The sequence below is a fragment of the Vigna unguiculata genome, chromosome 8 (assembly GCF_037176805.1).
Source record: "Vigna unguiculata cultivar grain cowpea cultivar isolate G323 ecotype 2 chromosome 8, ASM3717680v1, whole genome shotgun sequence".
In the NCBI taxonomy this organism is placed as follows: domain Eukaryota; kingdom Viridiplantae; phylum Streptophyta; class Magnoliopsida; order Fabales; family Fabaceae; genus Vigna; species Vigna unguiculata.
This window is the reverse complement of record NC_140799.1, coordinates 3,564,012-3,696,225: the sequence shown is the minus strand read 5'-3', so window position 1 is coordinate 3,696,225 and position 132,214 is coordinate 3,564,012. Positions and strand designations below refer to the sequence as shown.

Below are 132,214 nucleotides of genomic sequence, written 5' to 3'. Positions count from 1 at the left end.
AATCATAATTTTTATTAATGCAATAATTGAATTATAAATATACGTTATTTAAATTGTTTGTGTTGATTTTATAAACATTAAATGGTTCTTATAATTATTTTAGAAATATATATTCTCTTTATCTTTATATATATTAACGAGATATTAAATTGTTTTAATTTTTATAAATAATTTATACAATGTAAACTTCTATTCATGTAAAACATTTACACACAAATATCTAACAATATATTACTATGCGTATTAAATTTATGGTTATTATTTTAAAATATTCATGTAATAATTTTTAATAGCTTTTTCATGTTAATAAATATATGAAAACGAAATTATTAGACGTTATATAAAGTATAATCTGGTTTTTCCTTTAACTTGGCATTTCAAGAGTGAGTTGGGTGTAGCTTATTGTTTTTTTCTTGGTTTCTTTTTAAGGAGAAGTTTGGTTAAATAGTTTTCACTAAAAATCGTCGGACATATCATATTTACAACAAATTATGTTCTTAGTTTCTGAATTTGTATCAAATTTTCTCAAATTAGAAAGAAGTTCATTCTAATAATTTAAATTTCAAATATGGATTTAGTCCCAAAACATTAAATTTAAAAAATTAAAAAGCTCATTTTAGTCATTCAAATTTAATATTTAGAGATTAAAAATATATTTTATTAAGTAACTAAATTTTTTATTTTTTTAATTTGGAGGACCAAACCAGAAAACATTCTAAATTTTGAAAATTAAAACCGTTAAGCCAATTTGTTTAAATCTCAAATTAAACTCTACATATATTCATTATTGATTTCAACATACGTATAAATATATTACAAGAAACAATTCATACAATATACGGAATAGGAAAAAAAAATATTGTTGTTGGATTTATTTAGATCCTATAGATACCTTGTTTTATTTTCTTTCTTTTCTCCATTTAATAAAATAATAGAAAATTTTGGAAGTGATAATGCTAAAAACGTATTCTTCTTCCTTGTTAAGCTCACATGGCATTTTTTATATAAGCTACTTATTCCCACAAACCATAACAAAATGTATGAGAACAGGAAAAAAAAGAAAAAATATTTAGTTGAAACTATATGTACATTAAACATAAATAGGTTTTATGTTTATAAAAATATAAATAGTAAATTTTGTAAAAATATAAAGGATAAAACATATGTAGAAATATAGAGTAAACTTTCTAAATTAGAAGGGATGTGTAGAAATGTGTAAAATATGTAACCTAAAAAATACAAATTAATGTACAAACAGATTTGTGTAATCTATATTGCTAGATTTGTTTAATGTATATTATTAGTTCATCTAATTAATGTATTGTCAAACTTGTCTAATGTGTTGTTACACTTGTTTAATCATCGGATAAAACACACTCGTCGAATGCATATTGTTAAACTCGCTTAATTTGGATGAAACTTGTGTAATATATATTGCAATACTTAATTAAAGAATGGATAGAATCGTCTAATGTGCATTAATAGACTTATCTAATATGTATATAAACAAACTCATCTAACTTATATTGCTAAACTCATCTAATCACTGTATGGACAAACTCGTCTAATGAGTGTTGTAAGACTTGTCTGATTAGTGTATATCTATGATGCACCGATACTTCAACTTAGGTCACATATCTGTGTTCGACACGTATCCGTATCCGATACTTTAAGACACTTTATCGATACTTATCAGTGAACTATCTAATTTACAAAGTCGTAGTACAGTATAATAAAATATTTGAATAATGATTAATTTTAGTAACAAAAATAACTAGTCACTATATAGTGACCAATTTAAGTATCAATTTAAAAACAAAAAATTATTGGTAACTAAAATAGTTCTAAAAAATTGATAATTAAAATAATTTTTATTATGAATTGATTTCTAAATTGGTCTCTAACATTAAATACCAAGATTTTGACTACCAAAATAATTGATTTTTAATTTGGTCACTAACATTAGCTACCAAGGTTTTGGCTACCAAAATAATTAGTTTATAAATTGGTCTCTAATTAGGAAAACGGTCTCTAATATATTTTTTGTTACCAAAATTAGTCATTATTTAAGAGTTTTCATATAGTAGTACTTTTATGATGACAATAATCTATATTTTTTATGTTGATAACTTTAGTACATATAGTTTTAATTTGGATTAACACAATAACAATCATATATTATTATGTTTTTAAGCATTATTGTACCCATTTTTTAATATTCATATATCATGTATCTATCACGTATCGTGTCTTATTATTTCCAAAATAAACATATCGACGTATCGGATACGTGTCGTATTCGATACACGTATCATATTCATGCATCATAGGTGTATATACATACTTGTATTTTATTCTTAGACTCAATTAATCAATGTATGAAATGACTAATTTAATTTTTTTGTTATACTCATTTAATCAATATATGAGCAAACTCGTCCAACATGTACTGTTATAATCGTGTAATTTTTTCCCTAAATTAATCTAATCAATATATGAATAGACTTATCTAAATGACATATTTGCTGGAAAGAATGGCTGAGTTAAAAAGATAGTCATTTGAATTTCAAAAGTTTTTAACAATTAAACGTTGAAACTAAAATCAAATATCCAAAGTATAAAAAATGTTAACATATTGTTCGTTACACTCCCATTTTATCAAATCATAATCATAAACCAAACTTAAAGATTGAATAGTAAAGAGAAGAAACCAAGAGTCAAATATTTATATTATTTCATTCTAAAAAGAGAGTGACATTTAGTTGCTTAATCAACTTGATTAGACTCACTATTATCATTAAAAATGAGAATGAAAGAAAATCATGAAAAATATCATATACCCAGCAAGATCTCCTATATAATCGATTGTGAAAGGTTCTTCATGAGAACCATCTTGACAATCCTAATTAATAATTACAAACCAATATTGGGGTGGTGTATTAGAAAATTTATATTATTATCTTTTAGATTATTTTGCAAAGTTTGACCTAAACCTCTAAAAAAATGATGATTCGCTTCAAGAGCAAAGTTGTAAAACACAGCATGTCAACTATTTTTGTACTCTGTTATCACACCGATAAGGAGGCAACTCCCCTCACAGTGAGAGTCTTGTATTTGTATATTACCAAATCAAAACAATATCCATTATCATCTCTAGCAGTGCTTCTAAGGTACTTATACTCACGACATCTTATCTTCAAATTATTTAGTAAAACGTTTAAAAATACATGTCATTACAAAAGAAAAGATTGCCATTTTTTTTTTATATTTACTAAAAAAGAACCATACACAACAAAAGAATGAGTGTATAGGTAGATCGTTCAATCATCAAGATCTTATTAGTTATTTCATGATGCAACAAAGTTTGGACTTTAGAGCCCGAAGTATACATGTTAATCAGAACTTTTAAATAGCTATACTGTTGTGACAAGTGGGCAACCAAAAAGTTAAAAAGGAACACAAAAAATGAAATCAAGCTCCATACTTGGGAGCTTTCCAAAGCTTAAAGGCTATCTCATGCAAGAACCTATCTGCCGGTATTGTAAGATTTCCACCACGCTGTATAACAAGGAAAGAGAGAAATAGTGAAGCAAAGATTATTCAGTAACCATGAATTACATTGTAGCTTAAACAAATGACAAGCCTACCAAAATTCCACAATGGTTAGCACTCAAACCATAATACTTCACAAAAGTGTAAACACTTGCAGAATAAAAATAGAAACATTAATCGGAAAAAAAAAATTGAATACTACACAACCTAACAAAAGTGTAAATACTTCACGAAAGTTTTAAAGATTGAAGTATGTTAGGTTGTGTAGATAGGATAGGACACCTTTAAGATCAAGAAATAGAGGATGGCCAGCCAAAAAAAAAAAAATAGAAACATTAATCGGAAAAAATCATTGCTCAATTGTAAATAAAACATGAAGTAAAATCTTTAAGCAAACCTCTATAAAATCTTCAAAAGAAAATCTCTCTGCATTATCCTTGCGAGTCACAGCATATTGCCATTGGGCAATTAACATGGGAGAATATGACCTGTATAATTTAATACGAGATAAATAATCAAGTCAATCCAAAGAGAAAGCAAATATTACTAATCTTCAATTACTATAACTTAGGTAGTATTTGGGGGACATGTGCATATCATAACATGAGTTCTATTTTTGTTTAGCATATTTTGAAAATATAAAAGAACACAATAAGCGGTAAAAAATTTATCCATTTTGGTTCCACTTAAAAGCATAGACCCAAGGAAAAGAAAAAAAAAATTATCTATTTCATTCTGTTCATGTGCTGAATATTGATTTAATTACCTTACATCCTTTCGAGGAATCCCTCCTTTCATACCGTAACTTTGTAGAGGATAAAGCACTGAAAGATGAGGGTTCTTCTCATCAACCATTTTTGAAACAGGAAACTTAGAATCGTCACCCTCCAAGACACTGCCATAGCTCATGACAACGGACAAATGCAGACGTGAACCGATGTCAGATCCGGGCTGTGCTTGACTCATTATGCCTCCAACCAAAGCATCCATATACCCCACATCAGCAGCAACCGCTTCCTGTTCACCAGCTCCAACGTGAAAGAAAACAAGATCATAATGGTCATTGTCCAGCACCTTCCCTTCTTCAAGGCCAAGCAACTTGAGCAGCTCAAGGGCCACAACCTCAGCAGAACGACCTCCCAGTAACTCGTTCAATTGAAGAACATTAAATCCAAGTTTGGCACTAAAAGATTTCAAGCTTGAATTGTTGGTCAAAATAGAAGCTTTCATTCCCATAAACCTGTATTTCAAAAAACAAAAACATTTATTTCATATATTTAAATCAATCATTTGATTCTTAGAGATGACAAGTCCTTATTTAGTACAAATTGGTCCTTGTTGTTCCTAGGTTTCTTATGTCTTAGTCCCTTAAAGACTAAACTTTTAGTCCTTAAACTTCTAAGGACTAAAACTTAATTTTTTTTCCTATACTTGAAAGAGTGTCATCTATAGATCAAGACCCTGTTTAGAAATCTTATCAATAAGCACTTGCAAGAGAAGAAAATTAAAAGGTAAAATAAGTCGAGTTTCTCATATAAGCTAAAACCATCTTATTCACTTCAACTTTAATAGAAACTATCTCATTTAACTTGTTCAAAAAACTCATTTTAACTTGCACACAAACTAATTCTACCAACTAACTTATAGGAAGAACTTAATTCATTTACCTTGTTATTTTCTTCTTTTAAAAATCCATACATGACCCAAACAATTATAAATGCTATAGAGAAGTTTATCCACACAAGAAAAAACGATTAATTTAACATTTACAAACAAAAAATTAAAAATGGAAAACAAATAATGAGAATACCTATCAGACAAGGTTTGTTTTGGTGGATCCTCTTGGCTATCACCACCACTGATTTTCCCCTTCTAACAAGGAATGAAAAAATATCACAACGATGAAAAAATAAAAATAAAAACTTGAGCAAATGGGTCTCACCATATTAGAATAAGTATGACATGCATCCAGCAGCACTGCAAATTCTCTAACTGCCCTCTCATCCCCGCTTTCTGAAAACTACGTATCCAAGTGAATTTGAATGTGGCAGGGGCAAAAATGGGAGAAAATAAATTGAAAAGTGTGTTAAGCATTATTACAAACAGGTGGAGGTTGTGGATTGAGAATAAGGGAACCTGAGGGTGGAGAATTGGGGAGACTCAAGAGACCGCATGAAGATAGAGAAGCGAGAGAGTGAAGGTGGGTGTGCGATGAATCGACGAAACGAGCAAAGCCATCGCCGAATAAGACCAGGGATCGACTTGGTTTGTCTGCCATTGTTTCTCTGCTTCTGAGTTCTTCACAATTTTGGAATCCGATGCGGAGAGAGAATAAAGTGAAACCAAGAATGAGTGTTCTGCAAAGAACAACTCTAATATAGGCGCTTAAATTTACTAAGGCATAAAACTTTTATATGTAAATATTCACAACAGTTAGAATGTCTGTATTATTACATATTTAGTTTTCATTATTATCTATATATTATTATATGAAGGGAATCTTCTAGTTTGATGTAAATATTATTTTTGCCTTTTAAATAACTGTTTTTAAATAAAAGTAATTACTTTATTAAATTTATCCTTTAAGTGATAATTATTTATTAAATAAAGGCTTAAATACCTTTTTCATCTTTATTTTCGTAGTGTTTGTTGCGGATGATCCTCATTTTCACCACATGTTTAGAAAGGCATATGGCACTAGTTGTATTGGGATGTGTTACTAGTACTCTACAGATGGCTAATTAACGTTAACTTTTCAAATTAGGGAAAAATTTGCAATTAGTGCTTGAGTTGGATTGTAGTCGCGCTCTTCATCGTTGAAGGCGATTTCTTCATCTTCGTCTTTTTTAAGCTCGGATTTACAAAGGAAACCGCTAATACTTGTTATTTCAATTTTTCAGTTAATCATCATCAATGAGGTAAGTGGGTTTAGGGTTTTCTGAGTTGTGTTTGATTGTGGGTTAGAGTTTTCATAATTCTATTTTGGGGTTTGGTTGGGTTTGGATTGTTGTGATGTTCTGTATGATTTCTAAATTACCACACATGTAGTACACGTAACACACTCCACTCCAATGCAACGTAATACACCGTGCCACATGTACAGTGTTCCGTTACTGATTTAAACGGCGTCACAGAAAATGATCAAATAAAACACGAATTGCGAAAATGATGATCATTTAAAACATTCGATACTTGCGAAAATGAATATCATTTAAAACATTCGATAAAAATGAGAATCATTTTAAATATTCGGTCAAAATGAAGATTATCCACAACAAATATAAAAATGAGAACGAAAAAGATATTTAAGCCTTAAATAAAAAACTAACCTCAACATGTAGTTAGGATTCTACTAACATGCAATTAAGATTATATGGTCATGCTTGATAAGTTTATTCTTGATTTCTAAATTTTAATTAATAATAAAAAATAAATTTGAGAAATACATAGCTAATACTTTTTATTCATAAATTTAATTTTTGTTTGTTTAACTACATATCACAATCTATCTTTTTCTAGAACATGTGAAATCATAAGATGATAATAGAAGAATTCATTTGACAACTATTCATCAGAATTTTTCTTTTTTATAAACTTAAATGTAATAAAAAAATTATCAGAAATAATTTTTTGAAATAATACTTTAAGAAAAAGTGGTTGGTAACTCTATTAGTAACATCGTTTTATAATATACATATATATATAGTATTTTTTTCTATACTTATCTAACATTTATCAACTCATTATTTAATATCATACAAATTTTTGGTATTTAATACATAAGTAAAAAGAAAAAATATATTTTTTAATTATTTAATTAACATTTTAAATAACGAAAAGACTGTATGCCGGATATGAGTATATTTATTCCAGAATCAAAATAAGAATGAAAAAAAATTGATATCTTTTGAACATAATAAAATTTTAGTCTAGCTGTCATTCATTCAGGTATTGAGAAATTCAAATTAGTTTACATTTTCCATTTTTGGTAGGTGCATGAAATTGAGCACCCGAGTTTAGCAAGGTGAGTGAGTTAGTTTTCTACGATTCTCGAAATTTTATCTCGGAAATCGTTACTGAGCCGACTCGTTGTTTCGGTGGCCAATTTGCATCAAAACATCTCCCATTCTTCACCACCGCCGTCGCTATCGCTGTCGATGTCGTCTTATTCCGAGAACGACGACGAGGCTCTCCGGCGCAAGCGCATCCTCTCCAGCAAGCTATACTTCGATGTGTCCCCGTCCAAGGTAAGCGAGTTCAGTGCACTCGCACTCTTGGCGCGTCGAGTGTTTATGCCTTCGGTTTTTGAATTATTCAGGTTCCGCTAATCTACTCCGCATCCTACGATATATCGTTTCTCGGCATAGAGAAACTGTAAGCATTTTCTTCGCACTAACATCTTCTTCTTCTTTTTTCTGAAGCTGTGATTTGAATCGAATGGATTGTGAATAGTGTGGGGAGCTTGTAACTGTTTGATGATTGTTGCAGGCATCCGTTTGATTCGTCGAAGTGGGGACGCATTTGCCGATTCCTCGTTTCGTTTGGTATTCTCGTCAAAGGAAGCATCGTTGAGCCTCTCGAAGCTTCCAAGGATGATCTTCTAGTGGTAAGCGCTATGTAATACTTAATTAGGAAGAAGAATAAAGTTAAAAGCAAAGTGAATTACATATGTCAAAATCAACTAATGTGCTCCAGTTTTTGGAGAAGTTACATGAGGAAGTTTCTATAATGTTGAAGTTTATAAGTCGAGTTTAACTAACAAGAAAAATGCATCCCATTTTTTCTTCTTTTCTGCAAGTGTTTGTGAATAAGTTAAAATCAACTTATGTTCTTCAATTTTTGGAGAAGTTAGATAAGAGAGTTCATATGAAATTGAAGTGCATAAGTTGATATTTATTAATGAAATAATGTATCTCATTTTATCTTCTTTTTGTAAGTGTTCATGGAGAAAATTAATTAAATCAGGACTTAAATTGCATTTGACGTGTCTTTGTTGTGCATGTATGTTTAAATCACATGTCTAGCTGCAATAAGCAATATATGTGATTGAAACTGAAAATGATGTAATTTAAAGTACATGTCTAGTGCTAAATCTGTTTCTTTCATTCCTTTTTCTCTAAAGGTTCACACAGAATTGTATCTGAATAGCCTGAAGGAGAGTTCAAAAGTTGCTATGATAGTTGAGGTACTTTACACTTTCTTGTGGCACGAGGCAGCCATCTTTTTGTTGGTGATACTCTTTGTTCCTTGTTACTCTTTAACCCTGGAGCTCTTATATGTTGTCTTAGAATAGAAAGCTGGTATGATTGTGCTGGAGTTCTTTATTATATTTGTCTTTGCTATTTAGTGCTGCAGTTGTGTATGATAATTGATAACTGATATGTGGTTGCTGAGGCTTTATATAGTTGATGCATTATGATGGGTTATTTACCGAGATACTAAAATATAGGTCCCTCCCGTGGCATTAATTCCCAATTGTCTTGTGCAACAAAAAGTTCTTTTCCCATTCAAGAAGCAGGTAAGTTAATTGTCCTATTTTATAGTCTGTTTAGCAATCGGAAAATCTGTTCTTGTTCCTAATCTAATGGCAGGTTGGAGGAACTGTACTGGCTGCAAAACTTGCAAAGGAGAGAGGATGGGCCATTAATGTGGGAGGAGGTTTTCATCACTGCTCTGCAGAAAAAGGAGGTGGATTCTGTGTTTATGCAGATATTTCTCTTTGCATCCACTTTGCTTTTGTTCAGTTGAATATATCAAGGTACTATCCTCTTGCAAATTAGAGTATTCTGTTATTGCTCGTGCAAAAGTTGATTGCGAATTTTTCAGGGTGATGATCATTGATCTTGATGCACATCAAGGAAACGGTCATGAAATGGACTTTGCCTGTGATAGTAATGTCCAAAAAAATTTACTCTAGTGTTTGGTTTCTTATCTTTTAGGTTTTTACTAATAGGGACTTTGTAATGGCAGGCCGAGTCTATATCTTGGATATGTACAATCCTGGAATCTATCCTTTGGTAATCTGCTCCTTGATTTGTTTAACACATTTTGTCTTCCTGTCTAGTATTTTGAACTGATTTTTCTCTGTTTCTCTTTTCACATTTGTCTTATCTATTCAACATTGCTGGCTGGCATCTGACATGCCGCAGTGTCCTGTTATTTTGTACATTTGAATTGTCCTGTCCTTTTTATGGAATGAAGGATGTTTTTTTTCTGTGTGTATATCATTGTGGAGTGCATGAAAGCATATATTGCAATTTCATTTCTACATTCCAATGGTAAAAAGAGTGAGTGTTTGTACATCAGGAAGGTTTCTGTCTTGTGAGTCGGTGATAATCCTTTTTCTACTGAGTGGGGAATAAGAACCTTAAGCAAATCACATCACAGGCTAACCATTGTAATCGGAGAGCCTAATGCCCAACGAACCTCACACTAGAATTCCATACCTCCAATGTGGGAGTCAAGTCTCATACTTGCAACTGGGTCCTAATATCCCACCATGAGTCACAGCTCCAACACCAATGCAAGTTGGTTGTGTTCTAGCTATTTAACTAGTCCCCGGCAAACATTGCAATATTACCATTACCAGCCCCACTACCTGATTGCAGCTAAAAGATATTTCCAAGAACTTGATAATAAAATTGGTACGACCGTACCACAAAAACTTAGCCATTGTAGTTGGAGAACCCAAATTCGTGTAACTCCACACCTAAATTTTGTACTTCCTATGTGGACTTGAGTCCCATATCTTGCAATTGGATGCGAACAGTGGGTCAAATGAGGCTTTTGTATTATAAAAACTCTAAATTTTGGAAAGGCCATTTAGATCAAGGTATTTTTTTATTTAATGATTCTCGTTAAAAATTGTGTGGTCATACATGTGTTTGTGAGGGTTAACTTCCATATAACTTCATTTATTGGGCCAATCTTGATATTTGTATTATTTATTGGGGCCTCCTTTACTGGCCTTGTTCACACTTGCTAAATCCAGTGATGAAAACCTATTCAAATGTAGGAAAAAGGCATTTATGTCAAGCACTCAAGCTAAAGCATGCTAATATTTTCTCTGTTTGCATCTGCAATTGACTTGTAAATGAAGTATGCAGGAAGCCATAAAATGATTTGGCTAAAAAATTTATTGAAATGGGCTCAGCAACACATTAATGCCTACTGTTTCCTAAATAATGATGCCTCATCGTGATGTTGGAAGTATGTTTCTTCTGATTATTGGAAAAAAAAGGCCTAAATTGTGTGAAGATAGATGGTCCATTGTCAACTGCTAATTAATATTTGTGTTTACTTTAAAATATGCATATAATCTGATACAGTGGTCACAATTTTATGACTGATACAAGCAAAGAATTAGGGGGGCAAATTAGGAAGGCCCAAAAGGTGTATGAGAGGAAGAAGTGGAAAGCCATTGCACGGGATCCACAGACAAACGTACTATGATTCTGTCTCTAACAGAATTGCCTACGTGTCAGATTGGGGACAAAAATAGGCAATGAGAGTATATGAGATGGGGGACGTGGTTGGAGCAGGGGGGGTCTGGCTTTTGGGAGGAAGAAACCAGAATCCTGGATCGGTTCTTTTGGGAAGAGGAATACTTTGTCCTCTTGTTTTGGGATTCTGAATAATACGAGTTATTTTCTTCTCTTATTACTGTTTTATTGGTTCTTAACAATCACCTTGAGACCAACTTATATCAATTCCTTGCGATCCCTTTTACCTTCTATATCAGGATTACGAGGCGAGAAACTACATAAATCAGAAAGTTGAAGTAAAGGTATATTAAACTATTATCCATTAAACATTAATCATAATTTGTTTTTTTATCATTCTCTTTAAGATTCTGTGTCTCATGTTTCCCCCTGAACATTCAGAGTGGGACACTTACAGAAGAGTACCTGCAAAAATTAGATGAAGCACTAGAGGTATCTTATATTATCATAGAGTGTAATTCTCTAATATTATTGGCTTGATAGGATTATGTGTAGCTGTAGATACTTTTACATTTCTATAACCAATCCAAGTCCAATGATATTGACTGTTCATTTGATGCATGGTGCGCTTTATCTTATCGATCTCTTTATTTTAAAAATCAAAAAGGGAAAGGGAACTGTATCTTTACCTCCTAATCTTAATCCTCCCATTCCCATTTAGTTTCCTTCCCTCCTTTCCCCTTTACTCTTAACTTCCAACCATACCCATAGCACGCCACAGAATTGTTTATCTGGTGAAGAAGGCATACTAACATTCAAGTTCTTATCCTAACTTTTGATTTTCATGTCAATGTGATTCAAGGTTGCTGGGCGTAGGTTTAACCCTGAGTTGGTAATTTATAATGCTGGAACCGACATCCTACAAGGAGATCCGTTAGGAAGGTTGGAGGTAATGTCATTCTTGAATTTGCTTTATTGCAGTAAATATCACCTCTAAACTCAAATATAAACAGAATTAACTACTTCCTCACTAGTTAAGAATAGTAATAAAAAGGTCCTTTTACTAAATTACCTCAAATGTATTTGTTAGGGGTGATACTTAGGTATAAAGATAAGGGTATTTTTGAAATAGTAAAATGAATTTGGGTTGTGCTAGTTGAAATTTGCTATATGTAGGCCCACCAAACATGACTCTTTTTTTGCTTATATTTTAGTGCAAAGGGAGTGTACGTTTATATTAACTTTAGTTGCCTAGTCATTTTCTCTTATATGTATATGAAAAGAATGGTCATTATTCTGAGTTAATGTGTTGGTTAATTCCTTTACCACTCACCATGCGCAGTGCTTGTGCTATTTTATATACACAGATCAGTCCTGAAGGAATTGCCCTTAGAGATGAAAAAGTTTTTCGGTTTGCTCGCGAGAAGAACATTCCCATCGTCATGCTCACTTCAGGTTTGCGATTGTTTCCCTCTGTATCATATGGTGGTTGCTTTGGCCTTTTTTGTGCAAAGGAAACTTACCTAACAAGAACCTACTCTAACATTACAAACTTCCTTTAGGTTATAGTTTGTGCATTTTTCTTTACTTTTTGCAAGCATCTTCTTATGTTAAAAAAGGAATCTGAGGGAAACCTGAAATTAGCCCGTGTTTTGTCTAACTTCTAAGTGTTTATCTTCGTACGTATGACCACATGCCCATCTATGCAATATTTTTTTTAAATACTATTTGTTAGCGATTATCTTATCCAACATTAGTTTGGTTAGAAAACCGTTTAGATGCGCCTAAAAGCGTCAAAACGTGCTTTCCAAGAGTAAAAGGGTATAAATTATGTGTGTGTGTGTTTTTTTTTTTTGTTGAGATGACATGTGAAACAAAAACACGAAAATTTCCTCCTGTTCCGAATTGATATAATTTGCTTAGTGGAGGGGGTTCTGCATAACCAACTGTAGAAATTGGCATATTCCCAACCCATCCATGTCACAAATCCTTTTTAGAAACTTCAACCATTTTTTCTTCGTATTGTTTGTTGTTTTATCCAATCGTCTTTATTTGTCGCTCCATATTACAGGTGGTTACATGAAATCTAGTGCTAGAGTGATTGCAGATTCAATAGTCAATCTTTCCAATAAATGCTTGATTGAAACGGGTGGAGCTCCAAAGTCTGCATAAAGTGCTCCTGTACTTACGTTGTGAGATTTTCCGTGGTTTACCTATCATCAAATGGCCCGTTATGAGAGTTTTCCATATCCTTGGTATTTGGGTATATTATGTTTCCTTTTATTGGAAACTTTGGTGTATAGTGTTTTATATAAAAAAAAAAAAAGAAGAAAAACTTAAATAGTTGTAATATATGTCATAAACTAGTGTATATTTATAAGAAAAGAAGATAAATGAGTTGTAATGTATATTATGTACGTGCTTGTGAAACTAACAAGGGCTGAGCACGGTCCGGTTAATAATGTATCCTACCCTCTTCATTTCCTCGTCGAGATGAAAGAAGAGAAATTTTGCCTCCAATTCAGTAAATTATGACACTTTAATTAATGTGGTTGGTGGAAAATGACAGTGCTTGTCGAAATCTATGGTGCGGATTTTCATCTCATTAATACTCTCCCTGGTAGATAGGAAAGCACGGAGAAAGTAAAAGCAAAAGAAACATATTGGTAAGCAATAATTTGCGTATTATTTTGCATATTTTTCAGCAATATACCTTCAAATTTGCTCATTTATGTTCAGACAATATTCCTGTAATCACAAATTTTTCTTCTGTCTTTTCCTTTCATTGTCCACCACCTTTTTTCTCAATGGTAGTCATCTATTCTTAGTTTTGAATTCAGTAAATACTTAAATTTTTTTTATTAAGTGTAATTTTGTGTGTAAATTACTAAAATAGGGAAATTTTAATAATTTTATCTGTATGAATAAGTCTATAGTTACGCTGGCTTTACATGATTTTTGGATGAAAGGAAGAGTCATGTGGTTAAATAGACAGTTAAATTGTACCATTATAATAAATATGTTTTTAATCTTTCAATTTTGAGTGAATATTTAAATTAGTTTCTCTTGAAAATTTTTAACTAATGTAGTCTTCCAACTCTCTAAATGCGTTGATTTAGTACTTTTAACAAAATTTTATTAAGTTTGGTTGACGTTTTAAACACATTTCATTCTAGTATTTTAGTTTGTTTACATCATTTTGATACATGTTCGCTTCAATATTAATTGAAAAATGCGTTTGAAACGATAAATAAACATAAAAAATTTGGTTTAAAGGACTAAATTTGTGCATTTATAAAGATGAAAGATTAAATTGGTTAAAAATTTTCAAGAGGAATTAATTTTAATTTTCACTAGAGTTAAAATTCCAAAAATATATTTAACAACTAAAATAAAACCTTAAAAATTGGTGTGCAGCTATCATGTCTTTTCCTTTCTTCTATGTAAATGGATCATCAAATTGTTATCACTAGTTCTTCCATTACACTGTATTTGTATTTAATAATTTACTGTTGATGGTTGAAGGGGAGGTGCAAAAAGTGGTTGTTTATCTTTATATATTTAGGAAAGATTTGAGATTATGGAGACCTAAGGAAGGGTGAATTATTTCTCTCACATGACATGAGCCGAAAAAAAATATTTAAATTATAGTTTTGTCCTGCTATTATATAAAGGATAAAGGTGATTATAATTGGTATAAATATACTATTTTAATCCATAGCATTTCTGTCTGAAGAAATAATTAATTACATATTTATGTATATTTTTTATGGAAAGGCCAAAGTCTAACAATTTAATTATCATTCTAAAAAGATATTTTAAACTTAGCATAAAATAATTGTTCAATTTTCACAAAATTAACACTCTTAAAGTATGTTTTCATGTATGCACACATATACGTGTATCGGATACAATACATGTATCATATTTGATACACTGATATATTTATTCTAAAAATAATAAGATATATGTTATATTTTTATATTGGAAAGTGTACAATAGTTCTCAAACACGATAAATATATGTATTAAAGTTTCTAGCATAAAAAATTATAAATTATTATCATCATTAAAGTATTACTATTTTATAAATTAGATGTTTTAGTGATAAGTATCGATAAAGTATTTTAAATGATCAAATATGGATACGTGTCAAACATATATACATGTCAGATACATGTAAGTGACTCAAATTAAAGTATCAATGTACCATACATTTTCATGCTTTCTTATTGGTTAGCTTCTAAATTTAGTAGTTTTTATCTTTAATTATTACAATTTCATCTTTACATTAAGCTGAATAAATGTTTTTTTATATGATTAAAATTATGATTTGTAAATAATTAATATATGAAATATTTCAAAAGTATATCCATTAATATATATTGTGATATAACGTTGTTTAATTTTTTTGACATATTTATTAAAAATATTAAATTCAAGCAAAATTATTGTTATTAAAATTAATAGTTGAGTACAGGGACTCCTCGAATCATTAAAAACCATCTTATGTAAGACATTTATTTAATTTTTATATATAGAGATATTAGTTCCCATATATTTAAATAATACGTTTTACTTTTGAAAATTTAATTAGGATGTATTAGCAGTGTCACTGTTGTCTAATGATAATGATGTTATTATAATGTTAGGTTCTTGCGTAATCCATTAATTAGGGAAGGTCAATTGCACAAAGAATAAGGTAAAACACCATTAAATTTCTATGATTTGGAATGTTTTGTGGAGATGGATTTGCTTTGAAGTCTTTGTTTGTCGAATGAGCTTATTTAAAGGTTTGCATGTCAATCTTCAATATTAAGGCATCTTATACTTTTTTATTGAGCAATCCAAACATTAATTTTTATTTATTTGGATGTGATGCACCACCTTAGTCTTAGTTAGGTGAAATAACAATAATTAATTATTTTCATTAATGAGACGATCATAGTATATGACAATTAAGCACCATAGATAAAAGTGAATATAACTTGATAATTATAGAAGTGCCAATTTTATTCATGGATTGAAAAAAAAATAATTAGAAAATGACACCAATGACAATAACAATGGCAGAAAATATATATTTTCTACATGATGATATAAATTGATAAAAGGTAAAATTATCTAGATAAAAAATGAAACTGAAAACAATTATGCTAACGGTCTAACAAAATAATGATACTGCTAAAGGTTTAGTGTGTAACGATGTTGTTATTGTAATGTCAGTTTTACATAAAAAATTGCAACTTTTTACATTTTTTTTAATATATTTATTAAAAAGATTGGCAAGTTGTAAAAGCGTCACGTGTAGAGTGTATGCATACTGCGTATGCATATTGCCATTGCCAGCTATAACGTTTTTATTATTATTATTATTATTTATATTTATAGCATATACAGTGATTGTTGTGTTTGTGTATATGTATTTTTAAATATATGATATTATATTAGTAGATGATAATGTAATGTTATTAAATTATAATATATAAAATAAAATTATATTTATTGAAAATAAAGTAAAATATATTATAAAAGGTGAAAGAATAATTGTTGATAAATAAAAAAAAATTGTAAAAATAACGGTCAATTTTTCAAAAATTTTATAAAAAGTTATATTTTAAAGGATAAAATTAATATTTTGAAATGTGAACACAAAAGAGGAATATCTTTATACATTGTTGTAGATTATTATTATTTGGTTTCCTTATGCCTTTGGTCTCCATTTTAGAGTTAAAATCTCAAAATGGTACCCAAATTTTTAAAAGTCTCAAATTGGTCCATTTTTTTGTTAAAACTTATCAAGTTTGCCATTTCTGTTAAGTCAAGGTTGACGCCGTTAGAGGGACTGTCACGTGTCAGTTCCTCAAAATTTTGATTTTCTTTTTTGAATTTTTTTATTTTTTGAATTATTTAAAAAATATCAAAAAATTGTCACGTGTCAAGTTGTCATCGTGTCACGTGGTGGCAGTAATAGAGTGATGTGCCAGTGACAATGACATGTGTCAATATTATGCCAGGTGTCATTTCTTTAGTCTCAATTTGGTCCCTTTATTTTAATTTTTATTTCAATTTAGTCCCAATTTTTTTTTTAAATTAGCAACTTTGTCCCTCTCAAAATTGAAATCAAATTTAATTTCTATATAAATGTACACAAATATTTTCATCAAAATTGATATTTCAAGTAAATATTTTTAACCAAATTAAGTTCATTTAATTAATATTTTACATTGAACTTTATTTAAAATTGTTTTAAAGTTGTTAATAGAAAATAATGTTAATAGAAAAAAAAATTCATAAATTAACTAGTTCATATAACAATAAAACACATAAATTTAAAATTTGAAAACAATTTTAAGTAAAGTTGAATGTGAAACAATTTTAAATAAACTTAGCTATGTTAAAAATATATAATAAAAATATCAAATTTAATAAAAATATTAGTATAACATTTATATAAAATTAATTTTTGTTTTAATTTGGAGATGGACGAAATTGAATTATTTTTACAAAAATAGGGACTAGATACAAAAATTAGAATATAGGGACCAAATTGAGACTAAGGAAATGACATCTGACATAATACTGACACGTGTCACTGTCACTGCCACGTGGTACGATGATAGTTTGACACGTGACAATATTTTGATTTCTTAAAAAAATTCAAAAAAAATCAACAAAAATAATAAAAAAATAATAAAAAATTCAAAAAACTGAAAAACTGACACGTATCACTCTATTTAATATCGTCTAGCCATACTTAACAAAAAATACAAACTTGAGACATTTAAAAAAAAAATTAATCAATTTAAAACTTTTAAAAATTTAGTACCATTTTAAATTTTAACTCCAAAGATGAAATGCATAATTAAACTTTATTATTTTAAGTAGATTATCGAAAACTAGTCCCCACGTTCTTTATTACCGAAACGAAAAATAATACGAATAAAGAATACATTTTGACCTTTGTTAACATTTAGTATCTGATTTGACTATTTTAGAAAAATAAAAATATAACTTTTTTTAATTTAAATAAAATTCATATAAATTGTAAAAGAATATTATACCACATATTTTTATTTTATTATTTTTTTCTGATGTTTTCATCGTCCTTTTTACGAAGAAAATAAAAATGTGGAAATTAAGAAAATTAATTAAGTACAAAAAAAATTTATTAATCTGTTAATGTATTTTCTGATATTCCTTAATGTACAATGAGAAGTATATGTTATAACACTTTAATAAAAAAAAGTACAGTAATTAAAGTTGATATATTTTAAATTCATATATAAGTAAATTTCAATTACATTAAATTTGTGACATATATTTTAAAATATCATAACTTTAATCGGTGTACACTTTCTTATTAAGAAAGTATTATAACATATGTTTTTTTTATTTTACAATAAGGACATCTCAAAGAAATATATTAAGAGATTAATATATTTTAATATAATTAATTGATTTACCTTATTATTTTTTGTAAATGATGACGGAACCGGTAGCAAAGAATAATAAAATAATACTATATCCTATATATTTTTTCTACAATTTACATGACTATTTTATTTAAATTACAAAATTATGTTTTTATTTTTTAAATAGTCAAATAAAACAGTAAATGTTAATAAATGTCAAAAGTGGTTCAGTAAAACGGATAACTCCTCGTCCTGTTTTCAATATCAGGTTAGTTTAATTTAACTTGATTTTGGCAGACCAAAAACTATTTTCTTTGTTTATTTTTCATGAACGTATATGTTTCTTATTAATAAATAGTAAATTTATTTTGGTCAAAGTCATTATTAATGGAAATTAAATTTAATACACTGATGGTATTAAAAAAAGTAAATTAATTGAATTAATTGCTTTCCTTAATATTCATAATTATACTATAAGTATATTGTACTAATGGTGGGTAGTTTCGATGCATTTTTATTACAAACTTAGTAAGAACTTTTACTTCGTTAATTTCGTAACTATGACCATCATTAAATAGAATCATTCATATTTAAGTGGTTGTTAAGTCAATGTCATTAAGTGATTAACTATTTTTTCTCAAACAATTGTTAATGCTTATTTGATGCATAAAACACACCAACAAATTGAAGCCTAAAATTGAAGTTAGACCTTATTAATGTTTTATTTGATTTTTAAGCCTTTTGATAAGTATAAAGAGTAAAATGGTAAAGTGATTTGAATTAAAATTTCAAAAATAACCTAAAATTGTCATTACAAGTGATTTGACTTGTTAACAATATTTTCAATTTGAAAAATATCTCTCATTTTCTTTTACTTTTAAAATAACCTTTGATTTTTTGTTCAATTATGATAGTTGCCATCACTATTTCATGAACAAAAAGGTTAGTTATGGAAACGTCTATTGAATGACAAAAACATCTATAGTTTTTGCTGATAATATTGTTTTACTCTAGATTATTTATATCTCTAATTGGTAAAATACTTGTTCGCAATATTTTAAAAAAAATTAACTAATTATTTTTTCTTCCTTGGATTAAGTTACTGGATTGGGTTTTGATTTCTTTCAAAATTAATTATTTCTATTATAATAAAATCATGAAATTATGTCTTTTCTTTAATTCTTTATATTACAAACTATAAACGAAAATATTTACATATATAAAACAGGCAAAGATGTGCAAAATTGACAGTGAAATATTTCCATATATAAAACAGGCAAAGATGTGCAAAATTGACAGTGATGTATTAAGATTGTAAAACTTCATTTAATACATTTATAAAGTACCCAATCAAATATCTACCTGATCCTTTCTTTATTGGGATTAAATTGTTATATTAGATTTTTACTTTTCTATTTTTTTATTTACTATTTACTTTCTTTATACTACCATCGTAAAATGACTTCATAATAAGCAAAAACAAATATTAACATCATTTTTATTATACTTTATCATTGAATGAATTCCCATTTTGGTTTTTTTATAATAAGCAAATTTGATTTATTTGATGAAATTAATACAAATTTTATCTATCATAAAATAAGAATATAAGTAAAAAAAATGTACTTATAATACTTTAATTATATTAATCTTAACAATTTTATTTAAAAGAAATAATAATAGTAGCATTACAGTTTATAGTATAAATTATTTTCTTTCTCCTTTCAGAGATAAGTTAAATAAAGAAAGAAGTTACCGGCAAAGAATTGCGCAAAAAAAGAAAATTTTAGAAAAAGAAAGAGACAGAAGGCTACCACCGTCAAAACCACATTCAAAACATACTAATTAATTAATTATTAATAGCAATAATAATTGATTACAATAAAAATAATTAATGAACACTGCAACTTGACTCTTCACCAATCACCACTTCAAACTCGTTCACTCCGTCTTCTTTGGTCCAGTTTTTCTCGCACTTCTCAACTCTTTCGCCACCGTCACTCTCCGTGGCCAACGGTCGTCGCCGCCTCCGAACTCGCACCGCCACCTGCTAACGTGTGCCGGCGGAGCAATGTCGTTGAGAAGATCACTGTCTCCGTCCCCGTGCTGCGGCGACAGTCACTTCGTGCTGCTGGTGCCTGTTCTGCTAGTTATTCTCCACTCGCTCCTTCTGCTTCCTCACTCCTCACTTGCTATTCGGCCTACCGAGTCGGATCAGATCGAACTCGCCAACGCGACCGAGTCCAACGTCTCTCTCTCACGACCTCGCGAAGGAAGCTTTGCCGACATGATTGATCGCGCGCTGGAGCACGAGTTCACCGAGAACGACCAGAACGAAGGTTCTGGATTCTAGATTCTAGACTTTTCTGCTCTCGCCGTTCGATTGTTTTTATCCACTTTTCATTCTTTCGTTTCCGCTACTGAGAAACTGAATTTGTGTTATGGTTTACTGTACATGCACATTCGTAGGGTTTTGGTTCCTGATCTATGGACATAAACCCTTGTTAAGTGCCAGATTCATTCAAATTCAAGTCACGTGGACCGTGTTGCCGCATTTCATGATTTTAATTCTTTTTTTTTTTGGCTCTTGTTTTAGAGATTCGTTAGTGCTTTTACCTGTGTTTGAATTTTGTTTTTCACTACTAGGATTTAGAATTGAAGAATTTCAGAAGCTGATTTAATGCTTAGTTTATTTTTCTTTTGCCTCTTCATGTTTGCAGCAGCTGATCCGGGAAGTTTCAACAACAGTGTAGCAGAACAACAGGTTAGTATTTTTCCTTGAGCAGTGATATAGTGTTTAATTTAAGACTAGTCGCTGGTTGGTCATATTAAGGATGTAGCAATCATAATTATAATTGATTAATAACAATAATAATAATTTGCCAACAACGAGAGTGGCTTATTTTAGCAAGTGAAGTCAGTTACATGATGGATCACATGCCGCTGTCATTTGACTCAGTAGCAAATTGAAGTGTTAGAGATATTACTAAATATCATGCAAGTTGCCCTTCAATTTGGTGCCTCGTCTGTTATTAACTGGCTTTTGTCATCTTTTCCTCAATCGGTAAAATGCTAATCACTTTTCCTTAGAGTCATTACGTATACTGCCTTTTGTTGTGTGCTGCCACTCACACATGTTTCTCTTGTTATCCTGTCTCAGCTAGATTCACTCTTTTAATATGTAATTAATGCAGTAAATTTATTAAATTTGAACGAAACCATTGAGTTGCCCCTTTCTTTTGGTTATATGGTTTGAGTTTATAGACTTGTAGCTTTAGTTAGTGTGAATCTACCTTTCTTGTTCTACCAATATGCATCCGTGGTACCAGTGTATTCTGCCTTCGCTTAGTGTCATGATATACTGAGTTACACTTTCCTTGTTTGTGGATCAGGCTGTTCTGGAAACTGTGGCACGAGTCACACCAAACAAGAATGACACAAAAGATGAAAAGTACTTAATTTGTTACTTCGTTTGTTGGACAATGTGGTGTCTTTAATGCATGATTTTGTTATAGTGTGTTTTTCTAAACTTACAGGTCATTTCAACTACATCATGTATTCAATAGAGGTGAGGATACCCCAATGTTGATAGATCGGAAGGTGGGACAGCTCAATTTTGGGTTTGTTATTGTTTTTAACATTACATTGAGTTTTGCCAATTTGAAGTGTATAAATTATGCATCTTCTTTCAGGATAATGTCTTTATCATTTCTAACTTTAAATCCAAGTATCCGGTGCTCCAGCTAGATTTACGGTAAGTATATTTTGCTCATGTTCTTTTTGGCTTAAAATGGATTTTATTACTTACGAAAGCTTTTATTATTGCCATATAGATTGATTTCAGACCTGGTAGTTGCTATTGTTTCAGCAACTTGTGGGGGCGTTGCATTTGCTTTTGCTGGACAACCGGTCTGAACATCCTTATTCTAACTTCATTCTTGACAAATGCATACACAGGGTCTACTGTAGTATAATTTCTGTTAACTCTAACAGTAACTCAGTACTGATTGGCAGGTGATAACCGGATATCTTCTAGCTGGCTCCATAGTTGGTCCTGGCGGCTTTAACTTCATCAGTGAAATGGTGCAGGTATCTGGAAACATTAATTGATGTCTTTTATCTCAAAATATTGTCTGTTCTTTTTTATGTTATATTTTTGGCTCAGTTGAGTGTTCTCGTATACTTTTTTTTATATGGTATGTGCAAGCCTGAATTGAATTGTTAGAATAGACTTAAAATAGCTACCTCTTTGATTGACAACCAATTTTGTTGGGCCAAGGCAGAGACTACCTTACACACCATCATCCCTGACCTGTGTGTGTTGCCCATGCAACAACTTCCAGCCACTGAAGTTACGCTGCACTGCTATGATTGGGTTTGCCGTCCTTTGTATGTCCCATTCCAGCCCGTGGGTTGGTTGTTTGCCTCCCCTTTTCTCTTTGTAGAATTTCTGTTTTACCCATCTTTTTTGGTTAAAAATGGTTTTTGGGCCAACACTATTTTTCAGGTTTTCCCACCATTACGTGAAAAAGGCTTAATGGAATAAGTTACATGTATAACATCTTTTGAGATTTGGTTTCTTCGACTAGGGTTTGAGATCACTTGGAAAAAGTTGTTAAAAAGATCTCATCATAAAATACTACACAATAGCAAAAGTTGGACTTTCAACTCTATGCTTTGTTGTGACAATTTATGAGACCCAATAAACTGGGAACCCAAAACTTTCAAAACATTCATATGCTTTTGGAAGGCCCAAAATTTGTTTGCATATGGAATTCAGATTCTGCCTACAAATTGCATCTCTTATATAGACAAATCCTGATATGATGTCTTTTATGGTTGAAGGTCAATCAGTTGTTCAAAGAATTGAAGATGTTCTTAGAAGCTTATACTTTAGAGGAAATTAAGAAGCTGAACAAATAATATATAGTGATGATCCTTCTTGCAATCAATCCAGATATTGATCATATTAGGAATAAGATTAACAGTTTAAAAAGTTCCAATCATGGAAAGCTTAACAAACCGACTTCATCATGCTCAATTTCAAGAAAATTTCAAGAATCCACGTAGACTTCTTTGTTATGGTAACTACATGTGGAAGAAGAGGCCCTAACATTAGAGAAGGATGTGGTGGTAGAGGACGTCCTCTATGCATGTATAGTAAGAGAATGAGCCATGCCCATACCCAAGAAAACTACTACTCTTTCCATGACTTTACTAACTAGACAACCATTATCTCAGAATCAGAGATTGTTGAACCAAATTATTTTCATGAGGAATATTAAGAACATTTGAGGTTGAAATCCAACAACCTAGCACAATCATCTACGAAGCCCAATTTGTCAACAACTTGCATTTCACAATTAGTGGAAGGTTAAAAGTCCATAGATAATTGAATTAGGTGTTATTTCTACCATTACCTCTTTGTTATTTACCCTTTCCCTAAAAGTCCTCATTTCATTACATTATTCAATGGATTTAAATTTACTTCTCAAGGAGTTGGTCAAGTTTCCCTTTCTCCTTAAAATTTGTTCTCCTTTTCCCATATCCCTTCAACTGATTGATGAAGGATATGCATTTAGAGGCTTACACTTCTTTGGAACTACATCAATTGTGTCTTGTTTTGCATTCCCATTTCCTAAGCTTTTGCATGATCCTCACTTGTCAAAATTCAGGAAAATGGTTCCTCAACTTACTAGAACTTTAAGCCTTAGAATGTGAATCATGTTAATTGGGAAAACATGTTAGATATTTTCCTAAGCAATTTGAATCAAGATGTAATCTTGTTTTTTTATCATTCATTTTGATATTTAGGGGCCAAGCCATTTCTCAAACAATCTTCGTGTGCTTGATTTGGAAAATTTAGCCATGTTGTTCAAACCTTTGTGTTGAAATGCAGTGAGGAAGATTATTCGATTTTTTAATGTGATACCTCCCTTTAAAATGTGTTTACTTAATAATGTATGTTGATGATATAGTCATTGCAAGATACTCCTAGAAATTTTAAGCTAAAGGAACTTTTGTGTAATCATTTTTAGACTGAGGATTTGGGATGTCTCGTGTTTTTTTAGCAGTGAAGTAGCCCAATCAAAGGAAGGTATTGTAATTTCTCAAATGATATATGACTAATGACAAACCAGTAGATAGTTCTATGGGCCCAATTAGAAATTAATAGAAGAATATGGTGAATTTTGCTTTGTCCTAGAAAGATATAAAAGATTTGTTGGAAAACTTATTTATCTTGCTATTACTAGAGTTGAGTTGTCTTTCACAGTTGTTTTTAGTTAGCTTATGCTGAAGTTCAATATGGGGCAATGATGTCTCTCACTTGTGAACTTGTGTGGGTAAAATTCCTTAGAGAACTATAATTGTGAATCAGCAAATGAAGATGTATTGTAATAATCAAGAAATTTTCCAATGTGCTTCCATTCCTATGTTCCATGAGAGGACCAAACACAGAAATATATCATTTTATTCACAAGAAAGTTGTTGTCTAAGGAATTTTGTACAATGTATATCAGATCTAATGATCAACTTGCAGAAGTGTTAATAAAATCCTTGAGAGGGTCTCAAATTAAATTTATTTCTTTCAAGCTTGGTGCATTCAATTTTTATGCTCTAACTCGAGGGGGGAATGCTAGAATAGGCTTTATGGAAAAGTGATTTGAGTTGTACCTTTCTATACCTGTGGTTCTCGAGTTGCCTTTACTTGTTTTCTAAATGTTTCTCTCTTTCATCGTGCCTTAGATTATTCTACGTAAATATGAGAACCTAAGAGAGACTAATACAAGCTCCTTAAATTAAAATATGTTTTCTCTTTTCATTTTTTTCAAGTCAAATGATGAAGGTGTTAAAATGAATAACACATGTATATAGTGGGAAAGTTATTCCTTGTACTTTACAGTGAAAATTAATGTTGCAGAATGCTAGAATTACTCAATTACCCCAACTAAAATTAAACATTACTCTGATTGGCCAACTTAACTATCAGCATATTAGTATTACTTTCTCGGCTTGCGTCTAATGTGGTTAGTATTATAGGATCCTTTAATTTTAGTAATATGTGGTTATCACCCTATATGGTCTTTTCCTTTCCAATGATGACGTTAAACCATTGTATTTTAAAAAGCTTTGTTGTTATCCCCTCATTGTCCCAAGGAATGTCCTCTTGTTATTTGTGTCTTGTAGAATCAGAAATAATTTGTATATAGTTAACTTTTACCCTGTCATTTTTGTGAAGCTATCTACAACTTATTAGCATCAAGTTGATTGTCTGAATGCAATGAACTTTCTTCATTAGGGGGCATCTAAGATGCAATTCATACTCCTTATCCCGAGGACTGTCTTCATCATGTAAAGTTTGAGTCACCCTCTTGTTTTTTGTGTCTTAGAATCACATAATTTGTGATATTAACTTCTGCACTATCATCTTGTCAAGCCATCTACAACTCTGGCATTAAGTTGATGGTCTCAAACCTTATCAAAAGTGATCTACTGAACTTCCTTCCTCATGGGGCATCCATGATGCAGTTCATCTTTTCAAGTTGGTTGTGTCCTTGTATAAAGTACTTTTTGATACTATTTTAATTTGTTATGATACAGATGTACAGCGTATGCAGTATACAGTCCTAATCCCTAATTGAATATGGAAAAAATTAATCAAAGGAAAATACAAATGTACAAAGAAAATTCTAGTTAAATAGAAAACTATTGAAGTATTTAATAAAAGAAACTGTGTTCAAATATGTAGGTGGAAACAGTGGCACAGTTTGGTGTGATATTTCTTCTGTTTGCATTGGGCCTCGAGTTCTCCACAACAAAGGTTGGCTTGTTTTCTGTCTGCTTATATTTTCTCTATCTTATTTCTGTTTATGTTTTAATTAGCTCTGAATACCATGCTTTTTCCTATGTGATTGCAGCTTCGAGTTGTTCGAGCTGTTGCTGTTCTTGGAGGTCTACTTCAGATTTTTCTATTTATGTGCATGTGTGGACTTACTGTATCGGTATGTTTTATAAATGTGATTCACCCAATATCTGTTGTTTGTTGTTATTCTCGTGTATCATTGTATAGATTAATGGGGAAAGCAAATCCCTAACAAAACAAGTAACCCGTGGTTCCTCTAGTTATCCTTTATGGACATATGCATCTTACCCAAGATTCATATGGCATTTTTGCTACCTTGTCTATTAATTTTTAAATGTAGCTCGTCTCTTTTAAATACAAAAAAAATACTGATTTTAAAACTAAATGTATGCTTCATAAGTTAATCTTAAACATAGTATACATGTTGGTTGAAAATTGCGTTTCTCCTCTAATAAATAGATTTTGGAAAAATCAAATTCCACTTGAATTCATCAGGAATGAGAAATTTGGTGGGTTGAAACTGCTGCCATGTACTTGAATAGTGGAAATAATTCATGGGTATACTAATCAAGTATCAGTTTCTATAATCTAATTTGTCTCAACTGTCCTGAATTTCCTTATCTTTCATTGGGGATGTGTTCCCTTCCAAATTTTACAGAATCCATAATGTTTGATGCTAGTAAACTATAGTTATATAATTTGACTTCAATTGCTGGTGACATAGATGGAAAAACAGTAGCAGCATTATACAGAAGTAGATAATGAACATACTAATTTAGTCAAAAGGGAAGTTGTGTTCATCTTGTGTCTTTATTATCTCTTTTTATAATTTAGTTATTTTGTAATGCACTTTCAGTGAATGTTTATGGGCTAGAAGCGTTTTAGTTTAATTATCTCTTTTGGCATATGGCATTCTGAATGCTTCTCTGATTGAATGCTATTTTGCAGCTATGTGGTGGTAAAGCTTCAGAAGGGGTTTTTGTTGGTGCTTTCCTTTCCATGTCTTCAACAGCAGTGGTATATCAATACAACCAATCTGATTCCTTCTAATCTAATTTTGAAACATATCCTTTTGAACTTCTCATTGTGTAAGTAGTTTTTAGTTTCTTATCCACTGTTTTTTGGTTTAGGTCTTGAAGTTTTTGATGGAAAAGAATACCACTAATGCTCTTCATGGACAAGTCACAATTGGGACCCTTATTTTACAGGTACTTAGTCACTGGTTGCTTGTGAATTAACTTTTCCTTTGCTTTGTCGTGTCCCTGAATTATTCTTTGCTCACTATTTTACTCATAAGGACCGTAAATGTCACTATTGTTATTTTTCTTAAAGGATTGTGCTGTTGGATTGCTCTTTGCATTGCTTCCAGTTCTGGGTGGCACCTCAGGTGTTTTTCAAGGAGTGTTATCAATGACCAAGCTGTAAGTGTAGAAAATCTGGAGTTTTTGGATTGAACTGATATTTCCATTAAGTGTCCATCTTTGGTAGTTTTTTCTTCTCATTATGAAAATGCATTTTTGTCTTTTGAAATGACGTGATTACTAAATGCCCCCTCTACTCCGTTTTAATAATAACCAAATTAGATGTGTGACTTTGTCCTTTTTATAATGATTAATCTAGAAAGTTTCCTGCATTAATTTTTTCAATACAATAAGCTTAATTATTTGTCATTTTTCTGAGTTCTATATTAATGATTAGAGAAATTAAAAGAGCTAACACTAATAAAACTATTTCAAAAAATAAGAGTATGTCTCATTATTGTTAGGGCTAATTCTGTAAAAATATATCAATAAGACAATTTAATTCTACTACTAAATTAACTAATTTCCATAATCTAGTGAGTCGGTTAATTGGGTGTTATAAATAGAATCTGAAGGAGGAAGATTTTCATAAAATTTATACTTAAATTATCTCCACTTGAGCTTATTGCTTAGTTTCTGAAGTGTATGTTGTGTAGTTTGAGTCATTAAAATAATATTAAATTTGGAAAATCTAAAAAAAGAAAATAAAGGAAAAGAGTAAAATTACGTGTGGAAGTGTCCTCAAACTAGAAAAACCACAAGTTGATGTTCTAGAGAAGGACAGAGGGGAGTATGTATTAATGTATTACTGCATCAGTCAAACAATAAAGTTATAGAAAATTAATAAATCATCTAAAGCAAGAAAATGTTACTCTTATAATTTGGCTTAGGGACTAACTCAGCTCAACTAAAGTTTAAGAGACTTTATTTAAGCTATATCTCTAATCAAGGTGGAACGAAACACCACTCCTGAGGTTCTGATTAAGGGCAGCCTCGAAAGAGGTTGCTATTAAGGTTGCTTTCCAACATATCTCTTCATACCTAAAGTTATGGGTCTTGAGTTTGACAACTATGCAGGTTGTTTGTCCAAACAATGGATCTAATGTAGACTCTGATTTCATTTAGAATTTGGACTTTAGGACTTAACACGAATCTCAAAACCAGTTTGTAAGGCAAATATTGCCCAAATAAGTTATATTTAAGTCATATATATCTAGTTGATTTGGGATTGAACACCACCCTTGTGTCTGCAAGTATAGCAGCCACAAAAGAGACTGCAATTAAGGCAAGTTACCGCAGACCTCAATTAAGGCCGCTTCCCATTGTCTAATTTAGGCTGCCATTTTTAAAATTAGTAAACGGCATGAAGATTCTACATATTTAATAGTGACAGGTTCTACATTAGGGACATACACAATAAAGATGAATATAAACTATATGATATCTTCAAACAGAACTGATACTAATCCTCTGTTATACAAAGTATCGTTGGGTGAGAAAATGCAGTTAACAATATAACCTATTCTATTTGAGAGTGCTTGATCTCTCCCAATATTCCCTCTATATTCACTTCTGGTCCCTCCCCTCTCTATCCGAATAATTTGGTCCCTAGTTATGTCTTTGCTTATGTCCATATCGTCAGTTAGTTATTTCCACAAACATGGTAAGGGTGAAAATTTAACTCATTTGGCTTCTAACCATATCATCCAATAGATCCATGTATAAATCTGACCAATCCATCCTATTATAAAAGTATAAAATTGATGGATTGGTTGGTTTAGAATACCATTTGTTATTGGATATACTATTGGATCTAGTAGTCTAGAGTTCATTAATTGAGCATAACTATTTAAGGGAAGAGTGTTGAAATCTGTATTTTGGCTCACGAATGTGCATAAATATTGAACTTTATTTTAGAAGTACTTTTTGATAACTAAAACATAATATACTTTAAATTGATTGGTTGGACATTCATCCATCAGAAATGCTTCGTTGTTGAGTTTAATGTTTTTTGCATTAAAAGGGATGTTTTAATACAATTTTAGTGGATCATAGATATGGTTTAACAGTTTATTTCTAACCCATCTACCGTAAAACGTGGTTAGCACCGATTAATTTGGGTTTTAATCGAGTCCTTCCCATTCGATCTCCAATAACACACTTTTGGGCACTATACACACTTTCACTTATGTCTTGTCATTTTTCCATAAATATATCCTAATGCTGTTTAATTAGTTTTTTCAGCTTTGCACTTTGTCTGTTCTGCATTCAGTGCAAGATTTTATATAGTCTCCAACCTACTACAGCTTTATCAAGCATAAGCATAACATTATACACCTTTCCTAATCCAGGTTGGTGACTTTGATTGCTTTCCTCTCTGTTCTGACTATATTGTCTCGCACTTGCCTTCCATGGTTACTTAAACTGATGATAAGCCTCTCATCACAGGTTCATACTACTATCCCTCTTTAATAATAAAATCTTACTTGTGGAAGTGATTACTTTTTTTCCTTCTCAACAATATTGGCAGGAAGAATATGTGAAATTCAATTTGTAATTTTGTTTAACTATTTATTTCCATCTTATGGCTAATTAGCTATACACTTTTGTTTCATTGTCTTAGTGGTTCAATGATAATTGCTAACGTTGTTTGTGCAGACAAATGAACTCTATCAATTGGCGTCTGTTGCATTCTGCTTGCTAGTAGCCTGGGTTTGTTCTCTTCCAAATTTGTGTTTCTATTTGAAATGCTTTGTTTCGCAAGTGTTTTTATAGTAGGCAGAAAAATGTATATGTTAGTCATGGATTCATTATTATTATTATTTACATTTATGTGATCGATAGAATTTGCCTAATAATTGTATTATTAGAGATCCTTTATTAGCTTGTACAAATTAAGAATCACATTGATTTTCCATTAATGGCTGTAAGGATTTATTATTTATATAGAACGTCCGTTTTCTACATGCTTAATTTTTTGAACCACAGGAAAGGATATATTTGCCTTGTTTAATCCTTGGAATCAGATCAGCTAAAAGGAATCTTTATATGTAGGAAATAAATTTAGTAAGAAACTGATGAAATGGTCATTTGCCAAAGTAGAGGGAAATTTTACCTTGTTTGTCTCAGCAGAAACTTTCATATTCATCATGATTTTGAGTGTTCGGTTGTGTTTTTTCTTTTCTTGCTTTTGCATTTAAAGGACTCCAACTTCTCAGATAATATATGCTTGTTCTGTTGATTAATCAACTTACTGTTACTTACGCATAATCTCTTGAATCTCATTACTTTTTATATTTGCAGTGTAGCGATAAGCTGGGATTAAGTCTAGAATTAGGTTCCTTTGCTGCCGGAGTGATGATTGCAACCACTGATCTGGCTCAACATACACTAGAGCAAGTAAGGCTACATACAAACTGGAAAATGCTTGTGTCATTACGTACATGGCATTTTTTGTATAATTTCTGTTAGAATTATTACCTATACCTATTGTATCATTAACCCTATGTGTAGGGTGTTGAGTGTGGGAAACTACCTACTGCCATATCTACTGTTGCATGTAATCATGCCTAGTATCTTAGAGTAGTCTTTTCATATCTTTTCATATGTACGTGCTTGCTTCACTATAAATAGAAGAGGAAGAGAGTGGTACTGTTGTCCACTACTCATATTTTAAAGTCTCAGTCTCAAGTTGGTATCAGAGCGGGTCGATCCCGCTCTGGTTTCTGTCTCAGCTGGTCCGTCACCGCTGTCCGCGGTTGATCGCCGTTAGTCACCGCCGCTGTCCGCGGCTGTCTAAGTTCGGTTAACCTCGTTTCTGAACTACCCAACACTGTCAAACAACTTCTCAACACTGTCCGCCACTGTCTGCGTCCTCCGCCGCTGTCCGCCACCGTCCGCCGCCGTCCGTCGCCGTCCGCCGCCGTCCACCGACGCAGTTCCGTCCGGAAACCACCGGATCTGAACCGCCTCTCCGCGCGACAGCCAACCCCGCCGGTGTCGCAGGTAGCGCCGTCGCCACGCGCCTCCACGCGCGTCTTCTCTGTTCGCTGCAGTCAGGCGCGTGCCGCTCACGCGCCGCCTTCCCGTCGCCAGTTCGTCGTCGCGCCACCTCCGTCGCCGTCGTCGGAGCCTCCTCTACCCGTTTTGACCATCAAATCTCTGTTCCGGTGAAGTTCAGTAGCACCTCTTGTGGAAATCGTCCCTTTCGAAGTCGAAAATCGTCACTGTTTCACTGTTTTCGTCACTGTTTTACTGTTTTCCGAGATCCTCTCTTTATCATGGCCACTGGAGGAACTGGGAGTGCTATTTCATTCTCTGGAAGCCCCTGCATTACGTCCGAGAAACTAAATGGCCAAAATTACTTATCTTGGTCCGCTGCCGTCGAGATGTGGTTTCTCGGTCAAGGACACCACGAACACCTTGAGAAAGATGGCAGCCACGTACCTTCTGAAAAAGCTGAACAGTGGAAACAAGCGGATTTCCAACTATGTGCTCTATTGTGGCAATCGGTGGAACCACGACTTTTGATGTCCCTACGGGCCTTCAAAACTTGCCACTCGTTTTGGAAGCGAACTCAGAATATCTATGCAAATGATATTCAACGCCTCTATGATTCGGCGAACAAGTTGGCATCTATGAAAATGACTAACCATGATATGATGTCATTCATGAATGACGCTCAAGCTGCTGTGGAAGAACTCCGAATGTTCTTGGAAGTCGACTCTCTAGATGAAATGAAGAAAAAGCTTGACAAGTACTATATGGTAATGATCCTCCGCGCTATACACCCAGACTTTAATCATATCCGAGATCAGCTTTTGACCTCTCATGAGGTTCCTTCCATGGAAACTTTGATCTCCCGCATGATACGTGTTCCAACTCTTCAAACTCCCGAAACTCTTGCTGTAGTGGAACCATCTGTCATGGTTGCCACCCGAGGAAGAGGAGGTCGTGGAACTAGAGGAGGTGGACGTGGAGGTCGTGGGCGTCCTCAGTGTACGTATTGTAAAAGGATGGGTCATACCCAAGAAAACTGCTACACTTTACATGGATTTCCTGCCAAAACAGCCAATGTCTCCCAGGCAGAGACTACTGACTCCAAGTTCACTGAGGACGAGTATCAAGAGTACCTACGCCTCAAATCCAACAGCTTGGCACAGTCATCCCAAGCTCCAAGTACATCAACTGTTTGCATCTCTCAATCCATGGAAGGTCACAATTCATGGGTAATTGACTCTGGTGCTTCTGATCACATTTCTGGTAATACCTCCTTGTTCTCAACCATCTCATTCCAAGAAAAATCTCATTTTATAACCCTCGCAAATGGTTCTAAAACATCCTCAAAGGGAGTCGGTCAAGCCATCTTATCTCCGTCCTTAAATCTAAAATCTGTCCTTTTTGTCCCTAATTGTCCTTTCAATTTAATTTCCTTAAGTCAGTTAACCAAAACATTGAATTGCTCTGTAACCTTCGATGACAAATCTTTTGTTATACAGGAGCGTGGCTCGGGGAGACGGATTGGAGAAGGATATGAAGCGGGCGGATTATACCATTTTGGATCTCGTCCACGTGTGTCATGTGTTGCAGCCCCCAATCCTAAAATGTTACATGATCGGCTTGGTCACCCTCACTTGTCCAAGTTAAAGAAAATGTTTCCTGAACTTAGTCGTCTCCAGACTTTAGAATGTGAGTCATGTCAACTAGGAAAACATGTTAGATCTACCTTTCCTAAAAGATCTCAATCAAAGTGTACTTCTAGTTTTTCTGTCATCCATTCCGATATCTGGGGACCTAGTCGTGTCTCATCTTTTGGCTTTAGGTATTTTGTTACTTTCATTGATGAATATTCGAGATGTACTTGGGTTTATCTTATGAAAGATCGTTCTGAATTATTATCCCTCTTCACATCCTTTTTGAATGAAATCAAGAATCAATTTGGTCAAGTAATTAAAATCTTAAGAAGTGACAATGCCAAAGAGTATTTTTCGTCTGCTCTTTCTAATGTTTTGAGTTCCCATGGTATCCTGCACCAGTCTACTTGTCCTCATACGCCACAACAAAATGGTATAGCAGAAAGGAAAAATCGACACTTAGTTGAAACTGCTCGTACCCTTTTGCTTAGTGCCAACGTTCCTGTCCATCACTGGGGAGATGCCATCTTAACTGCAGGTTTTCTTATTAATCGGATGCCATCTTCCTCTCTCAATCATAAGGTCCCTTTCTCCATTCTGTTTCCAGACAATCCTCTCTTTAACACTCCCCCTAGAGTTTTTGGTTGTGTATGTTTTGTTCATGACATGTCTCCCGGGTTAGACAAGCTTTCTGCTCGCTCTCTCAAATGTGTTTTCTTGGGCTATTCACGACTTCAAAAAGGGTATCGATGTTACTCTCCTGAAACCAAGAAATATTACATGTCTGCCAATGTTACATTTTTTGAACAGACCCCTTACTTCTCTCCATCTGTTCAAGATGTCCATGTCATCCAGCAGGTCCTTCCTATTCCCGTGGTTGAATACAATATTTCCAATGTCCCTGTCCCTCCAAGTCTCGACCAAAGTCCTCCTGAGCCATCATCTCCACCTATTGACTCTCTCCAACACAGGACGCCGACGAATAGTCCAGTTGTTCAAGAACATGGTGAATCCCCTACTTCAGATTCTTCTCCCTCGTCTCTTGATCCCATGACTCCTGATGAAGGTGATTCAGGTTGGCCCATTGCTCTCAGAAAAGGTACTCGTTCCTCTCGAAATCCACATCCCATTTATAATTTTCTTAGCTATCACCGATTATCGCCTTCCTATTGTTCACTTTTATCCTCAGTGTCTTCTGTTGTTATTCCCAAAAATGTGAATGAAGCACTTGATCATCCTGGATGGCGACAAGCCATGATTGCAGAGATGCAGGCTCTTGAAAGCAATCATACTTGGGAGCTCGTGCCCCTCCCTTTGGGTAAGAAGGCTGTTGGTTGTCGATGGGTGTATGCAATTAAAGTTGGCCCTGATGGTCAGGTTGATCGACTCAAAGCCCGATTGGTTGCAAAAGGGTACACTCAGGTTTATGGCCTTGACTATTGTGACACCTTCTCTCCCGTGGCCAAGATGACTACTATTCGCCTCTTCTTTGCAATGGCAGCAATTCGTCACTGGCCTCTTCATCAATTGGATATCAAAAATGCCTTCCTTCATGGTGATCTTGAGGAGGAAGTTTACATGGAGCAACCTCCTGGGTTTGTTGCTCAGGGGGAGTCTGGTATGGTATGCAAATTGCATCGATCTTTATATGGCCTCAAACAATCACCACGAGCTTGGTTTGGAAAATTCAGCTCCATTGTTCAGAAATTTGGGTTAAGGCGCAGTGAGGCAGATCACTCAGTCTTTTACAAACATACCTCTCCTGGGAAATGTGTCTACCTAATAGTATATGTTGATGATATTGTTATTACAGGAAATGATACTACTGGAATATCTCAACTGAAGGAGCACTTGTGTAAACATTTTCAAACCAAGGATCTCGGAAGCCTCAAATACTTCTTGGGCATTGAAGTAGCTCAGTCAAAAGATGGAGTTGTAATCTCTCAAAGGAAATATGCTCTTGATATATTACAAGAAACAGGTATGATTGACTGCAGACCAGTAGAGAGTCCTATGGACCCGAATCAGAAGTTAACAACAGTAGAAGGCGAATTATTCTCCGATCCAGAGAGATATAGGAGGCTCGTTGGAAAGTTAATTTATCTCACTATTACGAGGCCTGATCTATCTTTCGCAGTTGGAATTGTTAGCCAGTTTATGCAGACTCCATGTCTTGGACATTGGAATGCCATCATCCGTATTTTAAGGTACCTCAAGAAGGCTCCAGGGCAAGGTTTGCTATATGAAGATAAAGGAAATGTTCAAATCTCTGGGTACTGTGATGCTGATTGGGCAGGCTCTCCTATTGACAGACGCTCTACTACGGGATATTGTGTCCTCCTCGGAGGAAATGTTATCTCTTGGAAAAGTAAGAAGCAAAATGTAGTGGCTCGATCCACCGCTGAAGCTGAATATCGGGCAATGGCGTCTCTCACGTGTGAACTCATATGGGTAAAGCAATTTCTTCGAGAGCTTAACTTCTGTGAAATTCAGACCATGAAGATGTATTGTGACAACCAGGCTGCTCTCCACATTGCATCAAATCCAGTGTTTCATGAGAGAACTAAACACATAGAAATTGACTGCCACTTTGTTCGAGAAAAATTGATGACCAAGGAAATTTGTACTGAGTTCGTTGGGTCAAATGACCAACTTGCAGATGTGTTGACCAAGTCATTAAGGGGACCTCGGATTGAGTTCATTTGTTCCAAGCTTGGTTCATACGATTTGTATGCTCCAGCTTGAGGGGGAGTGTTAGAATTATTACCTATACCTATTGTATCATTAACCCTATGTGTAGGGTGTTGAGTGTGGGAAACTACCTACTGCCATATCTACTGTTGCATGTAATCATGCCTAGTATCTTAGAGTAGTCTTTTCATATCTTTTCATATGTACGTGCTTGCTTCACTATAAATAGAAGAGGAAGAGAGTGGTACTGTTGTCCACTACTCATATTTTAAAGTCTCAGTCTCAAGTATTTCCTTCTCAACAATCTGATTTCATTGACAAATTTGCCTATTATTTCATGAACCTATACTCTGAACTAGATGTCTGTAATATTTGGTGGTAAGATACGGAAGAAGTTTGACCTCTTGTTTTTTTACTTTTCAGATTGAACCTATTCGCAATCTTTTTGCTGCTCTTTTCCTTGCCAGCATTGGAATGCTGATTCATGTTCATTTTCTTTGGAACCATGTTGATATTTTGGTAGCATCTGTAATATTGGTGATTGTTATAAAAACAATCATAATTTCATCTGTCGTGAAAGGATTTGGTTACAACAACAAGACCTCAATACTTGTAAGCTTCGTTTCAGAATTTGTAGGTTAGATACAGTTCTTTCCCCCCCTCTCACTGATTTAAATACATGAAATCATGAATGTTCTGTAGGTTGGAATGTCGATGGCACAGATAGGAGAATTTGCTTTTGTTCTTCTGAGTCGTGCTTCAAACCTTCATCTAGTTGAGGTTAGTGACAAAGGATTTATCTAAATATGGTATAATTAAGTTCAATTGTTTTTAAAGATTTCTAAAGTTGGCCATAGGATAAAAATGGCAGTTAAATAGCTGAAATGGTAGAGCTTAGACTTGGGGATAGGGCTGGAACTAGAAGTGAGTCAAGTCAAGCTATTCTTGAACCTGCTTGTATCTCGATTTAACTACTTAGTTGAAAATTTTGGCAAATGAACCTAGCTTAAGCTTTCACTTTTTTGATTCATTAGGTGAAAAGCCAACTTGATCTATAAGCATACTAACACATTTTAAATAATATTAAAATTATTATTATACTTAATTTAATAAACCTTAGCATTTAATTTTATTCTTGGTTTGACAATTATATTTTATTGAGATATATTAAAATATCATTCGTATCAAGTTAGAAATTTGAGAATATTCACCTAAATTTACACAGCCCTATATTGAGTTGGTTATGAGCTGTAGATGAGCCAAGAAAATAGGCTCAATTTCGTATTTAGCCAAGCTTTAGCTGGGACTAGCTCAATTCATTTTCGCTTCTACTTGGTGATGTAACTTGAAAATTGAAGCTTAAATTTGAAATTATCACTGGCTATTATGGACTCTAATATTTGATTAATTTCAGGGTAAATTATATCTGCTGCTGCTTGGCACCACAGCTCTTAGTCTGGTATCAAATTGTTTTCTTTTGTTTGAATATCAGTTACTAGATTCTATAACTGACCCTTTGTCTTCATAGTTTTATTTTGTCTTTGATCCATGATGAATTTTCATTAACCAAATCTAAAAGAACTTTATTCTGAATGGAAGCTCTTACCTTTCCCTTTGCCTTATACTTTTGACTCATTGGGATTTAAATATTCTGTCTTGGTGAAAGATAAAGTAGCCTTAAATTAGCTTTTGTATTAATTTTTGTCCCCTACTCCTATATGATTTGCCGTATACTTTTGACATAATGGTTTTGTCAGTACACAAATTTACTAATAGCACAAAAAACGATGTTCTTTTATCCAAGAACACAAAAACTGAGTTAGGCAAATTCCGGTCTAACTTTTCTAAGCTGCCCCAAGCTACATCTACAAATTCGAAGTATCTCAGTAAATAACTTGAAATCTAAGGATCATAAATTGCAACCAGTTTCCATGATTTAAAGTCTCAGTGGCACAACACTATAACTATCATTAACTATAAAGCAATAATAAATAGTCCCATTTATAATTTCTTTGCCTATTTCTACAGGTGACAACTCCTCTACTTTTCAAGCTTATTCCTGCCGTAGTGCATCTTGGTGTGCTATTGAAGTGGTTCTCTCCTGACAGTTCAGTGGAGGTAATCACCTGTCTATCTTGAAATTGTTTGACTTCTGTTTGTCTGAAAGTCTATACACGTGTTTTCTTTATTCTGAATTTTTGTCTTTGTTATCTGATTGCAGATAGGATATAATAAGGTAGATAGTCTCCGCTCAGAGAGTGGTAAGCAGCGGGTAATTTTGATGGACCAAGAATCACATGACTCTTGATCGCTGAACAAAGGGATTTCCATTTTTGCATGACCATAGTTTTGACAGGGGTTTTCCAAGTGTTGTTGAACAAATTTAATCTAACTGCAATTTTTCTCAAATCATGCAAATCGTCCATTTGACGTTGGATGCTTGCATACCAAACTAACCAAATACTAATCAAGACAACTCATATGAACCCCAAAATTGGAAAGGACGGGGGAGAGGAACGATAAAAGATTGAAAGGGAGAGGACCGATAGAAGATTGAAAGAAACCTGACAAGCGGACAAATGAAGGTACGTGGTAGGCATTCTTTCCAGAACTCCGATTTACATTATTTTCATTTTTTTGGCTGGAAGTGCTTGTAAATGTAAGATATGGTTTGTAATTTTAATAGTCACTGTCCTTATTTCTGTAAGCGTAGTTTTAACGTATGAAAAGTTTTCTTCCTACCATCTAGGCCATCAGCTGCATGGCTGGGCTTTGTATATCTTTTAGGCAAGTACGCAGCCGTGCTTTGAACAAATCAATTGATATGTGTAAGTGTGAATAAATTATAGTAGATGTCATGTATCAACTTTTCTTTGCTTATTTTAGTATACTGATTGTGCTGCTTCTATGCTTTCTTTATTTCGTTTATCTAGAATTAATGCCCCTGGTTTTGCTTGCAATATTAACTTTCAGAAACTGAGTTTAATTTGGAAATTGAAATCTTCCTCCAAATCTTGCAATAAAATAATTTTGTTTCGAAGAATTTAAAATATTACGATGTAAATACTTTTCACCGTGTATTTTTCTTTCTATTGATTGTCATATTATTGAAAATTGTTGACTATTATATTAATTATTTTGAAACTTATGTTTAGTTAGAATTATTTGTAATTCAAAGTATAATTGCCTGTTTTTTAGTTCTTAAAGTGTTGAAAATTATTCAGAAATTTGTGAAGTTACGTGACATTCGTTTAGTTTAGTTAACGGAACTGTTGAATTGAGCGGTTAAACTCGGACTATTATCTTTGAGAAAAGAAGTTACAATGTTTGACTAAAGGATTTATTTTAATGTAATAAGTTTAAGCATTTTTTTTATTAGTTTAATTTGCTATTATTAATTTTTAACACATCCTTGAAGATTCGGAACAAGAAAAGGTTTCTGGGAGTGATCATAATATTTTTTTTGTTGTTGTTATTGTACGTCATAACTAAGACAATGGACAAAACAAAAAAAAAAAACCGCTCATTATAGAAGGAAATTATAATTACAAATATTAAAAGTAAAATGCATGTTTTAGTATGAGGTGAATATAAATAGCATACACTTTTAGAAAGAATTGAATGCATTTTTTTTCTTCAAACTACTATAAAAATCTATTTTATGTTTAATTTAAATTTAGTAATAAAGCATTTCTCTCTGCACGTTATAAGAGTAATATGAAACAGCTCTAACAAATAGATGTAGAAATTATATTATACACAAGATATATATATATATATATATATATATATATATATATATATATATATATATATATATAAAACTCTTTTTAAAAGTATTTGTCACATACATTTTGATGAAAAAATATTTTACATAATAAGCTACGAAACAAATTTTTAAAATAATTTAGAGACAAATAAATAAATATATATATATATATATATATATATTTAACTCTTTTTAAAAGTATTTCACATGCATTTTGTTGAAAAAATATTTTGCATGACTTTAATAAACTATGAAACAAATTTTTATAATAATTTAGCGATAAATATATATTTAACTCTTTTTAAAAATATCTTGATTTGTCCGTAAATTATAAGATGTCAAAGTACTTCAAAGTTTACATGTTTAAATTTAACTTTAATTAATTTTGATTATTAATTTCATCATTAATCGAGTAAAAGTTTTATATCCAATAATTTATGCCAAGTTAAAACCTAATTATATTAGGTTAATGACTTAAAGTTAGACAATTTTAATCAACTCTAGACCCGACTTTTTCATAGCCGCTCCTAGACTTACCTTCAACCCTTTACTATATGAGCACTACCCAACATGTTAAAAAATGTGTCTCACCAAATGAGACAACAATGCATCTCTCATTTTCACTCCCACTTTGCTTAAGAACACACCAACAAACTTTGTTATAAAAAAAATACTTGTTTTCTCTTTTTAAAATCATGAACACTTATTCTCTACACCAACTTTTTTCTTTCTTCATCTTCTTAAGAATGTATGGATAATTCTTCTTTCATGTGGTGAATATACTTTCCCTTTTATATTATATTATATTATATTATATATATATATATATATATATATATATATATATATATAAAAGTCAAGAAATACAGATTCACAATTTAAAACACCATATTAATACTTCATAGTACTAATTAACCAATCTCAACATGTAAAACTAAAATTAGTTTCCCTCACCTACAAAAAACAACACAAACAACTCTTGAAGCACCAAACTACCTCCAATTATACAAGATGTTTTATGTACAATAAAAATATTACAAGAACGATCAAGACCTACCATTATAATCACTGATCAAGAAACACTCATATAAAAGATTACAATGACACATGCAACAGAAAAATCTCATATGAAACAAAAACTAAAAAAGAACAACGAAGAAGAGTTAAAACTTAACTTACACGAATTGAAAAACTCAATCTAAATCGAACAGAAAATAAAAATTCTTAGAAAAAAGTTAGAGAACTCTAAAGAAGTGTGGTTTCTAAAAAGATGTTGTGTTTTATAATAAAATTATTTATACTAAATTTTTTTAATATTAAATAATGGAGTTCTGTTATTTTTAAATCAATATCACTTCTAAAATATCATTTTTTAAGATTTTATCGTTCTTACTTAAATAAATCAATTTTAAGTCTAATTTAATTTATAAAATTAATTTATAAAATAAAATGTATACTTATTTATATAAATTCATTTTACCTTTAATTAATATAAAATTTCTAACACGTTCTCTTACACCTCTCTTACACATGCATTTTAAATGTGAAATTAAATAACTATAGCCAATGAGATAGTAGTTGGATAGATACAACATATTCAACGAACAATAAATTTTATTACAATAAACTTTTTAAATAAATTTAATATCATCTTAAAAAATGATATTTAAACATAATATAAAATAAATTTAGTATTAGCCCAAGATTTTTTCCATTTGTAGAGTAGTTGGTGTCAGTAGATGTAGTATTGTTAATATTAATATATTAATGAATGGAGATAATAATTGGCATTTAGAAGAGTTTTTAATTGTTAAAATAAAAAGTGTTGTTGTATTGTAGAGGGTGTTTCCTGTTCTGTGTGCTGAGTGGTAAGTGGTAACCCTAACATCACACAAATATCCATGTGCAACCATTGGGACCATCAAACCTTAGCTTGCTTCCCAATGTGGAAATTCATCCATGCCAATTCCAGAACCTTCAATATTCATCTTTCATATGTTATGATCATAAATTATGTTAATAAAAGTGAAATAGTAGTAAAATTCTTACATGAAGGAATAGACAAATGCAAACAATGATGCTTTTATTAATGAGACAGTGTCAGTGTCTGTTGTTTGAAGATAACTTTTCTTGAATTTCTCACCACTTCTCACCTTAATTATTCACCTCATTGTCTGCAAAATTTAGTCTTATTCTATTACTTGGGTTCAGATTATTTTCACATGTTTCATCTCTAAAATTTTCGTTTATATAAAAAACAATAAATCTGATCACCTGTTCAAGTAAATTTGGCAGGATCATATATGCTTTTTCTAGACTTAAATACAATTTTTTTTACTTCCTCTCTTCTTATTTATGTTATTGTCTAAATTAAAATTATTTTTATTTGTTTTATGATTGAATTAGTAAAATATTATACCAGAATATATTATGAGAAGTAATACTTGCAGGGATAATTTTAAAATTTATAAACTTTGTACACTATGAAGTGAATTAACCACTTATCTAAATCCTAATAAACTAGGCAATTAAGTCTTAAAAAAAAAGAACAGAGTAACTATTTTCACCTAAAAGTATTTCAAAATTAATAAATATATCCTTTTAAAAAATATCTCAAATTAATTATCTAAATCTGATTTTAATCTTTATAAAATGACTTTTTTTTTTTTTTAAGTTTTGGCACCTCATTTTCTCCTTATATAAATATGATTTAAATTTTTATAAAATATTTTCTGCATTATACGCTCTTGATTTCTGTAAAATAATGGTTCAAATATGATGTTTTTAATTCTTGTTCCAATCCCCAAAATCTAAAATCACCATTAAATTAGAATTTCATTTTAAAGAAGATAAATAATAATTAACATTGAACTACATATATACAAGTCTTATTACTTTGATATTCATATATAAACTATCTCTAAGTATATTAGTGTGTGTTTGCAACCATTTTCAGTTCTACTTTTTCTTATTGGAAAGTGGAAAATGTCTATCAATAGTAGCTAACAAATAACAGACAATAAATACAAAATTTGAAGACTCTGAAAAAAATGAAAAGCAGAGAACAACATCAAAGTTTGCTTTGAAGCAATTTAATTATGGTCACTTTTCTGCAACTTGGTGCTGACATTTGTGCAAACAGGTGGCGACACAGATGCAAAACCTTTGCATGGAAGAAACTCCCCAATCATTCAAACACTTCCAGAATTCAGATCAATCACTCTCTCTTCTTTCAGTATGGGTCCATTCGAGGTCAACAATCCTGCAAAGTGAAGCTATATCACGAGGATAAGAGTTTGTTACACTTCTCACATGATCCTGCAAAACCTTTTCAACCTTTTCCCAATACTTCACTCAAATTAACCTTCTTTTTACTATATATCAACTTTCACATAACTCATGGTTTATGTTATCAACATTCACATGACATATAGCATTTCTTTTTCTTTACTGGATTTTATTATAGTTAATATTTAATTGGGTCAAAAGAAAAAAATCGTACCTTAATATATGAGTTTCCTCTTATTGGTAGAAAAATGGAGTTGTCAAAAGTTGACTTCAACTAAATGTGAACTATAGAGTTAGTCTATTTCAGAATTGTGAGTTGTGAAATAAAATATATAAAAAGAAGCTACTAATAATTAGTTGTTACTATAAATATATTATAAATCTAAATCTACCCTGTCTACTATTTCTATGGGAAAATTAAATAATTGGAATAAACAAAGTACTCCATGGTTTTGACATATCTAACATGCATCACTTTTAGGAAAAAAACAAATTGAAAAGCAAAGGTCAACATGACGCATAATTTGTTATAAACCTGTCCCCACATATTATTAATACTAGTGGCCAAAACAAAAATTAAATTTAAAAAAAAAAACCTCAAAAGCATCACCGAATCTGCTTCAAATTTAAGACAAAGCTGCGAATTCAATACAAAATAATTAAAAATACATGGTGTTTGAGACAACACATTTCCTCATATAGCTAAAGTTAAGGTCCAACCAGCAAATGCTACCTTACATATGAAGTAAGAATATTATTACATATTACATAAATATGGTGTTTGAGACACACACTATAACTCAAACTTAATATTTTACTAAAAAAAGAAAGAGTTCATTACCCATATAATATTTTTCTTTCCTTATCATATTTCTCTGTCTTTCTTCTGAAGCAATAATAAAATAATTTATTTGTAAATTATTTAACATGGTCCTGACGTAGCAAGTGATGTTGTGGTGTCATATAATATAATATAATACAAACAAAAAGACAAAAACCTGATACATAACCAACCAACCATACACATATGAATTCTGATGTATATATAATATATTTGATCATGTTATAACCTAAATCCTCTCTGCAACTCTTCTTCCTTGTGCATGAAACATTAAAAGTCCACATCCATGGCTTCAACTCAGCGCCATGTGCAGGGCCTAACGGCGGAGGAAGAAACAGAACTAGAACCGGTGATAAAAAAATACCACCTTTTCGAACACTGTCCCGACAAATGTTCTTCCATAATATCGTACCGCATCGATGCTCCTGCGAGCACGGTTTGGCCGTTCGTGAGAAGCTTCGAGAACCCTCAGAAATACAAGCACTTCATCAAAGGCTGCAGCATGAGAGGCGACGGTGGCGTCGGAAGCATAAGAGAAGTAACCGTTGTTTCTGGTCTTCCGGCGTCGACCAGCACCGAGAGGCTCGAGATTTTGGACGATGAGAAACACGTGCTCAGCTTTAGGGTGGTCGGCGGCGAGCACCGACTCAAAAACTACCGTTCCGTTACGTCGGTGAACGAGTTCAAGAAAGAGGGTAGGGTTTACACCATCGTATTGGAATCGTATATCGTAGACATACCCGAAGGGAATACGGAGGAAGATACCAAGATGTTTGTGGACACCGTCGTAAAACTCAACCTTCAGAAACTTGGGGTCGTGGCCATGGCTTCTTCTTCTTCTTCATCCATGCATGGACAATGACAACAAACAAACACTTAACTTCTATGGTATGTTTGCAAATTTAAGGGTTTTGGTATTGTCGTGTTCAAACTCATTCAAAAGCATAATAACGGTATCAAAGTTCTTAGATTTGTGTTGAGATATCATAGCAATTTGTTTAGGAAAATTAGGTAGGTTAATTAATTGGAATTAGTGTGCTTGTTTTCATTTTTGTACCAAAATGGAGAAACAAACACGCATTTGGACTCTATTTGTTGTTCCATGGTTAGAGTAATATTGCATGCTAATTTCATTTCTCGGGTTAATTATGTTTAAGTAATTAGGTTTAAAGTATATTTTTTAAGATTGAGAGAAAGTTTTTGACTTTTGATAATCAAGAATGATGAAGAGGAAGATAAGTTTGTGGGGTTAGTTGGGTTTTATATATCGTTGTTTGCATGGTTGCAATTTTAAATTGAATTGATTAGATGGGTTGTGGTTATGTTAATTTAGTGATTAATTGTATATGGAATAGAAAAATGGTTGGAATCTAATGAACAGGGATTGCATTGGATTTGAAGGTTTCTTAATGAGGAATGGGTCTTAAAATATTTAGATTTGGCCTTCTTTTTAAGGCAATTGACTGAGTCAGTCTGAAGAAGAAGAAAAAAATAATGTTGCTGGGGAGTTCCCATGCATACATACACTTTTTTTCATGTTCCAAACTTCTCGTGTGAATAAACTTGGGAAATATTATTATATTTGTCGTATTTGAAGCTATTTCTTTCTGCACTCCCACAATTATTAACTACACCTCACAATAAGAGAAAAAGATTCAAACACACTCGTTACAATCACCACCATTTCCATCCTCACGCTGCTACAGAGGTAGAAGAGAGGAGGAACATTGCAGAGGAGCAGAAGAAGAGAGAAAATACGCACAAAAAAAATGTTTTAAAAAGTTCTTTCTAGAATGTGTTTCATGTGTTTACGTAGGAGTGTTTTAAAAATATGTATTCTGGAAGTCACTTTAACAGAGGCTAAAATAAAATATCATTTTGAAATTTTGAGGGGTGCAGAAAGTAGAATCTGGAATTGGGCTCTGCGTGCTATTTGGATGGGCTTAGTGGGTTCGACTGGTTATTGGAGATTGATATGAATTTATGAACTCTTTCTTAGGCGAAAAAATAAATTAATTATTTATTGTAAACCTTATAGTTGAATTGGCATTATATTCCACTTGAAATTCTAATGTTTTTTGCGTATTGTGGTAGCATTGATTAATGGTGAAGAGAGAAAAGAAGATAGGTAGATGGTAGTTGAGTTAGAGTTTAAATGTCAAAACCCTTATTCAAAGTAAAGAACAGCAAAAGAGAGAAAAATCTCGTGATCAAACTTCACAAACATGTGACTATGAAATATGAATGTGAAAAGCTCCTTTCACAACTCCATCCACCACTTTGTTTAGTTTTTAGAGTTAAATATGTTTTTAATCCATCAAGTTTCAGTTAAATTTAGAATTGATTCATCTTCGAAACTTTTGACCACTTTAGTCTTTTATTTTTAGAAATGTATGGATTTAGTCCCTTTAACCAGATTTTGTTAAGTTTATATAACATTTTAAGCACGTTTCATAATAGTATTTGAATTGTTTACATCGTTTGATCCATTTTCGCCTAAATGCTAACTCAAATATTATCATAAAACATGTTTGAAACTTTAAATAAACTTAATTTTATTTGATTAAAAGATTAAATCTACGTATTTCTAGAATGAATAACTAAATTAGTCAAAATTTTTAATGAGTAACTAATTCTAAATTTCACTAAAACTTGAGGGATAAAAAACATATTTAACCCTAATTTTTGCAAGCAAGTTTTGTTTTCTTTTTAAGCTGCAAACAAGATTAAAAAAAAAAAAAGCAGAAAAGTACGAATATTGGGTATAAACAAAAAAAGTGCGAACAATAATAGTTGACTTTACACAAAAAAACGCGTTCTTCAATACAAGTGTGTATAACTTATTTGATACAATTTTTTTTCTTTTTGAATTGAACATGTCACGTTTGAACACGCTTTTATGAAACCTAGACGAGGAATTGATAATGGCATTCTTAGATTAGACGAGAAAAATGTAAGGTTGGTTTCGTAAGTAGTTTCGGAATCGATTGAAAATGGGCCTGAGTTGTTATTATAATTTCATGGGAAGTTTCTTTTTACACCTTCGTGCGTTTCTTCTTGCACCTCCTTATAAACAAACTTTCCATTTTGTTCTTTAAGAATTGTAGAATCTAGAAGTAAATAATACTTTCAAATTGTACAAGTCGAAAGTTATTTTTGACTTTCGGATTACATAATTTGAAAGTTTTTTTTTTAAATGGTTTCTGAATTGTAGGATTTTAAAGTAAAAAATATTTATGAACTGTGAATCCATAAGTGAACAATGATTTCCAAATTTCGCAATCCAAAATTTAAAAATAATTTGAAAATTTGAAGAGGGGTGAAAGAAATATTTTCTGATTTTACAAATGACTTTCAGATTACATAATCAAAAAGTCATTTTTAACTTCTAAATTACATAATTCGAAAAATATATTTAGTTTTTAAATTATATAATAAAAAAGGTAAAATAATTTTTTTATATGAAGGTGGAGGAAAAATAGATAGAAGATTTAGAAAGAAGATGCTATCCAATGTGTATTTGGGTCTATAAAGATGTGACTACAAAATATAAGGGCCATTACTCAACCATGCTCATTCAACTTTCATCTATTTATACCTTTATTTACCTCCAATTTTCACAAATTCAAATGTTGAACGAATTCATTCAAAGTACAAAATTTTATCCTTCATTAATCGTAAATTTTAGATTCTAGATTAACTTTTTTAACAATGGAAAAGTATAAACTTCGCACAGTACAACCGTGGAGAAGTATATATATATATATATATATATATATATATATATATATATATATATATGACAATTTTGTTATTTCTGTATTTTTTATGAGCTAACTTTATATAAGTTATTTTTTCTTATAAGTCATTGAAAGTAATAACACAGTGTTAAAGCAATTAAACAAATAGTAGCAATGGCCGGTCTAATTTATCTAGACTCGTCTTGTTTGGAAAATCTAAACTCAAAAGTCTAGTTTTTCCTGCGAGCCGATCCAATTTTTTATTTTTAATTCTTATGATAAAGATTTCAATGTTCAACAAATTTGGAAATATTAACAAATTTATAAAATTAATCAAAGACTTTGGGAAGTTGAAGGTAGACATGTCAAAGTGAGCCAACCCAGCTCACACGGGTTGGCTCATCACGGGTCGGGTTTAAAATTTGTGAGCTCAACCCGACTCACTTTCTGGTGAGCCAGAAATTTTACAACCCACCACGGATTGATGGGTTAAATGGATTGGCTCACTAACCCGTATAAAAATTAAAAAATATATTTTTTTAAAATAAAATTCATATTTGTAATTTTTTTTATCTATTGCAAAATAATGCTATAAAAAAATTGGTTAATAAGATCCACAATTTGTAACGGTTGGAAGGTGAAATCAGTAAGTCCCATGACAAAATAAGTTAATAACATAACCAATATTTCAAATTTCCTATGTGCTTTTAGTGGACCTAATCATTTACAGTCCCGTCTAAAAACATAGGTATTTACTAATTTAGCTAAGACGAAAGGGGGAAAAATCAACCACTCTCATTCATCCAAGCTAGTTTGTACAAACAAGGGTTTGCCTATAAGGCAACCGTGAAAATTAAAAAAAAGAGAAGGAACTAATAGCAGGACTACCATGTACAATGAACCCTAAGGGAAAATGGGTGAGTGGAAGGAACCCTAGCAGAGATGTTAAACACTAACGGCTAGGGGGCGTGTTCCTCGTGTGGCAAACACTGGCTGGTGAAAGCAACGCAGAAACCAGAAATGGTAGGATGAAGAATGCGTGAGGAAAACCCTAGTAGATGTGATCATGCGTGATGAAAGTGTTGGCTTCGTGGTTCACAAATGGCCCTCAATCTCACGGTTGGAGACTCTGTTGGACCCATAATGCTTATGGCTACAGATTGGGCCAGCCTAATGACATCAAACGTTGAAAACGCATATGTGCATGACGCATTGGCAGTTGGCAGAAACATCCTTAAATTCGACACGCGATAACGTTGGTAGCAGCTTCCAAATTGGGTTTCTCAACATAAATGACATGATTTGGGCCGCTGGCAAATGGTCGTATGAAAATGTGGGCTGCATTTAAAAGGGGCCCAATTATTAAGCTAAAAATAACATGTATTTATTTAAAACAAATAAAAGGAATGAGCCTAGCCAATGGTCCAAACTATGAGCCTTGTTGGGATCACATCAGAAGGTAGTATGAACTACTTTCAATGGAAGAACCAATAACAAAGTTGAGTTTAGTGGAGAAGATCTTGCATACCCTTTCAACGAAATTTGACTACATTGTGTTGAGAATTGCAAGGATCGTTAAAAACACATGAGTTGAAGCTTCTATCACATAACTCAGAGAAGGTTAGTGAAAGACAGGCAAAAGATGAATTTTGATGATGTGAAGCACAAAGCCATATGAATGTCTTTGCAAATTAACCACTTTATTCAAATTTTTTTCAATCCGTTGAAATAGAATAAAACATAAGATGATACGATATTAGAGCTCATTTCAAGAATTAAATATATTAGTTTAATGGATTAAATAATATTTTATAAAGTAATATCATATTAGACTTCATTTATTTTGTTAAATATTAAATATGAACATTACATATATATATATATATATATATACTAATAAATAATAAATATGAAATATTTTGTTATATATTAAATATTTTATGGTTTGTTTTCAACCTAAAAAAATCAAACTGAAGACATAAACGGGGCATCTGTATTAAAAAACATAAATTGTACTACAATTTTTTTTGTTTGGAAATAGGTTGAAATGTAAAATTTCATTGCATTTATTAGGTCAACTATTTTACAGTACTAAAAAAAATATAATTTTAGTTGGGATTTTTTACTTGGAGGTATAATAACCTCTAGTAAAATATGGTATACTTGGGGTTTTAAAAATCCTCGGTAAGTACTAGGGATTTTTAAAAGAACCCTCGTTAAGTACCTGGGGTTTTCCAAGAAACCCCCGTAAAGTGTAAATCCTAATTTAATTTTTAATAGACAAACCTCTTTCAATAACATACATTAACCTAGAGGAAATCAAAACTCTGCCTCCACTACCATGGTAACCGAGAAGAAATCGAAACAGAATCATACACTTGCCTCCACCGATCTTCTCTACCGTTCTTCTTCACCGTTTTATTCTCCACCGTTCTTCTTGTCTCAATTTTTGAAGTTTAAGGTAACGAAGATTGATCTCCCTCCTTCTAATATCATCTCTTTATTTCGTCTCCCGACATTTTATCAATCTCCTTATTTCGATTTTGATTTCATCTCCATATTTCGTCAATTTCTTCAATTTTGATTTCGATTTCGTTTTCGTTTTGATTTTGTTTTCCTTCGTCGATAATTGCGATTCTGATTCCCTAACTCACTGCTTATTTTCCATAGTGCCATAGCCACTGCAGTGTGATGCAACATCCACGACAATCATCGTGATTGCTACTTTTGTTCAGGTGCTTCATATCAAATTTTGCTCTTTGGTTGGATACTTCCTGCTCTTTTTCTTCCCTTGTTTCTTCTTAATTCTCACGATTTGCACAACGAATTATATAGCATAATTATATTGAGGAAGGAATAAGCAAGATAAAAGTCACACGTAACATTCGAAAATTGAAAATTTGTGAGTGTGAGAAAAAAAAAGGTAACTAATAAAGGGATTGCGAAAGGAGGGAATCTCAAATGGTCTCAAATCAATTCACACGTGATAACAACAATAAATCACTCGTATTAAACAAACACTTGTTTTAAATTAACTTTACTTTTACACAACAAAGAGTAACCAACTTCAGTAGTATAGTTGTCAAAATTATGCAGAAAAGAAGAGTGAAAAGATTGAATGATTGAAAGAGAGGGAAAGTGAAAGAAAATTATTGAATAAGAATATTGTTTTGCTTTATCGTATTCACATTGATATCATAAACAATGTTGTAAGTGTAGCTAAGATTTAGGTTCTCAGCCACAAAACAGAATTGCTACTACTGACGAACAATGACTTTGATATCATATATTTTTTCTTTAATTTTATAGGAAAAAGAGTGTGGCCACAAGGTTAGTAGAAGAGAGGTATGTATAGCAACACATAAACATGATAATGGAGCCTTTATGAGTGATGAAGCGAGGGAAATCGATGTAAGTTCAATTCTAATAAAGTCTATAATTGTCAACCATACTTTGTGTTATTTTAACTAGTTTCTTCTTATATTCTTTGTAGGAAAAAATTCAAGTATATGAATCAACATCATCATCATCTGTATCAAAAGAAATATCAAGTACTGATTCCTTAGCTTTTGCTTTCAGAAGCCAAGAACACTGTGGACGTGTTAGGGGTTTGGGTTTGGGTCCTTGCCTATCTAAAGTGTTTGGTTCCAAGGGTCATTCATATAATGAAACATCTTCAAGTTATCATTCTAATGCCCAGTTACAAAATCAAGTTAATTTTTTAGTTTCATGATGCATTACTTTTATCAAATTTGACGTTTGAATATATTTAAAGTAATATGTTATGTAAACCAAAATTGTTAAAAGAGCTCCATTTTTTTTCTTCAAAAGTAGAAAATAAGAGTTATTTTCTCTATTTTGATTAATTTTGTATTTTAAAATAGGTTTCTACATTGACATCTCAACTCAATGAAATGAAGGCAATGGTTAATTTTTTGGTACAAAATTATCAAGGAGAGTTGCCTCGTGATTTTACTATGCATCATGCACCAACGGTAATATTTAAATCTTGATTAAATTAATATATGTTTGATATTATTATTTGGAAAGTTATTAATTATCATTATTTTTATATGTTAGATATCTGATCAAGAAAGTGTTCCTAACGAAGAAACAAATGATCAACATCCAACACCGCATTATATGATATTTTTCGTTTAATTTTGGAATTTGTCAACAAATATGATTCTAGGAAACTTTTCGTTAATTTTGATTTATTGTAGGTAGATAGTGCACTGCTTATTATGTCACTATCATTCAAATGCTACCTCTCCAACACTTATTATGTTAAGAGCATTATGACTGCTAGTCCACTATTGGTACCATTTGAATGAATATTTGTATTGGTACCATTTGAGTGAATATTTGTATTGATTGCTTATTTTGAAGTGGCCTTGAAGGTTTTGTTTATTTGTATTGATTGGTACCAAAATGTTAAGTAATAAATAGGAAATTCTATAGAATAAGGTTCTTTTCGTACTCAAATAATTAACTAAACAAATCAATTATCAGGAAAGTACAACTTTAGCATTATAACAATGTCATAATAATATGAGCACTAACTTTTTGGTATTAACAGGGGTTTTTAAGGAATTAACGAGGATTTTCGGAATCCCATGCATTACTAGAGTTTTCGGAACCCCACACATTACTGGGAGTTTTCAGAACTCCAGACATTAATGGGGGTTTTCGGAACCCCAAGCATTAACAGGGATTTTCGAAACCTCAGGTATTAATGGGGGTTTTCGAAACCCCCGATCCCCGGGTAATCCGTTAGCCACGCTTGCTCTTCCGGACACTTGCTCTTCCGAGGAAATTTCAAACCCCTAGTAAAACCATTAGTGGGGGTTAAAATCCCTAAAAACACCAAAAAATTATTTTTCTAGTGAGTTTATATTTTATTTAACTAAATATTTAATATATTCTCATATATTTATTTCAACTATTAAATATTAAAGGCATATATCAAATATTTATAATTTATAATTTGATATATATTTACAATAAAAGATTGAAGAAGAGTATACTTTTTAAAATTTGGAAAGCTTACTGGAAATACACTGAAATTAATAAATGGATTGGGCTGTAACTGATATATGTATTTTGGAAAGCTTACTGGAAATACACTGAAAAAACAATGTTTCATGGGAAGACCTGAGAACATTACCATGCTTCTAAGTTGTGACTGTGTTTACATTTATTTAAACTCATAATTTTTTTTATTAATTTATACTTAATTTTGTTTATTTTATTTACAATAGAACATTAAGCTACGATATTTTTTTATACATTTATAATTTACAGTAAATCTTAAAAATAATCTCATGCAGGGTAAGAAAAACTAGTTGTTAAAAATAATAATTCACGTACTCATAAACATTTAAATAAATACGGTGTGTGCATATCAGAGAGTGTGAGTAAAATTACCAGAGGCATCGTCGGACTTGTCTGGGACCAAGGAGAGTCATGTTTCCCGAAACTTTTTATTTTATTATATATATATATATATATATATATATATATATATTTAAAATTTATATTATTATATTATTTTTATTAAGTTATTTATATAATATATATTTTTATTGTTTAAAATGTAATTTGATACACCTTGGTTAATAATTGAATTAAAGAAATTAAGGTTCTATATTTGATTATGAGGTTTTTTCATGCAAGTCATTAAGAAAGTGTGAAACAAAAGAAAAATAAATTAGGAAAAAGAAATTGGAAAATAGAGAGAAAGAATAATATATCTTATAAATCAGTATCCTAATATGATTTATATATATTAGATTTATAATTCTTCCATTACGATACTTTTTTCAAATTAAGTTTCTCGAAATTTGTATGAATCCTAACTTTGATTTTATGATTTTTTTTTTTTGTATAAAATTGGCATGAAACATAATTATATTTTCTTAAATTAGTATAACCTAACATTATCTAATGTTGATATTATGTATTTTCAACTGCATAAGATAAATTAGTTGAATAGTCTTAAATTAAAATAAGAATTAAAATAATTGTTTATGTGAATTTAATAAATTAGAAAGATTAAAATTTGAAAAGTTTAAATTATATTATTCGGAAATATATTTTTTTAATTAAAAAAATTATATATAAAAAATTTATTTTTATATCCTTAGATATTTTCTCCGAGTTACGCCCGTGCGAAGAGGATACTTTTCCTCTACCAACAATGTAAAAGGATGGTGTAATATATTTTATAAAAAAATTTTGTAAAAATTCCCGAATATGTCAATATAATTTACTATAAGGTTTATTGAGACATGATAAGGTACATGTTTGTCGGTTTTGGAGGAAGAAACAACATAGGTACATTTGATGCCCCTATGAGAACTTGTCTCTTGTACCATTTAATAAGCCAACCAATAATAATGGATCAAAAACAAAAAATAAAAATAAACAAAAACAAAAACAAAAACAAAAAGTCCCAACCAAGTGAAGAAATTAACAAAGAGGATGAAAACAGAAGAAAATGAGACAATACTCATATTTTTCTTGATTTGATATTTTGATAAAAACACACTACTACTCCTCTTGATTTTAATATATGTAGTTGAGACTTACGGACAAACAGTTTAAGATACTTTTTAGAAATAATATTATATATACTAAAAGTATAATATATAATCTTCAAATAGAACAAATTGATTATATATAACTAACATAAATAATTAAACTCTTTCGATCTCAACTAAACATATACAATTTAATACAAATTAAATAATTAGTATTTGGTCATTTTAGAACAGGAAAAAACTTACTATAATTTGAATTTTGATCGAAGAAAAATATATTTTAATTTTTTGGATGTACATGTGAAAGAAACAATAAATAAATATTTTGAGAAAATAGTTAGAAATACTGTATACATAAACAATAAAAAGAAGTTGGGTGAAAAAAATTAAAAAGATCATCACTTCACATGGTTATAATTTTAAAGAGAGGAAAAAACTAACTCTTTTTCATAATTGAGACCATCATTAAAAAATTCATATATCCGGTCAATTTTATTTTGAATTTTCTTTTTTAAAAAATACTTATAAATTTTGTTATAATTTTTTTTTTAAAAATTTGTTGTCACTTTTTTTAAAATATTTTATATAAAATATTTTTCGCAATAAATTTTATAGAAAATACTTTGCAAATTTTATAATTTTGTAAAAAATAATTATTCTTAACAAATTTAAAAAAAAAATCATGTAATATGAAAATTTTTAAACAAGAAAAAAACTGAGTATAAGATAGAAATAAATATATGATTCTCACATAGTATAAAGTGTTAAATACAAGACATGAGTATAGAAAAAAAGTGTGATGTGAAGCTTAATATTCATGAACAATTATTGAACATATTAAGTTTAATTAATTGCTTTTAATTTTCACATATCCCTTAAATTTGATTCTTTTAATAACTTAGTAGCATCCAAATAGTGTTGAAAATATCTACCACTTTGATAATTGCACCTTTGCATAAATCGAAAAGGTTACTCTCTTTCTTCTCATCTCACACCTTTATAAAATGAAACTTTGTATTCATGTACTTCTTTTTCATTATGGAATTGGGATTCTCCCTAAATGCTATATTAGATTTTTGTTGTCCATCAATGTATTAGCATTTTTATATCATTTTGCATTACATGGTCAAGATATAAAAATATTTAATTGGTATTATTCAAATAATATTATATTATAAAATTTTAAAATATAAAGTATTACAAAGTGTGAAACTTGGCCCTAAAAAAAGTAAAGTAGGTATATATATTATTATCCCGAGCCTAGAGAAGAGAGCAACACAACGGCTACACACAAATTAAAATCCCACAATATATGCAAAAGGACACCCTCTATTTTTATTATTTCCCTTGTTAAATAATTCTGAATTCTATATAGTGTTTGTTATTGATTTTTAATTATTAAATGAATTGAGATGTTAGATAGGACTATTTTCATCTCATGTTTTTCATAAAATATTTAAAAATAATACATGAGAGTTTTTTTCTTTAATTATATGGAAAAAATATGTTAAAGAAAAGAAACACAAGTTACCTTACTCTTTCTGTTTAGTATAAACATTAGATATTAATCTTTTCTCATAAAAAATATAATTTATTTTCATTTATAATTTCTCTATTTTTTTTTCTCATCTAGCATGTTGCCAGAATTATGATGGTTAAAAAATCATAAAAGTAAAATCTATAATAGATATTGAATTATTTCTTTAATAAATATCTATAATTTTGTAGAATTTTTAATATTTGATTAATGAATATATATATATATATATATATATATATATATATATATATATATATATATATATATAAAAGAGAAAATAAATAATTTTTAAGTTTAGGTACTTAAAAGGTGAAGTTTTTGAACTGTAGGGACTGGTTTTATTGTGATATTATTTATTTTAAAATGTACTATCAAATATATCTTAATTGTGATAATACATATTAATCTAACTTTACAAAATATATATATATATATATATATATATATATATATATATATATATATATATATATATATATATATAAGAGAAAATGAATAATTTTTAAGTTTAGGTACTTAAAAGGTGAAGTTTTTGAACTGTAGGGACTGGTTTTATTGTGATATTATTTATTTTAAAATGTACTATCAAATATATCTTAATTGTGATAATACATATTAATCTAACTTTACAATTTAATTACGTGTGTGTGTGGAGTTTAATTTCTATGTACTACTAGCAGCAGAAGCAATAAAAAATAATGATAGATATTATTTTGAATGTGAGTGAATGCAAAAACTGATGCAATGAGCAGTGGATGAATGATGATGAATGAGATGATGAAGGAGGGTTTAATGAGAGGAAAAATTGTCGTCATTTATTGGCATGCTTACATCAGAAGGTCTATGTCTGAGAGGTAAAGTACAATGAACAGCTACACTACAAACCCTATCACACTGTTCTTTCCATTTCTCTCTCTCATTCACACGTCAAAACAATTCCCTCGTGCCTTTGTTGTTACATTGTGTAAGGAAAGCCTTGGCTTTTCTTTACCCCATTCGAGTCATGTTCCTGTTCACGTTACCATCTTGTTTAAAAATGGCTAAAAACCCAAAGGGTCTTCACCAAAGTGTTTCTCAGGCCCCCCCTACCCTTCTTGTGAGAATACTCATATTGCATTTGTTGTGAGAATGAATACTCAACAAAATCATAATAATAGTCATAGAAATAGTAATAGTAATAGGTGTTTGTTGTTTCGGTGTGAGGACTGAGGAGGACAAAAGAGATCAGAGAGGGCCCGTTAAAGGCTGCACCACAAATGAGTGGCACTGCACCAAAGGCTACTACCAATGTATACTGTGTTCTCTCTCTCACTCTCTCTCACTCTCTCTCCTTCCTTGTTTTTACTCCTTCGTGGCCCTTCTACCTCCATCTATCTCACACACCTTTTTCATCCATCTCCAACACTAGGTGCAACATCTACCTCTTTTTGCTCTTTGTTTGTTATGTAAGCTATCTTTTCTTCTTCACCCTTTACATACACTTTACACACTCTTCCATGCTTTTCCTTTTCTTTCTGTTTGCAAAAACACCACTACATATGTCTTTTGTTAGACAATTTAATTTCATTGTTTAGTCTTTACCATCGTGCTTTCTGCTTATGCTTTATGAGTTGCAATCTTTGAGGTCATATTTGATGACTATATAACCTTTTGAAAACTTAGTATAGGAAGTTTCTTGTTTTTTCATGCTCCTTTTTCATTTTTTTTTTGTTTTCTAGGTTCTTGGAGGGAAACTAGACATCCTTTGAAGAAGTGTTTTTTTTTGTTTTTTTCCGGTGATGGCTCAGCTTGTTCTGGTGGGTGATAAGGTTGTTTTACTTGGTTTTGCTTTTGACTTGGTTCTTTTCTCTTGAAATCATCTGTGTCAATTTTAGTTTACATAAGTAGTTCAAAAGTTTTGTTTTGTTTTTTGGTAATTTCCCCTTTCATCTTTCAGTAAGTGTTCTAGTTTGGAATGAGGATAGATTAAGTCACAATGTTGGAGAGTTATCTACTGCTATTTTTGTTGCTGCCTTGTTTTAATTTTCCTTTTTTGTTTGTAGCATGGAGCTATTTCCATTTTCTTCAAGAGAGTGAGGTGATTCTTCCAAAAAAGGGGATAACTACAATTCTTCTAAGAAAGGGGAGAAGGAGATTCTACTGGTCTAGATAACCATGAATCTGAAGAAAAACCAAGTCACTATGGAGGTAATGCTGGTTTGAAAGGCTATTGAAGAAGCATCAAGTGCCTCTTTTTACATTTCCTAGATGGAGAATAATATGTACAGTGCTTCACTGGACATTGGTGGCAGAAATTCTGCTGTCATAGAAGAAATTGCACAGCATTTAGCACCGAAGCCACTGATTCAATGCTACTCATTTGACCTCAATAACCAAAACCACATTATAAATGGAATTCCAGTTCTTGCTGCAGAACAAGGTGAACCTACAAGCGATGTCCATGTAGATGGTTGCTTCATAAACCCTGCTACAATTGCTGATTCCAATTCATTTGTCTCGGTACAAGGAAAGAGTATTGTAGGAGATGCCTCAAATCACATCAATAACAGTGCCATTCAAGAACATTTAGCTGGAGGAAGGACAATTGCTTCTGCTGCTTCACTTGCTGACAGAATAGGCCTTCAAGAAAATCTGCAGAGTTCAGCAGCTTTGCCTCATTCAATGAGTTCATTGGAGGCACTGGGACCATACATCTTCAATAATTGGCAAGATACTTCAAACCCTTTGGCTGCAACTTTTGGTGATCATGCCTATGATGAATTATCAAGTATTCAGAAGTGGAATGTGAACAAGTTTCTTAAAGCTCCAGAGGCCAATGGGACTGAGATCCAGGCCTATTCTTCCATAGGAAACCTTGTTCAAAATGGATGGACATCATCAAATGTTGCAAGCTTGGGAAATTTTGCCTATAATTCTTCTAATAGTAGTAAAGAGCTATCACTGAGTCTTTCAAGATCTCCTCCAACTACAGGTCAGTGCTCAGAGATGAGCTGCTCCAACGCATCTCGTAGCATGAATGGAACAAGTTCAGGGTTGGAGCAACCTTCCTGCAGCAGCAAGGAACTGTGTATGAGATTAGGTTCTAACAAACATGTCCAGTTTTCACCAGCAATATTGGGGTCCAGATATCTTGCTGGAGTTCAAGAGATATTTTCTCAGATTGCAAGATATTCATTTGAAAATGTAGAGCTGATGAATTACTCAGCTTCTGGTGTTAAAAAGTCAGCTTCAGCTTCCACACAAAAGAGAAGGGTGGCGAGTAATCAGAATGAAAATTCCATGTATGGAGCACATGCAGAAGAATCTCCATCAGAAAGACATGCAGCTGATTCAAACAAATCCCAACTTCTCATGCTTCTACAACTGGTAAAATGCTACCTCTTACACTCATCAGTAGGACATAAATTATGGTCCTGATTTAATATATGTTCAAATGTGCTTACTTTGCAGTTATCATTTTTCCACAATAAAATTTATGCATGGATAAAGGGCAAAAATATATTTATGGTTTCCGTCTGGTTCTGCTAAATGCCCCAATTACACTAAGATGAACGTTCAGTCAGTTTAACAAGCTAATTTGATGGACTTAGTTACATGTGACAAACTGTGAAAGATGTGACATTAGATTAGCACTTGTCATGCTAGTAAAAACTACAACCGTTTGTGCAACAAAACTGACAGAAATTGTCAAGAATTAGATTTTAAACTTAACTCAATCTTTTAAAATCAACTTTTAAAACCGATTTGTAAGTTAAAGTTTGCACCCACTTGTATATTGTAAACTAATCTTATCACTAGTCGACAAGGGACTTCTGACAAAAACACGTGTTGGATTTTACGAAGACACTTTGAGAGACCAGACTGAAATCTTTAAAGCATATAAGAAGAAATGGAAACAAAAATAAGATGATAAACCAAATGTACATTAACCTTGGGAAAACAAATTGTGAGAAGTTGAAAAGTAATATGTGAAAGTTTTCATTTTGACATAGTGATGGTAATGGACTAATGCCCTTTATGATTGTTAGGTGGACAATGGATATAGTCAGTGTCTGGATGAGGTTCATACTGTGGCATCTGCATTCCATGCTGCTACTGAGTTGGATCCACACATGCATGCACATTTTGCACTTCAAACTATCTCTCTCTTGTACAAGGACTTGAGAGAGAGGATTAGCAATTGTATTCTTGCCATGGGACCAGATTTTAACAGCTTGTGTTCAGAAGAGGAGAAGGAATGGTCTCTTGAAACTTCGTTCATTCAAAAGCAATGGGCTCTGCAGCAGTTGAAGAAAAAAGATCAGTTATGGAGACCCCAAAGGGGCTTGCCAGAGAGATCTGTCTCTGTTCTACGCGCTTGGATGTTTCAGAATTTCCTCCATCCGTGAGTTTCTTTGTTCCAAGATGTTGAATGCAACAACTTTTAGCTTTTAGATTGCAGAGACATTAAAAACAAGAGAACTTACATAAGTTGTGATGGATTTCAGGTATCCTAAAGATGCGGAGAAGCACTTATTGGCAGTAAAAAGTGGGTTGACAAGAAGCCAGGTACTTGTTTGTTACTCTCTTGTTAGATACATCCTTTCTGCTATGAAAAAAAGTGTAAAACTTATATAGGAAGAAAAAAAATAGCAAAGTTGTTCTTGTTTGAGATGATATTGTGCTTATGGTTGATTGAGCAGGTATCGAATTGGTTTATCAATGCACGTGTTCGGTTATGGAAGCCTATGATTGAAGAAATGTATGCTGAAATGAGCAGAAGAAAAGCTTGTAGAAATGAAGAGGGATTGGAGAGCAGTCACAGAAGCAGGATGAGCATGAACACTCAAATGTTGAATATCAATTGAAGGTGAAGGTGAAGATAGTCATATAATATAATATGACATTATTATTACTACTACTATGTTTTTGGATCAAGTAAGTAATTTGACACTGCTGAAATCAGAATTGTGAATAATGCTGTGCTTCGGTAATTAGGAGAAGTTACGTTATCTTGAAAGAGGTGCTTTCATGGAATGGATGATAGAGTCCAAGGATTATGATTTGCAGTTGTTAACATGGAATTTATTTGACTATCCAAAATGCATTTTTTTGGTTTGGTTAGATCTGCTTTGTGAGCACTTTGATAGTGTTAGCACAAGGTAAGAGAAGTGATTTTTTGGACTAATCATCAAATGGACCAAGTATTTATACATGTGAAAAAATACACCTAAATTTAAGAAAAAATTATAGTGTAGCGAAAACACAAATTTGTTGTAAAATTTTGCTGACAAAAAAGTCTTATTGTAAAATAAACTTCACTTGAAACAAATGGTCTGTTCTTTTCGTTGATTAAAACAATTAAAATTATATTTTCTTTATGAAATGTGTTTACTACATTTATGTAATAGATACTTTTGATGAAAAATATCATTTTTACATGTTTAAAATCAATTTTAAAGTGTTATGTTTATAAAATTTATAAAATTAGCATTTTAACGGCTGTAAATGTATAAAAAAAAAATACATCTTTGTGTACTTATTTACAAAGTTAAAATGATATGAAACTAGCAGAAAAACGACATTTGGTTTAATTGAAATTTGAAAATGATAGTATAGTTAAAGCAATTCTATTTTAAAAGCATTTTAATGTTAAAATCAGTTTAACAATAAAATAAAATTATATAGAGTACACGATACAAAAACATTATAACGATATTAAATTGGATAATCATTTAATATATATGCTGAACTGGATATCCTATAATTGTGCTGAACTTTATAGATTCCTCCTCGCATACAATTCGCTAATTAACTGCATCCTATTTATCAGTATGAATGCAGCGTAAAAAAATAATAAGTAAAATTCATTTTCTATATATGAATGAACCCTGAATAAACATTTGCCTGTGAACTTTGAATGACAACTTTTTCGTAAGAAAATGAAACAATTGCAAACACGGGCAATTAAATTCCAGGAGTACTTCATATTTTCAAAATTCAATTATATTTATCGACAGCGAATAAGATGCCGAAAACAAGAAAATAGAACAGTAATCGGTGTTTATACAATTTGAACCCGAACTTTTATCTCCCCCAACCAATATGGAAACAACAATATCGAAGCTTTACAACTATTAAGGCTCGAGACTCGATGACTAAAATCTATGACTGATTACAAATAAAAGAATGACTATATTGATTTCTTATTTTCTTATCTCCTTATTATCTACAAGGATCACTCCGTTAAATGACCAATATCAGAAGGGGCACCAGTATCCCAGTCTTTATTCATCTACATCTAGATTTTCAGGGAAATTCGTGTCTTTATGGGTTTCAATTTTAAACCCATACTCTCTGGGGAGTAAAGCTCCGGAGATATGCAAGATGGACTCAAGGGGCTTCTTGGGCTTACGCTCAGCTTGGATGGCTTGTACAAGCCATATCCCATGAGAAAGTACTCCATCGGTATTAACATGGCATGAGGCTGCTCCTCTGTTACCATTGATCCACATGCTTGAACCTATTACATAATGTTAAAACCCGATTGCAATATTACATAATGTTATCACAGATTAATAAACTATTTTCAATACCTCGACTAAGGCACTGAATCGTCTGTCCAATTTTGAAGTCATGTGAAGAGCCTCCGAGTGAAATGGTGACATATCCCCAACAAAAATAAGTGAACGGCACTGTAATTTTCTCAATCCTTCACTTATGTCAGGTCTCCTGTTAGGTCCCAAAATGAAGTTAAATGAAAAAGAAATATATTATAATAAATATCTTATAAATATCTACAGGGGCAATTGCCTATTCTAAACACTACGCCCCCTCAAAAAGAAATACGAGAATCACTATTTTGGAACTGTATTCATACCCGTTAATAGCTTCCAGGAATCGCCACACATTCAAGCTCTGCCTCTCATCCAACAACTGTAAGAAAATATAGAGTATAGTGTTCAGGTTCAAACAACTAGCTACCAGTAAAGTGTTCACATTGCTCGAGCTCACTTAATGGATGATGCAGTAGGCATCCAATTTGTGAGGGTTTTTTTTCTTTTCTCTTTTCTCTTGTTTTTTATTTCTGACGCATAAAAAATAACTAGCTATCAGTTATTACCCTGTTCCTAGATGAAAATGAAACAAACAAAAAAATGTTGACCAACCCTTCGGCAAGCTTTAACAATATCCGACTCCGGCAATTGTGTGCCACCTCGAATTTCCTATCACCGCCAATCAAAGTCAATGTTTCAGCCCAACACAATGGAGGTAAAACAAGGAATAATTTTGGAAGCAAAGATATACCTTGCTGAAGTACCGCTTCAGCAATATTTCCTTTACTACGCCACACATGCCATAGAAGTATAGCAAATTTGACATGACCTGCAAATATTTTAAAATCTTTAGAAAAGAATGAGATTAAATTTTAGAACAAAACAATCTTTCAGCATAGGAACAGAACCTTGTTGTACAGCCATTCAGCCCAAGATGGTTCTTTACATAGAGGCGAAACAAGTATCAAACCAAGAACACGTTGTCTATACTTCATCTGTTGTCAAGTGTTAGAAAGACCTGAGTATCTTAGGGACATTTAAGGAGACAAACACGCATGAATACTCACAGCAAATAAGGTAAGAACGTAAGCCCCAGCAGTTACTCCCATACACATAACCGCGCTAAGACTGCAAAACAAGAACAAGTAAAGGATAAATCAGCTTCTATGGCGAGTACCCATCACTTTCAATCTGTGGAACTAGGAGTCAACTTAGATATTAAAAACGAATAAAAATGGCTCTAAAATAATTTGTTCATGTCACTAAATGGGAAGCAACACTAATTAAGCTAAACACTCACCCGAAAAAGTTGAGAACCTCAGCTATTTGATCAGCTAAGTCATCTACAGAAAGAACTGGGTAATCTGAATCAATTGGAACAGCTCCTAACTGCAATAACTCTTGAAGAAAGCACAGCATGATGAGGAACCAGGTATATTATAAACGTTCAACAATGTAGAAATTGAAAAACAGAAGGATACAAGAATCAAGCAACAACATTGTACAACTTCAAGATACAAACCTCATGCCCAGGTGGACTAATGTGATAAATGCAGAAATTGTGGAGCAAAAGGTAATATGCCTCGGGACAAAATAATAACCCCTGAAAGCAGGAGACATCTGATGAAACCACATGCATGAAAACAAAGGTTAGATTGTCAGTGCATTACAAAAAAGAAGTGTTGAGTTGAGAATAATCAATGTTTGTCAAAAATCACTAAACGGCAATTGTGGACTTGATTTTGCCTGCATCAAAACTTTTCAGAAAATAAATAGAGTTTCAGGAGCGGAAAGAGCAAATGTCTAATTTTTATAAAAACTGATACATACATTACAAACAAACAAACAAAAAAAGTTAACTTGAGAGTAATCCATATCTGGCAAAAATCATCAAACAAATACATAGTTTCAGGAGAAAGAGCAAATGTTTAATTTGTTTATGAAAACTAATACATATTTCAATGCCAGCATGTACCAGATTTAAAACTCTGGTTAAACTGAATCTACTTAAATGTAGTGGGAAAAGATTTTTTAACCATAACAATAGGAACAAATCCATAAAAGCTATAACTTGAAGACATAAAGTGCAATGTTCTGATGCAAAATTAGAGGGGGTGGTTCACGAGATATACGTAAAATGTAAAAACTTACAATTTAAAGCCAAATCTGGATATGTGATAAGTGCTGGTTTATCCTGGTCTCCGTATACAGAAACAGATATAGAACCATGGCGTGTTCTGATGATATGTTCCTGCACAAGCATATGAGTAGCATACTAATCACTAACGGCACAGAAAGTTAACCGAAAAGGACAACAAAGTGCTCATTACATATCATTGCCTTTATATTTTTATAAAAACAAACAGGGAAGGAATCATATAAGTGAGCAAAGAATAATTTATAGCACGTTTGAGTTTTGTTGACGACGAGTAATGGTAGAATACATTGTTTGAAGCTCCTTTTGAAAGAAAATCATTATTCTACTCTTATGACAATAAAAAATGAAATTCATTTTCATGAATGGAAATATTTTATTCAACAAAAGGTCTTTAATCATGTGTGACCAATTAAGTACGTGCACCAAAGACGCGTACAAAAACTTGGGGCAGCAAAATGAAATCACAAAACGTTACTCATGCAAAGAAGCAACCCATAACAAGCCACAAAACCTTTCAAGGCGGAAACAATGTAGATTGCATGTGTGAAGAAGCACCTTTTGAAAGAAAATCATTATTCTACTCTTGTCACAATAGAAAAAGAAATTCATTTTTATGAATGGACAATATAAATTTTTTTTTATCATCACCTAATTACAAATCAATTAAAATATTATTTTTAAATTAGTTATTAATCAACAATATTAAAATAGATGTCAAGCTGTAATGAGACAATAGTGCATAAAAGTATATTTAAATTAAACTCTAAAAAAAGTTGGTTTTCTTATAAGAAACAATATTCCGTCATCAACCAATAAGAAATCATCATCAGTATTACTTTTGAATTAGTTATTACAAAACTAAACAATGTAAAATATTTCCATATTACCCGTCCAGACTATTAACTAAAGAAAAAAAAACAAAAATTTAAAAATCTAGAACCACAAACTAATTTCTTTAACCATATAGGCATGATAACAAAATAATACAACGTCTTCACCATTTTGCAAAACCCTTGGACAACATCGAAAAGCGAACTAGTAAAAACTATAATTGCAGTAACCATTTGCTTTGCGGAGATTCACAACTCAAAAGCTGGGTTATTCTTGACATCGACCTCCATTACAGAACATCAGAAACAAAAAACGAAACGAAAAACGCCGTTTCCGCTCGGGACGAAGAAACAAACTAACAAAAGCCCAAAAACGCAATTGAAGCTATTGTCAGTGTTACGAGGGAATAGCAGTCAAACTTAGAACTCCGAAATTACAAAAAAGAAAAAGCCGAGAAAAAAAAAACATAAAACAAACAAAACGAACTAAAATCGCAAAAAGAGATTTGATTGATTATAGTGTAACTCCTGTAATGAAACATAAGATTATTATCGCTATTCTTATTGTTGTTGTTGTTGCGTATAACATCAAATCGATAACAGAAAATCCAATGCAGAATCACAATAATCACAATTATGATAACGCTAATGATAATGATGATAATAAAATTAATGTACCTGAGGTGAAGGAGAGAAGGAATCGATGTCTAGCGAGAGAGAATCGCTTGAGGTTGAATCGGCCATCGAATGGAAAGTGATTCGAGAGTGGAATCGCGAATGCAGAATCGCGTTTTGTATCGATGCTGTTGTTATGGCAACACAACGAAACGAAACGAACAATGATGTGTTTGTTTGAGTGAGTGATGGTGGTGTTAATAAACTCGAGCGAGTCAAAACGAGTCACCGACGATTCCATGGCGTGGCACTTGTTTGTTTGGGGCCTCACCAGCCATCTGCATCAAACAAAAACAATCCTAACCTAACCCCACACTCTGGTTAACTTAACCACACTTGGGTAAGCCGACACATTTTTTTTTCTTTTTTCTTTTCCTTTTTCCACTTTTCTTCTTAGGTGGAGAATACATCACTTTAAATACATTCTGTTTATCTTTAATCTTTTATTTTGATAACATATTTATGAGGTTTCCTTTTATTTATTTTTACATCATGTATGAATTGGTGATTGTCTTTATAGAAGTTTAAATTTTGTTCTAATATATAAGTTTTCAAGTGAATTTATATTTTATGTGAAGAATAAATTATAAAGTTAAGTGATATATAAAAAACTTCATGATTTTATTGATTTAAAGATTTGGAGTTCACATAGTATTCATCATTTATATAATAACTTAATAGTATTTTTTTTTATATTTATAATAAAATTTGAATATGTTTTTAATTTTTAAATTTTGATATAAGATTGAAATTAATTTTCTTTCAAACATTAATTTAGTCTAATTTTTAAATTTTAGAAATAATTAGATAAAAATTTTAGACTTGTTAAATAGTGTTTTAAATTAACATTTAAATTATTAACATATTTCATACGTTTTGATTCAGATGTTAATATATATAAAATATATATATATATATATATATATATATATATATTATTTAACATGTAGAAAAAATTATATCAAATCTTTCTTTTTAATTTAAAAATTAAAATATATCAAAATTTAAAACATATTAAATTCTACGTACAAATTTATGAACTACAAAATATTTAACTATTATATCAATAATTCAATATTTTTCTTTTACATTTTTATAATTTTTAGAAATACCTGATACACCAGATATATCAACATTAATGTCATTAACTTCATTTTGTTCCCAAAATTGACAATAAACACATAAAAAAATTGATTAATTATATTAATATATTCGTATTCATCGTCTTGATCTAACAAAAAAAAATACATTAATTATTTTTAAAATATAAAGAATACATTGAGTTAAACAAAAAAAAACATTGAATTATTGTTAAAAATTAGAACTAAGTCTTTAAAAATTAAGATTTTAGATTAGAAATTGTTTTACTGATTCATTAAATGTAGTGAGTAGATGGAATATGATTAATTGGGAATGTGATTCACATGAATATATGTTGTGTGTTATTATTGAGAAGCATAAATGAGAGGTAGAAAGTCAAAAGAGAATAACATTGCAATGGGGCCATGGAAATTTAGATTATTTGTTGAGTTTTTTTTATCGTTTCTCTGTTATGTTTTTCTAATATATTAATTATCATTCATTTTAAAGTTTTAAAATATATTAAAAAAATATTTAAAATGTGAATACAATATATTTTTAATATTTAATAAAAAATAATAAAAAAATCATTAAAAAACCTAAACTCCCAACAATGATTAGAGAAAAGAGAATGGGATGCACTTTTCACACAAATCACTTTCAATTCAGAAAATTGCAGCATCTGTCACATTCAACTAAATTGCCATTTCACGTAACTCGTAAACAATAACTCTCTATTCATGCAACAAAAAACAATTTCATCAAGTGCCTTTAGAAAATCATTCTCAACTACTTGTTGCTGTCATCTTCTTTTTTCTCACTTTCTGAAAAACATTTATACTAATTACATATATAACTTACAACTCAAACAAATACTTAATGAAAATTAAAATAATTTAAAAATACTTCAAATAAACTAATGCATGTCTTAATCAATCAACATATATCCTTCTTGAAAATAATATTGCATAGTTTAAATGTCTACTTTTACGTATTAACAACTAAAGTGCCTCTAATAATTGATCATTCTCCATCTAATAATAGTTATTTTGTCTTTCTGTTTTTTATAAATGGGTCACGTACGTAATTTTATTTAAATTCTACTTTTAAAATAAATTTTAAATATAATATGTAAAATCAATATTTATTTAATAATTGACTACAGCATGGTCAATTTCAATATATTAATTAAATGGTGAAACAAAATACCTTCCATGTATATTATTTAGTCTTTCTACACAATAGCTATTAAATAGCATTATCTAAAATTTCAAAAGCTTACCGGATAATTAACACATCCAGAACATGATAAAGTGGTGATGATTAACATTATTTATAAAAATATATATTTAATATAAACTATTTCAAATACTTAAAATATTCTTCAAAATGTATCAAGAAAATCATGACAATTATGAAAATCACATAGTAACTCCAACCACTTATTCAAATGTAAATTTTTATATCCAAAAAACAAACCAGACAAAGCTAAATCAATGTAGTATAATATTAAAAAAATCGTTTTATTTCGTTTTTTCCATAGTTACAAAGACAATTTAAATCATTAATTTTTTTTCAATAATTAAATGCAGATATCCATCTAATGTTCAAACATTCCAATACCATTGAAGTTGTATCTACAAATATATATATATATATATATATATATATATATATATATATATATATATATATATATATATATATAGGCAAATTCAAATACATATTTTTATTGATCATCTTTTACATAATGATAATATTTCTATCATTCTCATTTCCAATACTACATTGAGAGATAGTGAAGGTGAACACGAAGAAGATGTCACGTATTCTCAATGATGCATTAAAGATACTCGTTGACTTTTTATCTCAATAAATTCTTTTATTCTTTTAAAATTATCTTTTTTATGTCTTTGCAAACTCTTGTTTTACTCTTTTTTTGTTCTTTTCTTTATAAAAATTCTATGAACTAAATTTTTTAAAGCATCCTCACGCTCTAGATCCAAGCCCCCGCAGTTGGGCCAGAGTATGAGGATGTTCACACTTGGGTCGGGATGATCCCGGCCATTTTCTCCTTGCTGGGCCAGGGTGTACTCGGCCATACACTAACACCAGCCCCCGGGCTCGTAGTGAACAAAGTTCACAAGAGGCTATGATGTGTTGTTTTGGGAAATGGTGTAGAGGCGTCCTCAACCACTTGCGTTTATGAGACTTGCTTTAATTATGGGGAAAAGGAAGTATTAACTTGGCTCGCCGCTCGAGGCTGTCTTGTCATAATAATGAGATGGTATAGGTGAGGAGTTTTAAAGGAGATGTGCCGACAACCGTTGGATGGAGCGAGATCTTATGGTGATGAGGGGGTTACTCTTGTGAAAGTGGTCCACTATAAATAGAGGTGGGGTCTTGATGTTGTGAGGCAAAGGATCCATTTAGGAAGTGAGCCACCACCAGCCGAGCATTTCCTGTCTGCGCCATCCCAGGTATGTCCTCCTCCTCTACTTATTATCTTTCCAGTAGGCATAGCAACTTTGAGGAGGAGGGGACTGTGTCTGACTCCCCGTGCAGTGATAGTGTTCAGAGGGACGATGAGGACTCTGTGGGTGCCAAGGAGTTCTCGACCCCGCGTCACTCGGGGAGTGGGTAGATCCCCGGGTGAAACTCCCTCTGTCTAGGTTTAGTAAATCTGCCACCATAGTTGATTTTCGTAAGAAGTATGATATTCTAGCTGATACAGTAGACGATCGTATTATTAGTGTAGAGCGAGCCAGGAGTGGGGATAGTGTATGTCACGGTCGAGAAGGTCATTTGCATGATTTTTTCTACATGTACTCTACCTTAGTCTCTGATTTGCATGTGCGTCTCCCCTTTGATGATTTTACAATGGGAGTGCTAAGGGTGCTGAATGTAGCACCCAGCCAGCTGCATCCTAATAGTTGGGCATCCCTTCAGGCGTTCTGACTGGTCTGTCGAGTGTTCCATTTGAGACCCTCCTCGCAGGTTTTCTTGCAGTACTACTGTACGCGTCCGGGGGAGTTGGTTAGTTGGTTGTCTCTAGTGGGTCAAAGCCATTAGTGTCTACTCGCGTCTTATACGTAATCTTTTAAAAGGTTTAAGATTGGTTTCTTTAAGGTAGTCATCCGGTCCGCTGGGGCTGGATATTTTTACTTTGAAAATGGCGAGCCCAAATTCCCGTTCTACTAGACCAAACGTCCCACCCCATATCGATTTTGGCCGAGAACATCCCTTACCCAGGAGTTCCTGTATGTGCTATCTTATTTGGACCAATTGCCCAAGAAACTCTCCTCCAAGAAAATTATTGGTGTGTTTAGTTCCTCTCGTCCGCACGATGACCTTTTCGGTATGTGTGTTCGTTTGACTCCCCATAGATATGTGTCTGGTATGTTTGGACTAACGCTTATTTCTTTTTGCAAATACCATGGTTGCTGCTGGTCCTTTTGGTAAAGAAGTGTTTCTGGAACTGAGGAGGAAAAAGCTAGAGGAGGAGAAGAGGAAAGGGGATGAGAGTGCTAGCCGTGTTCCTGCAGAGATGACTTCCTAGAAGGGCGACCTAATGTCTCCTGTTGTGGAGAAGAAGAAAAGCAAGCGTAGGGATCGTACCGCAAGGTCGAGTACTCCCCCGGTCATCCTCCCCTAAGAAGTCTCGAGGCACTTCCTCTGCTGATAGTGCGACTGACTCTTTGTCTGCAATGTTTGATGCGCAACTCAAAATCAACCAAGGCATAGAGGTTTCCTTATCGTCGTAGGAGGCTGAAATTGTGTCAGCCATGCGTCCTGAAACTGTGTTGTATACATTGAATGAATTTCATGCCATGGCAATGGTGATGGGTCGCCATCTGAACACAGTGCTAAGCCAACTGCCAGAGACGAGCAAACTGGCTGCTGAGATAGAGAGTCTACAGAGGGAATTGGCTGAGGCAAATAACAGGAGGCAAGAGGTTTTGCTTTAGTTGGGAAGTGTGAAAAATGAGCAATCGCAGCTGCTAGCAGAGCATAATGTCTTGAAAGCGCGCTGCAGGGACTTTGAGAAAAAGGATGAGGATTCCCAGGCGGCCGTGGAATGTCTAGAGGAGGAGTTGGCGGCCGAGAAAAGGGATAATGCTGAGAAAGCTGGCCGAATTTACCAGTTGGAGGGGTACGTGATGTCCCAGCATGAGGAGGGTTTCCACAAGGCCATGCGCTAGGCTGCTCACTATTTTAACTTTGACGTGAGAGATGGGCGTTTTAATATTGATGAGGATGTGTACGAAGGCTCCGTCATGGCTGTGGAGGACATCCCTGTTGCTGGGCAACAAAAACCTGCTACTTCTCCCGAGGATTGACATGTTGTTTTATGTTTTCTAGTTTTAGAAGCTGTTTGTCGAGCTTTGGTTTACTGCCTCTAACACACATTGTATGTTTGGATGCCATGCTTTGAACTTTTTTCTTTAGATTTTTGTGTTTGCATCTGTTGCTTGTGCTCTTTGTATGTTACTAGCCATTTGTATTTGCAGGTGAAGGTGAGATGTACTCGGCCACTTCTGGCCATGATGTGGTAGGCCTCCTCTGGCCGGGATGTACTCGGCCACTTCTGGTCAAGATGGTGTTTTCCTTTAGGTCGTCTGCTCCTTAAGTTTTTGTATGGTTGTGTATTACCTTAAGTTTTTGCTTGTATGAGGGGATCATCTAGGGCGATGAAGCTTCCTTTCCCATTGGTATAGATATGGGGGATCATCTAGTTCGATGAAGCTTCCTTTCCCATGAGAGAGTGCGAAATTTTAACTATTTGTTGTGCTTGATCGGGATATATGCGTGTATTGACAATAGATAATGAAATAGTCATGCTTTATTTATGGCTATGATGCCTCGTTAAAACCTTCTTGACCAAAAACCCTCCTTAGGGAAAAAAAGATCAAGGTAGGAAAGAGTACATCATTTATTCCGCAATCGAAATCACAAAAGAGTCTGAAAAATAAACGTTTGACAAACTAACTGTAATAAAACTTGAGATGTGAGGCGTTCCATGTGGCTGAGACAGGGGCACCAGATAAGTGCTCCAACATGTATGTGCCGTTTCCCACAACTTCGTTGATTCAAAATGGCCATTCCCAATTGGGCGAGAACTTCCTTTCATGCTTTCGGGCGGCACTTGCCATACGCCATACTAGATCTCCCTGGTGAAAAGATCGGGGTTTGACTTTGGTATTATAGTGGCGCTGGGCCCTTAGTTTGGATGCCTCTTCCCGAATGCGCACTTGATCTCGAAGCTCTTGAACCAGGTCTAGGTTTGTTAGCATACTTTCTTCATTAAGACGCGTGTTGGACAGATGGCGTCGTAAATAGGGCTCTCCAATCTCGACCGGGATCATTGCGTCTACTCCATAGGCTAAGCAGTAGGGTGTCTCCTGTGTTGTTGACTGCGGGGTGCAGCGATATGCCCATAGGACCTCTAATAACTCGTCAGCCCACCTTCCTTTGGCATCTCCCAACCTCTTTTTAAGTTCTCGTAGTATGACCTTATTTGCTGCTTTGGCTTGCCCATTTGTTTGTGGATGCTCGACCGAGCTGGTAATATGTTGTATATGGAGTCCCTTATAGAACTCGGCTAGCCCCTTGTCGATGAACTGTCTACCATTATCTATTATGACGATGCTTGGTATGCCAAACCTGCACACAATATTCTTCCAGACAAATTTATGTACCTGCTGGGCCATGATCAGGGCCAATGGCTCCGCCTCAATCCACTTAGTGAAGTAGTCTATAGCTACCAACAAGAACTTTACCTAACCTTTCCCTGGCTGAAGGGTCTTAGAATATCCATGCCCCACTTGGCGAAAGGCCAAGGGTAGGTAATACTGTGCAACTCTTCTGACTTGAGATGTATCATGTTACCGTGTTGTTGGCACTGGGTGCACTTCCTTACGTACTTCTCGCAGTCTTCTTTTACAATCGGCCAATAGTATCCTTCTCGTAATACTCGAGCTGCCATGGTTCGAGATCCTGAATGTAAGCCACAAATTCTTGTGTGCAACTCCTCCATGATATATTGGCCTTTGCGGTTTGTGACGCATTTTAACATAGGGTTGGAGAAGCCTCATTTGTACAATTCTCCACCAACCAAAGTGAATCGAGAAGCTTTTCTACGCATGATATGATCATCAATTCCGCTTGTGTCACCATGTTGAATGAACTGTATAATAGGAGCCATCCACTCTTCCTCCTCTGGTATGACTGTCTCAGTAGCATTGCATTCTGCCAAGGTTACAATAGGACGGTCGAGTGTGGCATGGATCACTGTATGATGTTGCCCCTTTACTTTGGTAGTCGCCAACTTCGAGAGCAAGTCAGCTCTGGAATTCTGGGATCTATCAACATGCTCTACGCTGGCTGTTCTGAATCTGTTCAACATGCCCTGCACAACATGGTAATATCGTAATAGGAGGGGGTCATTTACCTGGAAAGTGTCGTCCAAGTGTCCTACTATCAGCTGAGAATCAGTTCGGCATGTCACCGTATCTGCTCCCATGTCTGCTGCGAGGGTCAACCCTGCTATTAATGCCTCATATTCTGCCTGATTGTTAGAGGGTTTAAAACCAAAGCACAAGGCTTGCTCAAGTAGCAAATCATTTGGTCCTTGCAAAACAATTCCAGCGCCCCCGCCTTTCGCGCTGGAGGAGCCGTCCACTGACAGGATCCAACCTTCCTCGCGTGCGTCAGGATCTCCTGTTAATTCGTTGACAAAATCTGTTAGGCATTGTCCCTTAATCGGTCCTCGGGCTTCACATCGAAGATGATACTCAGATAGTTCTACGGACCATCCAACCATTCGGCCGGCAAGGTCAGGTCGCCTCAACACTTTGTGTATTGGGTAGTCAGATTTGACTATTACCTCATTCCCTTGGAAGTATGGTCGCAATCGTCTGGTTGTTATCACAAGTGCTAGAATTATCTTTTCCACCGTCTGGTACCGCAATTTTGCATCGTGTAGGGCTTTGCTGATAAAGTATACGGGTCGCTGGTCCCCCGCCTGATCTTGTACAATGGTCGTGCTAACAACATTGGTAGAGATGGCTAGATATACTAATAGGGGTTTTCCCTTGCTAGGCTTTTGTAGTACTGGGGGAGAAGACAAATACTCTTTCAACGCTTGAAAAGATTGCTCGCAAGCCTCATCCCATACGAACTTTTGTGCTTTTCTCATGAGCCTAAGCATCGGCTGGATTCTTTCTGCTAATTTAGGCATAAAACGTGATAACGCAGTTAGCCTCCCTACCAATCTCTGTATCTCCTTGATGTTGGCTGGACTTCTCATGTTAACAATTTCCTGGCACTTGTCGGGGTTGGCCTCTATTCTCCTGTGGGTTAACATGAAACCCAGGAATTTCCCGCCTGCAACCCCGAAAACACACTTTTCTAGATTCAGTCTCATGTCATACTTTCGTACGACTGCCAAGACCTCGTCCAAATCTTTGACGTGTTGTTCGAGTGAATCTGACATGACTACCATGTCGTCGACGTAGACCTCCATACACTTTCCGATGAGATGACGAAACACCTTGTCCATCCGCCGCTGGTATGTGGCTCCAACATTTTTTAGGCCAAAAGGCATGACTTCATAGTAGAAGTTAGCTTCTTACGTGATGAACGCCGTTTTTTCTTTATCAGGAGGATACATTGGGATCTGATTGTACCCAGAGTATGCATCCAAGAAACTAAGCACTTTGTATCCAGCTGCACCGTCTACCAATCTGTCAATGCTTGGGAGAGGGTGCGTGTCTTTAGGGCACGCCTTGTTGAAGTTGGTGTAGTCTGTGCACATTCGCCATTTGCCATTCGCCTTTTTTACCAACACTATGTTGGCTAGCCAGGTCGTGTAGGTGGCTTCCTTGATGAAGCCTGCCGAAATTAACTTATGTACTTCCGCTATGGTTGCCTCCCTTTTTTCTCCCCTCATCTTTCTTCTCTTCTGAGCGATGGGCCGAGCTTCCCGAAAAATAGACAGTTTGTGACTGGCTACTCTTGGGTCAATGCCTGGCATATCGGCCGCTCATCATCTTTTTTGGGTTCGGTCTTCAGGTGCCTTCTCCTTCCCTCTTCGTGGTTGTTCGTACCGTTTTTCTCGTTCTACCCTGGAAAAGAATCCCCCGCCTTCCCATTTTACAAATCTTCTTAGGTGTCCGACTATACAATCCTGCTTGGGTGGTGAAGACGTCCACGTGCTCCCTCTTCATTGCTACGGGATTCCTCCCTTTGTGGGGCATTCTGCTTAATTTGCACTCGCATCTGTTGGTTCTCCCTTCCCGTTTTACAAATCTTCTTAGGTGTCCCACTATACAATCCTGCTTGGGTGGTGAAGACGTCCACGTGCTCCTTTGCATCAGTAGTGCCATCGTACTGGCTCATAGTCAACCCCTTCCAGCGCGCGGGAAGTTCCACTTCCATGATCCCGTCCACGAAGGGGTGGCGCATAGCATAGCATCTGCGAACAGTCGGCTGGTCTACGTGCACAGTGATTATGTCCCCTGAGGCTGACGGAAACTTCATGGCCAAGTGATATGTGGAGACTACTGCTCCAAGTGTATTCAACGAGGGTCTCCCTAGCAAAATATTATAAGAGGTGTGAGCATCAACAATAAGGTATCGAATTTTTACCGTTCACGTTACCATTCATGTCCCGAACTTGGTGAACAAGTCAGCAGAGCCTTTCGTATTCACTCGCTCCCCTGAAAAGCCCACGATCGGTTCTGAGTACCGTTGGATCTCCCCTTCTGGAATTTTCAGCTTTCTGAGAGTGCCCCAGTATAGGATGTCCACCGAACTACCTGGGTCCACCAGGGTTTTCCTGACCGCGAAGTCCTCGATCTCTACTGATATCACCATTGGGTCGTCATGTTGGGGTCGATCGCTTGGAAATCGTCGTCTCGGAACGTGATGGGTGGCATGTGCCGCCTGGGACACACTGTTACGGCATTTATGCTCTGAATCGCTCGTACGTACTTCTTTCTTGCGGACGTAGTGGCTCCACCTCCTACGAAGCCTCCTGAAATGTAATTAATTACTCCTCTCAGTGGTCTCTTAGGTGTCCCGCCTGTATCAATTCCTCGATTTTGTCTTTCAAGTCTGCATGAATTTGGTGGCCCTGGTCCGAAGCTCATCCAGATTGTTCCCTCCCTCTTCATTGCTACGGGATTCCTCGCTTTGTGGGGCATTCTGCTCAATTTGCACGGTGGGCGCCAATGTTCTGATTCCGACCCAAGTTCGTCCGTCGTTAGGAACAACCACCGCATTCCCGAGGTATTTTCCGATTTGGAGCATTTTAGCTCCGTCACGATTTTGTCCTTAAAAGGCGCCTCGGAGGGTGGAAGGAAGTAGGAGTATTTAAACTTCGCTTGACCTCGATTTCTAAGCAATGTAGGACTTATTGGATGTACCGGAACATAATTGAATCAATTCATATATCTTAATCAAATGAAATTTGGATTGTTCACATTGTTTACAGAAGTTTGAGATGTTGACTTTTTTTTTTAATTTGTTAAAATTTATCATTCAAATAGTAACTTTGGGATTTATCTTTCAAATCCCCTTCTGTTTGATAATTACCGACCAATCAACATCATCCTTTTGTTGCATAGGATAAGATGATAACTAAACTTGAGTTGCACTTTTTTTTGGGAAAAACAAATGGATCAAATTTTTCATATTTTCTCATTTTATTCAATTTTATATTGTTTATGTGTTTTTATCCTACCAAGTCTCAAGAATTAAAACAAAATTTATTTGTTAATTTTGTCATTCCAATTCTAAAATAGTCTCAAGAACACACCATAGCTTAAAGTTTCACCATATCCAATTTAATTAACACATACCCATTATTATATCAAATTTCTTTAATTTCAAATTTCATTCATCACGCCCTCCATGGTGTTAAACAATGTACATAACTCACACACCAATTTAAAACATTGATATGTCAAACAAATTTAATTCAATTCGGTTGTGAGAACTATACTTATTTGTTTTTAAAATTTGAAATCAAAACTATATTTGAGTTCCGCAATTATAGTTTTGTTTTATGATATAAAATAGTTGCTATTACAGTTTATTAAAAACAAAAAAAATATTATAGAAATAATCTTAAAAAGAAAATGGTATTTAAAACCAATTTTTTTAAGCAATTTATATCATACAAGATTATTACCTCTAATTGAATGTGTACAATTAATATGATTTTCAAGATTAAAATAAAAATTTCAATTACAATAGTAAATCAGGTCACACAATTAGAGATTTTAATATTTCTTTAACATCTTTGTGTATTATATATATCTTTACACTCTATATTTTATAAGGTAAAAAATAGTTTTTAAAAGATAAACGTGTTTTTTTTAAGTTTTAATTTTATAATATATATATATATATATATATATATATATATATATATATATATATATATATATATATATATATATATATATATATATATATATATATATATATATATATATATATATATATAGATCTTCTTGTTGTATTCTATTGGAGGATTTACATTACATACATATATCTTTAAGAATAACGCTCGGTTACGTTAAAAAAAAAATCATTTTTGATATCATTAATAATTTGTAGTACAATCATAAGATATGAAGTATCAATATGTATCAAGATGTAGTAAAGCTATGATGATAACTTGAAATTAATTATTATTATTTTTTACAAGATAAGAAACACATTAAACTTCAATAACAAAAAGGTAAAACTAAAAGTTTATATAACAAAAAATATGTAAGCTCTAATATGGAAAATGATAACGAAATAATAATAAAAATATAAACATTTTATTTGGAAGATAAAAATATAAAAATTAATATCCAAATAAAATGAAAACTAGGGTTGATCCAATATCCAATTATGATATATACTTTGACAGAAGATATTGCAGAAGTTTGTGGGCCAAATGTTTCCAAATTGCTAGCACCAAAATGACAAAGGATGGTGATAAAAAGTTATTAGCCCAGTGTCCTAATACAGTTTCACCTATCATCTAGTTATATTGCTCCATTTATTTTTGGAGGCTAATTAGACCAAAATATCCAATGCACTGTGCTCCCAACATCCAAAGCATCATTGTTGTCTGAATGTAAAAGGGTTTTCTCTAACTGAAGTCTCATGAACATGACATCTCATATATTTTACCGGTGTTTTATTAGTATCATCCTCGATCCCTTCTTTGCGTTTTCGTGTCCCATCAATAACTGAGTTCAGATCATCAGCAGCAGCCAAATTTGCAGTGTCCACAGTATCAAGCATATCTATGTCAGCATCAAGTTTATCTGCCACGGCTTCTCCATTCATAGAAAAGAGATTCTTATCCAGATTGTTGAAGAAATGCTTTATTACTGGAAGTAAACACTCGGTTCTTGAAGTGAAAAAGTTAGCTTTGAACATTAAGTCCATCTGCTTCGCAGTTTCGCCAGCAAACACAGAAATTCCTTGTTCCTCAACAACTAGAAGCCACTCTGAACATGAAATCACTATTAGATACAAGAGGGAACAGAAAGAGTAGTCTCACAAAGAAAACATTCAGTTAACAACAATCATAATTCAACCACCAGTGACACTGTTTGATTTAGCGCATGGAATCTTGATTTCAGGTTTTAGGTGTGAAAAGTGAAAGCCACTTAAAATAACTCTAGCTAGGATATGAATTGCAAGAAAAAACGGAGGAACTCACTTATAAGAGCTATGGGAGTGGAAACATTTGGTCTGGTGATCTTCCTGCCTATGTAATTTTGACTAGTAACCCAGTTGATCAATTGAATGGGTATGCAAGATCTACAGAAGGCATTTATGTACGACATAGCTTTCCCCTGGTCACCTTTTTCCCTGTGACCAAACCAGAGAATGAGACTTGTCAGGTGAAATATTCGAGAAACCCTTCATCCATCAGAGTCACAATAGCCTTTTCTCATACCTAGCAGACTGCACAGCTAACTCAGCAACAAACAACCAAGTTATAGCAACATCTTTCAAGCTGTTGGCATACAATGAAAATTCTGCCTGAGGGTTAATGAATGAATAGTCTATCATCATCACAGAATTGTACAGGACTTCTTTTAAAAGAACTTGATTTTCAGAACCCTACAGTAAAACAACTAGTTAGTCGTCGAATGTAATAGAAAAAATTAGAAACAAGTAATATACTACACATCACACATTTATTGAAGGTAAAAGGAATAAAGTGATGTCAATAGAACTAAGAGCTGAAATTACCACCAGAAGAAGGGTGCCCATTATTGGATACAACAATGACCGTGAAGACGATGGCAATGAATAATTAATGTAGCTAACCAAGCAGTAACCCCTTTTCAAAGACATTATACTGAAAATCAAACTAGTGAACCATCCATGAATAATCGGTTATGTAAAGAATTTTACTGGTAAGGTTGAGTTTTAAATTTCCAAAATGTAACTCAGTTTTCCAACAATAATCAATACTCCAACTCCTGGTCTTACATCCATTATTTTAGCCTCCATTAAACATATGCCATGCGGGGTAAGTGGGCTTGTAGTTATTTGAAGATAGTCTTAGTTTTGAGAGCCATAAAAGTTTTCAGGAGAAAAAAGTGCTTTGACTAAAGCCCTTAATTCCAAGTTATGATCAAGGAAAATAAAATCAAAGAGACATGGTACTGACCAGTAGAGAGGTCATTGGGAAAACTGGCTCCAACATCATCCTGAAAAGGGTATCTGAATGGAGACCAATCAGCAATCAGGAAGAACAAACATGAAAACTGTAATGAGGTCACCCCAGAAAGCACAAGGATTGGACCAATGTCAAGCTGACAAATAAACAAATACGGGTAAAAGAGAGATTGAACTAAGATAATTATCAAACACTTATCAAATGATCTTATTTGTTTGGTTACAGGAGAAAACTATGATCAAACATAACTGAGTTTCATCCAGAACTAGCTTCCTAAAATGGTGAAAGAACATGATTAGATGAAGACATTTACGAGGTATGATTAAGAAACAAAAATAAAAAATGTATTCTCTGTGCAAAAATAAAGGGCATATATTGATATTTTTTTGTTAAACACTTCTTAAAATCTTGTCACTTAAATAAACATATTACATATTCTTAAGCGTAAAACGTAAGGAATATATGCTTTGACACCGCTGTTTTCCTTTTACATCATTATTACACCTGTAAATAATAATACATAACAATAATAATACATATTAAAATATAAACCAAATTATTGAATATAAAATTAAAAAAATGAGTTGTAGAGTGGGAGTAAAAATTTAAGAACATAATGCTTTTCTTTGATCAAGTTTCTCCACATTTGTAGAAGAGAAAGAAAAAATGAAATTATTTTATACAAGAATTAATTTGTAAAGTTCTCGTATAATTTCTTAAAAGAAAAATTTTGGGACTAATTTTAATTACTAAAAAAGGAAAAAATAAATAACAATTGTCCTAGACTTCTAAAGAAGCTAGTCCAAACTGGTCAAATAAAGGAACACTTAAACCTTGATCCTTAAAAGACTGAAAGAATTATACTCGACATCGTCAAAAAAAATTACCATGTACAAATTGACCTCAATTTATAGAATAACATAATAGTACGTGTCGTTGCACTTAACACACTTTACCATGTATAAATCAAACTTAATTTATAGAATAACATAACAGTGTCCTTCCTCTTAGCAAATATCCACTTACTGACTGTTAATGATGTCATATTAAGGGAGAATATAAATGTAGTGCCAAAAAGAGAAACAGGCACAAGGTATAAAATTTAAATAAGTTAGAGTTCAAGTGTGATTAGTCATATAATTATATAATTCTACAATTTTACTTTCCTAACATACAAGTGTTCAAGAGTATGAATAGAAAAGAAATGAAACCGAGCCTAGTCCTGGCAACTTACCAGTAGATAAAATCCATAATGGTTTTGTTAATTGAGAACCGAGATAATGGGTTTTTCTTTCTTACTAATTTATAAATGAGTATCCGCTTCCCGTAAAATTAATAAAATACTCCAGATAATAAAATTAACTTTTCCCTTAAAAAATAAATAAATAAGATATTTTTAATGAACTTAAATTCTACTTTTAAATTGTTTAAAATTGAAACTGGCCAATAAAATGATTAAAAAATAAATATATATAAATAAAAGAAATTTTAATTTTGTTCTATCATGTAATGTTACTTGTTTGTTTTGATCCATCAATTTTAGAGAAACGAATTTTATTTAAATTTTAAATTATTATAGTTAAACTTACAAAATACATCCAGAAAAAAAAAATTATCAAAACAAAGAATAGAATATTGTTCTAGTGTTCATGATACCCGTAGATATTTTATAAACCTATGGATAATGATCAATTCCAGGATATTAATGTAATACTGAAAATGAAAAGTGCAACTTCACCCAATAGTCACACAGATGTCACATTACGGGACCAAGTAGCCACTATAAAAGCACATAGAAATTAAACTGTAATTCTAAAATGCAAAAATAGTTGAATTCAGAAATCAGAGTCTTACCCAAAAAGCGAAAACTTCGAAACCCTGTTATGGTCTGAACTGCGGAAGCGAGCAAATTCTTCTCCAGCTCCGCTCTGCTAAGTCCTTTCTCGAACGCCAAACACAGCTTCAACAAAAGCGCTTCGCACATAACAACTCCCGCCAAGACCCCAACCTCGCAACCCCTCACAATCCCCTTCCGAAATTCTTCACTCACAAGAGGGAAAAACCCTTCCACGGCGCAATCTCCAAAAACCCCACCGCCACCGCCACCATCATCGTCCACCGTCCACACCTTGATCAAATCCCCGAACTCCAGAACCGCCACGTCGCCGTCGCAAACCTCCTTCCCGCAGAAAATGCTGCAGTAGCTAACAACACCTTCCACCAGACTCTCCACCTCGCTTCTAAACTCCCCTCGCCGAAGCGCCAAGCGGTGTAGAACAAACACCAGCGGCGCGAGCGCACCGATCCGCTTCGTGGACCCGCACGCATCGGTACACGAAACGAGCAACTGGAACAGGTCCCTGACGCTTCGTGAAGGCTCGCGCGCTGCGCGAAATTCGAGGGCAGCGTAGAACCAGAGGATTGGGATGGGAGGGTTGGGAGCGGCGTGGAGCATGCGCGAGAAGATGGAGGCGAAGTCTGAGAAGTCGGTGACGCCTCTGCGGTGTTCGGCGAAGAACCGGTTGATGGATTCCTTGAGCATGTGCTCGTAAGAGTTAGGGTTAGGGTTCATCATTTTGGGAAATTTGGTTGGGTGTGAAGGGGAAGAGTGAAGGTGAAGGAAATGAAGGGAATTTGAAGAGAGAGAGAGAGAGAGAGGGAGAGGGAGAGAGAAACCCTAGGTTTTATGGAAGGTGCAGGGAAAACGGGAGGGAAAGGAATATACACTTTGGTAACGGACAACTTTTTTGAATTTCCTTTTCTACAATATTCAAATTGTTTATTAGTTTGATTTTATTTTGTTTTGTAATTAACATGATCAATGCCATGCTATGTTTTGTTTATGGTCAATCACTTGTTAGTTTATTTTAATTATTTTAATGCTTGTAATTAAGCTTAATAGTTTATTTGTCATGAAAGTGCACGACCATCAAACTTATTTATTAATTTCAATAACTAAAATAAAACTTGTATCATATCATTAAAATATATTTGAAATAAAAAATATAAACTAATTTCCATGTACTTCTTTTGTTTATGATTATTCAGCTATTTTAACTTGAAACATTCATATATTTTATAATATCAAATTTACATCTAGTCTCTAATTATAATTATAATATATAATTTTTATTTTTCTATATTTATTTGTCTTATTATTCTTTATTTGTTAATAGTTAAATAATTATGTATAGTAATAACATGTTTAAAGAGAAGTTATGTCACTAAATGAATTAGATAGTTAAGTTAAGGTTTGACTTAGACTCTATGCTTAACTCTATTGTTTGTTTTCTCTAAAAAAAGTTACTAATAACAAAATCTTAACATCAAAATTGAATAATTATCTGGATTTTTTTTCCTTTATCAATCTATACTGAAAAATTAAATAATTTTTGTCATTAAATTCAAATGATTTTATACATAAAGAATTTTTTTATGTAATTTTTCTAATTTTTTTAAATTAACCTTGGAAAAGTTTTATTCTTTTCCCGTTGGAAGTTAGTTATTTTGGTAAAATGTTTTGGTGATATGTAGCAATCAGCACCAAAACTATAAACAAGGAAGGTTTGTTACAAATTGGTCCACCCATGATCCTAAAATGGCGACAGCATATTGCAGAGGAAATTGCCCCAAGAACAAACAAACAGTTTTCGTGAACTATACCATTCATTCCTCAACAAATCACAGAGAGAAAGAAGAAGAAAAAAAAAAACAAACGAAAGTGCGTGTTGTGTCTCCATGGCTCTCATCACTCGAACCGGAACCGCGTGGCGCCTCCCTCAGCGGCTACTTTCAGCGTCCCTCCTCCACAGCGGTTCCCCCGGCGCGGTGGCTCCGACGAGTTATTGTGCACCGTCTCCGCCGGCGAAGTCCTCCCCAGTGGGATTGTCGAAGCCGGCTGAGTTCGTAATCTCGAAGGTCGACTCGCTCATGAACTGGGCCCGTACGGGGTCTATCTGGCCCATGACGTTTGGGCTGGCCTGCTGCGCCGTGGAGATGATGCACACGGGCGCGGCCCGTTACGATCTTGACCGCTTCGGAATCATCTTCAGGCCCAGCCCACGCCAGTCCGATTGCATGATCGTTGCTGGCACCCTCACCAACAAGATGGCCCCTGCTCTTCGCAAGTTCGTTTTCTCCTTCTTTTCATGCCACCATTACAGTCTTCATCATTGCACACAAAAATTCATTCTTTTTATCATGCACGTAAAAAAAGAAGTAATTTTTACAAATGGGTGATAAATTTACTGACACAAAATGGTAAAAAAATTATTAGGGTTTATGATCAAATGCCAGAACCAAGGTGGGTGTTATCAATGGGAAGCTGTGCCAACGGAGGAGGATATTACCACTATTCATACTCAGTTGTGAGGGGATGCGACAGGATTGTTCCTGTGGACATATATATCCCAGGTTGTCCTCCAACTGCAGAGGCTTTACTCTATGGCCTTCTCCAGCTTCAGAAGAAGATCAATAGGCGCAAGGACTTTCTCTGGTGGTGGACAAAGTGAACTATTGCTTCTTCCATTTCCTTTTCTACATCATATCTTATAACAATAATAATCACCATTTCCTTTTCTTTCAATGCATGTTTAGAGGAAGTTTCTCAAATCTTATAATTTTTGCTTCATTAACGTGATATTCTCATGTTGCAGTCACTGCTGTAAGATTAGTATTTAATGTCGATTCTAGTTTTGTACACAGATTTAAAAACTATGAGTATGAAACTATTATAGTAACCTGATGTTTGCTATGATTCATGAATGACCTTATGATACATATTCCATGTTTGATAAAAGTAAATAAATTGAAATTACATGTCAGAAAAAGGTGTAAAAAAATTTAAATGTGTATATTTATTATTCTTATATTTCTTATTTTGGAGAATGACATTTTGAAAACTAAAAAAATGTGTATATAGCTTTGTAGCAACTTATTCCTTACTTTTTTTCTTCCCAAGTTTAAGCAAACTACAATTAAAAATGGTTTTTTTTCTCTCAAAATCTCACTGAAAATTCGCTTCCAAATAAGGTTGATGATATACAGCCAACCGATTTTCTATTACACTTATTTAACATCAGTAAAATAGCATATGTATAATAATTAGAGATCAATAAACTAAAAGTATTTTGTGATGTGAAATAACTCTTGCATTTAACATGATTATTTAAAATACATCACCATACTATTCATTCATATGCATCTCTTTTCATATTTCTCTCTCTCACTTACCAAATGAGTTGTCTCACCAATGGCAACCTATTGTCTTACACCACCACATGGCTCCTTCTATTCACCACACACACCTTTCTCTTCAATAATAATAACCTTCTGAAAGATTCTCACACCATTTTTCAAAGTTACAGGTGCATGAAAGATTCTCTCTAAGATCATTATTGTGAATAGTATTGTGCAAGAGATAAAGCATGCATTATTTTGAATAGCATTGTGCAGAAGCGTGAATTATTGTGAGTGCAGAAGCGTGAAGTTGAAATAATATTATGGCGGGTGCAGCAGTCCAGGAATCACGGTGAAGCGGGAAAATCAAAAGGTGTAAGAAGAAAACGTCATGAGGGCAAACGTTTTTAAATTGAAAGTGTATGGGGGGTGCACGTTTTCTAAATAGAAAACGTGTGGGGGTGCACGTTTTCTATTACAAAACGTGTGGGGGGTACACGATTTCTTTAAGAAAACGTGTAGGTGGTGCACGTTTTCTTTAAAACAATTTTTTTTTCTTTTCGCACCCCCAACCCACTTCTTTCGATTCTGGAAACTGAAACGCTTATATATCCATGCACACTACCATTGGTTCTTCTATCAATACTTCTCTGCATACCAAGCTTCACATATCAAATCTCCTAATCTATATTTCCATACCAACGTGTTCATAATGAGTTCATGGAATTATGGAGGATCTTCTTCGTCTAATCCAATCGAAGACGAACCTGTCATTCCAGACATTGTCGATGGGTTTACTTCCGATGATTTTTATGAAGACAATGCAGATGATCAAGAAATTGTTCCGGTTCCTACTATGGATTACAATCTGTATGGGGAAGTCGAACTACAAGAATGCATGCAATTCGATTCAAAAGAGGCAACGATGTCTGCCATCAAACATTATCACATCACCAATGGATACAACTTCAATGTGGTAGAATCAAACCCGCATCTTTATGTTGCACAATGCATCCATTACAACAATGGATGTCAATGGCGTCTAAGGGCTAGTTATAGTAAAATCAGACACCATTGGGAAATCAAGTCCATTGATGGTACACATACTTGTTTCTCTACATTAATTTCACAAGATCACTGCAATCTGGATTCCACCCAAATTGCTTCCATTGTTTTTCATTTGGTCCGCACACATCCAAGCATTCGCATCAAAAGCTTGGTCGCTGACATCAAAAGTTGTTACGGATACACGATCACATATAGAAGAGCATGGATTGCGAAGGAAAAAACAATTACAATAGAGTATGGTGATTGGGACCAATCTTATAATAATGAAGTTCCCAGATGGTTACTAGCTGCCCAACAAACCAATCCTGAGACAATTTCTCAACTTTCCGATCCTCCAGTTAATGTTGATGCTGAGGATGGGACATCCACAAACATTATGGAACGTTGCTTCTGGGCATTTGGACCATGCATTGAAGGTTTTAAGTATTGTAAACCTGTTGTTCAAGTGGATGGAACCTTTTTAACAAGCATATATCATGCCACCTTGCTAACTGCAAGTGCTCAGGATGGAAATAGAAACATATTTCCTTTAGCATTTGCAATAGTAGAAGGTGAGACAAAAGAGGCATTGATTTGGTTTTTTCAACTACTACGAGAGCATGTAACTCCTCAACCAAATCTATGCCTAATTACTGATAGAGGCAAAGGCATCTTGTCAGCCCTACGATCGGAAGAAGTTGATTGGGAATTAGACAATCTTCACTCTGTCTACTGCATACGTCATCTGGGTTCCAACTTCAACAACCGTTTCAAAAATTTCGATCTCAAGAAACAATTCATTAACTTGGGTATGACGTTTTCCTAACTTTACATTCCACATGCACAAAATATTTCTTTTAAACATAATATTTTTTCATTTCATTTTATATTTCTTTTTCACAACTTACGAAGTCAAACAACCTACCATGCAAGCAAAACTTTCAGCTATGAGGTCCCAATTCCCACAAGCAGTAGCTTTGATTGATAAAATCCCCTTACATAAGTGGTCTCAGGCTTATGATGGGGGGCGCAGGTCCACTCACATGACAACAAACTTGGCGGAGTGCATGAACTATGTGCTTAAGGGGGCTCGGTCATTACCTATCTGTACACTATTGAAAATTACATTTCAAAACATAAATGTTTGGTTTGTTGAACGCGGCTTAAAGGCAAACTCTATGTTAAGAGCTGGTCATCAATATCCAGAAGATGTCACTGCCTTGCTCCAACAAAATCACCAGAAATCTGCATATTGTCATGTTCAACGCTACGATCGAGATAATTCAGAATTCGAGGTGTAAGAGATATCGAACCCCCATCAATATCGGTCAAAACCAATCTCATTCATTATTAGATTAAATGATTGGTGGTGTGATTCTAGTCACTTCCAAGCAAGTCGATTACCCTGTCATCACGTCATAGCTATTTGTTCTTTTGGTCATATGCCACTTTCAAATTTTATCGATCCAGTTTACACCCTTGATTACATAAATAAGGCTTATCAAGTCCAATTCCACCCCCTGCGAAATGAGAACTATTGGTCAACATATACAGGTCCTAATTTCAATCTGGACCCCCAAACTAGGCCCAAGGCTTCCGGACGACCTACAACGACTAGGATCCATAACGAAATGGATCATCCCGTTACGGATAAGCCAAAAAAATGCTCTTATTGTCGCACTGAGGGTCATCATAGGGGACAATGTCCATTTCGCCAATAATTTGTACATTTTTTATTTTAATTAATTTAATTTTCAATGTTTTTTTTCTTCTTTCTACAATGTCAAAACTAAGACAATTTTTTATGAACATTAATATTTCTTATGCCTTCATCAACTATAATTTGAAATACTTTATTCTTTGATGGACCAAAAAACTCTATAAAATCATTACAAATTATTATGCTTGCCTCTGTATCCAATTCTAATTTAATCACTTTTTTTTTTTAAAAAAAATTGGGACTTTAATCGATTACAATACATTTGTAATCGATTACATTTCACACGGACATAATACATTAACCATGTAATCGATTACACTTCGTCTGTAACTGATTACATTACACCCAGAAAACTGCAACGCATGCAGTAATTGATTACAGCATACGGTAATCGATTACTGCATGAAAAACGTAACCCCCTGCACGATTTCATGTAAAAACATATAGCCCCACAACGATTTTTTTTAAAGATCGTTCACCCCCCCACACAATTTCGCTACCTGACAAATTTTGACCACAAAACGTTTGGGGGCTACACGATTTCTACATACGAAAACGTACTCCCCAAACGATTTACCCATGTCCATAATTTTTTAAAAAACTACCTAGTTCCGTAATAATGAAGAGTGAATTGCCTGTAAGGGAAAAAAAAAAAGCTTCCATTGTTTTTCTTCTTCTTGTGATGTTTCACGTGACTCGATAAGAAACTTGGTGGTCTCTGAAGCTCATTTGAGAGAGAACATAGTGACCCTCCGTTCCAAGGTTGATTCTTTGTGCAGCTACATGAACTGGTGTGAAGTTCAGCTGCTGCATGTTCGGGAGAAGAAGCATGCGGTTTGGAAGCAAGAGCTGCTTTAGATGTTTTTTTCACTTTTTCATGTTTTCTGTTTTTTTTCTTCTTTCCGATGTTATTTGATTTACTATCTTTACGAGATTGATATTTTGACACATTTGTTTTTACTATTATTTAATATTATCTTTTGGTTACTATTCATTTTATCTTTCTTCTAAAAATATACAAATTAATTCTTGTCAAAACTAATTTACTTATGTAAGATTATTAAATGATTTCAAACAAACTTTTTTCCTAAGTTTATCAGTGATATCATTCGCAGTAAATATCGATGTTCCAAAGATATTCTTCTTATCAATTTAAAATAAATATAGCTCATTTAAACAATTATCTTAAAAACACAACTTATTTTCAGCTTAATATACTACATGTCCAAAAGGCTCTAATTTTCTCATGCTGGTCTCATAGATACTTGTTAGATTAATCTTATGTATATATATATTTTCTTTATAAGAAGAAATAACTTAATGTAGAAATATACATCGGTTAGAAAAAGAAAAAGTAACTAAAATTTGGAGATATACAAGAAATAACTTAAATGTATAAATATACATCGGTTAGAAAAACTAGTATTTATTATATATCCTAAATATTTTAAGGGTGAAAATATATTTCTATTTTAAAAGAAAATATTGGTGTTTTTTAAATGCTTAAAATGCTATTCCAGGAAAAAAAATTAAGATTTTTTTTTTCTTAGTTTGAAAACCTAATATGATAACGAAAACCAATTGGCAGGCCGACAAGGGTTTTTCTTTCTGCACCTCAAAAATTTGTTTTACACCTCCAAATAAAGTTTAAATGCAAAAGTACTCTTTGACTATTTAAGTAAAGTCACATAGATCACACCTCTCCAAAATACTTCCGGATGTTGATTTCCGGTAAATAATACTTTTGAAAGTCAAAATATATTATTCAAAGTTGACTTTCAGAAGTCAAAATATATTATCGGAAGTTGAATTCTGAAAGTTAAAAAATATTACTGAAAATCAACTTCTGAAAATCAAAATATATTACCGAAAATCGACTTTCCGAATCAAGATATATTACCGGAAGCTGACTTCTGAAAGTCAAGATATATCGTCGGAAATCAATTTCTGAAAGTTAAAATTAAATAAAAAAATATTTTCGTTTTTTTATTTAAAGTTTAATAATATTTTAGTTTTATTTGTTTCTATATTTATATTTATTTTTTGGGTACATTAAATAAATATATATATATATATATATATATATATATATATATATATATATATATTTTTTCCAAATATATATTAAGAAATATGAAAACATAAAAAATAATAAACTAAAAAACAATTAAAATTTAGAAAACATAAACATTAAATAAAATTAAAAATAGTTAAAACAAAATTAATATTTTTGTAATATAAAGTTTAAGTATTTTTAATTTAATTTATTTCTTAATTATTTTTAATATATATTTAAAAATTATATATATATATATATATATATATATATATATATATATATATATATATATTTCGGAAGTCAACTCCCATAATATATTTTGAATTTCGGAAGTTTACTTTCGATAATATATTTTGACTTTTGAAAGTTGACTTCCATAATATATTTTGAATTCAAGAAGTTGACTTCCAGTAATATAGTTTGACTTTCGAAAGTTGATTTTCGGTAATATATTTTGATTTCCAGAAGTTGATTTTCCGTAATATATTTTGACTTCCTGAAATCAAATTTCGATAATATATTTTGACTTCCTAAAATCAAATTCCGGTAATATATTTTTACTTCTTGAAGTCGACTTTCAATAATATATTTTAACTTTCCAAAATCGACCTTCAGTTATATGTTTTGGAGTGTGATGCTTGTGACTTTACTTAAATGATCAAAAAATATTTTTGAGATTTAAAAAGATATTTGAAGGTGTAAAAAAATTTGGAAGTGCAGGAAGAAAGATCCGGCCGATGAAGTTAGGTGGCCCAAACCTGCTGGATCTTTTGAACAGATTTTTCGGAAATTTTGACGCCGAAAAGATATTGCCAAAATGTTTTTTTTATAAGTTGTATGACAATTTTACACATTATAGAAAACATATAATTAAAATAACTAAAATTAGTTACATTAAAAAAAATAACTGAAATAAAATAAAATTAGAAGTAAAATAATTAAGCAGGGTTTGTTTTTTTCAATGCAAAATTTATTTTTTATTATAAAAAAAATATTACATACAATACAAATTTTATTCATATTCAATGTGTTTTAACCTACTCTTCATTTCAAATTGCTTGGTGTAATTCTTCATGAAGTGGTGCAAGTTATAAATACTAATAAATAGTAGAGAACACACACTAGTGCTGTTGTATATAATTAGTAAAAAAAAATTTGTATAATATCTATCAATGTGTCTGACAACAGTTAGACTGAAACAATAAATTGTATACTCTAGTCTATTTATATTTTAGTTTATTTAGTGTGAATAGAATTCTTACTATTAGGGTGTGTAAAGCTTTGTTTAATCCTTCAGAGAACTTCTTTAAAACAAACCCACAAAATAAATTCAACAATTCAAAAGATATTGATACGAGAAGAGAAGATATAACAATTCATTATCTCAATGTTAAGTTAGTTATATTTAGTCATTTATACTTGAATATCAAGGGTATAAGTATATAATAAATAGAATAAAATTATTTATATTTTAAAACTTTCATTGTACTTTATAATTGTCATGTTGAATAATTTTTTTAAAAGTTACGATTTTATTAACGGTTATAATTACAGCAAAATATTATGTTTTTTTTTTTCAAAACAAAATATGATTTTCTGAGCCATTATAACTTTTTTTAAAATTATTTTAAAAATGATTAAAATCCACTTTAATATTTTTAGTCACAATTATTTTGACAATTATATTTAATCGATGTTATAATATTTCTGAGGTATTAAATTCTACATCAATAAATTAACTAACAAGAGTAAAAAATAATGCGTTTAAAACTGTTACTAAACCACACAAAAATTTAAATTTGCAGTAGTGACGTAGAACAGTAGTTTTTATTGTATCATACTCTGATATTTTCTAAATCTTTTACAGTTCAAATATACGTTTATTTCAAAAGAAATATTTTTTTTTTCTAAATACAAAAAGAAAAGTAATTCCAGAGATGAAAATCAAGAAAAAGATTTCTTAGTTTCAAAACCTAATGTAATAACGGAAAATAAATTAAAAAAATTAATTTACCTATTTAATCAGTTAAAAAATCTGTGATGATAACCCAAACGGCTTTAAACAGAATCAAAATAGCAGGCCGAGAAAGTTATCAGGCCCAAACCTTTCGGATCTTTTGAACAGGTTTTTCGGCAAATTTTCACGCCGAAACAACATTAGGGTTTACAGCACAAGTATATATATAAAGCTGTGACCACATCATCTTCATCATCTGCCTCTGATGACACTGACACTGTTTGTTGAATTGGTGAGGTGAGTTTTTGTTCTTCTTCTCTCTGTCCCAAAAGTTGTGTAAAATTTATATCAATGTAGGTGTTTTGTGGTTTGGAGATTTTCCTATGTGGAACCAAACCTTAGTAATTGTAATGTGAATAAGAATTAGGAAGAAAAATGGTGAAGGCTCTATATTACGAGTCAACAGCAGGAGCTTGTTCAATAGTTACCTGACTGCCGCTTAGAGCCAAGATGAAAAAACAAACCAGTTGAAGATCCTTGAAACATAACCCCTTTGTTTCAAGACACAATTTCTGGTCAAATTTTTTGTTTTTTGTTTTCGTCAATTGTTGTGGTTGGCACTTCAGTCAGACACGGGTGTTTGTTGCTGAATCTGAAAACAAACAACCTTTTGCATGGTGCCTATATATAATCGGCTATTGATTCACGATTGGGGGAACTTTTTTTTTCTGTGGTTCCTTCAAATTTCAAGCAGCTATATATGTTCTTGTATTTCAGCTCTTGATTTTTTAACAAATGTTTTTTTTTTCATTAATCAAAATCTGACTTAATTAAAAGATCATCAGACTGAATTGAATTAACTTTTATAAACCAAACATCTTATATTTTGGTTACCAGAAATGTTTTGAATATAATATATAATATATTAATTTGAATAAAATATACATTTTACAAATCATAAAATGAATTTAAATTGTAATCTAATATGTAAAACTTGAACATAGTTTGGGGGAATTAAAATATTTAAAACTTTATATTTTGAGAGAAATAAAAGAATTTATACCTTCATTAATAACAGATGATCTTTTTAATGCAAAAATTATGAACACATTATTATTGTATGAATTTTATGGATAATAATTAATATGAATGTTAATAATTAATGATTAATGACCAAAATATCACATTTGGACTGATTTTGGTTCATTCTTACTGTTGTATATGAAGTGCATCATGCTACTTATGGCACATGTTATTTGTTTGTCACAAAATTTTGAGGTTCAGTTGTTTTGTATAAGCATATATAGTTTATTCTTATCCAATAATGTTGTTATTTGTTCAGGTATAATGTGAAAGCCAAAAGGGGAGGAAAATGAACATCATTTCTGGATTCTTTCATTGGAAGACATATTTCTTTCAAAAACTGCATAATTTCTCTCAAAATTCTTCTCAAGGTGCTACGGAAATGGAGTTTCACAATGAGAAATTCAACCATTCTTTTAAAAGTTCAAAGGGCTGTCCTTGGAAATCAAGATTGAGATGAAGAAGAACCTAGGAATGTAGTTGTGCATAGTCTAGTGCTGTAAATTTTCTTGTATACTATCTGTTTGATATATGAATGTATCTGTTAATATTGTATCTAACTTTCTTATTTGATTTATTTGTATATTACCCCTATCATTGACAGAATCTATTTTTTATTTAATGTGGCACATGACGTATCTTTAATTTTTTTAATTTTGGATCACACTTATCAGTTGAGCTTATCATAGAAATGATATGATAGGAGAAGCTTGTCCTTTCACGTAACTCAATGTTCTTCACTTGAATGGGGTCAATTCATACAAGCGTATCCTCAATATGAACAAGAAGCATGCTGTGTCACTTGCTGATACATGTTCATTTTTTAAAAAATAGCAAGTTGTGTTTGCTGATACATGTCCAATTTTTAAAGGAAGAACGAATTTTATATATGATAAACAGATAATTTGTAATTTTGTTTTAAGTTTTTAATACGAGAGTACATAAGAAAAAGATAAAATATTATTTGACTCTTGCCTCAGGTAGGAGGTTAATATTTTCAATATTAGGCCATGCCAGTTCATCTTATGAAGTGGTGATCTGATCTCTCTAACCCTTTATATTATATTACATGCACAAGATTATTAAAATAATGTAGTGTTTGATATTTTCCCTTTGTTGATTTTTTATATATTGCTTAGGAATACAATTCCATCCCAACAAGGTCTTTTTATTTTTTTTTAGAATCAAGTAACCTTCCTTGTTATCCTAATGGAGATTAGGAAGAAATTTGGACTATTTTCATATTCTTTTTTCTCTTAAGACAGCAATATTAACTTTCATTGTTTTGTTTATAGGATCTTTCTAATATCAACTTGCATTTTCAAAGAGTACTTATTAAAGGGTAGATAAAGATAAAGATAACTTTATTTTTTATAATTAAGTAACTTGTCATGTTATTGTAATGGAGATTACGAAGAAATTGGGAATATTTTTATAGATTATTTCTTTTTCTTTTTCAATTAAGACATCTATGTTAACTTTCATTTGCTTTATTTATAGGATCTTTCTAATATCAACTTGCGTTATCAAATAAATTATATCAGGCCTAGAGTATCTGGCTTTATGACAGAAAGTAGTAAAATTGATTTTTTTGAGTCATTAAAGTTATTAAAGGGTAGATATTTGTTGGTAAATAAAGACAATTATTCAACATTAAATCATCTCACTTTAAGAATAATTTAAATAAAAATTTGGTATTATAAGAATGTTTTTTTGTTTTTCGGAAAACCTTGACCGACTCACACACCTATTTGTTTATGCAGAAATCTTATGATCCGAATAAGAACTTGTAAACTTTATCTATTTATTTTGCAGACCAAACTTATAGTAATACCAACATCAATATTATAAAATGATCAATATCATAAAATGATGAGATGGTTTAGAATGGAAAGTCTTACCCTTTTGAGCAGTGGTTTAGAATAACAATTCTGAAAAAATACCCCTTAAAGTGAGTATTGGGACGGCCCAATTGAACAAGTAGCCCTTAACAGAAAGTCAATGATTGTATTTAAAAATGCTTCAGCTTTCAGGTATGTGAATGTGATACAAGCCACCATGGATCTTTATATATTTTATTATCAAACATTTTTCATATATTTAGGTGCAGTGATTTCACTGTATTCATAAAATTGAAGAATTAGCGAAATGGGTATCTGCATATCAGTTTCAGAGAAAGATGATGATGAGAATGTGACAATATTTGAAGAAAGGAAGAAGGTTCTTAACGAGAGTCAGAGACTCTTCTCTGTTTACTCCAAACAGGGTACCAAAGGACTCAACCAAGATGCTGCCTCTATTCACCAGGTTTCTTCTGCAGTTTCATTCTTCAAACAAACTACAGAATTTCACTTTTTTTCTTTTTCCATTTCTTAGGAATTTATGCATCTCGAAGATATAGGTTAAAATCATATGAGATTTTAAAGAGGTTTAGAAATCATATCAAGTAATAACCCTTAAAAAACCAATCTATTTAACATATGTATTGTACATGATCATATGGTTGATTATGAACTGTTTTCTCTTGCTTTGTCAGTCATTCTTTTTGTATCTGATTAAGATTTGTGGAGTTCATAATAGGGTTATGGAACGGAAGATGGAACGTTTTGTGGTGTTTATGATGGTCATGGAGGGAATGGACACAGAGTGAGCAAAATAGTAAGCAGTCGTTTATCTTCCCTCATTCTGGACCAAAAGAATGTTCTTGAAAAGATTGATGCTATAAAAAATGGTTGTCACAACACCACCTCAAAAAACCATGTTGGCACAATGAAAGAGAACTCAGATGCAAACAACTTTCAGAAATGGAAAGAAGCAATTGTTAGTGCTTTCAAGGTGATGGAGAAAGAGTTCAAGCTTCAACATAATCTAGATTGCTCTGGCAGTGGAACCACTGCTGTTGTTATCATAAAACAGGTAAAAAAATTGCCAGAAACTCATTTTCTTTTGAACACATTAGTAAAAATCACAAAGTTTTAGTAAACTAATGATGTTTTATCTAGATTCTATCATAATTTGTAATCAGTTTTAGGAGAAATGACCAACTATGAAACATGAAACAAAAGCACTACACCTTTAATAAAACTTCCTATTAGTTTTCATGGTTATTGTGAAAAGAACATAATGAATAACAATACACAGGGTGAAGGTCTTGTCATAGCAAATCTGGGTGATTCAAGAGCAGTGATGGGAACAATGTGTGAAGAAAAACTCGTAGCCACCCAATTGACCACAGATTTGAAGCCTGAATTACCTCGTAAGATTCTTCTTGTAAACTATATACCTTGCATATTCTTCTTTTGGGCACCACTTTTCTTGAGGTCTAAACCTGCAATACTTGTATCACTTGATGGTAACACAGTGTAAGTCAATCTTTATTATCACTATTTTTAATGTGGGTTAAATATATTTTTAACTATTAAATTTATATGAAAAAGTGAAATTCCTTCATGTCTTAAACTTTGATATATTTTAAACTCAAACTTTTAAAAATAATGAATATCTAATCTTTAATCTTTTAGAATAGTATAACTGGGAGAAATTTCTGGTTTATGTAAATAACAATGAATGGTAGCTTTAAGAAATGAATTAAAGTTGTCTGCATGCAAAACTATTGAAACCAAGTAAATTTATTTGGAACCAAATTTGGAATGCAGGAGAAGCAGAAAGAATAAGAAGGTGCAATGGTTGTGTGTGTGCATCGAAGGAAGAACCAGAAATCCAGAGAGTGTGGATGCCTAACAACGATAACTCCCCTGGCCTAGCCATGTCTCGATCTTTTGGAGATTTCTTGCTCAAGGACTATGGTGTTATTGCTATCCCAGATATTTCTTACCACCCTCTAACATCAAGTGATCAATTTATTGTTCTTGCTAGTGATGGGGTAGGTGATACTTGCAGAACAGAGAGTTATGTTCGCATGCAAGATTCAAAAGAAAAACAAAGAGTTACTGTTGTACAGTTTGTTATATTAGTAAGATTTTCGAAGAGATTATGTGTTCAAAAGGGTTTTACTAACATTTTAAAAAGGTTATCTAATAGATATTACAATGCACACAACAATTTCTACAACATTTTTGTCGTGTTTATCTCTTTCCATTACATCATTTATTACATTTTAACATTTTCATTGTTCTTAGTATAAATTGTTATACAATTTATTGGATAAGTAGCATTTCTTATTAGATATTGATCCTGTTATTGTGTGTGGAATTTGCCAGTGGAGTGTATTTTTGCACCAGCATTCTCTAAGGAACTTTTTTTTTTCTTGCTTTTAGGTGTGGGATGTACTAAGCAACAATGAGGTTGCATCAATTGTGTGGAGTGCAGAGAGTGAAAAGGTTGCAGCAAGAGCAGTAGTGGAAGCAGCCAGTGCTGCATGGAAAGACAAGTTTCCTTCATATATGGCAGATGACTGCACTGTGGTTTGTCTCTTCATGCACCAGAAACCACAACTTCAGTCATTTCAAAACTAACCTTCGTTAGTTAGTGCTCCTTCACTAATATTCTAGTCACCATTTCCTCAAATCATGCTCTGTGAAAAGGCCACAATGATGTTCATTGAAAACTAGATCTTGTTAGCAGGGAGGAACTTAATATTTTTAAAATTAAATAAATGTAATGCTTTAGATGCTTTGTTTTAAAAATAGTGATAATACAAAATTAATAACTAAACACTAAAAACTGATTTATTTCGTTGTTAATTTTGAATTCTAAATCAAATCAACGTGAAACCAAAAACAGACCAACAACATTTCATCAGAGTCAGGTTGGATTTTTATCCGTGCTTAGTTCTAGGAAGTCATCATCATAAGAAACGGGTATCCTTAATCTGTCATGAACAGAGCTACGTTTCTCTTCTCCTGATGGTTCAGGTTGTTCTTGCCTTTGCAATGCAGAAAAGGGTTTGTCAGAAACATTGCCCTGATGCCTGCTACCAAGTGTAGAGGCCTCCCCTACAGAAGAATTCTCTTTCCTTTGCAGTGGTGGCTGCTTAACATTTGGCTGCCTGAACTGCTTCTGCATAATTATAAACAATGACGAGAAACTAATTATTACAGAGCAAATAATGATATGATATGAATAATCTTGGTTCAGACACAAATTCATAACACTTGTTTAAAAGAAAACAGCACAGCTCTAACACTAATCAGGCTGCTTCTTCCTGTCTTAGATAATAGGAACATCCAAAACAAACTTCTATATTCATTCAATACGAACACAAATATGTTATAAAGTGTTTTGACACAGAAAACAGAAAGGTCAGTCACACACCTCAAACTCCTTTGCTTTTTTCATGATCTCTTTGTAAGCATTTGGTTCTCGAACCTTAATGATGCTCCACAATACACCACCCCTTGTCCGAAATCGGCTACCATCAACAGTCTTCTGACCTCCACAGGACTGTATAGCATCCACCTGTCATTTTCACATTAGTTTATACGGAGTTTACGAGATGTGTATCAAATTGGACAAATCAGAAAAGAACAGCAAGACAATTAAAAAACACCAAATCCATTTATTAGTGATTAAATTCAGTAATACTCTCATTTATAAATAATTTGTAAAATAATGTACACCATCCACTGTGATTCATGAAGAGAATAAACTACAAACAATCTCAAATTCATTAAATTCTAATGAAATAGTAGAAACAAAGAAACAATATATTCATCAACCTTCAAAAGAATCAAATAATTGAAGTGGTTCATCAGCCAGGAACATCAAAAGCTCAGACAGAGGTTTGAAATGATCTCTGATAAAAATCTGCAATGTTAGATACATCATTGTACACATCAGACATTATGAATGGTTGTATGGCGCTATGAAGAGTGGATAATTCAGCTAGGGGGCAAATAAAAACCACAACTCTGATCAAGGGAAAATATTAAAAAAAACAATTTATTTTTAAAACATTGCTATGCACATTCATGCAAGAGATGAAACAAAGAGACAAGCCAAGAATACGAATATCTTATGATGCACAAATGCGATATCACATAACTCCAGTATTCGATACAGGGATACAATTATTCTAAAATTAATAGGATACATGTAAGATACACAATTAAACATGCATAAGTGCAATCATGCAAATCTAAATTACCTGCACATTTTTTGGAAATGCTAAAATAATAAAAAGAATTATAAATCATCTTCATCATAAATTAATTTCTACTATTTACATGCAGGAATAGTACTATTGAACACATTTTTATCTTATAATCATTCATAAAGAGAACAACTTTCATATTTGATTTATCTAGGGACAACCTTCCTGTATTACACAATTTTATATGCTTCATGTAGTTGTATTGGATTACATAAAATGCTTTAAATATTTAAACACTTTACAGTTACATATTGATTAAAAACATATCGGTATAAGATGGGTGAAGCAAATAGAAGTATTATAGATACTTTATTGACACAAACTGGTGCAGTATTCAAGAGCATTGGATATGTGAAACTATTTGAATTATTCTTACTCTTGCATTATTTTTAAATGTTTTCATATAATTCAAACCACCATATCCACAATCCAATTATTATGAGCAATAAATACAATTAAAAGAACAGAAAGTGTTTAATCCAACAATTCAGAAGTAAGTCAAGTCAAGATCCGTAGTAAGTCAAGACACGTAGGTAAGGGAAACTCAGCAGATTCAAGCACCAACCAAAATTTCATTATATGTTCTTAAACTGTTTTCCAACCTCTAAACGACCATGATATTTCACTCTAAAATTAATAGACTAACAGACACAGAAAAACAACTTTCAACATGAAAGCAACATTTCAGTGAGGGTTCCAATACCTCACTGATGAGATCACTTAATGCTGAAACTCCAAGGCAAGCAACAGCTGTATATACCATATATGACTTTTTCTCTTTCAGCCGCCGACATACATCTATCACAAACCTGATAGAAGAAATAAATTTATCAGGAACTGAAAAACTCATCAGTAAATAATTTAGGATAAGGATTAAGGATTGGTGAGCAGTGGTGCAACGATGGTGAAGCTGTCTTGTTACCAGACATCACAGATTGATAGTTTAAAACCCGAAAACAACCTCACAAGTTGCAAAGTTCCTGTCTTTTCCCATTAGTTGGGAGTCTCCTGTGCTGGACCTGTCATTAGATTAAGTCAAGCTGTACACATGCTACAGACTGTACTGAGTTAGTTGGTATTTGTATTTGGTACGTCTTGTGCTCATAGATACTCCTAAAGACTAAAGTCAAATGCTAAAAGTTTGGCCAACTTGATTCCTAACAGGATATGTACAACTTGAAAACCAAAGGAATGATGGGAAGTGTATGGTGATGCTGTGTCCTAACTTCAAACTATAGTGCTGAAATTATTTTCACAACCACACTCTTTTTTTAAGAATTCAATTAATTATGTAATAAATTGTGGTGCTTATTTGAAAAAAAACATCTAATATCAAAGGAATGATGGGATATGTTTGGTGCAGCATAACTTCAATCTACTGTGTTGGCATTACTTTCATAAATTTAATAATGTTATAGGTTGTGGTGCTTATTTAAAAAATCTACTATCACTATCTGTTATCATTTATACAATTCGGTCATATAATCTTCCTATTAAAATTCTTTTTATTCTATATATTTTCCATGGATAAGACCACAAATAAACTTTCTTGAAGACAATATTATTTGAAGCAAGTAGAACTATTACTACCATCATAACTTTCTTTTTCTATTTGAGTATTTAACAAAGTTATATAATCAGACTTATATTCAATATCCAGCATAACTAATTGAGTTAGAAACAATCAAGTACAAACAGGTCGCAATCATACAAACAGGCCCTTACAAAATGAAAATAAATAAACAATCTTGGTTACGAAACTCGAAAGCTTTTCTCTCAATTCATAAAAAATACTACTGTAATTCTTGTTCAAATAAAACTAATTTTTCGAAACCCACTTGCAAAACATCATTTTCAAGCACATACAACATCATTTTCACCAGAAAAAAAAAAATGTCAGGTAAACGAAGTGGTGTCGTGAACGTAAAGTAGACACCTTTTTTTTCTCATACTCTGTCAACAGCAAAAACATAGACGAAACCCATTGATAAGAAATAAGAGGGTTAACAGTTAAAACCTGTTAATATCAACGGCACCGTTTATTCCTGAACCCTTTCTTCTGTTTCTCTTGTTTTTACGCCTTCGGTTCTTACTTTGGGGTTTCGTGTTATCAGCTTCCACGACACCGTTTTGTCCCGAAACGTTTCGTGAGTCATCTTGTTCCTGCTCCACTAATTCCCCTTCTTCAACGTCGACCATTTCAACATCGTTCAAAATTTCCTCTTCGAAAATCGCATCCAGAATGCTCTCTCCATTCTCCATTCAAAGCACTCAACAACTCCAATAATCGAAAACCTCAACGAATCAAATGAAAAGTTTCTAAGTTTATATATTTTTTCACTGCTTCAGTTTCATCACGCTGTGTTTAATATCGCCCACTTAACTTAAACTCCAAATTTAGGGTAATTAATTTCGTGTGCCGCATAATGCTTAGTGTTAATTACATTTTTCTATGTTAGTGTAAACTTAAAAAATGGAAATTCTTAGAATTAACTTTTATGGTTTGAATTTGATTTTTATACATGGTTTGGTTAGTGTCAAATTTGTTTACATAAAATTTAGTTGAATTGTAATATCGACTTAAATGCTGACGAATTATGGATTTGATTTTTAATAATAATACTTCTTTTTGGTTGCAAAAATAGTTTATATGGTATTTTTAATAATAAAATACAATGATTTAGATAGTGTTGATTATTAAAATAAAACAAAATTTGATAATTTAGAGATAACATTATATTTAAGCTTTCATTACGTTAGCATGTTACATTATAAGGTGTGATGATATATTCATTTCTTGCTCAATGTTTATATAAAAAGTTACTATATATACACAAACTCAATTCTTAGAATATATACTAATAATTTAAAATTGGGTTGTGATATAATTAGAAGAATAGCTATAAACTTTTTGTAACAATTAATTTCAAATATGCATTTAAAATTATTCTTAATTGTAATTTAAATTCTAAAAGATATACATGTAATTCTTGTGTACCCTCCAAAAACTAATTAAAATTAATACCAATGAAGCCTCGATAAAAATAATACATGGGTATATTTTTTTAAAATAATATATATATATATATATATATATATATACGTATATTCAAATAAATATTAAAATTTTTGCTTTTTTAATAATGGTTTAGGATTTAATTAAGATTTATCTTTTAGTGATATTACTTTAAATGTAGAATAAATTATATTAAGAAAAAAATACACTCATTTGAATTCAGCGTGTTGGGATCAATTTAAAGATTTCTTATATATTTTACTTTTTTAATGAAATTCACTAAAAGAACCACTTTTAGTCCAAACATCTAATTGTTCTCTTCAAATAGAAAAGGTGAAGAGTAGTCAATTATGTTAAATTGTGATTTGATGAGCCACCATTGAACCTAAAAAATTGACTAGTCATGTTCTTGAATGGCTTCAACTCTTATCGTTCACACATTGCATAAGGTGGTGATTCTTTTTTGGATAAGGTTGAAGAAAGGATTCTATTTGGCAGAATTTTGATGGTAGTTGATGGAATCATAGTTGCAAGTGGATTTTTGTCTCCTATATGTTGCTACTTATCTTTGTTTATTTTTTCATAAATACTTACATTTTTTTTTTCAAGATCTTGTGTGATTATACAACATGTATCTATAAAAACTTTGCACACAAAGTCTTGTCTTATTAAAGATATCAAAAAAATTCGTAATTCGCAATGAGTAGGAAATGAATATTATAAATAGATATTCGTGGATAACGAGTATATGTGGGTATTTTTTATACATGTTAACATGACAAGTATTTTTTTAAATACTCTTATCCGCTACACTTTAATTTAAAATAAAAAAAAATTAAAAAAATATAGTAAAACATTAATACAATTATTTTAAATGTGTTACTTTTTATCAATTGGTTTTAGAAATCCTCAATTATTTGTAAACTGTCATCCAACATTATTTAAATGGTTATTTGCACTTTGTTTGAAATTTATGAATGTTATACATTGTATTTTTTATTTGAATTTATGGCTAAAATATGTTATTAAATATTATAACTTTCTTTTGTAAATATCCGTGGATACATTTAGATATCCTTAGATATTAAAAAATATATGGATACTCACATAACGGATACTTACACAAATATAAGTATAGATATAATATAAATATTTATCCAACGCGTAAGGTATGGAAGAGCTAATACCCGTCCGTTGACCTCCATAATCTTAATCATGAAAGTATTTTAAAAAATAATCACTGCATAATCTTCTAAATTTTGACAACAATGTGTTTAGTGAAAGTAATGTTTTAAAATCTTGATTCATTATAATAGAAAAGATAGATTTTCACGCAATCAATGATCAATTGTTTGTAGAAGATGGTTCTTAGTTTCTCATTTGTGGTGAGAGTGCAAGCCTTTGTGCCAAAGCAATGCTTTCTTGAATAACAATTTGAATACAATGCCAAATAATAAAACAAATCCTTAATTTTAAGGTCTTTTGTATTAGGTTTGATTGGTGTTAGGCTATTTTGTAAGACAGGCCAAGATGGTCCCTCCATCACATGGGATTTATTTCTCATTTCTTTTATTAATAATAATAATAATAATAATAATAATATATTAGTGTAGATGTATTCTTGCAATATTACATAATATCAAATAAAGCAAGTACTAAATTAACTTTTTTCCTTTAGTGCCTTTCAATAAATTTAAATAAAATAAAGCATACGAAGGAAAACATACAAAATCACATCATTTGGAGTGAAATTCCTTATAATTACTTTAGGGTGTAGTTAGCAAATGAACAAACTATTATTCTGAAGTTACAAGAAAAGAAACAAATTACGAGAAAGAAAAAAACATTAATGTCTTATTGGTACCTCATACACGCAAACCCATATGAGTCCAATTCGAAAATAAAATATTGGCCCAACTACTTTACAAAATAAAATCACCCTTCATTTTTCTTTCTCTCTGTTTTCTCAAAATATCCAAAACCTAAAATTTTACTTTCTTACACTGAGAAATAACTTTGTTTTTTTCTTAGAAATTAATTATTAATAAATAAATACTACAAGCTAATAACACGACTAGAAAAAGTATATAGAATTTAGAACGGAATTCACAGTGTATTTTACAGTTAGCTAGTCTATTAAAAGAAACATTAATTAATCATATGAATAATGTTAATGATAACATACTAAATTACTTTTATCCCAGATAATTTTATATAATAAATAACAAAACTTATTAAAGTAAACAAAATGGGGAAAAAATGAATTAAACCGTAACCAATATAATTATTACCCAGTCAAATGAGAAAGCAATAATTTCATATTCATCAAAACCTATATAAGATAATAAATGTTTATAAAAAATTACGTAGTGGGCTTGCACACAAGTCTATGTTGTTTATTTGACATCGACATTGAAATCAATGTCCCATCAAAAGAGACCCTTGAATATGAAAATACAATTATGGAAAAGATTCCACATACAGATAAGTATCTATTGAATGGCAAAAACTGTTGAAGGCAACAGTGATGCACTCAAAATTATTATTCTTTATCTTTTTATGAGATAATTTTGCATAAATTTTTTAATCCAAGAGTTCATTATGTTAAAAATTAAGCAATTGTATTATTAACTTTTTCTTTTAAAATGGAAAAATCTAATTAAGACTCTGGTAGGGTCAATGGCTTAACTGATATTAATAAAACTATATAAAATCATTATAAATAAATGAAACACTATTAACTATTACTATGTCAGAAAGTTAATGAAACAAATTCTGTAAAATTAAGATCTTGAATATATAAAACTTGAAGTGAAAATTTATTAAAGAATTAAATATATTTTTAGTTTTTAAATTTTTATATAAAATTAAAATTTGTTTTTTATGAAAATTTGATATATTTTAATTTTAAATTTTAAAAATAAATAAATATAATTTTTTTAATTTAATTATATTAATTTTATGTATGTTTTATATGTTAGTATTTGAGTTATTTATGTATTTTAAAAAATTAAAGACAAACTTTAATTTCAAAGGATTAAATTTATATTTAACAAAAGTCTTAACATAAAACTATTAATAATTCAGTTATAAGAAGATAAAAATGTTTATTGAGAGTAGCAGGTCCACACACTATTCTGAATAATATGATTCCAGGCCCAAGATCCTATAAAAAGAATCTCGCAACATTTTTATTTTTGAATTTTAAATTCTTATATATCAATTTTCTTAACAACTTACGTTGATAATAGCGAGGAGAGGAATAGTTGAAATGCCATGGATGGCGTAAGAGAAAAAGGCAAGGTGGGTCCCACAGTGAAGCTTCCCTTATGAATATAACCAAAAATAAGGAAGGTATCCAATTCGTCACCCGCACGCTACTTGTAACCAACCTTCCCAATTCGCAATTATTGTTTCTCTATATAACCCCTCTTTCTCTGTTCAACTTCCCCAATCACCACTACTTGCTTCACTCTTCTCTCTTTGCTCTTCCAATGGCCACCACCACTTCTCTTCCCACGTTCTTCCTTCTCCTCCTCGCAACCGTCGCTCTTGTTGCTGCTCGCCGTGACCTCGTCGGAGACTTCCTCCGACTGCCGTCCGATTCCGGTAGCGATGACAACTTCCAGGGGACGCGCTGGGCCATCCTCTTCGCCGGTTCGAACGGCTATTGGAACTACAGACATCAGGTCCAACTCTTTTTCACGCGATTCTACTTGTTTTCATGCTTTTATATTTTTCGCTTTATTAGAAATTATTTCAACCGTTCGATTGTGAATCTTTCCACAGAGAATATTTTAGATTCTATGCTCCGACAGTTTGCACCGTCCGATTGAGGACAAATGAATCTCTGATCCTTATCGGTTTCAAAGGACCTACTGAATAAATAGACGTGACAACTTGCTACTGACGTTCCAACTGTCTGTTTGATATCAGTTTTAATATTCAAACAAACTCTCAGTTTTTTTAATTAAACACAATTTTCTTTTTCAAAATTCAGTAACAATAAAAATATTTCGTAAGTTTTAATTTAATTTTTTAAGTGAAACTTAAATGGATATATATATATATATATATATATATATATATATATATATATATATTTTGAAGTTAGCAGATGTAGGTAAGACTTTTGAAAATAATAATAGGAGATAAAACGATACACTCTATCTATATTCAAGTTGAATTCTATGTGAACATAATGAATTGCCATACCTGTTAACAAACTCCACTAGTATAATAAAATTAAGGTATATCTCATATAATAAAATTCCATTCGTCTATGATGACGTAATATGACGAAAATTTTAAATTGCTGAAAATTTTACAATAATTTATAATCTTAGGAAAACGTAAGACATCATTTTTTTTTAAATTGTTAACAAAAATGTTGATAAAAATTTATAAAAGTAAGATCCTTAACCATAGTAAAGTAAAATATCATATAAAGCATTTAAGTACACAAGTTAATATGATATTTTGAATGACTAAAATGAATAATTTAAAAGTATAAATATTACACGTCAAATAATTAAGAACTAAATAAATAATTAAACCTTATTATTGATATTGTTATAAATATTTGTGCTAATAGTTTCAAGTTGTCTCTTGTCTGCGGAGGTGGAACGAAGGGAGATCCTTGCATGTTTTGTGTTTTGAGGAACTTTGCTTTACCAAGGACTTCATTTTGTGTTCTTGCCAAGTTGCTAACATTATTATAATCAGCAATTATCTTGCATGACATAATACTAACCTAAACTGTTGACTTTTAATTTAAAGTTAAAATATAGAGAATAATTGCACACTTGGAGTGTCCTTCTTCAATAATTAAAAAATTGCATTTATTTCCTTTACTTTAATATTAAAGACATACAGATATGTATTCTATTCTTATGTAAGGACCACAATCATAGAAAGGAGAGTCACTGATGGAGAGATGTGCGATTTTCTTTATCGAAGAGGGTGTGACTAGAGTTAGCAATAACTGTGAGGGAGACAAGGCATTTAAACAAAAATACACTCTAAATATTTTTTTTTACTAAATTACATCTAAATTTGATTTCTTAAAAATTTATTTTAACCCAAATTATTGTATTTTGTTATTTATGTATGATGAAATAACTAATATTTTTAGTGTGATTTGATATGTCTTGTATTTTTGTCTGTTTACGTTCGCACTCAACGGCAAACACCTTCTTTTGTGAAGCAATATGACAAATTTGACATTATTATAAATATATGTTTTTATGTTTATGGTTTTAAATGTTTTGTTTTTATGCTCTGTCATTACTTTCCTTTTAAGAAATTCGACTAATGATATTCACATATTCAATGAGACTCACATGAATTTCATCCAAAAGACTGAACCAGAAAAAAACATGTTTTTTAAAAAGCAAAAAAAAAAAACATTATTAACATTTTGATACTCGTAAAATATATGATTAATATCCTACACAGCACTCAATCTCAAATTGGTGCCGTTTACGAAAGTGACTGCAAGTTAGTCTCAAGGCGAAATCATTTACAATGGTATCTAGGAATAAATTGAAAATTAATATTTTTGAAATATAATTTTTTTTTACATCTATTTAATATTATTATTGTTTTTTTTAAAGTACATAAATTTTAATTTTTATGAGGATTTTACTTCTGTATGAATATCAAATTATTGTTAAATAGTATCAAATTTTTTTAATCATTCTCTGATATACAATGCTCAAAATATTTTAATTTTATTTAACATTACTTTTAAGTATTTTTTTTATGAATATAAAAATTTATTTTTTTATCATCAGTTTACTCCTGTATAAATGTTAAAATATTGTCAAATAATACCAAACAACCTTTTCCATATACTACAATTCATCATGTTTGGAAACTGTTTTGATTGCTGTCCATCTTTTACTTTTCTTAGTTGTGTTTTTTTATTCATCTTAATTGCAATCTTTATGATGGGATCATAATGTTTTGAAAGGATTTTATAAAACATAGACTAACATAAGGAAAATGATTTAAACAGAGTTTATAAAACTTACTCAGCTCTCATCTTAAAAGGATATACTTTTATTTCATGCTTTACTTTTCTGCTTTTAGTTTTTAATTACAAAACTTTCATCTTTAAACCTGTTTGCTCTTCCGATGATATGCACTCGGAAAACTGAAAAAAAGCTCGGGACTCCCTTGCTTTAACATAATTTTCTAAATTGCATAATTATTTAGTTTTAATGTGTAGTTTTTCTTGTTGCATCAGGCCGATATTTGTCATGCCTATCAAATACTGAGGAAAGGTGGCCTGAAAGAAGAAAATATCATTGTTTTTATGTACGATGACATTGCCTTCAATTGGGACAACCCAAGGCCAGGAGTCATCATTAACAAACCAGATGGGGATGATGTTTATGAAGGAGTTCCAAAGGTATTTTTGTTAGGTTTTTCACTATCCAATATCTTATTGCTATTTATAGTTTGATAGGGTCTAATATGTGGACTTTTTTTATGGTAGGATTACACTGGCGAAGATGCTACTGCTCATAACTTTTATGCTGCTTTACTTGGAGATAAGTCGGCGCTTAAAGGTGGCAGTGGGAAGGTTGTGAACAGTGGGCCCGATGATCGCATATTTATATTCTACTCCGATCATGGTGGTCCAGGGGTTCTCGGTTAGTAGCTCTAAGTTCTCTCACAGAAAATTTTAATGACAGTCATGGATTGTGTTGGTTGTTTATATGGGTTTCAGCATGGTATAGGCCTGGACTGAGGTTATTACTGACAAATCATGGGTTTACTTTTGTTGTTTGGTTGATTTTGTGTGTAGATTTACTTGATTATGCCCGTGTAGAACGAAACATCTGAGTACTTCAGTGTAAAATTTGATTTTGTCCAAGTGATGTTTGTGTTCTTTGGGTGATGGATACGATAACACAGTAAAGTGAAAGTTGCGAACAGATAAATTATGTATCTGAATAGAATGAAATATTTTCAATTTTTTTTTTTGGATTTTTTTTTATCTCTAATATGTTTTTCTTAGTAATGATGTATTTTTAGTTGGATCCGAGTGTCTATTCAACAAAATGGTATATTCATTCATCATGTCTAATACCACCTCTATTCATAATTTCTGACGGAGACATTTCAAAGTGTGCTGCAATGAAAATCATTCATTGTGATTTTGTAATCCTATTTTTCTGTTATATCATATTTTTATCCTTTTCTGATCAGAAAAATATTGTCATCCTTTTTCTAGAGACTATTATATATCGCATGATTCAGTAGATTGAACGGCCTCTCTGTATTTCTCTTTTGAATTGTTTTTGAATACGTGTGGGTAACATGAAGGTTAAATTACAGTTACCAGAGCAAAGGAATTTTGAAAAAGGAAAAAAGAAGAGGGAGACAGGGGTGGAATACATGGTCTTTAGTGTTTTCGATATTCTTTTTGTTTACATGACAAATTGGTTCATCATCCTACTGACAATGTTAATATCAGCTCTTTGCTATTTCTTACCTGATTTTTTTGGATATGGGAATCGATTTTAGGGACGCCTGCTGGTCCTTACTTATATGCATCTGATCTAGTTGAAACATTGAAGAAAAAGCATGCTTCTGGAACGTACAAAAACCTAGTGAGTTTCTAAAAGTTCTAATTTTTTGAAATTTGGATTTCATTGCTTTTTAGGTAAATAATCCCCTCCCCTTTCAAAAAGCTCTCACAGGGGCTTTGGCTATTAATATAGCAAAATGTTTTGAACACAAAATAAGCTAATTTGAACGCACTAAATCCTTGGATTATACAATGGTGGTGCAGGTATTTTATTTGGAGGCATGTGAAGCTGGAAGTATTTTTGAAGGTCTTCTTCCTGAAGATATCAATATTTATGCAACAACGGCTTCGAATGCCGAAGAAAGTAGTTGGGGAACATATTGTCCTGGGGAGTATCCTAGTCCTCCCCCAGAATATTCAACCTGCTTGGGTGACCTGTACAGTATTGCTTGGATGGAAGACAGGTATGTGCATCATTGGGAAAAAAAATTACATCATAAATTATATAATTTATCATGCAATACTTATATACTCATGACTTACGGATTCACAATGGAGTTGTTCAATGCATGTGACTATCGTATTGTGTGTTTGTTCTTCGAGACGCTTTTTACAATATAGTTGTCTTTATTTATTTTTGCACTTGCTCTGTTTTTGCTGTTAGATCAGAAGGATTGTACTTCATTTAAATAATAACGTAAATTGTATGTTGATTAATTTTATTTTTCTTTTCTTGTGAGCAGTGATAGACACAATTTGCGAACAGAATCTTTGCACCAACAATATAAAGTGGTAAGTTCTTGTTGATAACTTGTTTTAATTTTTTAAATTAAATGGTATAAATATAAGAATATAATTCAATACCTTGATTTCTGAGTTACAAGTGAGATGTGGTAAGAGTTGTAACTGAGGCTTTATTTATCCTGTCTTTACAGGTTAAAGATAGGACTCTGTCTGGAGGTTACTATGGCTCTCACGTGATGCAGTATGGTGATGTAGGGCTTAGCAAGGATTCTCTCTTCCTGTATTTGGGTACAGATCCTGCAAATGATAATTTGACTTTCGTGGATGAAAACTCCTTACGGGCATCTTCAACAGCAGTCAACCAAAGAGATGCTGATCTCGTCCATTTTTGGCATAAGGTATCTTGTTTGTTCAAAATTCATTATTTTGGTTATGAATTAATTGCTTGATCATGTTCTCACCGGTGAAAACCAATTAACATATGTCATATGCTGATAATGGGAACAAAACATATTGTTTGCTTAAATCAATACTCCTCAGTGTTGAGATAAGTGGGAGCGTCAATGCATTGGATATCATAAGCAAATATTTTAAGTACTAATAGAACTGAACTAGTTAGATATCACATCCGGGGAAATAATCTAAAACCGATAGATATGTAAAGTTATGTGCATCTCATGCCTTTTGATGCTACTTGCCAGTAGTAAGTAACCCTTTTATCCCAGGAATGTTTTCACCAAATGCTAAAAAACTACTAGAAGATAAAGGTTGTAATCTGATGACACATTTTATTTTGTGGGTGATAAATTTTTTCTTAATTGTATTTTATCTTAATTTCATCTACACTGTTTATTGCCAGTTCCGCAAAGCTCCGGAGGGTTCTCCTAAGAAAAATGAAGCACGGAAACAAGTTCTGGAAGTAATGTCTCACAGAATGCATATAGACGACAGTGTGAAACTTGTTGGAAAGCTTTTATTTGGCATTGAAAAGGCTCCTGAAGTACTGAATGCTGTTAGACCGGCTGGATCAGCACTTGTTGATGACTGGGAGTGCCTGAAAACCATGGTATCATTTTTTTCTGAGGCCAATATGATAGAGTGATTTTGTCATAACTAAGAGTATTGTAATAGAATTAGATTCATTACTTTTTATCTTGACCCTTGAAGCAATGTAGTTATGGTTTGTGATGGGTTCTAATTGCAAAATAACCTCTCTGAAGATAAACAAGGGCAAACATTGTTGAACCTGAAACAGAGTCGGGTCTGTTTTGTTGATCACTTTGGTTTAAGAGAAAATAATGGTCATCTTAACCTATTTTAAATGCAGGTAAGGACTTTTGAGACACATTGTGGATCCTTGTCTCAGTATGGGATGAAACACATGAGGTCCTTTGCCAACATCTGCAATGTAGGAATAAAGAAGGAGCAAATGGGTGAAGCCTCAGCACAAGCTTGTGTGAGTATTCCTGACAGTCCCTGGAGTTCTCTGCAAAGGGGTTTCAGTGCATAATTCCGGTAATGTTGTTCAGTGGTAAAGATGAAAGTATGATTATTGTTACATTATGTTATGTGGTTGTACATACATACATATCTTGTCCCGCCTCTGTAAATGCAATTGGGACACTACTAGGAGTCGGAAGAAGGGTCCATAGTTCTATATATTTTAGTTTCGCTGCAACTGCATTTGTATAATCCCCTCCATTTATGGGATTAGGAGGGATGAAGCGCCAGTTGGTTTGTATGCAAACACAGGCTTATGATGTGTTTCGATTCAATAGGCAACTGGCAGATCGGGTTTTCCCTAGTCACAGTCCAACATTTTGTATAATTATTCTCTCGTACAAATTATGATGTAAAAATTATTGTTTAATATTAATGGGGACATTATATTTATCCTTTATGATATTGGGACTCAACAATCTGTTGTTTAACAATTCAGAGAGATTTAACTGTTACATATGACATGTCTCAGAGTACGTGGCTGATATAATTAGGTACTAAGTGTTACATCTGGTAGTATTTCCCAAACACCTACTAAAATAAATTACATGCACACACGTGACGCACCAACCTTTTCTACAAAAGACAAAAACGAAGGTCATGTTTTACTCAAAATCCATTGATAATTCCTAAGAAGTAAGCGACAAAATAAAAAGCCATTATTTTTACCCAAAATCCATCAACATCCCAAAGTCTTCAATCCTGCAATCTGGATCAATCCACAAGGTAAATTTCATAAACCCACACTCCCCTAAAGCTATTACCTGTTTAATTTTCTTCCAATACAAAAAGATTTCTCAATTCATATACATTTGGTTTCCCTGTTTATAATTTCTAAAATTCTAAGGTCAGAAAAGGTTAAGAAACAAACATACAACATTGATTATACTCATGGTTGTGTGTGTTTGTGTTTTGTTCTTAATTTATCTTATTTAGGAATTGGGTTACTTCAATGGCTATGAGGGGTGGTCAAAGCAAGGAAATTGTGACAGAGACTCATAACAATAATGTTATTGAGCATGATAAGAAGAAGTTGGTGGTGACATCAGACACTGAATTTGATATCTCAGAAAAGGAGAAGGCACCAATTTGGGTACCAAAGTTCGTGATTGGTTTGACCAAGAAGGAGAAGGAGGAAGATTTTTTGGTCTTCAAAGGTTCAAAAAAACTTCCTCCAAGGCCCAAAAGAAGGGCTAAATTCATGCAACGCACCATCAATGTAAGCCTTCACCGTTAACTCTTTTGTTTTACATTTTAATTTAGATCTTACATCATCTTACTTCTTTCACATCATAATTACCAAAACTACAAAAATAAAAATACAAAGTTTTTTTTTTCACATACACAAGCTGATATATAATATAACTAATATTTACATCTTTATTTACTATAATAAGTAAAGTTAATAATAATTATTATTTATAATTTTCATGTCTTTCGCATAATTTAAACAGTTTCGTTTTTTCAGTGTTTATCCTCTTTATTTTTTTATTCCGTAACTTCCGTGGTCTAATCCAAACCATTCATTCCCATTAGAAATATTTAATCCTAATTCATTAACGTAAATAAACAAACAAAAGTGTCCATCACGTGAAATTAATTAAGAATTTGAATGAAACGTTTTTGTATGAGTTGTCAAGGCAATTTAAAAAAAGAATGACGCGATTTTTTGAAGAAGTTATTGTATGACAAAATAATAGTTCAATTAATAACCATATTATATAATGTTAAAATGTTTGCTTTATTAGATGTATAAAAAGTTTAAAAACAAAAATAATATATAATAAAATTCGCCTTTTTTTTTTCTCACGCATATTTAATTTCTAGAGAAAGATATTTAGATAATCAATTTTGATTGAATAAACAAATTAAAATTCAATTACTTCTATCTTTATTTTGGTCTCTAAGATGTTAGAAGGGTATCTTTATTCACGATCATAATATAGTGTCTTAATTTGGTGGGTCTATATTAAAACATTTTTAATGTTATATAAAGGTTTTGATTTAGTTATATGTTATTTTCACTTTAATATCAAAATATTTATTATTATAAAATGTTTTTCTAAAACAAAATATAATTTTAAAATAAATAACAATTTTATTTTTATTTTTATGGTTCAAAGTTTTATTCAAAACCAAAAGGTCATAAATTTATTATAATATCAACATACTTCAATATATTAATTTTATAAAACTTAGGTATTAAACTTATTACTTTAAACGTAACTCTTGCAATATAAATGTTCTAAATGATTAACATAAGCTTGAAGCAAGTTTCTACAAGCATAATAAAATTAATGATTTATTTTTATAATAATAAAAGTATTCAATTTTAAAACCAAACTTATCCATATTGAAATACGTGTGAATATGATCTTTATCCAATGAAAAAAAATATATAAAAGAAGAGTACTAGTGTAAACTAATATCATTATCGTATTTAAAAATATTATTATTATTATTATTATTATTATTTAGTAGATTTTAATACATAATTCATTCATGACCTTGGAAATTCACATGAAATAGAACTAGATAATTTTGTTAACATATAACTATGGGTGTAAGAATAGATTTGGTTGATGACTAAACTCGAATAATCTAAACAATTATAGTACAATTTTGGTCAAAATTAAATTAAATTTGGTTCACTTAAGTAGTAGATTAAATGGGTTAAAGTCTAGTTTGGTAAATAAGTTTTTTTCCAATTTGGTACATCAGTTGCTACACACTTCTTCCATAATATTTATTTTTCAATTCCCAATGGTTTATGCTAAAATCTCCAAATAATTCATCTTTTGTTGATTTTGGAGTGTGTTGCAGGTGGTAAGTCCAGGTACAAGGCTAAGCAAACTTTGTGTTGAACGATATGAAGTTAGGGAGAAAAATATATCCAAAAAGGTAAGGCCAAATTATGTTCTGTAGTTATTTAATGTTTTCATTTTCTTTTTCTGCATAACTAAAGAAACTGAATTTATGTTTATTTTATGCAGAGAGCAAGAGGATTGAAAGCAATGTGCAATATGGAATCTGAATCAGAATCTGATTAGAAAGAAGGAATACAACAACAATGAATGAAGTTGTTTTTGTGTAACCAAATGGTATGAGAAATGTTGAGATATTTTGAACCGAATATTTATTATTTTTTCTTTCATGAACTTTACTCTCTCTTTTTTTCTCTTAATTAGATATTTTATTACAAAATACTTTTATTTTTCTGAATTTTTCCTTTCATGGTTATTCTTTGTGTATTAGTTTTCAAACTCTTTACCGATATGTTAACGCTTTAGCATAACAATAATAATATATAAAAGTAAAAGGAGTTTTATTTTGTCTTGTTGTAGGATTATTAACAAAATTATTTCATTAAATTGCTCATCATCATTTTGCTATAAGTTTAATTGGTCAACCAAATTTACGAAAGTTAAAAACTTTTTATAATAAAATACATAAGTAAAAAGTAACCGATGAAATTTGGTGACGTCATTTCTTGGTAATAAGTGATAAAATTAACTTTTCTTTCAAAATAATTTACTTGTTGGTAATTTTTTATTTATATTCTTTTTATGTAAATGGGCTATAAATTCTAAAAACTGCATAGTAACAATTTTTTTTAAAGATTTATTTATTTATATGATATATTTGGGTGTTTAAACCCATATACAAAAAGTTCACGATTTAAATAAAATTGTACGAGTTTACACACAGACTAACAATTCTCACGGAATACATAAACAAACATAAAATTAAAACATAAATGAATAGTCATTGTATTTTGAGTTAGTAGATTAAACTCATTGGTGACATGTATACCATTCTTGAAGCTTAAAAGAATAAATTTATAGAAGCTTTAAGATGTAAGTAATTCATTTCATTTAAGCACTTGCAACTTTTTATTGATTTGCTCCTACTCCATAGTGCCTTCTACATTATCATGCAAGTCGTTCTACCTAATTTTACCTTGTTTAAGTATTAATGTCCTTCAAATCAGATTTAGGTTTCTAAAACACTATGCAAGTGATTTAATGTATTGGATTGAACATTGATTTAAGTATGCATAGGGAAAATTAAAATTAGGAATTTATGTTAAATACTTAGTTGTGCTATAGTAAGAATTTTCACAGATTCTCCATTTTTTCTTGTTTAAATACAATCCTATTTTTATGAGTACATATAATCCATATTTCCATATGATTGATATCCATAAACACTTCCACAATTTATTTCCTTTGCTGTTAAGAACTAATAAGGAGAATTGTTGAAAATGAACATTTAGTTGGTTATGGTGGACTATATTGATACCTACTCATTTGTTACACAAATTCAAACCCTAAGCAAACAAATTTTCTATAAATGGCGATCCTTTCCTCCTAAGGCTTACCTTCGTCGCCACCCTATTTAACATTACCCTCGAAGCAAAATGTTGTGCTTAAGGGACCACTTTTATGCTCCAAAATTACATATTCGAATGTTCTCCAATATTTAACTTTTGTAATTTTGTATATGAAGATTTGACATAATATATTAGTTCATCGTCTTTCCATATCCATAAATTTTTGCCCTCTCTCTGAAATGTTTTTTGATTTATTACTTGCATGAATTCGGGTCCTTTCCCACTCAAACCAATTTCTTCTCTTTTGATTGTCCATTTCCACCCATTGTCGGTCCATTTTTCAAACTCCCTTATTTTTTTATCCTAATATTAGAATTCATGTAAAGCTAGGAAATCTTACGTGTAAAAGAGCTTCTCCAATCCATATATCTTTCCAAAAATTAATTTTATTTTTTGTTAATTTAAAAAAATCACATTTAATTATATTTTAAATTTCAACAACATTAAAATATAGTGATGTCATTATGTTTTAACTTTTTTTTTATGTAACAAATAAACTATCAATTATAATTATATAACACTTTATGAGTATTTTTTTTCTTCTAAATAAATAAAAATACATTAATAATTATTAAGATCAGAATTCATTTAATATTTGAGTTATCTATAAATTTTTACAAAATTCAATACTCATTAATTTCTAAAAGCACCGATTAACAAGACCCTAATAATTTAATTACTTGTTTTGAGTTCTTATAGAAAATTTATATCATCTAACTTAAAGGTGTTATGCCACGTGAATTTTAAGCATTTAAGCATATAATTTTATTTTTTTTAATTTCTGTTTTATCTTGTATGATTAATCAAAGCTTAAATACCGTGTGCTCTAACTGTTATAAAAGTTGAAAGATTGTAAATAAAATTATATAGATAAGATAGTTTTCAGTCCAGAATCCGTGAAAATAATTTGTATAAAAATATTACTTTATTTTAATAGAAAGAAGAATGTTAACCGGTATCTTTCGAGTATCGATTAAGGAATAATAGATGCTGATTTTATCAGTTTCATATTAAAAGTTGAAATAATTATTTTTATTAATTAAAATAGGAGAATTTTAATTAGTATCTTTAGGACACTGATTAAAAAATAATTGATGTGTATTGATACTATTATTTTTACATTGAAAAGTTAAAATAATTAAGTATAGTAATTAAAATAATATAAATGCACATAAATTATTTTATAGAGACAAAATACTCTTTTAAATTTTTAGACAATTTTCTAATACAAAACAAAGACTTTGAAATTTTAAGATCTTTACTAAAAAGAAAAAAAAAATTCAATGAAGTTTTAAATTGACACTTTAATTATTATTATTTTTTTGTAAAATTTGTAGATGTTTAACACTACTTTTTTTTTGTTAGTTTTTCTCTTAATTTAATTTTTCTTATGATGTTTTTTTATAAAATTTTTAAATGTTTAACACTATTTTTTTTGTTTATTTTTCTGTTAATTTAAATTTTTTTATGTTTAATTATATTTAATTTTTAACAACATTAAAATATAGTTATTTTATTATTTAATTGATTTTTAACTTTTATTTATGAGCAATAAATAAAATATTAAAAATAGATGTACAATATTTATGAGCATTTTGGTCATTTAAATAAAATAAAGTTGCATTAGTAGTTATTAGGTCAGATTTTATTTAATGTCACACTTGTATATGTACTTTTGTAGTATTCAATGCATATTAATTATTCTTACTCAGTGTCTTTAGGACACTCATTAGCTAGACCCATTAAAATAATATAAATGCATATAACTGATTTTATAAAGACAAAAATATTCTTTAAAATCTCTAAACAATAAAAATAAGTATTTTGGAAACTCAATTAAATATCAAATTAATATTTTAATATTTTATTTATTGTTTGTAAATTTTTTAGATGTTTAATACTATTTTTTATTGGTTTTTCTCTTAATTAAAATATTTTTAACACTATTTTTTTTCTGTTAATTTAAATTTTTTTATGTTTAATTATATTTAATTTTTAACAACATTAAAATATAGTTATTTTATTATTTAATTGATTTTTAACTTTTATTCATGAGCATTAAATAAAATATTAAAAGTAGATGTACAATATTTATGAGCATTTTGGTCATTTAAATAAAATAAAGTTGCATTAGTAGTTATTAGGTCAGATTTTATTTAATGTCACACTTGTATATGTACTTTTGTAGTATTCAATGCATATTAATTATTCTTACTCAGTGTCCTTAGGACACCAGTTAGCTAGACCCATTAAAATAATATAGATGCATATAACTGATTTTATAAAGACAAAAATATTCTTTAAAATCTCTAAACAATAAAAATAAGTATTTTGGAAACTCAATTAAATATCAAATTAATATTTTAATATTCTATTTATTGTTTGTAAATTTTTTAGATGTTTAATACTATTTTTTATTGGTTTTTCTCTTAATTTAAATATTTTTATGTTTAATTATATTTTAATTTTTAATAATATTAAAATATAATTATTTTTAACTTTTATCGATAAATATTAAATAAAATGTTATAACAACTGTACAATACTTGTGGATATTTTTGTTTTTTAAATAAAATAAAACTGTATTAATTATGTTTATGTCAAATTTCATTTAATATTACAATTAATTAAGAATTTTTTTAAATTTTAATATATATTAATTATCCTTAACTAGTATCTTTAGGACACTAATTAGCCGGAACTTGATATAAATGTAAGGTGAACTTGGTTTGTTTCTTCACCGTGCTCTTCACTCGAAAACGCTACCAAGCCTTGCGAACGCCGCTACTCGAAAATGGCACAAGCACCAGGTTCATTCCCTAACAACCATCTCTTGCTTTCTCTCTTATCTTTTGAAACGTTTTTTTATTCGGATTCATCGTATTAGTGATTTTGTTCCTCACTTTCACAATCCATCGTGGGAGTAGGTAACCTAAAATGTGATTTTAGGAGTTTTTGAATCTACTTTTTATTCTATCACTCCCTTCATAATTAAACCTATCTTTGTGCTTGATTTCCATTTTGGTGGAGAATACCCAAATTCAAATATTGGTACGTGTATATTATTTAATTTTTCAATTTCCTACGAAATTAAGATGTGTATGATATCCTTTAGTTCTGGATTTTTTTTTCTTTTTTTATTTTTTCAAGTGATTAACTTGTGCGATATCTACCTAGTTCATTCAAAATTTTCAAGTGATTACATATTTGTTTATTTGGTATGGTTTGAATGTTTTTTATCATAAAGAAATCTTTCTCTTGTGAAGTAGAAAATGTAAGTAGATCACCGAATTACTTAACATAGGAATACTGAACGTAATATTTTAACTCAAATCAAATCAACTAAGATGTTTCATGCATAGATAGGCAAAATATCATAAAGTATATGATACACATGTGAATGTGTGTCCAATATGTATAAGTGACGTGACTATTATATTTATGAATAAACAGTTTATCAAACATTCAATTATGTGAATTATCTTCATAATTTTTCATATATTTATTTTCTTCCTTGGACCTTCATCTGAAAATTTGATTTGACGATAGTTTCTTTTATTTCTTTTAATTTATCAAAATTTGATGGATGTATGACAACAATTTGAGACCTAATGAAGGTGTTGAAGTCAATATAAATGCTAATGACTGGAGAGCTTCATTGTCTAAGAGGACACGTTCAATGATTGTCAGCGCAATGTAAGATTATGTTTCAATATTACTTCATTCATATCATTTTCTAATTTCTTACTATTGTTTCACAACATATGTAAATCACTCATTACCATTTTTAATGAGTCTTCTTACTTTTTCACAAGCTTTAACATTTTAGGATTGTGAGTTGAACATAAGATTTCTATAATGTGTAATATTTTGTTATTAAAATGCTTTTGGTCATTTTTATGCACTGCGCAGGGTCAAACAATGTCTTCCCTTTTTTGGTTCAGAGGGATTGGATAGACTTCGAGATCATGCTAAAAGGTTTGAAGAAAAGACTTTTACTACTGCAACAAGCCTGGTGCATATCTAATTTTGGATTAATGAATGCATATAAAACACATATAATATATGATTGATGGGTTAATGTGATGTTTCCTATTTTTAGAGTGAGTATCTACTGACAATATCAATGAAGTTGATTAGTGTGGAGACTAGAGCCTGCTGCAGAGTCGCCAACCCTCGAAATCAAGTTTAGGGTTCAAAATGCCTCAGTTTGTGTTTAATAATTTAATACTTGGTTTTGAGTTTTTGTAGAAGAATTATATCATCCATGATGCTACTTTAATGTCTCTTGCATAAGTACTTTGTGTGAAAGAAATTTAATTTATATTATGAATTTGATTATTGGGTATGTTGTTAACAAAGAATGTTAAAGAAAATGTATGTTGGTACACTAATCCACCATTGTGCGGTGAGTGAAATAAAATAGTTCACAAGTTTTATAAGAATTGGCGTGTCTTGAGTCCATTTTAACATGTTAATTAGTCAAAATGGGAGGGATAAATTTTATTGATATCCCTAATGAAAGTGGTCTTATTAACAAATCTCTTGATCAAGGCAAAGATTTAGTAATCTTGAAATTATGGGGTAACATTATCATTATGATAGTTTCTATTTTTAAATTATTTTGAACTTAATTCATTACTAACGAGGAAGAATTTTAAGCTTTTGAATTGTTTTGTGAAAATATTTGTTTTATCTTGTGACGGTTAATCAAAACTTAGATATCGTGTGCTCTTGTTTTATATTGTTAAGATATAATGATATAATCCTCTTACTACACCAGAGCATATAATGTTAGAAAGAGATACCTATTATTTCATTAAAATTCATATACTAACATAAGTATATGTAAAAAGTGAGGTAGTTGTTCGTTATATAGTAAAAATAATTCTTACATTCTTCCTTTCACAATATCATATGATTTACTCTAACAAACTAAAAAACCTCTCTCAGTGTTGGAAATTAGAAATTCCTAGCAAGTTTTAAGTCCTTGCAATATCCATAGAACTCAACAAATCTTTGTGCATAAAAGTCAACAAATCATTGTGATCTTTTATGAGTGGAAATCATTTATTCAATGAATTTGATTCTAGGGTGACATTATCTAATAGCAAAATCATGCAAATATGAATTTAGATAAAATTTAGGAAAAACTATATTTTTAATCCTTGAAATATTACGAAAAATTGCAAATGATCCCTAGTAAAAGTTTTTGTTTTAAATTGCAAATAGTACGAAATAATCTTTAATTATTGAAATAAAAATATATTAAAAAATTAAAAAATAATTTGAACAAAATATAATAAAAGTAGAAAAATTATAATTTTATCATTCGTAATATTTTTATTGTATAAATATGGTTTTTTTATTATAAGTGATTATTTGGATAAAAAAGTAGATACAGATAAAACTGAAAAAAAAATATAACCAAGAAAATAATCCATTTATCTACTGTATAAATATTATATTATATTAGCGTAAACACATGCGTTATCGTGCCTGTATGTATGATTTTTTAAATATACGTGATATTATATTAGTAGGTGATAATATTGTAATGTTATTAAGTTAATATATAAATTAAAATTATATTTATTAAAAATAAAGTGAAATATATCATAACAGAATAACCATTGATAAATAAAGAAGAAGAGAAGAAGTAGAGACATCTGATTTTATAAAAAACTTGTAAAGGTAACCGTCAATTTTTAAAAATTTAATAAATTATTATATTTAAAGGGTAAAATTGATATTTTGAAATGTGGACAAGAGAAATTCCCTTTATATTGTTATAAATTATATATATATATATATATATATATATATATATATATATATATATATATATATATATATATATTACAATAATTATAAAGGTTTTTGGGCCAAGGCCCAAATGTGCTTTATTTTCCATACTCCCTTTTCTTTTTTAATTTCTCACTCTAATCTCATATCACTACCCATTTCTTTCACACATTTAAAAATCAATTACAATTAATCTTAGTTAAACTAAAAAATATAATACCCCACAATAATTATAGTTAATACATACGTTTAAGTTAATAAAATACAATAACATGACCATAATTTGCACAACATCAACCGATACTAACCAAATATAGCACAACAAATGCAAATTATTATGTGAAAGAGAAAAAATGTTAACTGAAATCTCTTCAAGATTTTATAAAGGTTATTCGCAAGTATAATTGTAAAGATTTTAGGAAAATTTACGATCTTATTTCAACTAATTTTATCAACTTTTAAATGAATATTTATTAAAGTCTCCCATAAAATAATATAAAAGAGAAATCATATCAAATTATAGGTTAAAATATTTTTTGTCTCGATCTTCGATAAATTTTATCAAATTAATCCTAACTTTATGTTTGTTCTCAAATAAATTTTAATTTTAATTAATTTTGTTCAATTTTATATATTTTTCTTGTTAATATCGATTAAATTATTGACATCATAAATAGTAACCGCTACATGTTATAGGACAACTTTTTATATAGATTTTTTGGTCTGATGTGAAAATGGTTACATAGAATGTCCCTTTACCTATGCTTTTAAGATGCTTTTATATATATGCTCGATGGAATTAAAATTATTGAAATAATAATACTAATAATAATAATTATTAGTATTATTATTATTATATTTTTATTTTTATTATTAAACTTTACATATTATTACTAAAACTAATCACAATTATTTTAATAATAACAAAAATTAAATTTTATTTTGTATTAATTTAAATTATAAGTGTAAAACAATAATCTAATAATTTCATTTATTAATTTTTTTTACCCATCACATACATCAAACCATTTACCAACTTTATTTTCAAATCTTTTAGTTTTCTCCTTCCGCGTCTTTTGAAACAAACATTCATATTCCTATTTCTATTCCCTCCAACTCATTGGCCGACTCTTCCTTAAATCCATCTTAAGAAATTGTGTAATTGAAAATTTTGTAATTTTTTCAAAAAGGTTATATAAAATTATATAAATGATTTCAATTTTTATAAAAAAAACAAACGTTGAATACTAATATTTTGTTTATTTTTTATTTTTTTTGAAGATATTAGTATTGCATGATTCTCAATCATGGTTTGTTTTTCTGCACTTTTTTCTCTACACCCTAATTTAAACCTTCTCCTTTTGTTATGACGAATGGAATAAAATAGAATAGAATATATTTATAGTTAAAGATAATCACTCATTAGATATCCTTAAATATTGACCATTTAAATATGATTAATAGGTATATAATATTTTATGTAATAAAACTATATAGGTTAGACAGTTTTCAACCTATAAAAATATTGTTTTATTTTAATATAAAACCAAAACATAACATCATGTTTAAAACTAACAGTTTTTCAACTTATAAATAAATCTTTTTAAATTTCAAAAACACGCGTTCACTTCACTCCAAAAGTTTAAACAATTTCAAAATTCTGTTTAACATATTTAATTTATAAACAATTAAATATTTAAAGAGTTTCGATTATAAATATATTAAATAAACATATGAAAGAGTGAATTTGAGAAAATAAAGAAAAACAGAATGAAGTTATCTGAATTGACAAAAAAGTGAATAGTTGATGTGATGGAAAAACAAAGGGTGCATATCTGATTTCAAATTAATGAATGCATATATGAAAAATTGATGGATTAATGTGATGTTTCCTATTTGGGTCTTTCTTCCTGCACCTCCAAAACTTCTTTTACACCTCCAAACTTTCTTTAAATTACTAAAAAATCCTTTGACCATTTAAGGAAATTCGTAGACACTACACCCCAAAAATTATGTCGATTTTCGGAAGTCAAAATATATGACTTATGGAAGTCAAAATATATCACCGAAAGTTAATTTTCAGAAGTCAAAATGTATCATCGGAAGTCGACTTCCGAAAATCAAAATGTATCACCGAAAGTCGACTTCCGAAAGTCAAAAATTATCACCGGAAATCAACTTCCGAAAGTCAAAAAATATTATCGGAAGTCGACTTCCAAAAGTCAAAAAATATTCCCGGAAGTCGACTTCCAGAAGTCAAAAGAAATTCTCCGGACGTTGACTTCCATAAGTAAAAAATCAAATTTTATTTTAAATATTTTTAATTCTTTTTAAAATTTATATTTTTTAACTTTTAATGGTTTTTTTAGTTTATTATTTTATTTATTTTGTATGTTTTTAAATTTCTTAATATATACTTTTTTTAAAATATTAATATCCATATATACAATTTTATTTTTATTTAATATACTGAAAAATAAATATAAATATAAGTAAAATTAAAATAATAAATTTATTCTGCTTCATTTAATTTTATTTAATATTTAAATTCATTTTAAAATAATAAAACTTTAAATTAAAAAAAAAGATAAAAAAGAAAATATATATACAAATATATATATATATATATATATTCGTTTTTTTTAAATTTTAAATTTCATTATTTATATATTATTTATATATGTTATTTTAAATATGATTTTTTTAATTCGTTTTTGTTTTTATTAAATTTTTAATAAATTATATAAAAATAAATTTAAATTTAAAAATATAAAAAATATATAATTGAAAAATTTTTAAAAATTTGATTAAAATAAAATATTTAAATTTTAAACAAAATTAAAAAATTCAAATAACAAAAATTAAAAATAACATAAATTATAATAATATCAATAAAATAATTTAAATTAAAATAGTAATATTAACTTAAAAATGTATATATATTTTCAATTTTTTATTTAGTATTTTTATTACCTATTTTTTTATTTTTTGAAGTAATTTTTTTTAAAATTTATACGTTTTATAATTTTTAATACAGTGTTTTAAAACATAAAATGAAATAAGTTTTAAAATATAAAATAAAATAAAAGTTAGAAAATAGAAATTTAAAAAAAAAATTTTAAAAAGAATTAAAAATATTTAAAATTGACAGAATTTTTTTATTTTCGGAAGTCGACTTTCGAGAATATTTTTTGGCTTCTGGAAGTCGACTTCCGAAAATATTTTTTACTTCCGGAAGTCGACTTGCGGTAATGATTTTTGACTTTCGGAAGTCGACTTCCGGTGATATATTTTGACTTCCGTTGATATATTTTGACTTCCAGAAGTTGACTTTTGGTGATATATTTTGACTTCCGAAAGTCATATATTTTGACTTCCGGAAGTCGACATCCAAAAGTATTTTTGGAGGTGTGATGTCCGTGAATTTTTGGGAATTTAAAAAAAAAAAAATTGGAGGTGCAGAAGAAATGCTCGGAGGTGTAGGAAGAAAGACCCTTCCTATTTTTCAGAGTCAATATCTACGGAAATTAACAGTGAAGATATTTATTGTGCAGTCTAGAGCCCACAGAATTAGGCAACCCTCGAAATCAAGTTTAGGGTTCAAAATGTTTAGATTGTGTTGTTTAATAATTTAATTACCTTGTTTTGAGATTTGTAGAAAAATTATATCATCTAACTTATAATATGTTACTTTGATGCCATGTGGCTAAGTAATATGTATGAAAGAAGACTAATTTTATATTATGAATATGGTTATTTGGTATGTTGTTGATATAAAATGTTTCTTTAGAGAGTGTATGTTGGTATGATGTTGGCCCATGTAATGATACTTTGACAGGCAACATTTTTTTTTATATTCATTTGACACTATCTTTCATTATTATATATTTTTTTTCTTTTTTTTTTTTATAAATACAAAAATTTATTTGTTTTAAGACTAGTTTACCACTACACTATGTTGTGAAATAAATATATTGTGTCAAAATATCATTATTACTCCTAGCCTATTGTTGTGTGGTGAGTCATATAAAATAGTTCACAAGTTTACAAGAATTAGCTTGTTTGAATTTATTTTTGACAGCAATATAAGTGGTTTAATGCTTTACTTTCATGAATTTATTTAGATTTTTTTCAAAATAGGTATAGTTTGTCAATGTTTGGGGAAGTGTATTTTTTATCATGGGTTTGGTGTGGTCCTCATGCTTTATAATTTTTGTATTTTATTTTTTTAATAAATTTTCATGTGATAGCAAATGATTGATGAGCTTTGGGGTGTCAGTATAATTGAGGTATCAAAGTTTAGTGTCTAACATGACCTTATTTGGAGTTCATTTTTTACATTTTAATTGGTCAAATGCGATAGGTCAATTGCAATGATATCCCTAACCAAAGTGGTCTTAACAATCAACATTTAATAATCTTGACATTGGGGGCAACATTCTCATTATCACATTTAATGAAGGTACTATAGTCAATATAGATGCTAATAACTAGAGAGATATACTACCCAATGGGGGATGCTGAAGGGTTGTTAGCATAATGTAAGATTTTGTTTCAATATCACTTCATTCATATCATTTTCTAATTTCTTACTATTGTTTCACAACATATCTAAATCACTGATCGCCATTTCCATTCTACTACATTTTTTAATATAGCTAAGATTTCAATGAATCTTCTTACTTGTAAACAAGCTTTAACATTTTAAGATTGTGAGTTGACTATAAGATTTCTAAAGTGTGTAATATTTGGCTATTGAATTTTTTTTAATCATTATTGTAGACTATACATGTTACAAAGATGTTATCCTATTTTGGGTTTAGAAGGATTGTATGGACACTGGAATCTTGCTAAGAGGTTTGAAGAAATGATTTTTACTACTGTAACAAGCCAGGTGCGTATCTGATTCCAGATTGATTAATGTATATAAACACATGCAATATGTGAAAGATTGATGAGTTAATGTGATTGTTCTATATTTTTAGAGTAATTATCTATGGAAAATATCAACGAACCTGCTTGTTGTGGAGTCTAGAGCCTACGACAGAGCCAACCCTTGAAATCAAGTTTAGGGTTCATAATGCCTTAGATTGTATTTAATAATTTAATACATGGTTTTGAGTCTTTGTAGAAAAATTATATCATTTAACTTACAAGATGTTACGTTTATGCCACATGCATAACTACTTTGTGTGAAAGAAATTTATAATTATGAATCCAATTATTGGGTATATTGTTTATGAAGAATGTTAAAGAAATTGTATGTCGGTACACTAACCCACCCTTGTGTGGTGAGTGAAATAAAATAGTTCACAAGTTTTATAAGAATTAGTTGATAATGGATCAAAATGGGAGGTTTCAATTTCATTGGTATCCCAAATTAATAATAAACTTCTTGATCTATGTGAACATTTGATAATATTGACATTAAGGGGTAACATTATCATTATAATAGAAACTATCTTTAAATTGTTTTGAACTTAATTCATTACTAATGACAAAAGGAGGGAGAATTTTAAGCTTTTGAATTGTTTTGTAAAAATAATTGTTTTATCTTGGTACGGTTAGTCAAAACTTAAATATTGACGCATACTCTTGATATATACAAATGATATTGTCATACAAAAGTATAATATTATTAAGATATAATGATCTAATCTCTAGCGTAAACACAGGCGTGCACATTTATTAATTGTATATGATATTATTATTAGGTGGTGATATTGTAATATTACTAGTTAAGAACAAAGTGGAATAATGGAGGAAAAAAAATCGTTAATGAATGAAAAAAATGATAGAATAGTTATATTGTTAAAAATAATCATTAATAAATAATTATATTGTAATGGGTAAATTAGGAATAAGTAATTGTGGAGAAATACTCTTTATATTTATATTTATTATAAAGGGTAAATTAGGAATAAGTAATTGTGGACACAAAAGAGAAAATCCTCTTTTTATTTATTTATATATATATATATATATATATATATATATATATATATATATATATATATATATATATTTATTTATAGATGTATATATTTTATTATTAAACAATTTATCCGATTAGGCCAAAAAATGTCTTAAGTTTTATTCATTTCTTTTATCTAACGTTAGATGGTCTATTTCTGATATTATCTCTTATCAATGTACATTTAAATTTTCTTTGAAATATAAATTTAGAATTTTGGGTGTCCATGATTAACATTTACAAATAAAATGATTTTTGAAAAAAACAAAACTGAACGAAATAAGATGATATGTGTTAGTAATTTTGGGTCATATAAATATAAATATATATATATATATATATATATATATATATATATATATATATATATATATATATATATATATATATATATATATATATATATATATATATATATATATATATATATATATATATATATGACACGTAATTAAATGTGTTAGGGCCATTATTTATTAAGCCAAATAATAAAGTGATCTGACTAAATTAAAGATTTGGCTAGAGACATATGTCATAAAAATAAATATTGTGTAGAGACCATAAAGTAATTTCTAATTTGATGAGAGACCAAATTAGAAATATTAAAACTTAAGTAATTAATAGTTTATAAATGGTCGTGGTAGAGTCATAACGTACTTTTCAAGTTCCGGTTCCTTTCTCTCTACCCCCATCAAGAGAGAAAATAAAGATTCTCTATAGGAGGAAGATCACTAGATCAGTAGTGCTCTAAAAAAGGGAACATCATCGTTATGGCTAATTCAGGTACGCTTTCGTCTATGGTTTACAGCATGATTATCAGTATATGATATTACTTATGATTAATCATTAGAATCAATATTAAGATCATATTCTGTTTTTTATGCTAACAATATAGTAAAGCAAATACAGATGTTGAGTATGCACACGTTTTATAGGATACACATTCAAAATGACCAATTTTCCGTGGGATTTCTTAGAGAAACTACATTCAATAATTCCAAAATTTTGACATTATATGAATTAATTTTACCCTATAAAAAATTGATTATGAAAAAAAAAATTGTTTAAGCATTGCCATTGTACTTGAAAGAGCATGAACAAGATTGGAAACCCTTTTTAACTGTTGAGAAGTTGAAAGTGTTAAGGAATGAGTCTCAAAAGAACTTGGTCCACTAACTTCACTGACTCATCAATTGAAAGAGGTACAAAAATTTGGGAGTGATTGAACTCTTCAGATTCCAAAGAGAAGCACTGCAGTTAAGTTCTTTTAATAAAGAAGCTGCTTTTGCCAAAGTGAAAAGAAGCATTAGAAATGTTTGCACTTTTAAAATTTTCTTGTAATCACTTTTTCTTCTTTGAGTATCTGGCACCAGAGAAAATCCCTTTTTAAAGAATGGTTAAACCCATGATCGTTGGTTTAGGGAAGAGATGCTCTTATTCCTTCTTGATTGCGATCATATAAACTACAGCTAAGCATGGAATAATTTCAGGGATTGATTCGTTATTCGTATACACTACTTTGTTCTTGGTATAAACATCAAACTTTTCAAATATTAAATGACATGGACTTAACTATACTTTTATCTTGTAAATTTGGGCTAAGTTTTTAAATTTAAAACCACTTTTTTAATACTTGTGATTTGAAAACAATTGGATCTCTATGTCCAAACGTCTCATACTAGATATTATTAGAATAGGTATTTGATTCTAAGAATATAAAATATAAGATTAATTATCATATAAATGACTTGCAATTATTAATCACATAAATGAAATTTTAATCGTATTCAAGATAATAAAGAAAGAGAGAGTCTAATTTTAAATTTGAGAGACTACAAATAATTTTATCCATGAATAAAAGCATATTAACCCATACAAACATGTACAAAAATAATGTCTTTAAAATGTGAATTAAAAAAAAAAATACCAGAAAAATTTGAGTTATCCTTCTGTATTTCACCCACTTACTCAGAAATGAAGCTTCGGTTTAGCAACAGGGCAAGAGTATTAATTAGTAATGAAAAGTGGGGTAAAAAAGCAACTACCAAAGACTTTCCAAGGAAGTAATTGGGGCAATTTTATTTTTGTGAGTGTTGCTTTCACCACAAACAACGCTTACATGCGAAATGACACCACATTTGTGCTCGGTGCCAATATTGCACACTCGTGTATCACAATTTAACTTTAGTTAAATATAATTAGTGGCAGTTAGTAGTTCTTTAATGGTAGTATCTCCATTTCAAGTTAAATGTTTTTTTTTTAATTATATAAAAATAAATAAAAATGACTGGTGTTCTCGTATTGAATTTTTATTATATAAAAATAAATTATGTTCTCGTATTGAATTTTTTTTATGTCTTCAAATTAATTGCTTTCTCTTTCTTAAAGTGATACATTTATAAGAAAATCAATCTAATTTTAAAAAGTAGTGTATTTACATTTAAATTATTGTTAATACGTGTGGAATAAATTAAAATGGAATCATTATGAAACGAATATAGTATTTAATAATAAATGTTTTTCTTTAACTTGTTTTTTTCTTGAATTTTGAGTTAAAATGCATTAATGGTCTCAATTAAATGAAAGAATGTTTTAATAAAATAAGATTTGTAATGAGACCAACGATACGAAACACAGAAAAAGTTATATAGTTTAGAAAAAAGTGTTGGAAAACTATGTTTAATAAAACGGTAGATATATCTATAAAAGTATTAAATAAAATGTATTTAATGTCTTGAAAATATGAAACATTCAACATTTAGTATACAAAAATTGTTACGCACGAATTTGGAATCATTGTTGGTGCAATTGACAGGAAGCTTCCATTAAGGAATGGCCACACAACTAAGCTAAAGAAAAATGTAGAAAGGTATAAATTCAAAAAGCATTTACGAGGACCTAAGAAAAAAGTGTCCACCAACTCATACTATTCTTTTTTAGAAAACGTAATTCAGAAGGTTTCACTTCAATGTGCCAAATGCCACTTAATTAAAAGAGATTACCGTCATCTTTGCAACAAGTGTTACGGTGTAAGGGACGCGCTTCCATGAGTTGAATTACTTATAATAAAGTAACAAAGAAATTAAATATGTCTGTCTATTTAAATTAAAACTAAAACTCTACCTTGAATCATAAGGGTTTCGACTAAGGAAGTAAATTATGACTCCGTGTCTGAAAACGATACTCTGAATATTAAATTAATTTTAATTAGAATCCAAATTAAATGTAAAATAATAATTATTTGATTTAAAAAATAAAAATACCAACAATTACTCAAATAAATAACGCTTGAAATTTGTTATAAAAATCTCGTATCCGTGTTCAGTTCCTATAAAAATATATTTAAATATTAATAGCTTGTAATATTAATGTTCAATTTTTCAAACTAAATATACATATCAATATTATGCAGCTAAAATAGTGTGTAAATTATTCTAAATTCAAATCTTACAATAAACCAATTAAGATTACTCTGTTCCTACCTCCGTAGGAGGAACGCTACAAATATTTAAGGTAAATTCACAACCAACTCCATGAATAATTCTTACAAAACATAAAAGCTGAAACTCCAAATAGCGCAGCACAAATCTAAATATAAAATAAATTGATTATGTACTAGAAACAATGATCACGATAACAACAGTAATACTACTCAACTCATACAAACAATATAGATCCAGCAATCAACATATATAATCTCTACACAGAGACATGAATAGAGGGAAGGAGAGAATTATACACTAATGCTACTCAAATCTCCACTCCTACTAAAATTCCACGCAGGTAAACGAGAAAATCCATGAGCTAAGCTCAGATCCGGAGAGAAGAACCGAAGGCAAGAGCAGCAACGGCGGCAACAACACCGGCGACGAAGGACGGCGAAAGAGCAACGGCGGGAGACGTCGGACTTGGGGCCGGAGCGTCAGCGGCCGAGATAACGGCGACGAGTACCGACATTACGGCGATGAACATTGCTTTAGAGAAAGCCATTGGTTTTATCACGATTTTTCTGTTTTCGGTGTTTAGGGTTTGGGTTTCGTTGGGCGCAGTGAGAGTTCGCTTTGGGAAGAGGCGAAAATGGTGGTTTATATAGAACGAGAGAGGAGACGTTACGGGCAGTTCGGGTAGTTGCCCGAAGTACAGACTGGCAATAGGTCCATTGCCAGCTGGATCTGCTTCTATTCGGAAAAATCAGGTTTCACATGACAATTTCGCCACGACGCCGTTTCGCCTGAAGTTCCTTGACCCACTCGCTCGTGCTCTCACTTTCACGCACAACGCCTACAATGATTAATATTTAGAATAAATAATGCATGCGTTGGTAAGAGCAGTAATAATAATAGATATATTTTAGTTGTCTTTTAATTTTTATAAAAATTAAAATTAGTTTTTTTTATATTTTAAATTAAGTTAGTCTCTTCTTTTTAGAAATGTGCAAATTTAGTCTTTTAAATTATTTTTTTTAAGTTTATTTTACGTTTCAAATT

The 132,214-nt window shown here is 31.3% G+C and overlaps 13 protein-coding genes, 1 long non-coding RNA gene and 1 pseudogene across 25 annotated transcripts; 11 read left to right on the top strand and 4 right to left on the bottom strand.

The window, feature by feature from the left end:
• Positions 1-3,312: 3,312 nt before the first annotated feature.
• On the bottom strand, positions 3,313-5,952 carry LOC114193413 (rhomboid family protein). 4 transcript variants are annotated; one of them, XM_028083193.2, is made up of 6 exons: positions 5,689-5,952; positions 5,495-5,565; positions 5,363-5,424; positions 4,319-4,792; positions 3,950-4,040; positions 3,313-3,558 (listed from the first exon to the last, which is right to left on the bottom strand). In XM_028083193.2, exons 1-6 carry the CDS (start codon positions 5,828-5,830, stop codon positions 3,472-3,474), a joined length of 927 nt encoding a protein of 308 aa, XP_027938994.2. In that variant the 5' UTR covers positions 5,831-5,952; the 3' UTR covers positions 3,313-3,471. The 4 variants fall into 4 exon arrangements, with proteins under 4 accessions (XP_027938994.2, XP_027938995.2, XP_027938996.2 ...); XM_028083194.2 differs by having other exon boundaries at positions 5,363-5,421; XM_028083195.2 differs by lacking the exon at positions 5,363-5,424 and having other exon boundaries at positions 5,495-5,572; positions 5,653-5,913.
• A 1,546-nt stretch (positions 5,953-7,498) lies between these two features.
• Positions 7,499-13,514, top strand: HDA2 (histone deacetylase 2). Of its 2 annotated transcripts, none has more exons than XR_003606384.2 (13): positions 7,499-7,799; positions 7,871-7,926; positions 8,041-8,158; positions 8,675-8,737; positions 9,002-9,070; positions 9,144-9,310; positions 9,379-9,443; positions 9,523-9,569; positions 11,294-11,338; positions 11,436-11,486; positions 11,857-11,943; positions 12,337-12,449; positions 13,066-13,514. XR_003606384.2 is itself a non-coding variant. In XM_028084562.2 (13 exons), the coding sequence occupies exons 1-13, from the start codon at positions 7,710-7,712 to the stop codon at positions 13,164-13,166; spliced, it is 1,047 nt and encodes a 348-aa protein (XP_027940363.2). In that variant the 5' UTR covers positions 7,506-7,709; the 3' UTR covers positions 13,167-13,514. The 2 variants fall into 2 exon arrangements, 1 of the variants encoding a protein (XP_027940363.2); XM_028084562.2 differs by having other exon boundaries at positions 7,506-7,799; positions 12,362-12,449.
• Positions 13,515-20,332: 6,818 nt separating this feature from the next.
• Positions 20,333-38,803, top strand: KEA6 (K+ efflux antiporter 6). Its single transcript, XM_028085634.2, has 20 exons — positions 20,333-20,747; positions 21,129-21,172; positions 21,801-21,859; positions 21,945-22,008; positions 22,101-22,162; positions 22,242-22,317; positions 22,423-22,497; positions 26,159-26,230; positions 26,328-26,411; positions 27,221-27,289; positions 27,403-27,480; positions 27,605-27,693; positions 29,925-30,021; positions 30,232-30,285; positions 30,877-30,972; positions 36,321-36,509; positions 36,600-36,677; positions 37,312-37,356; positions 37,926-38,015; positions 38,119-38,803. The coding sequence occupies exons 1-20, from the start codon at positions 20,480-20,482 to the stop codon at positions 38,203-38,205; spliced, it is 1,776 nt and encodes a 591-aa protein (XP_027941435.2). The 5' UTR covers positions 20,333-20,479; the 3' UTR covers positions 38,206-38,803.
• Positions 38,804-43,990: 5,187 nt separating this feature from the next.
• LOC114195619 (abscisic acid receptor PYL2 pseudogene) lies at positions 43,991-45,867 on the top strand (annotated as a pseudogene).
• Positions 45,868-56,901: 11,034 nt separating this feature from the next.
• Positions 56,902-60,616, top strand: LOC114193991 (uncharacterized). 6 transcript variants are annotated; one of them, XM_028084006.2, is made up of 6 exons: positions 56,917-57,062; positions 57,336-57,413; positions 57,660-58,983; positions 59,646-60,001; positions 60,105-60,165; positions 60,300-60,616. In XM_028084006.2, exons 3-6 carry the CDS (start codon positions 57,865-57,867, stop codon positions 60,462-60,464), a joined length of 1,701 nt encoding a protein of 566 aa, XP_027939807.1. In that variant the 5' UTR covers positions 56,917-57,062; positions 57,336-57,413; positions 57,660-57,864; the 3' UTR covers positions 60,465-60,616. The 6 variants fall into 6 exon arrangements, with proteins under 6 accessions (XP_027939810.1, XP_027939805.1, XP_027939807.1 ...); XM_028084005.2 differs by having other exon boundaries at positions 57,336-57,425; XM_028084008.2 differs by lacking the exon at positions 56,917-57,062 and adding an exon at positions 57,102-57,241.
• A 947-nt stretch (positions 60,617-61,563) lies between these two features.
• Positions 61,564-66,070, bottom strand: LOC114193325 (protein NDL1-like). Of its 2 annotated transcripts, none has more exons than XM_028083065.2 (11): positions 65,820-66,070; positions 64,305-64,404; positions 63,676-63,773; positions 63,454-63,542; positions 63,221-63,281; positions 63,062-63,148; positions 62,905-62,982; positions 62,766-62,822; positions 62,477-62,532; positions 62,193-62,328; positions 61,564-62,119 (listed from the first exon to the last, which is right to left on the bottom strand). In XM_028083065.2, exons 1-11 carry the CDS (start codon positions 65,883-65,885, stop codon positions 61,898-61,900), a joined length of 1,050 nt encoding a protein of 349 aa, XP_027938866.1. In that variant the 5' UTR covers positions 65,886-66,070; the 3' UTR covers positions 61,564-61,897. The 2 variants fall into 2 exon arrangements, with proteins under 2 accessions (XP_027938866.1, XP_027938867.1); XM_028083066.2 differs by having other exon boundaries at positions 63,676-63,910; positions 65,820-65,843.
• Positions 66,071-77,786: 11,716 nt separating this feature from the next.
• LOC114193138 (SNF2 domain protein) lies at positions 77,787-82,408 on the bottom strand. The gene is made up of 5 exons (XM_028082843.2): positions 81,454-82,408; positions 79,591-79,643; positions 78,868-79,034; positions 78,628-78,779; positions 77,787-78,412 (listed from the first exon to the last, which is right to left on the bottom strand). Exons 1-5 carry the CDS (start codon positions 82,172-82,174, stop codon positions 78,018-78,020), a joined length of 1,488 nt encoding a protein of 495 aa, XP_027938644.1. The 5' UTR covers positions 82,175-82,408; the 3' UTR covers positions 77,787-78,017.
• A 790-nt stretch (positions 82,409-83,198) lies between these two features.
• On the top strand, positions 83,199-84,381 carry LOC114195621 (uncharacterized). Its single transcript, XM_028086150.2, has 2 exons — positions 83,199-83,726; positions 83,876-84,381. Exons 1-2 carry the CDS (start codon positions 83,338-83,340, stop codon positions 84,108-84,110), a joined length of 624 nt encoding a protein of 207 aa, XP_027941951.1. The 5' UTR covers positions 83,199-83,337; the 3' UTR covers positions 84,111-84,381.
• A 1,108-nt stretch (positions 84,382-85,489) lies between these two features.
• LOC114194229 (uncharacterized) lies at positions 85,490-87,125 on the top strand. Its single transcript, XM_028084342.1, has 2 exons — positions 85,490-86,633; positions 86,737-87,125. The coding sequence occupies exons 1-2, from the start codon at positions 85,490-85,492 to the stop codon at positions 87,123-87,125; spliced, it is 1,533 nt and encodes a 510-aa protein (XP_027940143.1).
• A 4,563-nt stretch (positions 87,126-91,688) lies between these two features.
• On the top strand, positions 91,689-93,272 carry LOC114193870 (uncharacterized). The gene is made up of 2 exons (XR_003606311.2): positions 91,689-91,857; positions 92,903-93,272. It is a non-coding gene; the product is annotated as an uncharacterized LOC114193870 (long non-coding RNA).
• A 1,236-nt stretch (positions 93,273-94,508) lies between these two features.
• Positions 94,509-97,289, top strand: LOC114195391 (putative protein phosphatase 2C 72). Of its 2 annotated transcripts, none has more exons than XM_028085843.2 (6): positions 94,509-94,676; positions 94,811-94,950; positions 95,224-95,559; positions 95,785-95,899; positions 96,300-96,526; positions 96,921-97,289. In XM_028085843.2, exons 1-6 carry the CDS (start codon positions 94,661-94,663, stop codon positions 97,116-97,118), a joined length of 1,032 nt encoding a protein of 343 aa, XP_027941644.1. In that variant the 5' UTR covers positions 94,509-94,660; the 3' UTR covers positions 97,119-97,289. The 2 variants fall into 2 exon arrangements, with proteins under 2 accessions (XP_027941644.1, XP_027941643.1); XM_028085842.2 differs by having other exon boundaries at positions 94,659-94,676; positions 94,748-94,950.
• Positions 97,290-97,305: 16 nt separating this feature from the next.
• LOC114195392 (phosphorylated adapter RNA export-like protein) lies at positions 97,306-101,073 on the bottom strand. Its single transcript, XM_028085844.2, has 4 exons — positions 100,773-101,073; positions 99,459-99,564; positions 97,918-98,061; positions 97,306-97,662 (listed from the first exon to the last, which is right to left on the bottom strand). The coding sequence occupies exons 1-4, from the start codon at positions 101,015-101,017 to the stop codon at positions 97,408-97,410; spliced, it is 750 nt and encodes a 249-aa protein (XP_027941645.1). The 5' UTR covers positions 101,018-101,073; the 3' UTR covers positions 97,306-97,407.
• A 4,101-nt stretch (positions 101,074-105,174) lies between these two features.
• Positions 105,175-111,958, top strand: LOC114194621 (vacuolar-processing enzyme). The gene is made up of 9 exons (XM_028084964.1): positions 105,175-105,460; positions 108,022-108,186; positions 108,274-108,430; positions 109,308-109,393; positions 109,576-109,775; positions 110,055-110,103; positions 110,247-110,453; positions 110,915-111,121; positions 111,383-111,958. The coding sequence occupies exons 1-9, from the start codon at positions 105,266-105,268 to the stop codon at positions 111,563-111,565; spliced, it is 1,449 nt and encodes a 482-aa protein (XP_027940765.1). The 5' UTR covers positions 105,175-105,265; the 3' UTR covers positions 111,566-111,958.
• Positions 111,959-112,144: 186 nt separating this feature from the next.
• Positions 112,145-114,713, top strand: LOC114194622 (uncharacterized). Its single transcript, XM_028084966.2, has 4 exons — positions 112,145-112,281; positions 112,492-112,774; positions 114,379-114,456; positions 114,549-114,713. Exons 2-4 carry the CDS (start codon positions 112,508-112,510, stop codon positions 114,603-114,605), a joined length of 402 nt encoding a protein of 133 aa, XP_027940767.1. The 5' UTR covers positions 112,145-112,281; positions 112,492-112,507; the 3' UTR covers positions 114,606-114,713.
• Positions 114,714-118,701: 3,988 nt separating this feature from the next.
• LOC114193106 (mediator of RNA polymerase II transcription subunit 15a-like) lies at positions 118,702-120,277 on the top strand. The gene is made up of 4 exons (XM_028082807.2): positions 118,702-118,758; positions 119,566-119,644; positions 119,861-119,963; positions 120,051-120,277. Exons 1-4 carry the CDS (start codon positions 118,743-118,745, stop codon positions 120,138-120,140), a joined length of 288 nt encoding a protein of 95 aa, XP_027938608.1. The 5' UTR covers positions 118,702-118,742; the 3' UTR covers positions 120,141-120,277.
• The last annotated feature ends 11,937 nt before the right edge of the window (positions 120,278-132,214 follow it).

Coding starts and splice junctions, on each gene's coding strand:
- LOC114193413 (XM_028083193.2), bottom strand. CDS start 5,830: ATGGCAGACAAACCAAGTCGATCCCTGGTCTTATTCGGCGATGGCTTT. Junction 4,041..4,318: donor ATTCCTCGAAAGGATGTAAG/GTAATTAAATCA, acceptor TAAATTATACAG/GTCATATTCTCCCATGTTAA. Junction 3,559..3,949: donor CTTTTGAAGATTTTATAGAG/GTTTGCTTAAAG, acceptor CTTGTTATACAG/CGTGGTGGAAATCTTACAAT.
- HDA2 (XM_028084562.2), top strand. CDS start 7,710: ATGTCGTCTTATTCCGAGAACGACGACGAGGCTCTCCGGCGCAAGCGC. Junction 9,570..11,293: donor ATCCTGGAATCTATCCTTTG/GTAATCTGCTCC, acceptor CTTCTATATCAG/GATTACGAGGCGAGAAACTA. Junction 12,450..13,065: donor CATCGTCATGCTCACTTCAG/GTTTGCGATTGT, acceptor TCCATATTACAG/GTGGTTACATGAAATCTAGT.
- KEA6 (XM_028085634.2), top strand. CDS start 20,480: ATGTCGTTGAGAAGATCACTGTCTCCGTCCCCGTGCTGCGGCGACAGT. Junction 21,860..21,944: donor AATGACACAAAAGATGAAAA/GTACTTAATTTG, acceptor CTAAACTTACAG/GTCATTTCAACTACATCATG. Junction 30,022..30,231: donor TGATAAGCCTCTCATCACAG/GTTCATACTACT, acceptor TTGTTTGTGCAG/ACAAATGAACTCTATCAATT.
- LOC114193991 (XM_028084009.2), top strand. CDS start 57,865: ATGGAGAATAATATGTACAGTGCTTCACTGGACATTGGTGGCAGAAAT. Junction 58,984..59,645: donor TTCTCATGCTTCTACAACTG/GTAAAATGCTAC, acceptor TATGATTGTTAG/GTGGACAATGGATATAGTCA. Junction 60,166..60,299: donor GTGGGTTGACAAGAAGCCAG/GTACTTGTTTGT, acceptor TTGATTGAGCAG/GTATCGAATTGGTTTATCAA.
- LOC114193325 (XM_028083065.2), bottom strand. CDS start 65,885: ATGGCCGATTCAACCTCAAGCGATTCTCTCTCGCTAGACATCGATTCC. Junction 63,774..64,304: donor TCCAGATTTGGCTTTAAATT/GTAAGTTTTTAC, acceptor TGGTTTCATCAG/ATGTCTCCTGCTTTCAGGGG. Junction 63,149..63,220: donor ACGTTCTTACCTTATTTGCT/GTGAGTATTCAT, acceptor ACTTGACAACAG/ATGAAGTATAGACAACGTGT.
- LOC114193138 (XM_028082843.2), bottom strand. CDS start 82,174: ATGATGAACCCTAACCCTAACTCTTACGAGCACATGCTCAAGGAATCC. Junction 79,035..79,590: donor TCCCAATGACCTCTCTACTG/GTCAGTACCATG, acceptor GTTTTACTGTAG/GGTTCTGAAAATCAAGTTCT. Junction 78,413..78,627: donor CACTCCCATAGCTCTTATAA/GTGAGTTCCTCC, acceptor TTTCATGTTCAG/AGTGGCTTCTAGTTGTTGAG.
- LOC114195621 (XM_028086150.2), top strand. CDS start 83,338: ATGGCTCTCATCACTCGAACCGGAACCGCGTGGCGCCTCCCTCAGCGG. Junction 83,727..83,875: donor ATGGCCCCTGCTCTTCGCAA/GTTCGTTTTCTC, acceptor AAAAATTATTAG/GGTTTATGATCAAATGCCAG.
- LOC114194229 (XM_028084342.1), top strand. CDS start 85,490: ATGAGTTCATGGAATTATGGAGGATCTTCTTCGTCTAATCCAATCGAA. Junction 86,634..86,736: donor GAAACAATTCATTAACTTGG/GTATGACGTTTT, acceptor CAACTTACGAAG/TCAAACAACCTACCATGCAA.
- LOC114195391 (XM_028085842.2), top strand. CDS start 94,792: ATGGGTATCTGCATATCAGTTTCAGAGAAAGATGATGATGAGAATGTG. Junction 95,560..95,784: donor CTGTTGTTATCATAAAACAG/GTAAAAAAATTG, acceptor AACAATACACAG/GGTGAAGGTCTTGTCATAGC. Junction 96,527..96,920: donor TTGTTCTTGCTAGTGATGGG/GTAGGTGATACT, acceptor TCTTGCTTTTAG/GTGTGGGATGTACTAAGCAA.
- LOC114195392 (XM_028085844.2), bottom strand. CDS start 101,017: ATGGAGAATGGAGAGAGCATTCTGGATGCGATTTTCGAAGAGGAAATT. Junction 98,062..99,458: donor TAAGTGATCTCATCAGTGAG/GTATTGGAACCC, acceptor TGAAAATGACAG/GTGGATGCTATACAGTCCTG. Junction 97,663..97,917: donor AAAAAGCAAAGGAGTTTGAG/GTGTGTGACTGA, acceptor ATAATTATGCAG/AAGCAGTTCAGGCAGCCAAA.
- LOC114194621 (XM_028084964.1), top strand. CDS start 105,266: ATGGCCACCACCACTTCTCTTCCCACGTTCTTCCTTCTCCTCCTCGCA. Junction 109,776..110,054: donor ATTGCTTGGATGGAAGACAG/GTATGTGCATCA, acceptor TCTTGTGAGCAG/TGATAGACACAATTTGCGAA. Junction 111,122..111,382: donor GGGAGTGCCTGAAAACCATG/GTATCATTTTTT, acceptor TTTTAAATGCAG/GTAAGGACTTTTGAGACACA.
- LOC114194622 (XM_028084966.2), top strand. CDS start 112,508: ATGGCTATGAGGGGTGGTCAAAGCAAGGAAATTGTGACAGAGACTCAT. Junction 112,775..114,378: donor TCATGCAACGCACCATCAAT/GTAAGCCTTCAC, acceptor AGTGTGTTGCAG/GTGGTAAGTCCAGGTACAAG. Junction 114,457..114,548: donor AGAAAAATATATCCAAAAAG/GTAAGGCCAAAT, acceptor TATTTTATGCAG/AGAGCAAGAGGATTGAAAGC.
- LOC114193106 (XM_028082807.2), top strand. Junction 119,645..119,860: donor TCAATGATTGTCAGCGCAAT/GTAAGATTATGT, acceptor TGCACTGCGCAG/GGTCAAACAATGTCTTCCCT. Junction 119,964..120,050: donor TTACTACTGCAACAAGCCTG/GTGCATATCTAA, acceptor TCCTATTTTTAG/AGTGAGTATCTACTGACAAT.